The following is a 144179-nucleotide window of genomic DNA, read 5'->3' as shown; positions in this document are numbered from 1 at the left end:
CCAAAAGTGATGTACAAAACGGAGCATTTTTCTCCTACACAAAGAAACTTTCAGGAAAAACTGAACATTTGCTATCTAACTGAGAGTCTCCTCATTGAAAACATCCGAAGTTCTTCAAAGGTAAATGATTTTATTTGAATTCTTTTCTTGTTTTTGTGAAAATGTTGCTGGCTGAATTCTAGGCTTATAGCTATGCTAGCTATTAATACTCTTACACAAAATGCTTGTTTAGCTATGGTTGAAAAGCATATTTTGAAAATCTGAGATGACAGTGTTGTTAACAAAAGTCTAAGCTTGAGAGCAAATATATTTATTTCATTTCATTTGCGATTTTCATGAATAGTTAACGTTGCGTTATGCTAATGAGCTTGAGGCTATAAATAGGATCCCGGATCCGGGATTGCTCGACGCAAGAAGTGAATTTATGAAACCTGTGCCGGTGGAAAAATGTTTTGATGTGGGGTGCCAACCTCAATCAATTGCATGGCATGCATTCACTGTAAAGCCTACTGTATTGGACAGATTAACAAGAATTTAAGCTTTCAACCAATGTAAGACACTTGTATGTACATATATTTAATATCCATAATTTTTATGATTATTTATTAGAATTGCGAACACCCCAGTTTCACCGGATGCAAGTGGAACACCTAGCCACCAAACTATAGTTATGGTAAGTTGGTTAGGACATCTACATCTACTCATATTTCCAACAGTTGTTTAGAGACAGATTATTTCACTTAACATTCACTGTATCACAATTCCAGTGGGTCAGAAGTGTACATACACCACGCTGACTGACTGTGCCTTTAAACAGCTTGGAAAATTCCAGAAAATGTGAACATGGCTTTAGAAGTTTCTGATAGGCTAATTGACATAATTTGAGTCAATTGGAGGTGTACCTGTGGATGTGTTTCAATGCCTACCTTCCAACGCAGTGCCTCTTTGCTTGACATCGTGGAAAAAATCATAAGAAATCAGACCTCAGGAAAAAATGTATAGACCTCCACAAGTCTGGTTCATCCTTGGTAGCAATTTCCAAATGCCTGAAGATACCACGTTCATCTCTACAAACAATAGTACACAAGTATAAACACCATGGGACCACGCAGCCGTCATACCGCTCAGGAAGGAGACGCATTCAGTCTCCTAGAGATGAATGTACTGGTGAGAAAAGTGCAAATCAATCCCAGAACAACAGCAAAGGACCTTGTGAAGATGCTGGAGGAAACAGATACAAAAGTATCTATATCTACAATGAAACAAGTCCTATATCGACATAACCTGAAAGGCCGCTCAGCAAGGAAGAAGCCACTGCTCTAAAACCGCCATAAAAAAAGCCAGACTACGGTTTGCAACTGCACATGGGGACAAAGATTGTACTTTTTGGAGAAATGTCCTCTGGTCTGATGAATCAAAAATAGAACTGTTTGGCCATAATTACCATCGTTATGTTTGGAGGAAAAATGGGGATGCTTGCAAGCTGAAGAACACCATCCCAACCGTGATGCACAGGGGTGGCAGCAGCATGTTGTGGGGGTGCTTTGCTTCAGGAGGGACTGCTGCACTTCACAAAATAGATGTCAATTTGAGGCAGGAAAATATGTGGATATATTGAAGCACCATCTCACGACATCAGTCAGGAAGTTGGTCGCAAATGGGTCTTCCAAATGGACAATGACCTCAAGCATATTTCCAAGGTTGTGGCAAATGGCTTAAGGACAACAAAGTCAAGGTATTTGAGTGGCCATCACAAAGCCCTGACATCAATCCCATAAACAAATTGTGGGCAGAACTGAAAAAGCGTGAATGGTGTTCATGGGAGGAGACCATGGAAGAAACCAATGCTGTCCAAAAAAACATTGCTGCATCTGAAGTTTGCAAAAGCACACCTGGATGTTCCACAGTGCCATTTGCAACATATTCTGTAGACAGATTAAACTAAAGTTGAGATGTTTGGAAGGAACACACAACACTGCATGTGGAGAAAAAAGGCACAGCACACCAACATCAAAACTTCATCACAAATGTCAAGTATGGTGGAGGTAGCATGATGGTTTAGGGCTGCTTTGCTGCTTCAGGGCCTGGACAGCTTGCTATCATCGACTAAAAAAGTATTTCCCATGTTTATCATGACATTTTGCAGGAGAATGTAAGGCTATCTGTCCGCCAATTGAAACCCAAAAGAAGTTGGATGATGCAACAGGACAACGACCTGCAATAAAATGCAAATTAATTACTTAAAAATCATACAATGTGATTTTCTGGATTTTTGTTTTAGATTCCGTCTCTCACAGTTGTAGTGTACCTGTGATAAAAAATTACAGACCTTTACATGCTTTGTAAGTAGGAAAACCTGAAAAATCGTCAGTGTATCAAATACTTGTTCTCCCCACTGTATGTCTCATAGAAGTCTCTAACTTCACATCAATATTTCTCCTAAGGGGCCTTTAGGATCAATAACCCAGACACAAACGGTCACAGAATGATTCAAAATTGAGAAGCTCGGGGTAGTCTCAAAAGATCTGGAGGATATCCGAGTGAGCAACAGATTTGTTTCCCTATGGGCCCAGCTGCACTGACATATAACACCCAAACATTCAACATACCACAACAACAAGTTTAGCAATATATCATCTCAAACCGGGATTGATTTATTGTTCTGGTAAAACATGTCAGCTTCACCTCTGTAGCTAAGTGGACACACACAAACCCTTGCAGTAGTGAAGGTCATGAAATACAAACATTCCATTGGAGGTAGTCAGAGAGAAGTGACATGGAAGTCAAGGATGTGGGATTATACTATAAATCCCATTCCTGCACTTTGCTGGTAGGGTCTCTCTCCCTATCTCCCCCTCTCGCTCTCTTTCCCTCTCTCTCTGTCTTTCTCTCCTTCAGCTGCTCAACTTCATTATTGTTCTTTTCGCTCCACTTCTCGGCCTAATCCCCATAGCTGGGAACACGCTAGTTTAGAGACCCTGAGTCTCTAACGCAAACAAACTCACACACTTTACTCTTCCCCTCCCTCCCTCTTTGCTCCTCCTTCTCTCTCACTCTATAGCACACATCACACACTCCAAAAAACACATTTTAGCGTTTAAATGTTTTGTCCTAATTGTAGATTTTTTTTGCACCTTTTAGATTAATATAATTGACTCTATAGCATGAAAAAGCCTCGGTTCACACCTTGAAGTACACTTTTTATGACTTTTTATAATTCTTATTTGTATGGATAATTATGCAGAGACCAAATCCTATTCATCCTAATCAACTGTACAGGACTGAGTTTCCCAAAAGCTTTTTAGGCAATGTAATAGTTTTTTCTCTCTCAACGTCACAGACCCACGGCACACGTAGAAGAGCAAACAAATTTAGCTAGTTTACGCACAGAAGATTAACTGTCAGAAATAGATTTTTCAATTATTGCTCTGTGTGGCTGGGTTGTCGAAATAACATGCCATGTCAGCTCCGAGCCTACTTCACCTACAAAACTCCCCTCACCCCTCCCCCAGTACAGTACAGAGTAGATACTACAAGATCTCATCACAACTCATCCGAGCAACGGACGAGTATCGTGTCAAAGGCCAAATAATGTCTTTCTCACAGAGCGTTCCAAATTCCCTATATATTGCACTGCTTTTGAACAGAACCCTGTGGGTCCTGGTGAAATGCACTGTAAAGGGTAAAGAATACCATTTGAAACCGAACCTGTAACTCATTAAAGATGATTCTATAGACAGGGAGTCCATGACGCGCGAAGCTGACAGGAATTCCATTACGATCACTTCCCTTGGCCTTCGACCTGATGGAATATGTCATGAGAACCTTCTCTAAAGGTGGACGTCAACGTGAAAGAGGACAAGTCCGTGATTTCGGTTGGAGCAATAGCGAAGGAGGATGACTTGATCGAGTGTATTGTGTATAGAAGGATTCCTAAGAATAATGAACTCAGAAAACCATTCCAATTCAGAATGAAATCTCAACGAGCTGTTCCAGCGCGGTTTGCATGAGTGACCAGGGCAACACGGTACAGCCTGGCTCGGCTTAACTTAAAAGTGTGAAAAGAGTATCATTTACTCAACCAATTTTTGCCTGGAGGGAAGGAACTCCGGTGAGTTCAATTGAACTCCAATGACAAAAAAGGAACACCAGTGAATAACTAAGAAGCTCCAGAGTAATTGTCCATAGGACAGCCTCGGAGACCAATACCAGTTAATCAATTCGATGAAGATAAGTTCAGTAAAGAAAAAAAATGGAGCTCCAGACAAACTTTAGTGAGTAGAGACTGTATGTCGAGGCTCCTCCTGCTCTCTGTGATTTCCTACATTAAGGGACCTGATCACCGGCTGCTCCAAATCAAATCAAATTGTATTGGTCACAAACACATGGTTAGCAGATGCTATTGCGAGCATAGCGAAATGCTTGTGCTCTAGTTCCAATAGTGCAGCAATATCTAACAAGTAATATATAACAATTCTACAGAAATAAAAGCTGAAATAAACCATTCTCTCTACTATTATTCTGACATTTCACATTCTTAAAATAAAGTGGTGATCCTAACTGGCCTAAAACAGGGAATATTTACTAGGATTAAATGTCAGGAATTCTGAAAAACTGAGTTTAAATGTATTTGGCTAAGGTGTATGTAAACTTCCGACTTCAACTGTACATATGAGATGAGTAATGCAAGATATGTAAACATTATTAAAGTGGCATTATGAAAGTGACGAGTGTTCCATGTATTGGCCAATGATTTCAAGTCTGTATGTACAGTAGGAAGCAGCCTCTCTGTGCTAGTGATGGCTGTTTAACAGTCTGATGTCCTTGAGATAGAAGCTATTTTTCAGTCTCTCGGTCCTAACTTTGATGCACTTGTACTGACCTCGCCTTCTGGATGGTAGCGGGGTGAACTGGCAGTGGCTCGGGTGGTTGTTGTCCTTCCTGTGACATTGGGCATTGTAGGTGTCCTGGAGGGCAGGTAGTTTGCCCCCGGTGATGCGTTGTGCACCACCCTCTGGAGAGCCCTGCGGTTACGGGCGGTGCAGTTGCCATACCAAGCGGTGATACAGCCCAACAGGATGCTCTCAATTGTGCATCTGTAAAAGTTTGTGAGGGTTTTAGGTGACAAGCACCATTTCTTCAGCCTTCTGAGGTTGAAGAGGCGCTATTGCGCCTTCTTCACCATACTGTCTGTGTAGGTGGACCATTTCAGTTTTTTCTGTGATGTGTACGCCAAGGAACTTCTCCAATCCTGTCCCGTCGATGTGGATAGGGGAGTGCTCTCTCTGCTGTTTCCTGAAGTCCACGATCATCTCTTTGGTTTTGTTGACGTTAAGTGAGAGGTTACCACACCACACTCCGAGAGCACTCATCTCCTCCTGTAGGCTGTCTCGTTGTTGTTGGTTATCAAGCCTACTACTGTTGGGTCATCTGTAAACTTGATGATTGAGTTGGAAGCATGCATGGCCACTCAGGCATGGGTGAACAGGGAGTACAGGAGGGGGTTGAGCACAACCCCTTGTGGAGCCTCAGTGTTGAGGATCAGTGAAGTGGAGATGTTGTTTCCTACCTTAACCAACTGGGGGGTGGCCCGTCAGGAAGTCCATGACAATAATTGCACAGTGTGGGGTTCAGACCCAGGGCCTCAAGCTTAATGATGTGCTTGGATGATACTATGGTGCTATAGTCAATGAACAGCATTCTTACATAGGTATTACTGTTGTCCAGATGGGTAGGGCAGTGTCACAGGCCGGCTCATAGCCTGTGGCAAAAATGAGGGGACACGAACAACAGGTATAGGCCAATCAAAAAGGTTATTTATTGTAAACCAAAACTATTAACTTTAAACAAAGAAAAAGGAAAGAGGTGTGAAAGGGTCATAATGTAAGGTGTATGTAAAGTGCAGGGATGCGTGAATCTGTGTGTGTGTGTGAATGACTGAGTGAAAACTATGCAAAACTACAAAGGAACAAACAAAACAGGATAATATCTGGAGGAGCAGAGATAGACAAGAGTGGTTAGTGAGGTCGTTTAAATACCCTGAGCCCAGGTGACTCCAATCACTAACGACCCTCCTCTGCCTACAGGAGGAACCGCCCCTGCACTGCAGAGGGGCCGTGACAGCAGTGTGCAGTGTGATGGAGATTGTGTCGTGTGTGGACCTAATGGTGTGGTAAGCGAATTGAAGTGGGTCTGGGGTGACAGGTAAGATGGAGGTGATATGATCCTTGACTTGTTTCTCAAAGCACTTCATGATGACAGAAGTGAGTGCTTCTGAGTACGGGGAAATAGTCATTTAGTTCAGCTACCTTTGCATTCTTGGGTACAGGAACAATGGTGGCCATCTTGAAGCATGTGGGGACAGCGGACTGGGGTAGGGAGAGATTGAATATGTCCGTAAACACACCAGCCAGCTGGTCTGAGCATGCTCTCACGACGCGGCTAGCGATGCAGTCTGGGCCGGCAGCCTTGCGAGAGTTAACACGTTTACATGTTTCACTTACGTCGGCTATGGAGAAGGACAGCCCACAGTCCTTGGTAGCGGGCTGCGCTGGTGGCACTGTATTATCCTCACCTTCAAGCATCAAGGAGAGGGAGCAGACGTGATTTAACCCCCCTATGGGCACCACCCGGCTTCCAACCTGGGTGAGTCTGACGGGCCGGCCGTGGCCTGTGAACTGGACCAGCCGGTTGGGGCGTAAAAGCCAGATGAACTGGCAGAGGTGTGGGAGCCTGATGACCCGGTTGAGGCGTGACAGCCTGATGATCCCGCTGGAACATGGGAGACTGATAGCCGGCTGAAGCGTAAACGAGCTGTCTTAGTCACCCCCGGTTCCATGGGCGGCGGCCCCTGGAGCCGACATCACCACCAACCGGTAAGCCAGCGCTCCCTTATGCTTCGTTTGATGGCTTCAGGATTCTGTATGGACCGACGCTGGAGTAGAGAAGCAGGTACAGGGAGTTGAACAGTTAATGAGGAAAAGACATGGAACAGCGGCAGCACACGGGTAACACAACAACATACGAACATTAATCCTGAAGCAGGGAACAGAGCGGGTGAACAGACAGATATAGGGGAGGTAATGACACAGGTGATTGAGTCCAGGTGAGTCCAATAATTGCTGAAGGGGGAATGCAGGTGTGCATAATGATGGTGGCAGGAGTGCGTAATGCTGGGGAGCCCGGCACCTTCGAGCTTCACGGAGGGGGAGCGGGAGCAGGCGTGACACTATACCATTCTACGGTATCTTAGTCAGTGATTTTCTTTTTTTTTTCATAACTTGCATTACTCATCTGATATGTATATACTATATTCTATACTATTCAATGGTATCTTAGTCACTTAATGTTTACATATTTGGCATTACTCATCTCATGTGTATATACTGTTTTCTATACTATGGTATCTCATTCACTTCATGCGTACATATCTTGCATTACTCATCTCATATGTATATACTGTTTTTTCTATACTATTGTACTACTGTATCCTAGTCCGTTCCACTCTGATATCGCTCGTCCATATGTATATAGTCTTAATTAATTTCTAATTAGACTTTGTGTATTGGGTATATGTTGTGTAATTTGTTAGATATTACTTCAAATCAAATCTTATGTGTTACATACACATGGTTAGGAGATGTTAATGCGAGCGTAGCAAAAAGCTTGTGCTTATAGTTCTGACAGTGCAGTAATATCTAACAAGTAATCGAACAACTACCTAAATACACACAAATCTAAAGGGTTGAATGAGAATATGTACATGTAAGTATATGGATGAGCGATAGCCGAGCGGCATAGGCAAGGTACAATAGATGGTGTAAAATACTGTACATACATGTGATATTTATTTATTTTACCTTACTAGGCAAGTCAGTTAAGAACAAATTCTTATTTTCAATGACGGCCTAGGAACAGTGGGTTAATTGCCTGTTCAGGGGCAGAACGACGGACTTGTACCTTGTCAGCTCGGGGATTTGAACTTGCGACCTTTTGTTTACTAGTCCAACGCTCTAACCACTAGGCTACCCTGCCACCCCATATGAGTAAAGTAAGACGTGTAAACATTATTAAAGTGACATTATTCAGAGTGCATTGTATAAAGAGGCCAGTGATTGGTCTCAATGTCAGCATCAGCCTCTCTGAGTTAGTGATTGCTGTTTAGCAGTCTGATGGCCTTGAGATGGAAGCTGTTTTTCAGTCTCTCAGTCCCAGTTTTTGATGCACTTGTTAGATATTACTGCACTGTCGGAGGTAGAAGCACAAGCATTTCCGCTACACCCACAATAACATCTGCTAATCATGTGTATGTGACCAATAACATTTGATTTGATTTTATTAGAAAAAACCTCAGTGAATGTGGAGACCCATCCTCCTCTCTGTGATTTCCTACATTAAGGGACCTGATCACCGGCTGCTCCAGTGGAGCCAGGCTGTCTCATCACTTTGGGGTAATTGGAGTTTTTTTTGCAGAGGGTGATCGTGCTTCTTGGGAAAACAGAATTGTATTTAAGCAAAAAGGCCTGGGGGGGGGGGGGGGGGTATAAGGCCAATATACCACGGTTATGGGCTGTTCTTATGCACAACGCAACATAGAGTGCCTGGATACGGCCCTTAGCCATGGTATTTTGGCCATATACCACAACCCCCCGAGGTGCATTATTGCTATTATAAACTGGTTACCAATGTAAAAAACTACTTGTTTTGTCATACCCGTGGTGTACGGTCTGATATATCACGGCTGTCAGCCAATCAGCATTCAGGGATCGAACAATCCAGTTTATAATACTCTGAACATCAAATTGTTTGTCTTCTCGACTATCTGAAAAAATAGAGCAAAGTTTGCTAGTTTTATATATACGCCATTTAGCAGATGCTTTTATCTAAAGCATACATTTTACATATGGATGGTCCTGGGAATCAAATCCAATACGCTGGCGTTACAAGCACCATGCTCATTCAACTGAGTTACAAAGGACTTAAAAAAAAAATGTCAGTGTGTTTGTTATTAAATGCATCGGCTGGCTCAATTATCCGAGTAAAATATTCATACACAGCAACCACATAGAGCTTAGACAATTGTCCGCCCTAATGTCCTCTCCTCGGCTATACCAACATGAAAATGTGGTATTATTACATTTCCATATCCCACACTATCTAACATAGTTAGAACAGTGAGAATATTGTTTGTTAATCGGATCAGCCAGATTTGCATAATTCACGGTGAAGAAATGATTCATGTGTGAAGCTAGCGTGCAGATAAACTCAGTGGCGGCCATGTTGTTTCAGCACAGACATCGCCTTCTCTTTCAGTCTGTGGCAGAAGAGATGGCATATGTTGGTGATTCACCAATTAAGACAATGTGTGTTTTACAGACGGAGTTTTAAGCCTCAAAGGTTTGCATAAACATTACATGTTACATACCAGATTACAGCATAATTACACACATGACCTATAGCATAATGGTGATAAGAGATGTCGAGAATGTCAAGAGAATATGTGATACCATTTTCCTCATTGTTATGACACAGTTAAAGCCTAGCCAGGTGGGTTAACACTTTGGCCACAGCTGGCAAGTGCTAATGACTCAAGTGAAGTGTTACCAAACCCATTTTCCTCCCATTCCCATTCCTCCCATTTTTCTCAGTTTGTGAGTGCCAATGCCCTCTGGCTATTGAGTTGTTAGTCCACGAGCAGTAAGCACATCACCAGACTGATCCTTCCCAAAAAGCTTGTCAATTCAGACATCCGCTCTGGATACATCTGTTATTAAAGGCAACTGCCAATATCCCATGTTTAAGTCAGATGGGGTAATGAAACTACCTTCGTTTTAGGCCTACCGCGGTGTCAGCTCATCAGTAAGCAGTGCTGGATAGCCATTAAAACATGAAACGCCTCTGACTCCTTGAGTCGATGTGGATCCATGCTTTCCTCACGTATTACTTAACGAGAGGTGAAAAAGTCCAGGGGTGAAAAGCGTTGAAGTGCACACATATAAACAGGCAGAGATAGAGACACATGCACAGTCAAACACACGCAGAGAAACACAAACACACACAGGAAAAACACACGCAACACAGTACTCTCCGTGTATACTCACACATCAGAATAGGTGGGAAAATGCACTTAAAGAGTGTTAGCAGGCCTCCCGGGTGGTGCAGTGGTCTAGGGCACTGCATTGCAGTGCTAGGCTGTGCCACCAGAGACCCTGGGTTCACGCCCAGGCTCTGTTGCAGCCAGCCGTGACCGGGAGGTCCATGGGGTGACACACAATTGGCCTAGCGTTGTCTGGGTTAGGGAGGGTTTGGCCGGTAGGGATATTCTTGTCCCATCTTGCACTAGTGACTCCTGTGGCAGGCTGGGCGCAGGGAATGCTAACCAGGGTCACCAGGTGCACAGTGTTTCCCCTGTCACATTGGTGTGGCTGGATGCGTGCTGTGTTAAGAAGCAGTGTGGCTTGGTTGGGTTGTGTTTTGGAGGATGCATGGCTTTTGACCTTCATCTCTCCCGAGCCCGTACGGTAGTTGTAGCGATGAGACAAGATAGTAACTACTAACAATTGGATACCACAAAATTGGGGAGAAAAGGGGGTAAAAATGGTTTGTTTTTTTAAAGAAGAGTGTTAGGACTTTTCTGTGTCCCAGAGAGTCAAGAGTGTAGGGGCATCCTGTGTAACAACCTCCTTTCACAACTCTCCTCCTTGTCCAGATCTCCTTTTCTCCTCTCCTCCTCTCACACCTGGGTGCCTGTCCTCCAGCTGGGCCAGATGCAATACATTTTTCAACGAGAAATGCATGCACTGCATCAGGCAAAAAAGCATTGAGTTACTTGGATTGACTACCCAGTATCTTGGCAGGCCAAGTTTATGTCCTGAAGTTGTTCTCAGCAGACATTTTAGCCCTCTTTAAAAATGTCATCCCCCATTTTTAGTAAAAGTTTTGTGCCAACATCCATGTTTGATGCTCGACCTTACACTTCTCCCTTGGATTTGACATTAGGAAGCTTGGTACAGTACAGGACATCGAGTGTCTTGTCACTGTTTGTGATAATTTTTCAGGAGTTAAAAATATATGGCGATAATTAGCTATAGCACCCCAGTCAGTGCAGGCAGTCTCTTTCTCTCCTCCGCAGTGGGAATAATGTGTAGACACCGCGTCTCCAGTTCGCTGAGATATTTTTATCTCGTGAGCAATCATCCTCCTTCAATCATGGAGGGAGAGAGAGAGAAAAGTTGGCAACAGACGGCAAGATCAATCTCTTGGTGTTGTTTACTTTTGTCACCTAAATGTCTTGGCACACTGGAGTGGTGTTGTATTATTTAAGTGAGCGTGTAGCCCGGCACTTGAAAGAATTGAGTGTCTTATAGAAAAGGTCAACCATAAAGATGCTCACTAGTCTCTGGCCACCACACTGGCAACCTTTTGAGCTACTGGCATTTCACCAACTGGACACAGATCTAAAGGTTACTCCCACACATACCGCATTTTAAGTATGTTTTGATAAATGAATACGTTAGATTGTTAAATCATGAGTATAAGATAAGCCTACACTACTAACGCCGCCCATTCCATTTCATACTATTACCGTCATGGTTGTTTTGAAATTAACTCCATATTCCCATTAGAGAATGAAATAACAGGTACCATTATAGTTTAGTAATATGGCCAATAAGGGCTTGTGCTGATTATGATTGAACCACGTGACCATGTGATTGACCATGTGACCACTTACTTGTAATGCGACAGAGGAATCTAGGTAGACATGTGCATGCTAAAACAATCCATATCTTGGAATTATCCCTTATATTTCACTGTTCTTTTCTATTTTAAATCTCAAGGCTATTATAGTGAGAGGACCAGTATTGGAAAATAAGTATCACATTGATTTAATTCAGACCAGATACTGTCTAGTAGTGCACCGTTGCTCTATGGTGCTGCTTGTTTATCTTTCCAACAGTTGTGACAGGATATCATATGTTCGCATATTTATGTTCGCATATTCTTTTAATCATGGTTTTTAATTAATTCTCCTTTGCATTTTGATAGGACGTGCGTCAGCAATATTCCATCCCATATGTGGTGTCAGTTAGCCTTACAGTCCCTTCAGAAGGTATTCACACCCCTTGACTAAACTTAGATTTTGTGTCACTGGCCTACACACAATACCCCATAATGTCAAAGTGGAATCATGTTTTTAGAAATGTTTACCAATTAACACAAAATGAAAGCTGAAAGTCAATAAGTATTTAACCACTTTGTTATGGCAAGCCTAAATAAGTGTCACGTTGGTATGAATGGATCCGGAAGACAGGCGCAGGAATGTGTAACAGGGTTTTTTATTCAGCCCAAATTTCTGCGTGCCGTGTAAAAGGCACGGGGACGAAGACCAAACAAACACGTAACAAAAACACAGGGTTGTGACCCAAACAAAAGAGCGAGGAGTACCTTGATTAAATCACACACGCTCACAATGATTAACACACGGGACAAGACCCGTAATCATCTGCGCAATCCACAAAGGCACGAAAGCCCAAAACACACAGCACAGGTACTCACACGCACCAACTTACATTGCATCAAATAATTGACAAGACCATGGTGAACAAAGGGCACACTTATACAAGTACCATCAGTGGGAATAAGGGCCAGGTGTGGGCAATGAAAGTTCCAGAAGGATCCGTGACAATAAGTTCAGGAGTAAAAAGGTTCTTAGTGCTTAACAAGTCACATAACACGTTGCATGGGCTCTGTGTGCAATAATAGTGTTATTTTTGAATGATACCTCATCTGTGTACCCACACATACAATTATCTGTAAGGTCCTTTAGTCGAGAACTGAGTTTCATACACAGATTCAACCACAAAGACCAGGAAACAAAGTGTTATCTTTGGGGCAAATTGAACACAACACATCACTGAGTACCACTTTTCATATTTTCTAGCATAGTGGTGGCTGCATCATGTTATGGGCATACTTGTCATTCATAAGGACTAGGGATTTTTTTTATATAAAAAGAAAAGGAATAGAGCTAAGCACAGACAAAATCCTAGTGGAAAACCTGGTTCAGTATGCTTTCCAACAGACACAGAGACAAATTCACCTTTCAGCAGGACAATAACCTAAAACACAAGGCCAAACATACACTGGATTTGCTAACCAAGATGACACTGAATGTTCCTGAGTTGTCTTTGCCTGTCTAGCAAAGATCAACAATCAACTTGACACAGCTTGAGGAATTTAAAAGATAATAATATGCAAATATTGTACAACCCATGTGGGCAAAGATCTTAGAGCCTTACCCAGAAAGACTCAAAGCTGTAATCACTGTCAAAGTTGATTCTAACATGTCATTGACTCAGGGCTGTGGCAGTCTTATTCCATCCCATACTCTTATCCCGTCTCTTACTTTGAACAACTCTGTATATGGTGTCTTAGCCTTATATCCAAAGACAGTCCTTTGCTGTGATTCTGTTTAAGTCTAAAAGTGGACTATTCTCAGCCATAAGGAACCAGCTCTCGCTTTGATGAATAACTCTGAGCCCTGCGATTTATCATGGTTATTTCGCTCACGATGAGTGCCTGGTCTTAAGTGAACAATGAAAGTGGATGTAGGATTACCATTTGAGGAGCCTTCAAAGGAAAGCCATTTGTATCCCGCTGCAATCCCACTATCTCAGCTCGGCCAATTACAGCAGGCTCTAAAAGATGTATCGTTCACTCTCCCAACTTGCCAGGGATATCTCCCTTTGTGCCCCATCGTTGTGATCTGTTGCACATGCATCAGGATTATGTATTACAAGACACAACTTTAACTGTATCCCTTCCAGGATGAAACTCAGACAAGGCCTGGTATTTAAGTCGCCCCTGATTAATAAAAGGCCATTTCGAAATACGCTGGTTCTTGTAGACTTTGTGGTGTTGTGTTCAGCACCAACTTTTTGTGGAAAATAGGATTGTAAAACTAAGCAAAAACAGAAATGTCCTTTTTCCAATCGACAATAATAATAATAATATAATAATAATATATCCCATTTAGCAGACGCTTTTGTCCAAAGCGACTTACAAGTCGGCTGGGGCCACTACTTTTACATATGGGTGGCCCTACCGGGAATCGAACCCACGACGCTTGGCGTTGCAAGCGCCATGCTCTACCGACTGAGCCACACAGGACCCAATAATGTCTTCTTCCTCTTCTAAGCCTTTTACCATAACTGACACAGTCCCAATGTTAACTTTATTTTACATGGGTATCTGGAAAGATAATCTCTGGTGTCACTCTTTGTGAATAAACATTTGTCAATTGTTGACATGGCATGATCCTCCCACAGTGCTGATTTAAAAAGTGTGCTTTAATAAGGGCAAAAGTAAATGCATGATGTTTCTAAACTGTCGTAAAAACATCTCAGATGAATTAGCTTTTCACTCAGATGGTCCTACGTGTTTACCGCGGATTTATATTTAGGCATTTGGATTGATATGGATTTGACGTCTCAAGGAAAACATATAGATGAGCTGGTTAAGAAGCTAAGATTTAAAAAAAAAAAAATCTTTTTTTCTAAAGATACAGATTGCCTTTCTCGAAGCAGTAGAAAAGCAAAGTTATTCAGTCAATCTTTTTATCTGTTCTTGGTGATATTTTTTATCAAAGTGCATCTGCTACGCCTTTGGATTCCATCTACCATAGTGCCCTTTGTTTTGTTACAGATGACAGTTTTGATACTCATCAACACATCATGTATTAAATGGTTGGCTGGACTTAGACCCATAGATCTCTACATTACTCCATTTTTTTGTTTACAAGGCCCTACTTCGTAAACTTTTGTATTATCTAACTTTGCTGTTGAAGTTTAGACACCTGAGTTGCCTAACCGTTCACAGTATTGGTTCTCTTGAGGTTCCTAGGGTCTCCACCATGCTAGGTAAATCTGCTTTTAGTTTTAATGCACCATATTGGAACAAAATACATTTCATCTTTATGTTCTGGTGCCATTCAGGCAATTCAAAATATTTATTGGGGACTTATTTGTGTAGGAATTTAATTGTATTTCTGGGTGATTTGGGATGTTTTATTTGTGCTTCTCATGACTGTGTTTTTGTATTTTAATGTGTACATACTGTATATATTTGTTTTACCTTTATTTAACTAGGCAAGTCAGTTAAGAACAAATTCCACTTTCAATGATGACCTAGGAATAGTGGGTTAACTGCCTTGATCAGGGGCAGAACGACAGATATTTGCCTTGTCAGCTCAGGGATTCAATCTTGCAATCTTTCGGTTACTCGTCCAATGCTCTCACCACTAGGCTACCTGCCGTATATACAGGGCATATTTGTAAAAGAAACCTAGGTCTCAATTTGTCTTCCCTGTTAAAATAAAGGTTAAATTAATAAATATAAAAATGTAGTTCTGTCTGATATGATCAGGATTTTCCCTCTAATGATTAATATTTCACTATGTTATCAGTCTTTTGCTGACTGTTTCAAGTACACTATAAAATTGAAGTCGGAAGTTTACATACACCTTAGCCAAATACATTTAAACTCAGTTTTTCACAATTCCTGACATTTAATCTGAGTAAAAATGTTCTGTCTTAGGTCATTTTGGACCAGCACTTGATTTTAAGAACGTGAAATGTCAGAATAATTAGTAGAGAAAATAATTTATTTCAGCTTTTATTTATTTCATCACATTCCGAGTGGGTCAGAAGTTTAGATACAATCAATTAGTATTTGGAAGCATTGTCTTTAAATTGTTTAACGTGGGTCAAACGTTTTGGGTAGCCTTCCACAAGCTTCCCACAATAAGTTGGGTGAAATTTGGCATATTCCTCTTGACAGAGCTGGTGTAACTGAGTCAGGTTTGTAGGTCTCCTTGCTCACACACACTTTTTCAGTTCTGCCCACAAAGTTTCTATAGGATTGAGGTCAGGGCTTTGTGATGGCCACTCCAATACCTTGACTTTGTTGTCCTTTAGCCATTTGCCACAACTTTGGAAGTATGCTTGAGGTCATTGTCCATTTGGAAGACCCATTTGCAACTGCCTGACTGATGTCTTGAGATGTTGCTTCAATATATCCACATAATTTTCCTGCCTCATGAAGCCATCTATTTTGTGAAGTGCACCAGTCCCTCCTGCAGCAAAGCACCCCCACAACATGATGCTGCCACCCCCGTGCTTCACGTTTGGGATGGTGTTCTTTCGGCTTGCAAGCCTCCCCCTTTTTCCTCCAAAAATAATGATGGTCATTATGGCCAAACAGTTATATTTTAGTTTCATCAGACCAGAGGATATTTCTCCAAAAAGTACAATCTTTGTCCCCATGTGCAGTTGCAAACCGGTATGATGGCTGCGTGGTCCCATGGTGTTTATACTTGCGTACTATTGTTTGTACAGATGAATGTGGTACCTTCAGGCATTTGGAAATGTTTCCCAAGGATAAACCAGACTTGTGGAGGTCTACATTTTTTTTCCTGAGGTCTTGGCTGAATTATTTAGATTTTTCCATGATGTCAAGCAGAGGCACTGAGTTTGAAGGTAGGCAGTGAAATACATCCACAGGTACACCTCCAATTGACTCAAATTATGTCAATTAGCCTAACAGAAGCTTCTATAGCCATGATATAATTTTCTGGAATTTTCCAAGCTGTTTAAAAGTACAGTCAACTTAGTGTATGTATACTTCTGAGCCACTGGAATTGGGATACAGTGAATTATAAGTGAAATCATCTGTCTGTAAACAATTGTTGAAAAAATGACTTGTGTCATGCACAAAGTAGATGACCTAACCAACTTTCCAAAACTACAGTTTGTTAAGAAGACATTTGTGGAGTGGTTGAAAAACTAGTTTTAATGACTCCAACCTAAGAGTACAGTATGTAAACTTCCGATTTCAACTGTACATACAAAAGTACGTGGAGACTCCTTTCAAATGAGTGGATTCTGCTCTATCAGCCACACCCGTTTCTGACAGGTGTATAAAATCGAGCACAAAGCCATGCTATCTTCATAGAGAAGCATTGGTAGTAGAATGGCATTACTGAAGAGCTCAGTGACTTTCAATGTGGCACCGTCAAAGGAAGCCACCTTTCCTACAAGTCTGTTTGGCAAATTTCTGCCCTGCTAAAGCTGGCCCGGTCAACTGTAAGCGCTGTTATTGTGAAATGGAAATCTCTTGGAACAACAACGGCTCAGCCGCAAAGTGGTAGGCCACACAAGCTCACAGAGCGTGACCGCAGAGTGCTGAAGTGCGTAGAGCGTGAAAATCGTCTGACCTCGGGTTGCAGCTCTCACTACCGAGTTCCAAACTGCCTCTGGAAGCAACGTGAGCACAAGAACTGTTTGTCAGGAGCTTCATGAAATGGGTTTCATGGCCACTCAGCCGCACACAAGCCTAGGATCACCATGTCAACCGTCAACCGTGGAAATGCGTTTTCTGGAGTGATGAATCACGCTTCACCATCTGGCAGTCTGACGAATCTGAGTTTGGAGGATGATAGGAGAGCAATGCATATTGCCAACTGTAAAGTTTGGTGGAGGATGAATAATGGTCTGTGTTCTGTTGTTCATCGTTTGGGCTATGTTTCAGCATGACAATTCCACCGTGCACAAGGCGAGGTCCATACAGAAAACCCTTTGCAATGAATTGGGACGCCAACTCAGTTTCCCATTGCAAGGAAGCTTACACTGTTAAATCAATCCATACCTAATTCTTAATTCACCCTGAATAATATATACACGACGTGGGGCGTTTTAACACCTCATTTCAATGCTAGTCACCAGTAGGCTACTGATTTTCTGCATATTGAAACATCACAATGATCTATGCGCTCCATAAGACATGGCTGCCAATGCTTGCCAATAGCCTTCGCTGGTCCATTGCCTTCCCCTTAGCTTGCAGACCGGTCTGGCTCCACTCCCTATTTTAAAACACCGATAACCATCTTAAGGGTGAGGAGAACGAGAAAGACGAGATCCTGGTAAGGCTTTGGCAGAACCCTTTATCTAATTTGAGAGTTGAATCACTGGCCAGGGCTGAAGAGGTGAAGCGTCAAATTGGTCAGCCATTTTCTACTTCTCTCTGCTCCACCACTTCTAAACCAGGTAGAGTAGTGATTCAGATGTTGAAGTGCTCTAGAGTCCCTGTGGGAAAGAAGGTGAAATGAAGGAGATGTAGATAACAGACAGTGTATCTCTCTAAAAAGCTAGGACAATGTGTCCAAATAGATTTTAAAGTATAAGCATACTCTTAGAATTGTAAAAAAGTATTGAAAAATAACTCAAGTCATATTTGTAGGTCTTTTCCATCCATCCCTTTATCAAAGTGGAACATCAAAGGTTGTGGATGCCCTGTCATACCGAATGGAAATATCTTCCCGGAGATTTTTTGCCAATATTATGCTCTTTAAAGTGCATCTGATTAGACATTTCATCACAGGCCCACCTCTTTATTTCTTCTGAAGATTGCCACCGTCCGTCTCCTTTGGTCTCTTTTCATTGGGTCTTAATGGTAGGGATATGGGGGAGATATCTAAATTAGCATCGGCAGTCCTACACAGACCTTGACTTCTTTTTGACGTGCTCCAGGGTTTCGCTGTTAAGTGTCCCTTCTAATCTTCAAGGGGAGACAGGTATGTATTAACCCATGTTCCCAGTCAGGAATACAATTGAGCCTTGCTCCACTTGTCTCCATTTGATCAAGCTACTCTGAAGGCATCGAAATCATGAATGCCTGTGATATACAGTTGAAGTCGGAAGTTTACATACACTTAGGTTGGAGTCATTAAAACACGTTTTTCAACCACTCCACAAATTTCTTGTTCACAAACTATAGTTTTGGCAAGTTGGTTAGGACATCTACTTCGTGCATGACACAAGTCATTTTCCAACAATTGTTTACAGACTGATCATTTCACTTATAATTCACTGGTTCACAATTCCAGTGGGTCAGACATTTACATGCACTAAGTTGACTGTGCCTTTAAACAGCATGGAAAATTCCTGAAAATTATGTCATGGCTTTAGAAGCTTCTTCAAATTTACATAATGTGAGTTAATTGGAGGTGTACCTGTGGATGTATTTCAAGACATACCTTCAATCTCAGTGCCTCTTTGCTTGACATCATGGGAAAATCAAAATAATTAAGCCAAAACCTCCGGAAAAAAATTGTAAGTCTGGTTCCATCTTGGGAGCAATTTCCAAATGCCTTAAGGTACCACATTCATCTGTACAAACAATAGTACGCAAGGATAAACACCATGGGACCACGCAGCCATCATACCACTCAGGAAGGAGACGCGTTCTGTCTCCTAGAGATGACCGTACACTGGTGAGAAAAGTGCAATTAAATCCCAGAACAACAGCAAAGGACCTTGTGAAGATGCTGGAGGAAACGGGTACAAAAGTATCTACAGTAAAACGAGTCCTATATTGACATAACCTGAAAGGCCGCTCAGCAAGGAAGAAGCCACTGCTCCAAAACCGCCACAAAAAAAGCCAGACTACGGTTTGCAACTGCACATGGGGACAATGATCGTACTTTTTGGAGAAATGTCCTCTGGTCTGATGAAAAAAAATTGAACTTTGGCCATAATGACTATCGTTATTTTTGGAGGAGAAAAGGGGAGGCTTGCAAGTTGAAGAACACCATCCCAACTGTGAAGCACGGGAGTGGCAGCATCAAGTTGTGGGGTGCTTTGCACTTCACAAAATAGATGGCATCATGAGGGAGGAAAATTATGTGGATATATTGAGGCAACATCTCAAGACATCAGTCAGGAAGTTAATGGTTGGTCGCAAATGGGTCATCCAAATGGACAATGACCCCAAGCATACTTCCAAAGTTGTGGCAAATGGCTAAAGGACAACAAAGTCAAGGTATTGGAGTGGCCATCACAAAGCTCTGACCTCAATCCTATAGAACATTTGTGGGCAGAACTGAAAAAGTGTGTGTGAGCAAGGAGGCCTACAATCCTGACTCTGTTACACCAGCTCTGTCAGGAGGAATGGGCCAAAATTCACCCAACTTATTGTGGGAAGCTTGTGGAAGGCTACCCGAAACCTTTGACCCAAGTTAAACATTTTAAAGGCAATGCTACCAAATACTAATTGAGTGTATGTAAACTTCTGATGTGATAAAATGTGATAAAAATAAATAAAAGCTGAAATAAATTATTCTCTCTACTATTATTCTGACATTTCACATTCTTAAAATAAAGTGGTGATCCTAACTGGCCTAAGACAGGGCATTTTTACTCAGATTAAATGTCAGGAATTGTGAAAAACTGAGTTTAAATGTATTTGGCTAAGGTGTATGTAAACTTCCGACTTCAACGGTATATACATTATGATTGATCTCAGACATAGGATTGATTATAAAAATCGAAAGCTGTACTTGAAATTTGAAAGTAGATGTTGATATCCTGTAAGGACTGTGATTTGTCTTGCAGTGTGTCGTAACAAAACTGTCTAAACAACTGTAATTCTAAAGCAATCTGGCATTAACCGATTTTGTCTCTTCTCCAAAGTACAGCTAAGCATCGGCTTCGGTTGGCAGAGACGAGAACAGATTGCTGTATTTATTACATTTTGTAGCCATTGGAAATAACCGACGAGCCTGCCAGAATTAATGAATCTCAAAATGTAATGAAATCCTGATTATATTCCTGAACCATTTCCCCGCTCTTTCCTCCTGAGGTTTTGCAGTCGTCACTGTGTGTCTCGCTGCCAACTTCCAGCACCAATCTGAGGCTCCATCCACGACAACCATAAATCATCCCAAAGCAAAGGTCTAGGCGCTAATAGAGAACACTGTTTTCAATTCACTGGGAGCTGTCTGCAGGGCCTGCAGGATATGTCACTGATACGCCAAACTTTCCCCATTGCTGAAATTGCACATGGTTTCTGTAACAGTTCTTTGACATGTTTCTTTTTTGTTTGCTCTCCGATCCAATACAGGTAGCCTTCACTCATTGTCAGACCAGGCCCAAGTGAGACTCCCTAACCGCTGTACGTACATACACACTCAGCCCAGGCATGTTCGAAGCACCGCTTTTCTCCGTTCCTGAACGGTTTGGAATATTTCATCAGAGAAGATGGAAGCGGAAAAATAAAAGGGGACTTTGATGTCCTTGGAATCGTTCAGATGAAACATGCCAATTATTCAGAATAAAAATTGACTTTGGTTCTAACCAGATTAAAGGTTAACGACTCGTCTCCAATTGCATTGTAAACCTTCTTCTTGGGTCACGACGCATTCACGAGCAATTATTTTCATGAAGCAGTCCGCGTTAACTATTTAAACCACATGTTTTTCATCAGATAAGATCATTTTGATGTAACAGCATTTTACTTTAAAACGATGATGTCCCAATAGTTAAGAGTAACTAAACACCATCATACTTCTGTGAGCCTGTCGGAATCAAATTCCTCAAGCACTGTTTATGCTGACAAACTAGACAGATACAAAAAAAAACTTGTCTCAATATAACATTCTCCAACATAATTCCTCTGAGAGTGTGGATCGCTAAACCACCAAACAGGACAGTGTTATACCATTGTTTTGAGAACTTTGCTCAAGAGCCTTAGAGAATAATACAAAGTGTCGTGTTGACACCTGTCAAACTGCTCAGTGGTGAAACACGATTTGAGGTTTGTGTGGGATCATCAGACGGCTTCCCAACCTTTCCCTCCACTGCATGGTGACAGTGGTGGAACATGAGAGATAGAAGAGTGGGCTGAACATCTTTTGATGTTGGTTCCTGTTCAGGGGACTGTTAATGATGCCTACACATCTCTTTAGGGTCCTAATGACAGAGAAGCCAGAGCAGACATACAGCTTTCTTGGAGCTCTCTAAAACACACTTAAGGCTCAACGGGATCTAGCGACAGATCGAAACACAGCCACAGAATGAGTCATGACATTGTGTTGTACCAAGCTGTGGTTGTGTATGGATGCAACAAGTATCAAGAACAGCCACCTTATCGATTGAAACATGTCATGAGAACTGAGCAGGGCTCGGTCGGTGTCCCTCCGACGTGACACAATGGACATGACAACCCTGCCTACCCTCAACTAGCCCCAACTCCTTTCCCAGTGGGCACTGGGTTATTGTTTACCGCAAAGCATGGGTCCCCCCCCCCCTCTCTCTCTCTCTCTCTCAACCACATTCTGCCTTTCTTTATTTCTTTTTTCACCTTTTTCCCCTCAGTATATCTGATGTGCGTGTGAAAGGGCTGCCAGTCACAGAGGGGTCTGAGGTCCCGAGAGGCTTCTTGGGGGACAGGCATGTTCATTAAGCTGGAAGAAGCTTGGCCACCCAGTCCTGACAGATGGAATGTGATGTAACATTAGTGGGGCTGGGCAGTGGGTGTTTCGCAATAGTGCACACAAGTACAGGTGGGCACACACACACACACACACACACACACACACACACACACTCACGCGCGCACACTGTCCACCGATGTTGATTATACAACACAATCGACATTGATTATACAATCATCTAGTCACAATTACAGGTACGTGTGTGCCTTCGCTACCTTTTTGTTGTTGTTTTTGTTTGTTTGTTGTTGTTTTCTTGTTGGAGTTTTGTTCCCCACCTACCACAAACAGAACTCCGAGGTGTAGAGCTCCATGAAGAATCCATAAATAGCCCCAGTCTGCTTCCTCCCTCCCCCTTGGGTACAGATCTAGGATCAGCTTCCCCTCCCCCAATTCCTAACCCTAGCCATTTGTGCACAAAAAAAGTTAAACTTCCCACCGAAGGATGATGAGGCAAAAAATGAATTGATGACCACCGGCCTAGACCACGGGGTGAAATGCTGTGAATACAGGATGCTCAAAATGCACTCAGAGTTGATCCCTGTTTTACAGTCCAGCCGATGGATCGACCCACAATTTATGTTGGATGATACAGAAGTACTCCGAAATGGGAGGAGTCACCATACAACACTCCGAAATGGGAGGAGTCACCATAAAACACTCTAGTGGAAAAGAGAAAAAAAATAATGGAAAAACGTCCATAAGAGACTAGGCTGCTCATCTATTTGTGACTGGGGAGATAATCTCATGTAGGGCACTATGGTCAGTTGTCTGTTGTGATGATTCATTGAGATTTTTTGCTGAGATCTCGGCACAAACTGCTTGTGAATGCCTTCGCACTCGGTTAAAGCTCTTCTGAAACCGAGAATAGAGCTATATTGAATCAAACCTGTGTTGCAGTAGTTTTAGATTGTGGCAGGAAAACATCACTTTTTCAGAATAGCTATTTCAGAATAGTGTAGGTAGCAGGCTGACCTGCAGGCAGTAGTTACTATAGGCTATGTGCGCAAAATTATTGAATGTTAACATTGTCATATGGCAGGTTGTGTAGGCTACTTGTCTCTCCCAGTGAAAGTTCGCTACCTTCGAAACATGTGATTTTCAAACAAAGTTAATGTAGCTTTTCATCTGTCAGTTTACGAGGAATCTCAGGAGAGAGAACGGTTGGGTATGCAAAATTACAACCACTACTGAAATCAAAACAAAAACACAAATATTCATTAACATGAATTATACTGCAGAAAAAAACGACATGAGTTGCATTTGAAATTAGAGTCCCGGATGACAACCAAACCTGGGAGCAAATACTATTTGAAATCATTTCAAATACATTAACTGTGCTTGATTGAGTTTGACTGTTGCAACGTAACCAATAGAACCTCAAACCCCACCCACCTGCCACTCCAGTGTATTTGAAACTGTTCGTGTATTTGAAAGGTTTCAAAGAGTATTTCAACTCAGTTCTACTGATTATGCCACAGGTTACGTTCAGAGAACATCTGAAAACGTCAGAAAGTTTCAAAATGTCAATATTTATCCATACAACTTTGGTTTGAACCAACACATTTCTCACTTGCAAGTAGCCCACAGATAAATAGCAAACACAATCCTAGAGATGAAAAACAACAGAATCCCTACACACCGGGTTTCTGTCACTTCACCGTGGCAATGTCGTCTGCGTGTTTACTCATTAGGCAGGCTTCTTCTGTAGCTGAATGCAGTCAGATACATGAAGAGAGCGAAATAGGGAGAGAGCTACAGTATGTATCAGCACAAACACTTCTAGGTCATGGGAGGTGTGTGTGTGTGTGTGTGTGTGTGTGTGTGTGTGTGTGTGTGTGTGTGTGTGTGTGTGTGTGTGTGTGTGTGTGCGTGTGCGTGTGCGTGTGCGTGTGAGAATTAAATGACTGCTCTATCAGAGTTTGTCCACACATACAAAACACACACACACACACACACACTGGGGCTGTGATCTGACGATGACTCCATGCAGCGTCACAGAACAGGTGTCAGTGAGAAGCAGCTAGATCACAGCAGAGTAGCAGCAGTAGCAAGAGTTAGTGAGAAGCAGCTAGACCAGAGCAGAGTAGCAGCAGTAGCAAGAGTTAGTGAGAAGCAGCTAGACCACAGCAGAGTAGCAGCAGTAGCAAGAGTTAGTGAGAAGCAGCTAGACCAGAGCAGCATGTGAATTATTCATCCTGTCTGCCACTCTCTGATTACACGCCACTGAGCTTCTGTTCACAGGCATTTGTAGAGACTCCCATGTACATTCTGCTTCGCAGATCACCTACCATCTCTAACTCTCACTTGCTCTTTTCCACTCTCTCTCCTTCCTCCACCGGTCTTTGTTCTTCCCCACCCTCCTCTTTCTACATATTTTCTTCCTCGCTCTCTTCCCTTTTCACTCATTACTCTCTCTCCCTCTCTCTCTCTCTCTCTCTCTCTCTCTCTCTCTCTCTCTCTCTCTCTCTCTCTCTCTCGTCCCAGGGAAGGCTATTTGATGTATTATCCCACTGTTCCAAAAGCGACAGGCAGCCGTACGATGAGAACACAGGGTTTGAAATCTGCACGCCGGGATGCTGCCCGGCGCTCTGACTGCCAGCCCCATATACCTCTCTGTCCCGACGCACACGGCAACCCATGATTTACAATAAATCAGTTGCATCCGACACAAAGCAGTAACATCAGATATGCTTTATGTTCTATGGAAGAGGGACGTGTGGTATCAATAACTGAATTGAAAATTAACACTTTATAGACGCCAAAACTCATGCATGGCATCCATAATTGGTTTAAAGTTGTCATTCAGTGCAACGAGCTCAAGTTGAAAATATATTATTGTGACACCACAACCCAAGGTATCCATCATTTATTTGAAAAAGGACACATTTTTAGCCACACTTCGTGTGCAGTCAATTGGTTTCAAGTTGTCATTTGGCTCAATGATGTGACAAATGTATAATTTGATTACCCATTAATTTGCAGTAAGCACAAATTAATAAATACATGTTGAACTGTCGCAGCCGTAACAGATAAACAGAGAGGTGTTTTTATACGAAAGGTTGTTCTCAGCACTCCGGCATAATTTCAATTTGCAATTTAATTCATTTAACATTTCCTGAGACACGTTCATTTCGTTCCATTTTAACAGACTAATTATTATAGCTGCAAAACAAATTGTCATTACTTTGTGTGGCGTACCTCTCTCCATTTAACCTGACTAGAAGCTGATATAGAGACTCTCTGAGTGAGTGAGTGAGTGAGTGAGTGAGTGAGTGAGTGAGTGAGTGAGTGAGTGAGTTCTGCTAGTCTGTATCCCCCTACAATCTGCAATGTGGAGCCAAGCCCAGACTCACATGTAGAGGAAAAAGACGATGATAAGCTCTCCAACAAGAAAACCTTTAATTTTCAACGGCTGAATCATAAATATTGAAATATATTTCAGAGAGGGCTTGCTGTTGCAGAAAATAGGACGTTATGACAAGCTAGGACGGAGACGAGGCCAGTTTCGATGCAAAAGTTATTTTGATGGATAGCTGTCTACTGAGTGCGTTTAGTGGAGCGCGTGGAGTACTTTGTCATTGGAGCTCTATTTGGTTGACAGATGCTATTTCAGGATTCATCGCCTAAAAAGTTGAACTCATTCCAACTCGGGTACTGACACTACCCTCGCTCACTCACTCCATTCTGCTCGGACTCGTTTTGTCTGTCAAAAGTGTGACAGAAAAAAAATTACAGATAGCCTCTGGACTTGATACCCTTTTTTTTAATGGATATGTGTACTTCTCAGAGTGAAGCTAATCAATGCATAAGAAACATACATGGTTCGTAACCGTTCAGATGTATTGTCCCCATAGGATATTCTCAGTGCTGGAGGTCAGATGTTTTCAAGGTCAGACCTGAAGGACCCATGTGATTAGATTTTCAACAGAGAAGGCAAAGTTAAAAGAAACAGAACATCCTCTCAGAACATATTGAGTTATTTTTTTCAACAATCATAATGTGTGGTGAACTCAGGATTTTAGAGTTGATTACATCCATAATTAAACCACTGCAGCACATTTGGAATTATTACCATCCAATCAGGGACTGATTCAAACCTAGGACACTTGTTGTGTGGATACCATGACCAATCAGTGACATTCAAAAAAGTAAGTGTTCAGGAGTGGGTGAGGGTCAAGTTTTTCATACTCCCGAATTAGAAGCGAGTGTTTCGATGAATCCTTGACTGTTGGCTGGAAGGGATTCAAGCTTCTATCCAATGGAAGCTGCTCCTAGATAGCGGTCAAATGTTGATAGAAGGACAAACTGTTTTCACTTCAACCTTTGACCTCTGCATAGAGACTACAGACTGGCATAGTTACCTTGTAACTTTTAGCAGAGGTCATGACTGACTTTGCCTTTTTGTTGAGTCTGTCTATCTATCAGGTATCAAGGTAAGACCCAGATGCAGCCCGTGTCGAAGTAACAATGTTTTTTACAGCAACAGGGGCAAAGGTACAGGACTCCAGGCAGGCTCAGGGTCAGGGGCAGGCAGAGTGGTCAGGCGGAGGACAAGAAAAGCGAGACTGGGGGAAAGCAGGAGCTGACACAAACACTGGTTGGCTTGACAAACAAGATGAGCTGGCAACAGACACACAGAGAACACAGGTATAAATGCACAGTGGATAATGGGGAGGATGGACAACACCTGGAGGGGGGTGGAGACAATCACAAAGACAGGTGAAACAGATCAGGGTGTGACACTGTCCTTCCTTTCTTTAATAGTAAAATGCAACAGAGAGGAGAGGGATGGGATATTCCTATCACCATATTGTAATAACTAGAGCTGATTGCCCAATTACCACATGAACAGACAAACGGGCACATTCATATGATGCGCAACACATTGAGACGCTTTCATGCATTGAGACGCTTTCATGCCTCCGCGTGCAAATTAGACTTTCAAAACATATTATTGGTAATAGCAATCTACCAAAGGTGGTTAACTGTAATGGAAATACGTTTTTTTGCATATCCCAGCTACCCCTGAGACACCTGCAGGGAGTGGGGTCACCTTTGTAAAGCGCCCCTGGGGCAATTAGGTTTAAGTGCCTTGCTCACGGGTACATTGGAAGATTTTCCTCCTTGTCGGCACTGGTATTCGAACCAGAAACCTTTTCGCACCCCAACGCTCTAACCTCAAGGCTACCTGCCACCCTAGATAACAACATTAAGATAAGAAGTTTTCCCCAGGCTATTTATCATATCAGAAAGTTAGAAATGGGGGGGAGAACTTGAACACAATGTAGGCCTAATGCAACATTCTTGTTCATTATGCTGTGAGATCACTCTATGTAGCACTGTAGCGGATTGCCGAGGATTGTCAAATCATCTGTATGTCATTTATTGGTATATGGACTGCATAGACGTCAAGGTTATTCAATTACGTTAAAAGACGACATTAGCTTGTTTTCAGTCTTTCATTTATTATTTACTTTTCCTGTTAGTGAACTATCTGACCAATCAATTGCATTAATTGATCAATTAAACCTCCAGGGAGAAAGAAAACCATCAGTACTTTGGTCCTTCAGGGAAGGAAATAAATAGCCTTGCCACACTCCATGAGAAGTACCACCTGACAGGATGATTGCACTGAGGTGAAGACTAGTGTGGATTTTCCCAGTCTCTTTGTATATTGCATTGTTATAAATGCCGACATTAGTCTTCTACCTTTTACTTTTTGCCTCACGTCATAAGCAGAACATTTTCTTTGACGGAGTCAGTCCGGCTGTTAACCACAGAATGTATCTAACAGGTAAACATCTTTGATTTTGACCTTTGCTGAAAAGCCGCAATGAATCTAGACACAAGCTCTTTGAAAATCTGGACGGTAAACTAAAGCGAGTGAAAAAATGCTATGTATTTGTTTATGCTCTTTAAAATCGCATTCCTTCTCCTCTCGTACATATTGACTGCAGTTACAATGGAACAGAGGTCTTATCTTTGGGCACTCATGAGTAAGAAACCACTCAGAATGCTCTCGGAATAACAATAGTGCTGTTTGCTTTACTTGCCAGTGTGAATAAACAACGCTGTATTCTAATTTAACAGTGCATGCAGTGTGTGTACACCAACAGAGATGGATAAACAATGGATATTATACAGGCAATAATAATAATACCCATAAGTATGATTTGTTTTAGCTCATAACACATCCCGGAAATCCTCAGGAGCCACAGGGGCTGTTTACAATACTCTACATGTTGTAGAGCATTGCTGGAAAAATGTATCATGCCTAAAGCAATGCTCATCAATGACAAAAGCATTTGGTTGTTTTGATGTTAACAGGATCGGTGTGTCCCCCGCGGGATGGTTGAGCTAACGTAGGCTAATGGGATTAGCATGAGATTGTAAGTAACAAAAACATTTCCCTGGACACAGACATATCTGATATGAGCAGAAAGCTTAAATTCTTGTTGATCTAACTGCGCTGTCCAATTTATAGTAGTTATTACAGTGAAAGAATACCATGCCATTGTTTGATGAGAGTGCACAATTATAAACTTGAAAATGTATTAATAAACCAATTAGGCACGTTTGGACAGTCTTGATACATAATTTTGAACAGATATGCAATGGTTCATTGGATCAGTCTAAAACGTTGCACTGCTGCAATCTAGTGGCCGAAATCTAAATTGGGCCTGGGTTGGAATTATACATGATGGCCTTTCTCTTAAATTTCAAAGATGATACAAAAAAACAACAAAAAAAACAACAAAAATTCTTCGTATTATCTTTTACCAGATCTAATGTGTTATATTCTCCTACATTTATTTCACATTTCCACAAAGTGATTCCTTTCAAATGGAATCAATAATATGCATATCCTTGCTACAGGCAGTTAGATTTGGGTATGTCATTTTAGGCGAAAAGGATCTGATCCTTAGGAGGCTTTAGCTTTGCTATAGTCAAATACATTTTCGCCGGCTAGTGAGGTCAACAAATTATGCTCAATACATTTCTGTGCTAGACTGAGCCATGTATATTTTCAAGAGATGTCATTTAAAAGAGTTAGGGATGCTGACAGAGTTGTACCATGGGGTAAAGTTTAAGACTTTTATTCATGACCAGACTATAGCCTTCAAAAACCAACTGGCAAGGTGTGGCAAAATGCAATGTGTGGCAATTGTGTGATCATGCTCGAACTGAGTTTCATGATTTGTATAACTTCATGTCAAAGTAATGTAATATCATCTCTGCCTTATTGATCCCCTGTGGTCTGGACCCCTACGCTCGGTCAATCTCAGAACCCTGTCCTAGCGTTAAAACATTTCAATTAACAGCTTTTAAAAAGGACATTTCAATTATAATGAGATTCTGCAGTCTAGCTGGGCCGTACTAAAAGATTATTCCTTTTTACCTCCCAATATCCTACTTAACACTTGAACCACCAAGATGGTCAATCTGACTGTTATCAATTTTGTCATTTCAATAACTTAATTTCAATACAAATCTTGAACCCACCTGTCCCCGACTTTTCCCTAAATATGTGTATTTTACATTCAAGCATTATGTTGAGATAAATATCATAAAAGACAAAAACCTTCTGAACATTTCATCCTCAAAGCACCATGACAGTCAAAAGGACCTCATGCATATTTAACAGTAGAATATCTGGCCCTCGGGGAGTACCAAAAGCCACCAGTCTAATAAATCCATCTAACTCGAAAAGCCTGGCCTCATTGGACCCCCCTTCTAGCCAATGTCATTTGGTTGTGTTCATGAAGATTTTACGTAACATTAGAATAAGAAATGCAAACGTTTGAAAGAACATAACAACATTTTCATTTGTTTATGTTACTGTTGGCTATATGTAAGAACAAACAAAAAAAACACACCCTTAAACACAAAATTTCAAGTGTAAAATCTATTTTATTTGTGGAGTGCCTTGGTTACAACTATGAAACAAAAAGCATGTGCATTGGAACACAGTTAAAAAAATATATATACCTGTATAATGACAAAACAAATAAAAATACCCAAACTACAAAGTAGAAAATATCAGTGATACTGTATCAGTAGCCTAAACATCCGTATAAGAGCCAAGTGTGATTGGGACTAGTGAAAATCATCACAAAGGCAATAATGGGTATTATGATGAACGTAAGTGTTGATATGAAACAGTCCATCATTGTCAGTTATTGGACACCCTCATTGCGTCCGTGCTCGTGCTTACAGTATGGTGCACGTCTTCATGCAACAGTTGGGTCTCCTTTAGCTGTTATCCCTTGTCCTTACAGTCACCACAAATCTTCTTCACTTTCACTTGATTGCCACACTTCTCACACAAAAAAAAATGTCTCTTGCAGCTGAAACAGGTGTCATGGGTCCTGTCCTGATTGCAACTCCCCACCTGGGAGTTTCTTCTCCTCGGGAGCTGTGCATAATTTAGCTCGCGCAAAGGCTCGCCTGGTATCTTTGCCGCTGTCTTGGCCTTTTACATGTCTGTCAGGTAGCCCCGTGTGCCAGACTCGTGATGAAGTGTCTCCTGCTCGTGGCGTTGTTCATGTTTGATGGCGGGCCAGGTCGAGCGTGTTCTCGAACACCGCAACAGGCCAGCTCGGAGTAACTTCTTTCACCGAGTGATTCGAAACATTATCCGACACTCGCTCACCTGCTTGCCTGATATGTTTCCTTTCCCAGATATGGAAAGCCGTGACTCAGAATAATAATCATCAGAGACGTCATAATTCATTTCTTCCCCGTCATCTGAGTTGTTTTCATTCAGGTCTTGTAGCACGACTAACACAGCATGTGCGTCCATTGGTCTTGGTCTTGCCATTTGTAAATGATGTACGCTCTCACTGTGTAGCCTACTCCAAGTAGGGCTAGAGTAGTTAATACAACTGCTTGGATTCGGTGGATTGCACCGTTTTGAGATTATAAATAGATGAGTACAGTAGAATGGCCCGCCCTGTTCTTTCTTTCTTCACAATTTGGTGATTGCATAATTATGCATCGTTCGCCCCCCTCTCACTCATCAACTCACCCATTCTCCCCATTTCTCCACCATCATACTATACTTCATTTATTTCATATGTTGTTATATGTGTGAGATTCGTTTTGGTATAGTTTACGCTCAATTTCGAGGCAATTATCTGGGTGATTATCAACTGGGCACGGCATTTGCAACTATTGGAAGGAGTGGAACAGGCCCTACTGTCAGGAAAAAGAGGGGCAACAGGGAAACCCGTTCAAAAAAAGGATATGCCCTCATAAAACTGGTTTTACCACCAGTTCTATTTGTGATATTCAAAAATTGTAGTTGTGATATTAAGATTCTAACAAGCACAGTGTGTTATATAGACTTATTTGGGAAAAGTCAAGGACAAGGGGGACATTACATTAAAAGTGTAATTAAACATTTCCATTCGTCCTTATGAGACCATTTATTTCGAAAGAACAGAATAGCATGTTTTGAGTTGTATTTGTCTGTAAGCACAGTAGCCAAGGCTATGGCTGTGCCATGCCAATGAAATCAACTTGTTCATTTAGCAGACATCACAGGTCCTGCCTTACCACAGTCAACACACATATTTTACAGTATGAATTTAATGGAATATAACAGCAGTAAATAGAACAGATGTTTTATTGCTGATTGTCAGCAGTAGCCTACTCAAATGAGGAACTCACCATGGTTATTTCAGTAAAAAGTTATATTTTGAAGCAGAGACTATCTGCGCAAGTTTTACATTTGTATAGACGAATTAGAAACCTTGCAATCTGCTCTTTCTGATAGGTTATAACAATCACATGTCTGCCTGCATGGACCTCTATAGGATGATATGGAGGAAGTGCTATTTGGTTAGCGCCTTGCTTTTTTAAATTTATTTAAATGTATTTATTTCACCTTTATTTTTCACATTATCGTTTATTGTTTTTGTTCGAGTGTTCATTTGTCTGTATTAAATACATTATGGACACTTACCACGCTGCATTTTGGTCCGATCCTTACTCCTCTTCAGACGAAGAGGAGATCTGCCGTTACAATTTTAACATAATAAATGCATTCACTTAGCAATGTATTATTTATTATGGAATATTTACACAATTGAAATATCAACGGTCATCATTGCAGTTCTTGTCGTTATGGAATTACGGCAATCCGAGTGCTAATAGAGTATACATGCTTTTACATGGAAGGATAGGAGTTGATCGATCAATCAAATAATCAAAATCAAACAAATGTAAACCTTTACCGTGAAATGCTTACTTATAAGCCCTTAACCAACAGTGCAGTTCAAGAAAGAATTAAGAAAATATTTACCAAATAAACTAAAGTAAAAAAAATATATAAAAAGCTACACAATAAAATAACAATAACGAGGCTATATACAGGGGGTAGCGGCACCGAGTCAATGTGTGGGTGTCAATGTAAATAGTCCGGTGGCCATTTGATTAATTGTTCAGCAGTCTTATGGCTTGGGGACAGAAGCTTAAGGAGCCTTTTGGTCCGAGACGTGTCGCTCCGGTACGGCTTGCCATGCGGTAGCAGAGAAAACATTCTATGACTTGGGTGACTGGAGTTTTTTGGGCTTTCCTCTGACACGGTCTAGCATATAGGTCCTGGATGGCAGGAAGCTTAGCCCCAGTGATGTACTGGGCCGCACACACTACCCTCTTCAGCGCCTTACGGTCAGATGCCGAGCAGTTGCCATACCAGGAAGTGATGCAACCGGTCAGGATGCTCTCGGTGGTGCAGCTGTATACGTTTTTTTTTTTTTGAAGGTCAGGAAAAGGTTTCGTCGTGACCTCTTAACGACTGTCTTGGTGTGTTTGGACCATTGCCATTGCCTGAAATGTCTTAGTCCACAACTCTCTACATCAGTCACCCCGGAGAACGCATTCTGCCTTCCATATACTTCAACTGTGGTTGAGCTCGTCTGTAGCAATGGCAAATAGAACTGTCAATAGAAAGGGCCAACAAGTCCAAACCCACCTGGCACTACAGGCAGGCTAAAGCAAATCTTCAAAATCGTCAGTGGGCCATACTAAAAGATTGCTAATTTTACCTCCCATTATCCTACTTAATAGAGTATGCATGCTTTAACATGACTCGTCACCAATTGTAAAGGAGGCATCGCTTACAATATAAGCTTCAAGTCTTTTCATATTAATGCATATCATGGATAATTCAGGAACCACTTTGCAGGCATATATTTCTTCAGCCTAAAACATACATCCGTCAAATGGAACCAGTGTCTCATTTGTGCCTCATCACAGCCAGTGTCTCACCAGTGTCTCATTTGTGTCTCATCACAATCTCTCAGTAGTAGTAATGCAAGTACAGGTAGTGGTAGTGTTCGCTTGGCTGAAATACAACCTTAAACAGGGACATTCCTTGTGGTTCCACGGTCATTACATCATTCAAAAAATACTACAAAAATACAAGAAAAATCTCTTTAAAATTACGAGCCACCAGTGATATCCTGTCGTAAATGTATCGCTGCCGGGCTTCTCCATACTCCACTGTAGCTCTCTTATGACTCTGGCACAACTTCAACCTCCCCATAACAGACAACCCCCTGGAGAACATGCAGCCGATTACTCAACACAATATGGTAATAAATTCCATATTTCAGCTGTAAACTCCTCTCCCACAGCCATAACACAACCTAGCTAGCTCTTTTGTCAAACGTGTTCAATATGGATAAGCCCAGAGTGAGAATGTATGCATTATTTGCTCTTGTGTAAGTCTACAAGTCCACTGCTAATGAGGGCCATTTGTATGAAGCGTTATCGTAGGCTGAGCACGTGTCGAGGGATATGTCCAAGAGATACTGTCTGAAGGGTGAATGAAAGACAGAAGAAGTTAAAATATGTAATTAAATGCCAATCACACAGTGTTGTGGATAGATAAGCCAAGCCGTCTCGGGAGCTAGCACAAGCAGCAATCAATAGTTAAGGCTTCATAAGAATCATTTTACTTTTACATTTTACTTGGTGGTGAGATAACAGGAGCTGTAAAACTACATCTCAAGGTTGGTGACAAACTGAGCCGTTTCTGCCAGGCCGGCCAAAAATAGGAATTTATTGGTGGGCCACAGTGATGGATGACTCAACATATAAATCGAGAGTTGCCCGATCAATCAAAGGAGGGCTATTGCCTGCCTGAAATGTCTTAGTCCACAACAACATGGTGACCCTCAACATCAGGTCACCCTGGAGAATGCATGCTGCCTCTCTTCCAGACCTGGGTTCAATAGTATTCTAAATGCCTCCATGTACTGAAACTGTGATTGAGCTCGTCTGTTGCAATGGGGGATAGAATGGGCAATAGAAAGGTCCAACAAGTCCAAAACCTGCCCACCTGGTGCAACAGGCAGGCTAAAGCAAACGTTCAAAGTATTTCAAATATTTAGTGTTTAAACCCAGGTCTGCTCCTCTCAAACACAAGAACTACTATAGGGGATTGAGATCGGTCATTCGTCATTCTACCTCTAAGCAAGTTAATTTAGCAGCAGTATATACTGTATCTGCCACTACTAATTGGGTTGTCGAGGAGTAATTAGTCAACAAACTCGGTGTGTTGGTCGTAAGTTACACGGGCAACAGTGTACGCAGAACTAATCTGATGTTTTTCTCAGGTTTTGGGAGGATATCACAACGATGAGAATTGCACTGCTCAACACAGAAAAACATAGGTTCAGATTTGCAAAATGCATTAGTAGTATTTGAATCATGTATTAGATTAGAATCTGGACCATGCCTATGGATTGAGTCAATGGAGGTTAATAACAGACCCCTCTTTGATTAACTTTGACCCTCCCACCCATATCGCAACCCTAATCTCCACATGCGAATCGGGTAATTCCACCAATCAAACGGAGCGACTGAACTCTGACATCACGGCTCGCCGGCCTTAATCATAGGAGACTTTAAGCACTTCTCTGTCCATTCAGTGGGCTAATGTTGCCATTAGAAAGTAATTACTTACCAGCAAGATGCTTAGCTCTGTCACTCCCGACAGAAACACGACCAGATCCCTCTCCCAACCGCGTGACGGGGTAATACCATGTGTAGCACCCAAAAATGGAACGCTATTGGCCGATTTGAATTACTTGGTGCAATGTATACAGAGACATAAGTCAACTTGGGAACCACTAATTAAGCATGTCAATGTGCATCGACCCTGTGTGTGGCGTATGTGTGTGTGTGTGTGTGTGTGTGTGTGTGTGTGTGTGTGTGTGTGTGTGTGTGTGTGTGTGTGTGTGTGTGTGTGCATGCATGTGAGGGTGTGTGTCTGTATGTGTTTGTGTATACTTTATTGCTAAATTATTTTTAAGAAAATGAATGAACTCAATTATGCATTCATGTTCTGTAGCAGACAACTGTGCTTGAAGACGTAATGTGAGTGTTATCACTTCCAACAGGCAGAAGCTCAGAGATTTGCTGACTTCCTTCCTACACAGCATGTACAACCATATTAACCATATTTCACAGGAAATATCATAAAGCTGCCACTCTGAGAGAGTGATTGATGTGAGTGTGTTATTTTGGGCTGGAGATAGAACAGGTATATAGTGCCAGACAGGGTCTCCATCATAAGACCTGATCTGACATCAGATTAATGGGGTGGGTGGGTCAACGGGGAGGTGGGGCAGAGTTGGACGAGTTACAGCTGTTGCCCCTAGATGATGATCTCCGTTAAGTATTTCCCTCCGTAATGGATACGATTAACGATGAAGAAACTGTAGAACAGATACCCAGGTCTGGGTTTCGATGACAAGCACTCCCTCACTAGGTTTGATTGACAAATACAGCAACCATACACCATCAAAGGAAGGAGTGCTTGTCATTGACATACGCTCATGCCAATCTGAAAGAACTGGGTAGCTGTAAGCAATATGGAGGAAGCTCAAAGATCCAGCTACTGTATCTGGCCCCTTCATATTTAAAAGAAATACCTTTATGTAACTAGGCAAGTCAGTTAAGACCAAATTCTTATTTACAATGACGGCCTACCGGGGAACTGTGGGTTAATTGCCTTGTTCAGAACGACAGATTTGTACCTTGTCAGCTCGGGGATTCAATCCAGTAACCTTTCGGTTACTGGCCCAACGCTCTAACCACTAGGCTACCTGCCGCCCCAGATCTGACAATAGCAAATGGGAAATGAATAAAAGTTTGATAACTAAGATCGTAGAGTAAAACGGAGAAAGCCAACCGTTTGGACGCTACAGGCGATTTTGTGAGATTACCGGTTTTCGGGATGTCTGAAAAACACCACTCGAGCTCGGTCACCTTTCACTACAGAGTGTTACAAAGGCGGATGTGGTGGATGGAGACTCATCGATGCAAAAAAACAGATATCTATCTTAAATTGATGGATTTGTATTATGCTAATTTGATTTCCGCAGGGTCACAGACAACGACCTTAGGAGGTCAAGCATGGTCAAGAGAATAATTATGCTGTGGATGACATATTAAACCACCCAGACACATCAAAAGATGCAGTCGTCATTCTGAACTGAGCTGCAGGACAGGGAGAAAACTGCTTAGGGATGTCCCCATGTGTCCTTTGGTGATTTGAAAACAGCTACAGAGTTCAATGGCTGTGATGGGAGAAAAGTTTGGATGGATCAACTTGTGACTCCACAATAATGACCTAAATGACAGCGAAAAAAAGAATAGAAATATACCGAATATATGCGTATGTATGCATATGTAAGCAACAATGCAACAAGTCACTCAAGTAATACTGAAGAAAAAAAAACACAGCAAAGGAATACACTTTTTGGCCTAAATGCAAAACTTTATGTTTGGGGCAAATCCAACACAACACATCACTGAGTAACTGCCTCCTTATGTTCAAGCATGGTGGTGGCTGCATCATGGTATGGGTATTCTTGACATTGGCTAAGACTGGAGAGTTTTTCAGGGTGAAAAGAAACTGGATGAAGTTAAGCACGGGCAAAATCCTAGAGGAAGACCTGCTTCTCTCTGCTTTACACCAGACACTGGGAGAGGAATTCACCTTTCAGCTGGACGATAACCTACAACACAAGTCAAAATGTACACTGGAGTTGCTTACCAAATAGATATTGAATGTTCCTGAGTGGCCAAGTTTGAGTTTTGACTTAAATCTGCTTGAAACTCTATGGCAAGACTTGAACATTTCTGTCAAGCCATGGTCCCCAACACCTTGATAGAGCTTGAAGAATTTTTAAAAAGCATAAATGAGCAAATACCCAAGAAGACGCACAGCTGCAATTGCTTCCAAAATTGCATTGACTTAGAGGGACGAGTACTTCGCTAATCAAGGTATATTAGTGTTTTATGTTTCATTTATCTTTAAAAAAAAAAAATCTTCCACTGTGACATTAGAGAGTATTTTGTGTAGATTGTCGATAAAACATGACAATTAAACACATTTGAATCCCACTTTGTAACAGTTATCCAAAGGTGGTGTAGACCTACAGGCACTGTAGGTGACTCTGACTGGTATAGATCAAGGGCCCTAACCCATCAATAGGTCAGAAAAACAACTAACTCTACTTAGTTCAAATCACTATCTGCTCATTGCTGTGTCATTGTTAACGAGTAGAATCGAGTGCAAGCCAAACAAATACCGCTCTGTTACCACAAGCCCAAACAGCAATGATTCACTTCCTTAATTGGCATTCCAGAGAAATATTATGGACTTGTAACTCTTCTACAGTGACAACAGGCTGACAGACAGACTCATTGAAACCTTCCATCATACAAATGTGGTTCACAAAGGATCAAAAATAGGCCACCATGTCATACACTACATTTTAGTATTTAGCACGGTACATACTAGTTCCTGTAGGTCTTTGGTTACCGAACTTGTTTTAGATGTGCCTACCCTATTGGACTAGCTACACTTTGACTCTCTTCATTAAAATATGCCTGCTGACCCCTTTGCTATTGCCCATAAGTTTCATTGGCATGCTTTCCTTATGTTAGCTAGGCCTATACCTAACTGGTAACAAAGGCTTTGATTAATGAGCATCCTCTTGTACACTGCAGAAGGTGTTTGAAATTAGTTTTGTTGCACGCAGACCTTGTCCTATTTTGTGTGAAAAGCACTGCAAGTAGAAAGGCTGTCAAATTGTTATTAACATCAACACTCCTGTGATTAACACAATAAAAAAAAGTGATTTAGTGAACACAAACACTAGCCAACGGTAAAACTGAGCCGGTTCATCGAAGTCGTTTGTGTTTCAGGGACTGAACTCCCTGACTCTCTCAAGCTCATTAGCAGTTTTGAAGATTGTATTTTCTCATTAATCTGCGTAATTGCTTAGCAAACCCTTCTCTGTGTCGGCCGCCATCCTCTTTCGTGCTTGAGGGGGTGGGTAATTTAGATAGCATTTCACATAAATATATTGTACATACTAGCCTCTTATTTATGCAAATCTAGGCTGGATGTGTTCCGTTTATTTGAGTCTAATGTGCTGTTTTTAGAGGATTAGCAGGAGTTATTGTGATGGTCATCAAATTTAGGGAGATAAAAAATATGTTTGTTATCTTCTTTGTTAGGGAGTGAATGATGGGGTTCTATTAGTATCGCCATGTTCGCATATATATATATATATATATATATATATATATATATATATATATATATATATATATATATATTTAGCCTGGTGTGACCGACTGGGGTTTGGGACCTGGGTCTCCAGCATGCCACAAGACTGTGAAAGCATTAGCCGTCTGAGCTAAAGCCTAGCAATTTACTCTGGGAGCTAACACAAAACTTCAGGTTTTGTGACTAAGGTGACTAAGCACAGATGACAACAGAGAGTAGCAGTGGTGTAAAGAGGGGGAGGAGGAGGGGGGAGGGGCAGTGCAAATAGTCTGAGTAGCCATTTGACTGGGTTTTCAGGGGTTTTATGGCTTGGGGGTAGAAGCTGTTTAGAAGCTTCTTGGACCTAGACTTGAAGCTCTGGTTCCTCTTGCCGTGCGGTAGCAGAGAGAACAGTCTGTGACTAGGGTGGCTAGAGTCTTTGACAATTGTTATGGCATTCCTTCCATCCTTTTTTTATTGATCTAGTCACTGGTGCTTCCTGCTTTAATATTTGCCTGTAAGCAGGAATCAGGGGGATAGAATTATGGTCAGATTTGCCAAATGGAGGGCGAGGAAGAGCTTTGTATTTGTACGTGTCTCTGTGTGTGGAGTATAGGTGGTCGAGATGTATTTTTCCTAACATTCAGGTGATACCATTCACGGTGAATTGTTAAATACTTGTTAAATACTTGTGGAAATGCAGTGAAGGGTTGTGTGCTGTTACATTCCCCTCCGCCATAACATAACATAAGGAATCTCCCATTAAGCATTTTCTGTCCCAATATGGTCTCCTGGGTGTCCCTTCAGGCCACCTCTATCCCTCCATCTCTCCATTCTCCTCTCCTCCACCGTCTCTAATAAAAGTATAATATCCTTAAATCGAAAAGAATTTACTGGGCATCCCAGCAAACACCAGCTCAAATTGAACATAATTCAAATGCCTGCCAGCATTATAGTCTGCCTTGATAGGATTCTGTACACCAATGTGGGTGAACAGCAGGCTTGAAATGGACAAATGGGTCAACATGAGAGGGGGACACAGGTGACCTTGAGTTAATACACCAAGAGCTAGGCATAAATGGACTGAAAATAAGGCTCAGTGACAGTCTGTTGTGTTGTTTTGTCACAAATAAGAAGACCTTAATCTTGATTCATGAAATGTTCATGAATTTACATGGATTTTCCACTTAGCATTCACCACCAAAGAACACGTACAAGGATGAGTGTAAATGATCTTAGTCATTCAGTTGTCTCTTGTTGTTGTCGCTGAAGGTCGGTCTACGTGTAGACAGGGAACTGTAGTAGAATATGAAATTAAACTTGGGGCATTTTTCTATTTATGATGCGCCTTTGGTCGTGAAGGGCAACTGTGACATCCCAATGCACTGTGCTTTCATACTGATGTGATTAGCCTCCCAGGCATGTATTTATGTTGTTTAGCGCAGGACGAACTGATGGCTGATGGGAAAGGTGGTCTTTGGTGAAACCGCAGAGCACCCGGGCCAATGACACCTCTCTCACGCAAGGCTAACTCTGAAAGTAAAGTTCGCTTAGATGAGAAACAGTGCCCTGTCCAGCCCCCCTCATTTTTCCCAAGACACACACCGACAGCAAGACTCATCCATCTCAACGTAGAACGCATCCGAGTGAGAGAAACAGCGCCCCGCTGTCTTAGTACTGTGTGTGTAACCCATGTATCTGATGCTGTCTGGTCAAGAAGAGTATGACATGTCGATACCTTGGGATTATAAGGTTCTGCCTGAGATTTTAGTCAAAAATGTGTTAGTCACACATAATTGATCTTTAGATTGTTCTTCATATGCCTGTGAAGATAGATTAGTTTAAAGAACATTTTAGGTGTAAAAAAATCTAAAACCAAGAAGTTCTATATGCAATCCAATCACAAGCCTGAACGAATACAGATGGAACAATCAGAACACCTGTCTTTAACATCTCCCTCATAGAATGAAGCATGAGTATAATCTTGTGTTTCAACAAGTAGTTATACTTTTGAATTTGAACTCTACCACGTTATCATCATTCAGCTACACCAGGAGTGTAACGATTCTCGTTGGTGGAAAAAGGAGTAGACCAAAGCGAAGCATGGTACGTATTCATGATGCCTATTAATAAACCAAACACTGAATACAAACGGAACAAAAGAATAAAGGAAAACCAAAACATGGTGAAAACACTGAAACGGAAAATAATCACCCATACCTCAAAATGAAAAACAGGCTCCTTAAGTATGGCTCTCAATCAGAGACAACGATAGACAGCTGCCTCTGAGAACCATACCAAGCCAAACACATAGAAAAAGAAAACCCAGACCTATAACATAGAATACCCACCTACATCACACCCTGACCAAACTAAAAATAGAAACATACTAAGCAAAATACGGTAAAGGGCGGGACAGTACCTCCCCCAAAGGTGCGGACTCCGGCCGCAAAACCTAAACCCATAGGGGAGGGTCTGGGTGGGCATCTGTCCGCGGTGGCGGCTCTGGTGCGGAACGTGGACCCCACTCCACCATAGTTTTGGTCCACTTAAGTGGCGCCTTTGGAGTAGTGACCCTCGCCGCTGACCTCGGACTGGGGACCCTTGCAGCGGGCCCCGAATAAAAGGGAAATTCCGGCAATACCGGACAGGCAGGAGACTCCGGCAGCGCCATAGTGAAGGGCGGCTCCGGCAGTGTGACGGGCGGCTCTGGCAGCTCCTGACTGACGGGCGGCTCTGGCAGCTCCAAACAGGAGGGAGGCTCTGGAAGTGCTGGACAAGAGGGAGGCTCTCGAAGCGCTGGACAGGAGGGAGGCTCTGGAAGCACTGGACAGGCAGGAGCACCTGGAGGGAGGAGACGGAGAGACAGCCTGGTCCTCGGAGGAGACACAGGATAGACCGGGCTGTGGAGGTGCACTGGAGGTCTCGAAATAAGGGCCTGCACAACCCGTCCTGGCTGGATGGTGACTTTGGCCCTGCATGTGCGGGGCGCAGTCACAGGACGCACAGGGCTGTGCAGACGCACTGGAGACAAAGTGTGCATAGCTGGCGCAGGATAACCTGGGCCGAGGAGAAGCACTGGAGACCAGATGCGCTGAGCCGGCTTCATCCCTCCTGGCTTAATGCCCACTCTAGCCCGGCCAATTCGAGGAGCTGCGATGTAACGTACCAGGCTGTGAACGTGCACTGGAGATACCGTGCGCTCCACCGCATAACACGGTGCCTGACCAGTAAGATGCCCCACCCGGTAAGAATGGGGAGTTGGCTCAGGTCTCCTACCTGACTCCGCCAATCTCCCCGTGTGCCCCCCTCCCCCAAGACATTTTTGGGGCTGCCTCTCGGGCTTCCTTGCCAGCTGTGCTCCCTCAAATCGCTGGCTCCCTTTTCCTGCTGCTTCCACTCTCCTGGTTGCCTCCACCTGTTTCATGGGAGGCGATCCCTTCCAGCCAGAATCTCCTCCCATGTGTAGGATCACTTGCCGTCCAGAATGTCCTCCCATGTCCATTCCTCCTTATAGCGCTGCTCCTCTTTACCATGCTGCTTGGTCCTTTGGGGGTGGGTAGTTCTGTAAGGATTGTCGTTGGGAGAAGGAGAAGAGGACCAAAGTGCAGCGTGGTGCGTATTCATTATGATTTTAATAAAGATGAATACTCAAACAAAAACACCAAACCGACAAACAAACAGTTCTGCAAGGTGCAACAAAAACACTAAACAGAAAATAACTACCCACACCCATAGTGGGAAAACAGGCTGCCTAAGTATGGTTCTCAATCAGAGACAACGATTGCCAGCTGCCTCTGATTGGGAACCATACCAGGCCAAACACATAGAAATAGAAAACATAGAACACAAAACATATAATGCCCACCCCAACTCACGCCCTGACCAAACTAAAATAGAGACATAAGAAAGGTCAGGACGTGACAAGGTGTCAGCGTGACATTCATTCATATCACTCTGTCTGTAAGGGCGGCGCACGACTGGCCCCGGCGTTGTCCGGGTTAGGGTTTGGCCGGGGTAGGCCATCATTGTAAATACGAATTTGTTCTTAACTGACCTGCCTAGGATAAATAAAATAAAAAGATCTAGATACATAAATTAGCATAAAGAAAAATGTGCATCTGAAATCCAGGTGAGCTGCAGAGATAAGCAAAAAAGCTATACCCTCAATCTGCATTCTTATCATATTCCTGGCACCACCTTTCCATTGCACTGGATCCTACCTCGCCTGGTCTTCTCCCACTTCCTCTTCTTCAAAGCTCTGGCTCACCACCCTCAGATGGCTAGGGAAGTAGAATCTGCTGATTTAACTCTCAGCAGTAATCTCTCACTGTTGCATTTTCATGACTTAACCAGCAGTAAAAAATAAAATAAAAATAGGTAGCACCTCTACTGGGCAAAGAGAACCACTTCTCATAATTAGGGTTAGGGAAACCCCAGCTGATAAGTTTGATGTCAAGTTCATTTTCAAATCTTTAGCAACAACATCCAGAACATTCTGTTAATATTCTTATTTTCCAAGGAGGTGGATTCATAATACCAAAGTAGTCGAAGTGAATGATTTTGATGGTGGATGCTTTTGATGTTACTCGTGACAGAGAGTTTTAATGTTCCTTTCCTGCAATTCTGCCATGGGGCGTCAGAGAAAATGTAGCAGTTTTAAGAGTGACTGCGGATGCACAACAACATTTCGAATTTGCACCTTGTATAATCTATTATTTGAATCTCCACAGTAAATTGAGACCCCGACCAAGTTCATAATACCCTGCCTTCGAAAGTATTCAGACCCCTTGACTGTTCCACATTTTATTAGGTTACAGCCATATTCTAATATGTACTTAATATTTTTTTTTCATCATCAATGTACACACAATACCCCATTATGAGAAAGCAGAAACAGGTTTAGAGATTTTTGATAATATATATAAAAAAACTGAAACATTACATTTACATAAGCATTCAGACACTTTGCTCAGTATTTGGTTGAAGCACCTTTGGCATCAATTACAGCCTCAAGTCTTCTTGGGTATGACGCTACAAGCTTGGTAAACCTGATTTGGGGCGTTTCTTCCATTCTTCTCTGCAGATCCTCTCCAACTCTGTCAGCTTGTATTGGGGAGCGCTGCTACACAGCTATTTTCAAGTCTCTTCAGAGATGTTCGATCGAGTTCAAGTCCGGGCTCTGGCTGGGCCACTCAAGGACATTCAGAGACTTGTCCCGAAGCCACACGTGCATTGTTTCTGCTGCATGCTTAGGGTCATTGACCTGTTGAAAGGTGAACCTTCGCCCCAGTCATAGGTCATGAGTGCTCTGGAGCAAGTTTTCACCAAGGACCTCTCTGTACTTTGTTCCGTTCATCTTTGCCTCAATCCTGTCTCCCATTCCCTACCACTGAAAAACACCCCCACAGCATGATGCTGCCACCACCATGCCTCACCGTATGGATGGTTCCAGGTTTCCTCCACCATGCTCCCTTGTAGGGATGGTTCCAGGTTGCCTCCAAACATGACACTTGTGATTCAGACCAAAGAGTTCAATCTTGGTTTCATCAGACCAGAGATTCTTGTTTCTCATGGTCTGAGAGTCTTTAGGTGCAATTTTGGAAAACTCCAAGCGTGCTGTCATGTGCCTTCTACTGTGAAGTGGCTTCCATCTGGAAACTCTACAATAAAGACCTGATTGGTGGAGTGCTGCAGAGATTGTTGTCCTTCTGGAAAGTTCTCCCATATCCACAGAGGAACTCTAGAGCTCTGTCAACTCCATGACCAAGGCCCTTCACCCCTGACTGCTCAGTTTGGCTGGGTTGCTAACTCTAGGAAGAGTCTTGGTGGTTCCAAACTTCTTCCATTTAAGAATGATGGAGGCCACTGTGTTCTTGGGGACCTTAAATGCTGCAGAAATGTTTTGGGTACCCTTCCCTAGATCTGTGCCTTGACATAATTCTGTCTCGGAGCTCTACGGACAATTCCATCGACCTAATGGCTTGGTTTTTACTCTGACGTGCATTGTCAACTGTGGGACCTTATATAGTTAGGTGTGTGCCTTTCCAAATCATGTCCAATAAATTGGATTTACCACAGGTGGACTCGAATCAAGTTGTAGAAACATCTCAAGGATGATCAATGGAAACAGGATGCACCTGAGCTCAATTTCAAGTCTCATAGCAAAGGGTCTGAATACGTACACTACCGTTAAAAAGTTTGGGGTCACTTAGAAATGTCCTTGTTTTTGAAAGAAAACATTAAAATAACTTCATATTGATCAGAAATACAGTGTAGACATTGTTAATGTTGTAAATGACTATTGTAGCTGGAAACGGAACATTTTTTAATGGAATATCTACATAGGCGTACAGAGGCCCATTATCAGCAACCATCACTCCTGTGTTCCAATGGCACGTTGTGTTAGCTAATCTAAATTTATCATTTTAAAAGGCTAATTGATCCTTAGAAAACCCTTTTGCAATTCTGTTAGCACAGCTGAAAGCTGTTGTGCTAATTTAAGAAGCAATAAAACTGGCCTTTAGACTAGTTGAGTATCTGGAGCATCCTTTGTGGGTTCAATTAAAGGCTCAAAATGGCAAGAAACAAAGACCTTTCTTCTGAAACTCGTCAGTCTATTCTTGTTCTGAGAAATAAAGGCTATTCCATGCGAGAAACTGAAGATCTCGTACAACGCTGTGTACTACTCCCTTCGCAGAACAGCGCAAACTGGCTCTAACCAGAATAGAAAGATGAGTGTGAGGCCCCAGTGCACAACTGAGCAAGAGGACAAGTACATTAGAGTGCCTAGTTTGAGAAACAATCACCTCACAAGTACTCAACCGGCAGCTACATTAAATAGTACCCACACACACCAGTTCCTCTGTTCAGTGTCTATGTTCTTTTACCCATCTTAATCTTTTATTTTTATTTGCAGCTCTGCCTAGAAGGCCATTATTCCGGAGTTGCCTCTTCGCTGTTGACTTTGAGACTGTGAGGCCAGTTGGACGTACTGCCAAATTCTGTAAAATGACATTGGAGATGGCTTATGGTCAACATGCCAATTCCACACTCCCTCAACACATCTGTGGCATTGTGTTTTGGAACAAAAAAGTATTGTCCACAGCGCAAGGTGCACCTGTGTAATGATCATTCCATTTCTTGATATGCCACACCTGTCAGGTGGATGGATAAAAAATAAACGGAATAGAGCTAATCACAGGCAAAGTCCTAGAAGGAAACTTGTTTCAGTCTGCTTCCAGCAGACACTGGGAGACAAGTAAACCTTTCAGCAGGACAATTACATAAAGCACAAGGGCAAATATACACTACAATTTGCTTACCAAGAAGGCATTGAAGAGCTTGAAGAATTGTTAAGATAATAATAGGCAAATATTGTTCAATCCAGGTGTGCAAATCTGTAATATCTGCCAATTGTGATTCTAACGTATTGATTCACTGTAATACAAGATCGACAGTATTAGTGTTTTATATTCCATACATTTTTTGAAAGGTTACTTTTTCTTCCACTTTGACGTTAGTATTTTGTGTAGATCGTTGACAAAATGACAATTCAATCCATTTTAATCCCGCTTTGTAACACAAGTAAATGTGGGAAAAGGTCAAGGGCTGTGAATACTCTCTGAAGGCACTGTAAATATCCCCTCTCCTCCTCTTGTCAACATTTATCATAATTCCTGTTGAGAGAATTCAGAGATAAGACTAATATTTCCCCCTGGTCATTCATTCAGACTTCAGGCAGCTTCTCTCCCTCTCCTTGATCATACAGGAAGAGTACAACCAGAGAGAATGGAGATAAAGAATCATGCAGATGTAGGGAAACTCTATCAACCTGATCACTGTCATTAATCTGCTGTCGTGGTGGTGATTTACTGTAACCATGGACATAGCATTAATACCATTCCACTGTCTCATTGTTTTTGGAGAGAGTGTCACTTCCTATATAAACAGGATGGAAACAGAAAGTAGAACAACTTCCCTGAGGAGAGAATCCAAAACAGCAGCGATACAAATGAAGCAATATGCCAGTTAGGATATACAGAAACAGCTAACAAAAGCATATTGGGCTTTCAGTAAAAGGATGTTGAGGATGCTGGCTTGGCATTGACTGTCTGGCGACAGATGGTTCAGAGACGTTCCCCTGTCTGTTTGGTCTGAGCCTCGTCAGCACTGTTGGTGGAGGATGGTGGAGGAGACAGGTTCTCAAAATCACCCCTAAACTTTTCCTTTCTTAGCAGTTGGTGCTGGCTTGCCCTGCAGTGGGAGAATTTGTCAAGGGCGTTTAGCTCAGTGGCAGTAATAGCCAGTGCTAGCGTTAGAATTGCTCTCCATCAAGTCTTCATCTGATCCAAATATTTAGCAAACAAATGAAGGAAATCCATTCCTCACCCCAATGTGGATCTCTACACTGATGCATCTCTCTATCATTCAGCCTGAGTGATTTCTTCTTCCCCAGAGTGGCTCAATCACATCACGACCCACACTACTTCTCCTTGCCCAGGTATACAGAGAGGAAGAGGTAAAATGAGAGGGTTTAATCTACTCTCAATCTGTCCACGAAAATAAGACTAGGAAGTGAGGTATTTTTTGTGTGGAGGTCAAAGAGAGAGTGTCAAATTTGGTAAACAAAAAATGTAATTGCTAATTTGCTATGTGAGGCTTATTTGATCAATTAGCCTACTTCATAACGGAGTTGTGACTGTTGTTCACGCATTGTTTATGTCTTCTCTTTGGCTAGAATGGTACCACCTGATCTCGCCTCATTCTGCCTGCCTTCCATATTTGAGGACATGTATTTCCATTGATAGAGCGGTCACTCAACTATCTTGTCAATATAACAGATCATCTTTGCTGTTGCCTTCCTTCCATTTTTGTGCCTTCCACCAACACTTTTGCTGTCCACCTTAATGCTGTCTTGGGGCAAAACTAATCAACTCCACTCATTGTGACCGAATCTGGTGTCAAACCGAAACATTCACGACATCCTCCCCATTTACCATCTGCGTCCCAAATTGTACCCTATTCCCAATTTAATGCACTACTTTTGACCAGGGCTCTGGTGTGCACTATAAGGGTGGCATTTTGTGACGAAGCCACCTGATCCGTTTTTTTTGTTCAGGAGTGATGGAGTGATTCCAGCCCATGACCAATTGGTGACAAGTGTTGAGAGGTGTATGAAAAGTTGGTGTCTTTCTGTCTAAGTGCCTCCACAGCTTTGATCTCCTTTCTGACTTTCCAAAGCTTTCAAGTCTTTTACTCTGGCGGTGTTGGAGGGAAACTGGCACGGGGTGCGTTAATTATGAACCCCTGAAACTGCAGGAGGCTGCTCTCCCTCTGAGACCTTTCCACTATACCAGCTGGTTGCCTTCTGCAGCCGTTTTTGATGGGCTAGGACGCCGTGAATCGTCCATGTGGTAGATGAGAGCGTGTGGAACAAAAGGAATCGTCAAAAGGCATTTCGGATGAAGACATGATTGGCCCGATGCTGCTTTACCAGCTGCGCAGCACAGTGTTAGCAGCTATGGGTTATGGGTCATGGTATGACTACTATTACAGTATCGTAGAGAGTTGTCTTTGCTCTTTTTAGACGAGTCATCAGTGCCATCTAACCCGTTCTAGGACATAACTACGTCACTTGCTTTGCACGTTTTGAAGTTCACCTCAGGGTGCACTCATACTGACACATTTGAGAAATACACATCTATAAGATTGTTTGTATTCATGTTCAGTGAATCTGGGCCAATGTGGTAGAAGGTTATATATGGAAACCCTATGGGCTGAGCTGTGGGTTTTCCCTGGTGTACTCTTCCTCTCCAGTGACAGTCTCTGTTGTGCCTGCTGCTCTGTGGACGAACAGACGGCCAGCCTCCAGCCCTGTCAGTCCAGCACCTCATTCTATTCTTGCTCACTCTCGCTGGTGACAGCCTCATAGACAACACAGTAACATTCGTAAAGTATTCAGATCCCCTCCGCTTTTCCACATTTTGTTACATTACAGCCTTATTCTAAAATGGATCAAATAACATAAAAATCCTCATCAATCTACACACACTAGTCCATAATGACAAAGCGAAGACATAACACCTGTCAGTCCAGCACCTCGTTCTGTTCCTGCTCCCTGGTCGAAGCCTCATACACTTTATCTGCAAAAGTATGTGGACACCCCTTCAAATTAGTGGATTCGGCTATTTCAGCCACACCGTTGCTGACCGGTGTATAGAATTGAGCACACCGCTATGCAATCTCCATAGACAAACATTTGCTGTAGAATGGCCTTACTGAAGAGCTCAGTGACTTTTAACGTGACGTCGTCACAGGATGACACCTTTGTAACAAATCAGTTCGTCAAATGTCTGCCCTACTAGAGCTGCCTCGGTCAACTGTCATTTTTGTTGTTTTGAAGGGGAAACGTCTTGGAGTAACAACAACTCAGCCACAAAGTGTTAGGCCATACAAGCTCACAGAACAGGACTGCCGAGTGCTGAAGCGTGTAGGTAGTGAAAATCATCTGTCCTCGGTAGCACCACTAACTACCGAGTTCCTAACTGACACTGGAAGCAACGTCAGCACAAGAACTGTTCATTGGTCATCAGCACAAGAACTGTTTGTCGTGAGTGTCATGAAATGGGTTTCCATGACTGAGAAGCCGGACACTGATCAAAAATATATACTGGACAAAAAGATAAAGCCAACATGCAACAATTTCACAGATTTTACTGAGTTACATTTCATATAAGGAAATCAGTCAATTGAAAGAAATTCATTAGGCCCTAATCTATGGATTTCACTTCAATGGGAATACAGATATGCATCTGTTGGTCACAGATACCTTTAAAAAAAGTAGTTGCGTGGATTAGAAAACCAGTCAGTATCTGGTGTGACCACCATTTTCTTCATGCAGCACAAGTTGATCAGGCTGTTGGTTGTGGCCTGTGGAATGTTGTCCCACTCCTCTTCAATAACTGTGAGAAGTTGCTGGATATTGGCGGGAACTGGAACACGCCATCGTACATGTTGATCCAGAGCATCCCAAACATGCTCAACGGGTGACATGCCTGGTGAGTATGCAGGCCATGGCAGAACCGGGACATTTTCAGATTCCAGGAATTGTATACAGATCCTTGTGACATGGGGCTGTGCCTTATTATGCTAAAACATGAGGTAATGAAGCGGATGAATAGCACGACAATGGGCCTCAGGATCTCGTCACAGTATCTTTGTGCATTCAAGTTACAATCGATAAAATACAATTGTGTTCATTGTCCATAAGTTATGCCTGCCCTTACCATAACCCCACCACCACCATGGGGCACTCTGTTCACAAAGTTGACATCAGCAAACCGCTCTCCCACACAACGCCATACACATGTTCTGCGGTTGTGAGGCCGGATGGACGTACAGCCAAATTCTCTAAAACGTCATTGGAGTCAGCTTATGTTAGAGAAATTAACATTCAATTCTCTGGAAACAGCTCTGGTGGACATTTCTGCAGTCAGCATGCTAATTGCATGCCCCTTAAATCTTGAGACATCTGTGGCATTGTGTTGTGTGGCAAAACTGCACATTTTAGAGTGGCCTTTTATTGTCCACAGCACAAGGTGCTCCTGTATAATGATGATGCTGTTTAATCAGCTTCTTGATATGCCACACGTGTCAGGTGGATGGATTATCTTGTCAAAGGATAAATGCTTAATAATAGTGTTGTAAACTAATTTGTGCATAGAATTTGAGAGAAATAATATTTTTCTGCATATGGAACATTCATGGGGTCCTTTATTTCAGCTCATGAAACATGGGACCAACACTTTAAAAGTTGCATTTATATTTTTGTTCAGTGTACATATTGTAGTACATTTATGATAATTAGCTCAAAGCCCTGACCAAATAACCATCACCAGAATACCTTTTTCACAGAATTCTCATATTATTGAGAAGGCTTTTAGTGCTGTGAGTACAGTACTAAAGTAGTATTCAGTAAACGGTAAGTGTTGTGACAATCTAGTCACAGCCCCGGCCAAACAGGCAGCTGGAGTGTAGAACACATGAGAACACCTTTAGCTCACGCCTCTTTATTAAAACGAGCTATAAGCTGCTATAAGATGGTAAATATGTTGATGCAAGGCATGTCGCCTTAATTGCTCCTGTAAGTCGCTCTGGATAAGAGGGTTTGCTAAATAACTCAAATGAAATTACCCTGCTTCGACCCTATGTTTGATGGTATTATGGTATTTTAGGACAGGTGAGGGCCAGCCATGCTTGGGTATCAAATGACATCTGTATTTGGAGGGCCTTTGAACATTTCTGTTGAAACGGAAATGTACTTTCTATCAAAACTGCTACAAATACACATTCATCACCTGGTGGAAAACACTTGCTACACAGTATCACCCTTTAGTTGTAGTGTGGTGTACCGTTAAAACCCTCAGGGTACGCTTTAAAGTCTCTTTTTGCCCGGTGTTTCGCTGAACAAGCACCTTGAGAGGTGGTGAGTAACACCTTGGAAATGTAATTAACCACCTCCCTTGAATGCCAAATTGTCTGGATCAGAGCTGGGTTCAAACACTATTTGAAATTGCCAAAATCCTTTATATGTTTGCTTTAGCCTGCCTGCAGTTCTAGGTGAGGATTACAGTTGTGGGACTATTCTATTGGTCCATTAAGACAGGCAAGTTCAGCCAAGCCCAGATATTATCAGTTATTTTGAATAGCATGTGAACCCAGGTCTGCTGTGAATGCATTGCAGTCGGTTTTAAACGTCAGCTGTGATTCACAATCAAAGAGCCTGTCATGATACTGGTCACACTTTCTGCTGAGGATTCTTTTTTTTCATCTTACAATTTTGCATGACTTCTGGGGACGGCTGTATGACGAGCAATTGATTTGACAGCGCCTATTCAACGCTCCCAGCGACACTTGAATGTGAAAGTATTGACACGTCTGCAGTGAGAGGATTGTTGTTTTTTTTGCCTGGGTGACATGTTATGTCCTAGTTCTCTTTCTGACAAGTTAGCTCTCTCTCTCTTTCTCTCGCTGGTGGTCTTGTTCTATGGGTCAAACCACAAAGTCAATGCGTTTCTGTTGTGCGTCACTGGGGTAGTGTGGCCAGTTAGAGGTGGAGACAGTGAGCACGGTGACAGTGGTTATTTTCACGAAGACTATTCGATTCTGAGTTGGGGCATAAAGTTTGCATGTGAAAACTAAAACTAACACTTTCAGTTTTTCCAAACTCACTTCACTCAGACATATGGGAGGCTTGCCTGTCACGCCCTGGCCTTAGTTATCTTTGTTTTCTTTATTATTTTGGTTAGGTCAGGGTGTGACATGGGGGATTTATGTGTTTTGTCTGGTCTAGGGGTTTTGTTTGTTTATGGGGTGTTTTCTAGTGTAGGTGTTTATGTAAGTCTATGGTTGCCTAGATTGGTTCTCAATTAGAGGCAGGTGTTTATCGTTGTCTATGATTGGGAACCATATTTAGGCAGCCATGTTCTTTGGGTATTTTGTGGGTGATTGTCTTCTGTCTTTGTGTCTATGCACCAGATAGGACTGTTTCGGTTTTTTCACATTTGTTGTTTTGTATTTTGTTGTGTTCACGTTTATTGTCTTTATTAAACATGTTGAACACTAACCACACTGCGCTTTGGTCCGAACCTTCGTCCACAGAAGAAAGCCGTTACATTGCCCACCTATAGCTGGTACATGCACAGATCAAACACACCACTGGAATGCTGATTAAGCTGTTTACATCTCCGAATAATTGACTTTATTTTCATTTAACTAGGCAAGTCAGTTAACCTGTTGATGCTCTGGGGGCGCTATTTCATTTTTGGATGAAAAACGTTCCCGTTTTAAACAAGATATTTTGTCACAAAAAGATGCTCGACTATGCATATAATTGATAGCTTTCGAAAGAAAACACTCTGACGTGTCCAGAACTACCAAGATATTTTCTGTGCGTGCCCTAGAACGTGAGCTTCAGGCAAAACCAAGATGAGACGGCATCCAGGAAATGAGCAGGATTTTTGAGGCTCTGTTTTCCATTGTCTCCTTATATGGCTGTGAATGCGAGAGGAATGAGCCTGCCCTTTCTGTCGTTTCCCCAAGGTGTCTGCAGCATTGTGACGTATTTGTAGGCAGATCATTGGAAGATTGACCATAAGAGACCACATTTACCAGGTGTCCGCCCGGTGTCCTGCGCCGAAATTGGTGCGCAAAAGTCAGCTGCCAGTATTTTTCCATGGGATACAGAGAGGAAAGCAAGCTTCCACGAACTGCATATCAATGAAGAGATATGTGAAAAAACACCTTGAGGATTGATTCCAAACAACGTTTGCCATGTTTCGGTCGATATTATGTAGTTAATTCGGAAAAAGTTTTACGTTGTAGGTGACTGAATTTTCGGTTTGTTTCGGTAGCCAGACGCAATGTAGAAAACGGAACGATTTCTCCTACACACAGACGCTTTCAGGAAAAACTGCGCATTTGGTATGTAACTGAGAGTCTCCTCATTGAAAACATCAGAAGCTCTTCAAAGGTAAATGATTTTATTTATTTGGTTATCTGGTTTTTGTGAAAATGTTGCGTGCTAAATGCTACTCAAAAAGCTATGCTAGCTTTGCATACTCTTACACAAATTAGTCAATTTCTATGGTTCAAAAGCATATTTTGAAAATCTGAGATGACAGTGTTGTTAAGAAAAGGCTAAGCTTGAGAGCAGACGCATTATTTTCATTTTATTTGCGATTTTCAGAAATTGTTAACGTTGCGTTATGCTAATGAGCCTGAGGCTTTAGTCACGATCCCGGATCCGGGATGGGGAGTTCCAAGAGGTTAAAGGACAAAATCTTATTTACCGTGACGGCCTACCCCGGCCTAACCTGGACGATGCTGGGCCAATTGTGCATCACCTTGTGGGACTCCCAACCACAGCCAGATGTGATGCAGCCTGGATTCAAACCAGGGACTACAGTGACACGTCTTGCATTGAGATGCAGTTCCGTAGACCTCTGCGCCGCTCGGGAGCAATTTGAAAGAATGCTTAGAAAACCCAGGTGTCTTGATTGGCGTATGCTTACTTCGATTATGACATTAGGCTGATTAAGATGAGCAGACTACGGTGTTTACATGACTATTTCCATACTCTGCCTACTGCCATAATCAGTTTACCATCGAATTATTAGTGTGCATGTAAACGCACCCAGTGATTCAGCATGTTTTGTCACAACAAGTGACTCTATGGGTGGTGTTCTCCTGTTATGACTATTGACCTTATCTGAAATGTTCCTACAATAATCACTACATAATTACTTTAGGATATACAGTATACAGCCATGGGTTTTCCCGCATAGATATTCATGGGGTTCAGCATGTTTCACAATACATTTATACTGACTGTAGTTCATATTGATTCCCAGTTTATATTGACTGTGTCCCCAAAAGTGACTGAAATGTTTTAATGTCACACATAACACAATATCATATTCACCATTTAGCAGGTGGCCCCGGCGGGAAACAAACGTACAAACCTGACATTGTAAGCACCATGGTCTACCAACTGGGCCACACAAGACTTGCGCATTCCAATGCCTTTGAGAGATGCGTTGTTCGGGCCAAGCTCAGGCCATGGGAAAAGGGTCAATCCCATTTTCATCACACATGGTCATTGTTGAATGACCCACAGTGAGATGCATCGGCTGAAGAAGACGCAGCAGGTTACTGACCTGGGCAACACTGTACAAGCAGAAAGCAGCCGTGGGGTGATTGTAGAATGACCGACAGAAATAATTCATACATTCCCTCAACACAGCAACCACCATCATCCTCTGCTGTGTTTTGCAGACAAGTACAATAGTGTGTGAGGGCGAGTCGCTGCTTGCTCCTCACCTGTCTGTCCAACAAGGGTTGAGTGACTGTGTGTGTGCGCACTCGTGGGTGTGCGTGAGTGTGTGTGCATGTGGGCACATGCACGCAGGTGTGCATGCGTTTTCTTGCTTGTCTATCCAACAAGGGGTGAGTCACTTGGTTTGTGTGTATGTGTGGGCCTATGCCTGTTTTAAAGGACGTCACGCTTGCGAGGACCACTTCCTCCCGATTCGGCCCGTACCTGGCGCGAGCTCGTGCTAGTGCACGTGGCAACCCTCCTGAGGCGTCTTACCAGTCGGCGCCATGCGAAAAGCTGACTCTTCGCTGGCACAAGCAGGGACACTTCAGGCCGAGGAGTAAGTTTCACACATTCCCATGTGCCACTCCTGCACACATAAATTATCGACTGTCTACCCAACAATAGCTGTCATTGTGTCGTGTGGTGTGTTTGCTGTGTGTAGAAATGATTTGCCAAAAGAAACTAAACAGTTAAATATTGGAGTAAGGCATGATGATGAAATGCTAAGTATCTTTTTGTATGCTGATGATATTATTTAGATGGCAGAAACTGAACAAGACCTGCAGAATATGTTAATAGTCTGTTGGTGTAAAAGATGGAGACTCATGATCAACCAGACAATGACTTTTAGAAACCAGGTACTAAGAGACGTTTTCTTCTTGAGTTTACTAGCAATTATAAATATTTTTGAATTTTTATTGATGAACATTTTACCTTTCTACACGGACCATCTGCCCTGGCCGACTCAGCGAGTAGAGCTCTTGGGGGAGTTATAGGAAAAACAAAACCACTGAAAGATATTGGTTACGCTGCGTATTCTAAACTGTATTAGACATGCGTGTGTCCTGTTCTGGACTATTCAGCAGGAGTGTGGGGTGCTAAGAGGTATTTTACAGTTTTTTTCGATTGCTAAACGACAGTGGACACAACTGGAGTCACATGTGCAAAACTCTAACTACAGTCTGTACAGCAGCATGTGGACCAAACACTAGTTCGTTTTTCATTGCTTGAACACAGTTTTCAAAACTCTACACACTTATCCCATGCCTTTAACCACAACCTGCACAACACTGTGGATTTACAGCACTTTGTTCAAATGCTAACACACTGCTGTCAAAACTGTGAACCACACATTCAAAACGGAATAGATTTCAGCCTTGTGCCTTTCAAACACTGCTGATTGCAATTTCAGCTGAAAGGCTAAGCAGGTGTCTTGTTTTAGACTTGTTAGTGAACACACACACATATTACAGTATATATAGGTAGAGCTCAAAGACTCATTTTGGAAATGGAACAAGGAAGATGGGTTCGTGGAGGGAGAAGGGTGGCAGGGAGAGGGCGGATGCGTGGAGGAAGACAAAGAAGACAAAGAGCTGTTATTTCAGATGAAATAAGGGCTACACTTATAGACCATGTCGTGAACCATGGTCTCTCATTGAGAGAGGCAGGGTTGAGGGTGCAACCCAATCTGCAAAGATCCACAGTGGCATCTGTAATGCGAAATTTCCATCATACAAACAGGTGAGAGTTACATCCTTACAGTAAATGAAAACATTACAGGAATCTATTTTGTATTGCAATTATAGAATATTTACACAGATATATATTACAGTAAGTTTGACTGTAAAATATATTTTTACAACAGGACCCAAAGGTCAGGGGGAAGAGGAAAATATTTTCAGATGCGCAGGAAAATGCTATTGTTGACATGGTTGTTGTCAACAATGCAATAAAACTGCGGGAGATTCAAGATAGAGTGCTGGCTGATAATGATTATATTTGAAAATGTTAATTCTGTCAGCACAACAACTATTGCTTGAGTCCTAAAGAAACACCAAGTTACAATGAAACAGTTATACACTGTACCGTTCGAGAGAAACAGTGAACGGGTAAAAGAGCAAAGATACCAATATGTCCAGGTAAGACGTCTGAGGTTATGTACACAGCTATACAAAATATTTACAGTAAAAAAAAAACGAGCATTTCTACAGTAAAACTGTGCACTTACTGTATTTCAGAGAGTAATGGAGGTGGAAGCACTGGAAAGACCACATTCATTTGTATTTATCGATGAAGCTGGATTTAACCTTGCCAAAACACGGCGCAGAGGAAGGAATGTTATAGGTCAAAGGGCCACTGTGGAGGTTCCAGGACAAAGGGGGGGAAATATCACCATGTGTGCTGCAATGGCCAATAAAGGTTTGCTTCTCAACACACCACTCATTGGCCCATACAACACAGAAAGGCTTATAGCTTTCCTAGAACAGCTCTATGCTCAGCTAGTGCCAGCAGAACAGGGGGAGCCAGTAAGAAACCCCCAAGTTTTTGTCATAGTTTGCGATAACGTTGCTTTTCACCACTCTGCAGCTGTCACAGATTGGTTTGCAGCACATCACAGATTTATGGTTTTGTACCTGCCTGCATATTCACCCTTCCTCAACCCAATAGAGGAGTTTTTCTCTGCCTGGAGGTGGAAAGTGTTTGGTCACCACCCACATGACCAAATGTCTCTTTTGGAAGCCATGCGTGCCGGATGTGAGGACATGAGTCCAGAGGACTGCCAGGGATGGATAAGGCACTCCCGAAGGTTCTTCCCCAGGTGCATGGCAAGAGAAAACATTAGATGTGATGTTGAAGAAAACCTGTGGCCTGATGCTAGAGAGAGGCAGGATTAGCCCCTCAATTATTTGTTCGAATTACAGTATGTACTTTTAGTTTCTACCTTTTTTTTCTCATTACTGTAATTCTGTAAATTACTACAGACTATTGAAGCAAACTGCTAATTTTCATTTACCTTAAAGAATTGTTATGTTCTAAAAATTTTAATAAATCATGCGAAAGAATGTCACTCTTTTCTTTTGAAGAAAATATTACTTTGTATGAAGTCACTGAAATTGTTCAAACTGTAAAGATGAAAAGTTTGTATTTTCTGTATTGGTGTTTGATGCTAGTGTTTTTACTCTCAGTGTGTTCTGAGTGACAGTGTGTGTTATCTTAGTGAGGGTTGTGCATAGTGTTTGGCTGCACTGAGCGTGTTTTGAGCCATGTGTTAAGAGTTGGGAACCCTGTGAGGTGAGATGGAAGGCATGCATGGTGAGACTTTGGAATAGACTGTTAGATATGCCAGAATAGCAAGTAACGTTTTTCAGTGGGATCTATCCATAAGGGGAGCCTGGGCAACTGAAATATCTGACCTTTTTCTACATTCTGACTGTGAACATCTGTACGAAAAACCAAATTACGGGAGACTAAAACACAAATGTTGATGCAATATGAAAAAAAATGGGTGGAGGAGATTAATTATAAACCCAAATTGAGGATATTTTGTTTGATTAAGGGTGAATTTGTGTGTGAGAGATATATTATGTATAACCTACCTAAAAGAAATGTGCACAGGCAAGATCAGGGATGTTGCCTCTGCGTATTAAAACAGGTAACATCAGGGATATTGCCTCTGCGTACTGAAACAGGTAAGGTCAGGGATATTGCCTCTGCGTATTGAAACAGGTCCGATCAGGGATATTGCCTCTGCGTACTGAAACAGGTAAGATCAGGGATATTGCCTCTGCGTACTGAAACAGGTAAGATCAGGGATATTGCCTCTGCGTATTGAAACAGGTAAGATCAGAGATATTGCCTCAGCGTATTGAAACAGGTAAGATCAGGGATATTGCCTCTGCGTACTGAAACAGGTAAGATCAGGGATATTGCCTCTGCGTACTAAAACAGGTAAGATCAGGGATATTGCCTCTGCATATTGAAACAGGTAAGGTCAGGGATATTTCCTCTGTGTACTGAAACAAGTATTGTGGTGAAGTGGAAGAGGAAGAATATGTAACTATTGTGACCTCGAAGAAATAGAGAATGAAACTGATTTGATCCTCTACTGCCCTTACTACCACGACTTATTCCAGAAAGCACACCAGATATACCTTGGCATGGCATTATGTGGCTGAGCAATGAGGATAAACAGATTTGTTTTTGTCCATTGTGTATTTCCGTTTGCGGAATATTTAGTTAAAGCCTGGAATAAAAGAAAAAGGGCTACCTATATTTAAATTGTAAAAAATATGAATCTTCTATGTGGTAAATGGCACGTGTGTATAAAGATTGTGTATTGGCTTGTCTCCCGTAAGAATCTTCTCTTTGTGCCAGACTGGGTTCAAATGCCTGCTGTTTCTTTTTTTCTATGTTTATTTATCTGTATATGTTGTGTGTGTATGTATGTACATTATTGTACTGCTCTAGGGATGTAATGTTTGGATAACCTTATTTACTATTATGTATTGAGTTTTACCTTACATTTTGTTCACTCTTCATGCGATGCGCAATGCAGATTCAATTATCGTTTAATTACCACAGGGAATTATTGTAATCTTTGTTTATGTGTCAATTAATCCCATAAGGGATGGATTGCCATTTGGCGATTTGACACGGAAATGTAATTATATTAATTCATTTCATTCAATTCAAAAATGTAATTCATTCCTAGAGTGAGCTGTGTCAAGATTATATAAATACATATGCAGTGTGTATAAGCAATGTAACTAAAATGCAATGTACAGTAGTAGAAATATTAGTATTGAAAATACAGTATTTAAATACACAGCGTGGAATGGGAAATGATCCAGTGGTTTAATGTCTCTATAACATGTGACAGCAGTGTTAAGTGTATGTGTGTGTGTGTGTGTGTGTGTGTGTGTGTGTGTGTGTGTGTGTGTGTGTGTGTGTGTGTGTGTGTGTGTGTGTGTGTGTGTGTGTGTGTGTGTGTGTGTGTGTGTGTGTGTGTGTACACAATGTGTTCCTCTGTGCTGAAGGTACATTGATTTTGCATTTCTGAGCTGAAAAGATTCCCCAGCAGAGCTTAACATGATCTTAACATGTCATTAACATTTCAACGGTGACATTTGCTTGTTTCTTCCTCCCCATTGTCTCGCTGTGTTTTGTTTCATGCATAATTTGCGTCCTCTGCAGCACCTGATCCATCTATTCCCCTGTTAGGAGAGACATTTGCAAAATGCTTGATGGTTTGGATCTCCCGTTAGGCAATTTAGAATGCAAATTATAAGCAGCCCCACTGTATAATTTGAAATGGTGCATTGTTGAAAGTTTGACAGTGTCTGCATTTTAATGCGTTGTCAGAGACAAGTAGATTTGTTGTTGCTGTGTGTGTTTGTGGTTATATGTGTTATTTTGTGTGTGTGTGTGTGTGTGTGTGTGTGTGTGTGTGTGTGTGTGTGTGTGTGTGTGTGTGTGTGTGTGTGTGTGTGTGTGTGTTGTGCGTGCGTGTGTGTGTAATAGGGTGTGTGTAATAGACCACATGCCTCCGTCTAACCACAAGTGAGGGAGTGAATATGTAAATATGTACTTGTGCTCTCAATAAAGTCCATACGCCTCACTCCCTTACACACACACACACACACACACACACACACACACACACACACACACACACACACACACACACACACACACACACACACACACACACACTATAAACACCCCCACACACACATACTATTAACACACACATTTGTGTGTGTAAACGGAGCTCCTTCAGTTCCTCTGCAGAGTTAAAGACAGTAGCAACTCCAGCGTCTGAACTGAGGTCAGCTTTATTTAAAGAGCAGACAGCCAGACTCCTGGACCCAGAAGGCTGAGGAGATGAGGGATCCAGAGAGAAAACAAGAAAAGAGGGGGGGCTAGAGAGGAAGAGAGGGAGAAACAGAAGGTTAAGGGGCTGAGAGACAGCGAGAGAGTGAATGAGAGAGAGAGAGAAGGCGAGACCAGGAAACTTGAAACCGAGCCACGCTACACCAATCTCCTTGACACAAAATCTGGAGTCTCCCAATATGTCTGTCGTCAGGAATCTGGTTGAGGCCTTCATTAATGCCCCGTAACCACCGCCAACCCCACCATCTACTAATGCCATGGTCTATGGTAGAGCTGTGTGTGTGTGCATGCATGCGTGCTCAATCCGGACTGTGTTTGCTAACAACACAGATTAAAGAGGAATTGCTTGATCTGATTGGCAAAAGGTCTCATGGGATTGTTTTGAATGACAGGGTCATGTAAAGGTACCGTAAAATCTCAGAGTCTAAATAGCCATGTAATGCTGACTTAGCCAATCAGTTCTCTTTTCACTAACTTTCTCAAGCTCTGAATCATGGAGAAGTGCGGCCATGCGTGGTCCTTTTGGGTAGCTGTCCTATGAACGTCATTACTCTGGTATTTCACTAAAAATGACTACAACTCCAAAAGAGGAGTTGTAGTCTTTGATTTAATGGGAAGTATACATTTATACTTAGACTGAAAACAGGAAAAGAAGAACGAGAGAGAAAGAAAGTGAGGGGTTGTCGATTTCAATGTGAGAGAGGACAAAACAAGGGGATAAAACTACTTATTTTTGTTTGATAAAGTTCATAGTTATATAAAAAAATCTCAGTATACATTGGCGCGTTAGGTTCACTAGTTCCAAAAACATTTGGTGGAATTGCAGAGAGCCGCATCAGTTTACTGAAATAATCATTATAAATGTTGATGAAAATACAAGCGCTAGACATGGAAATATAGATAAACTTCTCCTTAATGCAACTGCTGTGTCGGATTTCAAAAAAACTTTACGGAAAAAGCAAACCATGCAATAATCTGAGAACGGCGCTCAGAAAACAAATAGATATATCCACCATGTTGGAGTCAACAGAAATCAAAAATAACATTATAAATATTCACTTACCTTTGATGATCTTCATCAGAATGCACTCCCAGGAATCCCAGTTCCACATTAAATGTTTGATTTATTCGATAATGTCCATCATTTATGTCCAAATAGCTACTTCTGTTAGCGCGTTTGGTAAACAAATCCAAAGTCACGAAGCGCGTTCACTAGTTGCAGGAGAAATGTCAAAAAGTACCGTTACTGTCTGTAGAAACATGTCAAACGATGTTTGGAATCAATCTTTATGATGTTTTTAACACAAAACTTCAATAATATTCCAACCGGAGAATTCCATTGTCTTCAGAAAAGCAAAGGAGCGCGAGCTACCTCTCATGTGAAATGCGCGTGACCAGTGCGTGACTGCTGGCAGACCTCTAACTCAGTCTTCTCTCATTCTCTCCCCCTTCACAGTAGAATCCTTAAACAAGTTTCTAAAGACGGTTGACATCTGGTGGAAGCCTTAGGAAGTGCAACATAACCAATATCCCACTGTGTGTTCAATAGGGGCAGAGTTGAAAATCGACCAACCTCAGATTTCCCACTTCCTGTTTGGATTTCTTCTCAGATTTTTGCCTGTCATATGAGTTCTGTTATACTCACAGACATCATTCAAACAGTTTTATAAACTTCAGAGTTTTCTATCCAGTAATAATAATATGCATATATTAGCAACTGGGACTGAGGAGCAGGCAGTTTACTCTGGGCACATTTTCATCCAAGCAGTACGATACTGCCCCTGCAGCCATAAGAAGTAAGAACATCTAACATGAGAGTTCCATGAGGGTGTTACACCATACATCAAACCACATGATAAATAGCTAAGCAAATTCAACACAGCTTGATGTGACACATCCATTGCGAAGTCCGCACATGGTCATTCCAAAATGTGCCCTTTTAAATTCTTTCCTGCGGCTAGAGGCGGCAATAATGTATATACTTTTTTACCTTACCTCCTCCTTTAACACACATCTCTTCCTCTGTATCAAAAAGAAAGGGCAATCTCTTGAGGAGAATGCATCAGGGGGTGCAGGGAAATTGAGTTTGTGTTCCATGTGCTAAGAATTTCACTGTCTCGGATGAATACAACGGCATAAATGTTCCACGGGGTGGAAATGTCATTTTAGATCTGGGGGTGATGATTGATAGAATTATAACTAATAACCCGGACCCACCACTTATTGCTCCTACTGGGTGGGATATGATACGATTTAATAACGCTATATTACCTGAGCCTTGTATATCTCTCTCTGTATGCATGCTGTTTGTTGGGTCGAGCTAAGGCTAGCTTAGTGGTTTAAAGGGACAGTTGATATTGTATATCTGACCATGTGTTGTCGATGGTGCAAGTTGCACAAGCTGAGTAGGTTTAAAGGGATAGTCCACTCAAAATAGAAATTAGCCTGACTTTCCACTTACCTCCGTAGTTTATTCACAGTTTTTGGATATATGTCTACCTTACTTAGAAAGATACGTCTTCGTTGCTTGAATACAGTCAAGGTGAGTGGCACATCATGTTATTTGTATTTTGATTGGTCTGTCCCAGCTGGTTGAGTCAATAGGCAAAAGTGTGATAATTCCTAGAGCGTTTGCAGAACACACTGTCACATGTTTTTTTCACAAGCGTCCCAGGGGCCATACATTTTTTTCTTCCTGAGTATGTTCTTCCCAGGCACAAGGGGAACAGAAGATAAGTTCCCGTTTACAATCTTGGACCATGTCTTGTTAGCTGGATAAAAGCAATACCAACAGCTATCATTTCATCGGTTAGTTACTGATGTACTTACTCTTACACAGTGTTACTAATTCTTCTTCTGCACGCCTCCGTACATATTCCTCACCATATACATCCAGAAATAAACCAGTCTGCCACAGTTCATTAGCTCGTTATGGATAGTGAGTGGTGCTAAGGGGTCTAAAGTTAACCTACGTACAACATGGTTGACAGTTTGTTGCGTTGAAACTGAAACCTTGACGATCTCCATTTAGCAGTGGAAGGTTGCTATGTGTGTAACCTAGGCGGAACCTCGGGGCCCCCATAGAGAGGACATGCCAGGGCCATATTGATTTCTTCAATTTGATGTGTGATGTGTGATGCCTCCTCACTTTTCTCTCCGTGACATTTCCGTAGGGACTCCAGCGGTATGTTCAGCGATGTGGAGTGGCGGTAAGAGCACTGCACTCCTAGCGCTCCTTACTGTCAGGCCTGTAAGGATGAAAAGCATGAAAACGGCATGTACCGGTTATCTATCCACTAAGCATCTTACAAAACACATTAAGATAATCAAGTACTATGTTACCTTAACAGAATCACGGCACAAACCGCAGAAACCGTCATTCTGTTGCCAAACTTTGCATCTGACAGTTCTTCAAGTAAATGTGTTTTTGTAAAACTTTTCTGTGGAAATTGTTCAAGGTAATTTGTGCATAGAGTTGTATGGTTTGTCTATCTTTGCAATCATTGGCTTTTGTTTGACAAACATTTTAAAATGAAAAATCTTTGTCTCAGCAGCACTCGTTGTCAGACCCTAACCTTGGAGATCCTTATTTATTCTCTGTTTGGTTAGGTCAGGTTGTGACTCGGGTGGGAAAATCTATGTTTTATATTTCTTTGTTGTTTTTGCCAAGTGTGGTTCCCAATCAGAGGCAGCTGTCTATTGATCATATATGAGTTGTCATTGTCCGTTTGGGTTTTGTGGGGTGTTATTTTCTGTTTAGTGTCTGTGCCTGACAGAACTGTTCTCTTTCGTTTTTGAATTTGTTATTTTTGTTTGAGGGTTTCTTGAAAATAAATATCATGAACACTTTCCACGCTGCACTTTGGTCCACTCTTCCTTCCACCGACGACGATCGTTACACTCGTTACCGTGGAAATGCTCTAAAGCAGCACGAGAGACACATGCTTCAGAGAGACACATGCTTCAGAGAGACACATGCTTCAGAGAGACACATGCTTCAGAGAGACACATGCTTCAGAGAAGGCATTCTTATCTCATTGTCTGAAGAAGAAAAAAAAATAGCAGCTTTGTTTTGGCATTTAAACATGGCATGTCCTAAGACAGGAAAATCCACAACTCCAGGCCTTGAGGGGCATCTGTCCTGTTGATTGTCTCTTCCCTCAGGCACTTCATTGATTTGTTAATGTCACTGATTGCCGAGAGAGTGCACACAAGCTTTTCCCCAGGTCTGAATCAGTCAATAACCGGCAAGAGCAAAAACAAGCCGACACCTGCAGCCCTTGAGGACCGGAGTTGATCACCATTCGTATTGTATTGAGGCCTTGGGGATGTATTGAAGCCAACTTGTTTAAATTCCCTTAGTTGGTGAACTTGATGGTGTGTGTGTGGGTCATGGTTGGGCTCAATTATAATTAAAGGCTGTGAAATCAGGAAGTAAACCAAATGGAATAATTGAAGAAAGAGCATTTATATTCAATGACATCTCGATACGTGTGTGTGCATGCTTGTGTGCGCCCGTGTGTGTATAAACATGTACAGTATGGGCTCTGCGTCTCCTCATTCAATCGCGACTGAGTACAAATGCTTACCGTCAAAGCTTATTTATTTTTCTCTACTAATTCGTGGGAATGCATTTGTGACGGTTATATCCCCAGGTCCTGTTGAAAGAGACCATCACATTGTTGGGTTTTCCCCACGATGCGTTGATGGCGCACCAGCTTGACATTTGTTCATATTGTTGTGATAAAAGCTGTGGGTTAGCAATGTAAGGCAGCTTAGGCGACGGAGTCTACGCACTCTACAGAGACAGTAGGTACGGAGCGCAGGTGCAGCGTTGCCTTGAAGCGTTTCGTCACAAAAGGGGAGAATCCTTGTGATGCGCATCCGGCGTTCGACTCTTGTGTTGCCTGAAAATTCAGACTCGCCGTACCATTCCTTGGCGGATACTTGGGGGTAGTGTCGTCGCTTGGTTGCTTTATCTGATCTATAGGCTATGCATCGAAGTAGCCTATTCTGCATTGAAAACCAAATATAATCTCAGCGACTGTTCAAACAACAAACCAAACAACATTGTAGCCTTGTTAGAATCCCCCTATCAAGATATTTTGTTAAGTAATAATTACTGCTACACAGTAAAACAGCTGGTAGCCATGAGCCTTTTTCCGTGATAAGATTCTGTTTTTATCTGTTGTGGGAGTGAATACATTGGAGCAGCATATCACATTGGGATGAAGTTGTAGGTTACACTCAAATGGAAAGACAACTACAGACAAATCCCTGCTACCCCCCCCTTGTTGAACATTGCTGTTAGTGAGTCTAGAAATGCTTCATGTCAAATCAAATCAAATTTTATTGGCCACATACACATGGTTAGCAGATGTTAATGCGAGTGTAGCGAAATGCTTGTGCTTCTAGTTCTGACCTAATATCTAACAAGTAATCTAACAATTTCACAACAACTGCCTTATACACACACTGAGGAACTTAAATCTTTCCACCATCTCCACTACTGTCCCGTCGATGTGAATAGGGGGGTGCCTCCTCTGCTGTTTCCTGAATTTCACAATCATCTCCTTTGTTTTATTGACGTTGAGTTTGAGGTTATTTTACTGACACCACACTCCGAAGGCCCTCACCTCCTAGGCCGTCTCGTCATTGTTGGTAATCAAGGCTACCACTGTCGTCTGCAAACTTGATAATTGAGTTGGAGGCATGCATGGCCACGCAGTCATGGGTGAACAGAGAGTACAGGAGAGGGCTGAGCACATACCCTTGTGGGGCCCCAGTGTTGAGGATCAGCAACAGGGCTGGTTTTCTTTTTATAATCCGTGATTGACTGTAGACCCTGTCACATACGTATTTTGTCTGAGCGGGTTGAATTGCGACTCTACTTTGTCTCTATACTGACCCTTAGCTTCTGTCACGCTCTTTCAAAATCGAACCCAGAAGCAGACCAGGACAAAGAGAGTAGGAAGAAGGTGAGTATTTATTTACAAGTGAATGTGAATGGGTAGATATATCCAGGTGGCGTAGCGGGCAGCGGTGGTGAGTTGATGGGAGTAAATAGGTGGATCCAATGGGGTAGCGGAATTCTCCGACGACCAGGCGGGAATGGGGTAAATGATCCGGGTGAGTAACTGAAGACAGAACAAACGGAGTTAAGTTTAAGGCAAGCAATACGTAAAAAACAACAAAACAAATTCTATCCAACTTGAGGCTGATACTATGGCACGACATACTGTTCATGGCTAACGATCCAGCAGGGAATGGATGTCAGGTCAGAGCTTTTGAAGGGGAGAGGTGATGATCAGGACAGGTGTGCAGATTACTGATGGGATACAGGTGCGGGTGAACATCGATCTCCCAACAAGCTAATTCGCCCGGCAACCAGACAGGGTGCGTTCCAGGACACCGGAAACACACTCCAGGACAGAAACACAGGCAAACACAGACTCAGGAAGCGGGATTCGTGACAGTTTCTTTGATTGCCTTTCGGGAGAATAGCTACACTGTATTCGGTCATGTTTCTGGTCGCCTTGCCATCATTAAAAGCAGTGGTTCGCGGTTTCAGTTTTGTGCGAATGCTGCCGTCAATCCACAGTTTCTGTTTGGGAAGGTTTTAATAGTCAACGTGGGTACAAAATCACCGATGCACTTGCTAATAAACTCGCTCACCAAATCAGCGGATACATCAATGTTGTTTCTGAGGCTATCTGGAACGTATCACAGTCCACGTGATCGAAGCAATCTTGAAGCGTGGAATCAGATTGGTCGGACCAGCGTTGAACAGAACTGAGCACGGGCGCTTCCTGTTTTAGTTGGGAGCCACAAAATGGAGTCGTGGCCAGATTTGCCGAAAGGAGGGCGAAGGAGGGCTTTGTATGCGTCGCGGAAGTTAGAGTAGCAATGATCCAACCCGGGTCGCGTATTTGAAATGCTGATACATTTTAGAGAGCCTTGTTTTTCAGATTAGCTTTGTTAAAATCCCCAGCTACAATAAATGCAGCCTCAGGATCTTTGGTTTCCAGTTTACATAGAGTATAAAACATATAATCAAAGAGAATTATCTTGGTAGATAATGCTGTCGGCATTTGATTGTAAGGAATTCTAGGTCAGGTGAACAAAAGGACTTGAGTTGTATGGACCTGTATGTTGTTATGATCACACCACGACTCGTTAATCATGAGGCATACACCCCCGCCCTTCTTCTTACCAGAGAGATGTTTGTTTCTGTCGGCGCGATGCGTGAAGATACTGGGTGGCTGTACCGACTCGGATAACGTATCCGGGGTGAGCCATGTTTCCGTGAAACAGAGAATGTTACAGCCTCTGATGTCTCTCTGGAAGGCAACCCTTGCTTGAATTTCATCTACCTTTTTGTCAAGAGACTGGACATTGGCGAGTAGTATACACGGGAGCGGTGAGCGATGTGCCCGTCTACGGAGCCTGACCAGATGACCGCTCCGTCTGCCGAAAGGTTACCGCTGCTCCAAAAATCAGACACCACCAAATGCCAGGCATGCATGGGGGGCGTTATGTCGTTCGTGTGCTTATGTATGTCCAAATCCGTGGGTGTATGTTGTGAGAAAACAACATATTTTCCCAGTCCATCTTCTGCAATGTAGTAATCTTAGCATGATTTCACTCACTAATTTCCACGAAGCATCATATGCGGTGTAGAGCAACCCTGTCCTTGTGTGACTGAGTAAATATATGCTCCATTTAATCTTCCTCTCCTCTCCTCTCCTCTCCTCTCCTCTCCTCTCCTCTCCTCTCCTCTCCTCTCTACACAACAATAATATGAAAACCAACTCACAGTCTCTACAAGGATCAATGCAATAAAGTACAACAAAGAGTCTCATACTGTCTAACATAAAGAACTCACTATGGAACGCTAGTTACGAACTATGGAATGCTAGTTGCTGGTCATCAGGGCTATAGAGAAACTGGTGTATTCATTTCTATGTCAATCTAAATCAGGATACAACCATCATACATACAGCCATCACATGAATGGTCTAGAGAAACTCCAGTTGATAAACTCCAGGTTTTCTGAAACCAGTACGATAAGGTCCTGTCCTACTAAAACCAGTGCAAAATAGGGTCCTGATGCACTGCAACAAGTACTAGTCCCAGTATGATATTGGGTTCAGTCCCCCTTCGGGTCTGGCACAATGCAGGAGTGCTGACCTACTGAATCTCCTGTACCATACATTGTCCTCCCTGTGCCGAACTAGCTGTTTCTGATGTATATACTGTATATTGAGATGCAGAGTCACCAGAAAGCCCCCATCAGTGATCTGACAGTCTGGACAAGTGCAGCTCCATTACTCTCTTCATTTCTTTTGTCCTTTCCAATCACAGCGTCTCCTCTTCCTCAATCCCCTCATTCATTACTATTTGGTTGTTGTAAGACTTTGCCTTGGATCAATGTGCTGTTTACTTCCTAAAATGAAAGGCTGCCGTGGCCCCAAATGAAGACGGAGAAGTAAGGCTTGAATTGACACACTTTGCATTAATCTGGGGGTGGCAGGGTAGCCTAGTGGTTAGAGCGTTGGACTAGTAGCCGGAGGGTTGCAAGCTCAAACCCCCGAGCTGACAAGGTACAAATCTGTCCTTCTGCCCCTGAACAGGCAGTTAACCCACTGTTCCTAGGCCATCATTGAAAATAAGAATTTGTTCTTAACTGACTTGCCTGGTTAAATAAAGGTACAATAAAAAAAAAAAAAATCTGTAAGGCCTTTTTCACACCTGTGTTAATAACAGTATTAAGCAGGCAGGCAGACAGGCATACAGACAGGGAGGCAAACAGACAGACACAACCTGCTCAATCTACAGGGTAGGGAAATTGTATCTACTGTACTGGATAACTTTCATGTTTTTGATAAATATTAATACATTCTAGGAAAAGACACCATTGTGCTGTCATGCTGTCTAGTAGACTCACACCTCACAATGTTAAATCTTGAATTTTGCAACAGGTGTCTAAGGGCCTACAACCTATGAAAATCCTATTCCTTTTTGATATTGCGTGCTGTCGTGACTCATTGATGTCTGCCTTAGATGTATATTTAATTGCCCATCGCCATGCATTCAGTTATGTCTAACATCCGGAAAACGACATGTGAATTGCCATTGAACACAGAAGAGAGGATATGGTGGATCATGTTGTTTTGTCGGTGAAAGGCAGCGCATTCACAGTTTGAACAGCCCTTTTTGGGGGTCTGATGAAATGTTCATTTATTCATAATTCTGTAAGCCAATGTCGTGTGTGACTGCTTTTATACAGACAGCATGTGTGTGTGCCTATGTGTGTGCGCGTTTGCGCTGGTGCATATGTATGTGTGTCCACACGTGTGTCCGAGTCCGAAACAGAGAGCACAAAAGAACCTCAGAACACACGCACACCCACAAGGCAAACCAGGTGATAGATGACTACCTCGTGAAAATGACTGCCGACCGTCAATCATGTAGCCCAGTAGCTGCGTCCCAAGTGGCGCCCGACCTAGACCCTTTAGGACTTTGGTCCAAAGTGGTGCACTACGTAAGGAATAGGGCGCCCTTTGTGACACATCTAGTCTCATAGTCTGCTCTTTGTGACTAACTTCTGACCAGGGAATCATTAACGCTCCCGTTTTGTCCCCACGTGAGGAACTACATGTGGCAATGAGATCATTACAGCTCTTTCTTCACCGTGACATATGATGCAGCCACATGGGCTTTTAAACAATAAATATGTTTGATGTTCCATGTCCTTATTTACATGTCAGAAACTCCTCTTCTGTTGCACCTCACTGCCCATAAATCCATGATTGGAATGGGTAACGCTGATTGGAGCCGAGATGTCCTGAGGCCTGAAGCCACAGCAGGTTGGCTGGATCTCAGATCCACTCCCGTTGTGAGGAGTCGGAATCTAGTGGATGGATTCTTCTCCCCATTGTGCCTCAGCCTTCCCCCGCCTGGGTTCTGCCTGTGTTCCATGTGTTACTGCTGGAACTGGAACAACAAAGCCCACAAGACAGCCCAGAACACACACACACACGCAGGCACACGCGCGCACGCTGAGTCACCGTCACGAATCACGCCCATTGCTCATACATTAGAGCGACGCTACTCTGCCACGCCAGAAGACAGACAGCGCAGGGCTCTCTTTCAGGAGAGATCTCTATGTCACTGATTCTCCTCAAACCACAAAGATGAGACTGACGAAATGAGTGTCTTTGTCTCAAGATCAAACGTGTTAGCCAGAGTTTCTTATCTTCGCCTCTGTACTGCAGTGGAATCCCCCTGTTAGAACTTAGCCGTTAGCTTGAGACTGCAGTGGAGCAGCCACGACACCTGTTCTCCAGGAGAGCCGGTGCGGTCTCTTTACGATCAAACGCGGCCTGGGAGGAGGAGTGATGTATGAGTCACCGTGGAGTCCCACTGCAGGTAGAACAGACCAGATGGCTGGATTAGAGCTGCTCCTTCTCCAATGTTTGAGAACTATCTGACCTCCCTCTCAGTCTGCTTCTTTACCTTCCGGCCTGCCTGTCTGTATGCCTGCCCGGTTGCCGGTCTGTGTGTCTGTCTAATGTTTCATAACTATCTGACCCGAAGGTATATATCACCTTCCTGCCTTTCTGTCTGACTGTCTGCATAGCTATCGGCCTTCCTGCCTGTCTGGGTAAAGCTGGCCTGCAGCTTGAAGTCTACGGTGCTGTTTTGGGATGCAGCTCAACACTCCCCTAAAGCCAGAGGTCTCAGTCTTTGGACAGGAGATTAATTTAGTTTGGTCAGATTACAACGCCTTAGAGGGCACACATGCAGTGACTGTGACCAAAACAAAGGACACAGCAGAATGTGTGTGTGTGTGTGTGTGTGTGTGTGTGTGTGTGTGTGTGTGTGTGTGTGTGTGTGTGTGTGTGTGTGTGTGTGTGTGTGTGTGTGTGTGTGTGTGTGTGTGTGTGTGTGTGTGTGTGTGTGTGCCAAGAGGCAGCGAAAAAATATTATTAAAAAAAAGTTACATATACAATTACAATTACATATATTTAATACTTATTTTTACTGCAATCCGCCAACCACGGGAAGACTCAGGAGCTCTCAATAAGTGTAGACAACCTGCAGACATTGTCGACAGATGAGGGGAGGGGGACACTGTCTCCATTGGGTAACTGATTATTAAATAATTATTGTTTAAAAAGAAAATGAATAAATACATGGGACTGGTCAATTGTGTGAGTCAAGGGCTGGGCCCAAGCCTATAAGGGTGCCCAAGAGGCCAAAATATATATATTTTGTATTATTATTATTTTATTTTTTTATCCAACCACAGGAGCCCGCTCTCAACAGGTAACTGCCACTATAGAGGAAAAAGCAACATAAGAGGATGTTATGCTACCAGGAGCTTCCAGAAAAGGAAAATGGACCCCACACCATAACTTTGTATTCCTCATTTGCTCAAGTGTTTCCTCTCTCATTTGCTCAAGGAATGCCTACAGTCAGGAAGGGTGCAGTTTGGGCAGCATGTGCGCCAAATATACAGCTTGTTGCTTTGTGGCTATTGACATATAATCCATAGAAGGGTTTTGGAACCTTTTACCCTAGCAATTTGACTCTTAATCTCATAGGTACTCTAGCAATGGCTACAGGTCCTGATTTGAACGGGAACTGCCATCTACGGATTATACTTCTATGGTTGGTTGCGGCTGTAGGTTTGCCTTTTGCAGATTTCAAAATACAATCGCAGGAAAAACATACAATTTGGAAAACAAATTGTACACAGCGTTGTACGAGATCTTCAGCTTCTTGGCAATTTCTCGCATGGAATATTCTTCATTTCTCAGAACAAGAATAGACTGACGAGTTTCAGAAGAAAGGTCTTTGTTTCTGGCAATTTGAGCCTGTAATCGAACCCACAAATGCTCATGCTCCAGATACTCAACTAGTCAAAAGAAGGTCAGTTGTGTTGCTTCTTTAATCAGACCAACAGTTGAGCTAGCATAGTTGCAAAGGGTTTTTTTAATGACCAACTAGCCTTTTAAAATGATAAACTTAGATTAGCTAACACAACGTGCCATTGGAACACAGGCACGATGGTTGCTGATAATGGGCTTCTGTACGCCTCTATAGATATTCCATAAAAATCTGCTGTTTCACAATACAATAGTCATTTATAACATTAACAATGTCTACACTGTATTTCTGATCAATTTGATGTTATATTAATGGACAAAAAAATGTGCTTTTCTTTCAAAAACAAGGACATTTCTAAGTGACCCCAAACTTTTAAATGTGTCACGCCCTGACCTCAGAGAGCTTTTTCTGTCTCTATTGTGGTTTGGTAAGGGTGTGATTTGGGTGGGCATTCTATGTTCGTTTGTCTATGTTTTTGTATTTCTTTGTTTTGGCCGGGTATGGTTCTCAATCAGGGACAGCTGTCTATCGTTGTCTCTGATTGGGAACCATACTTAGGTAGCTTTTTCCCACCTATGTTTTGTGGGTAGTTGTTTTCTGTTTAGTGTTTTGCACCTGACAGGACTGTTTCGGTTATTCACGGTGTCATTTTTGTTTCAGTGTTCTGTTTAATAAAAAGTCATGAACAATTACCACGCTGCGCTTTGGTCCGATTCCTCTTCTTCAGAAGACGACACCCGTTACAGAATGGTAGTGTATATACACATATATGTGTGGGGCTATATAAAAAACAGGAAAGCCAGGGGCCTATGATTTCTTAATCTGGCCCTGTGCCTGTGTACGTGTTTGCATGTGTTTGTGTGTATTCGCACATACGTGTACAAGCATGTTGATTAAGGGGACTAATATGTAGAGCAGATTTATGGACTGTGATTACTTTCAGTAAACACAATTTTATTAGATATAATACTGTATATAAGTAAAACACGGCAGAAAACATATGGTAGATTCATCTGATAGATATTGTATTGTTTTAGCTAATGCTGAGTGCTGAAAGGAAATGAATAAGGTGAGTTAAGTTCCAGATGTCACATTTAAACTGGAACTATTCAGTTAGTTTAAAGCGAAGATGCATGCGACTAGAGCTAGTTTCATTTCATGTTTGTGAGTATGTGTGACCCTGCAGCAGCTCTTATGTCATTATCTGCAAGTGTTTGTGACTGAATTAAAAGGTGGCATGAGACACGAGGCCTGTATATCCTTCCATCCATCAAGCCATCCAGCATTTACGTCATCCATCCGTCCATCCATCCACCCATCTTTACAAATGTACGGACACTCAGTGGCCAGTTTATTAGCTACACGCATCTAGTATTCAGAACAGCCTGAATCTTTGGTGTATGGGGTCTATAACATGTGGCGTTCAAATGTTGCTCAATTGGTATCAAGGGACCTTATTTGTGCCAGAAATACTTTCTCCACACGATTACACACCCAGCCTGTACCCGTTGACACAAGGCAGGATGGGGCCATGGATTTATGCTGCTTGGATTCAATTGTCCAGTGTTGTTGTTCATATGCCCACTGGAGCCACTTCTTCTTGTGTTTAGCTGATAGGCAAAGTGGTGTATCTAATAACTGACTGCATATTGCTCATTACTAAGCTTTAGAAAAAGTATATTTAACCAGGCAAGTCAGTTAAGAACAAATTCTTATTTACAACGACGGCCTAGGAACAGTTGGTTAACTGCCTAGTTCAAGGGGTAGAACGACAGATTTTCACCTGGTCAGCTCGGGGATTCGTTCTGGCAACCTTTCAGCTACTGGACCAACGCTCTAACCACTAGGCTACCTGCCGCCTCAAGCTTTAACCACACATGTATTTCATTTGTCATGTATATCTGAGGGCTCGAATGCCTAGGACCTCATTCGTTACTACACGTTCGGTAGTATCAGGAAGGATTGAGGATTTTTATCCATTCAATAACCAATGCCTGACACCATTAGCCAAACTGTAGTAATCCCTAGTGAAAGGACTGTTAACTGGCACAGGCCATATGGTGCCCGACACTGAAAACCTCCCAAGCTTAATTAATTGTAAACGTGTCCTTTTGCCTTGGGCACCAAATTCATTTTGGGTAATGAGATAATATAATAATACCATGAGCAGTTTTTAATGCGACCGAAAGTCCCTGACACATATGCGCTGAATTTGTTAATGATGTAATACGGCTAATGATGGATGAAACTAATGAATGGAATGTTATGGGTATATTTCAGTCGGAATGAGTCGCATGACGCAATAATGGGTGTTTCATTTGTCTGTTTGAACGAGTTGTCATATTTCAATTCCCACGCCAATGCCACGTCTGCTTCTGCAGCGTCTACCCACGCACGCACGTTCTGAATTCAGGAAACATCTCCCTGTGAGTGGAGTTTAACTGGAGTTTGTGTCACACAATATCCTTCCCTCATCTTATTTGAGACAGTGTATCAAATATACTGTATGCTAAGGTTTAAACTCTGCAATGTGACTTTCCAAGTACAACAAGAACACAATTTGTGGCAGTGCTATTCCATGTCTATCCGACTCCTTCGATTCCTCTTGGAAAATCCATGGCACAGTGTGAATTATCTGAAAGGGTTTTCAAGTGCAAAAGGAACGTTTACAGAACACTCTCAATGTGTGTGAGTCTCGTGATCATTGCTCCGTCTTGCTTCAGCTGACACCCCTCACCTGGTATGTTTCTAAATCAGGGCATATGTTTGATCAAGTAACAATTGGTTTGACACTTCTATCTGACATGAAGTGTAAAATAAATGGATTGAGGGAAGAGAATATTTCATGTATCTGAGACTGTGCTTGTGGAAAAAAAAAGAGCTACGGACTAGAATCTAGGCGTTTACATGAAAGAAAATGTTTATTTTACATTTTCCGATCACTGTCCTTTCACTGGTCCCATCGACACCGGACGTGGTTGTCGTTCAATCCAAATCTCTGATAATTGAAAATGTATAACTGGTCGTCTTCATTGGCTGCTGAAGGCCATTTTGCGATACTCTCATCAGGGGCTCCTGTAGATAATAAACTTTGCAATAATATAGATGCTATTATGGAAAATAAAAGTTAGCACCAATCACAGTGGAATCCTAGAAGTAACGCTAAAATGGTGTCCATATTAGGACATAAACAACTTCCAAGGACGTGATGCTGTCCTAATCTGACCACCTTATGCTTAAACGCCCACACCGGTAGAAATCCACTTTTTTGAGCTGAAAGACGATGGCAAGAGTTTACCCGTAATTTTGCATGATTTAAGTCAATAAGTCATAATTTGTCAAAGTATGATATATTTAGGCCTAAAGTGACACATCCAAACCGCCCACTTCATGCAAATCCGTGTAAATGCAAAGTATTGTCCTATGACATGACATGCAAATTATTTTCAGCCAACATTCTGTTTCAGGGTTGGGTATTATTTGAATGTTTACCACCCACCAGCAAGGCATTGTTAATGAATCAGAAACAGCTGCATATTCCATATTCCTCTTCGCCTCGCTTCGACTGCCTTGTGTCCGCTTGGGCCATGATGCAAATTAAAATAGGGAATGCGGACGTATGTTTGTGTACCTGTTTTTTTTACCAGACGATTATCCATTGGATAATTTGTCAATTTTAACTTATTTTTCAGCTATTCTGTAAATATATATATGAATATTTTATAAATTGCTCCCCTTGTCACCCCAAGATAAATGGTTTTGACCAAAGTTTTGCTTCACTACACGATCCACTGTTTTGATCGGTGTAACGTTAGCTGGAAACCACAAGTGCCTATCTTTATAACGAAATGGAACCGCAAATGAGAATTCAAGGAACTTACTATAAGTAATTTGCGGCGTGCATGATCATGAACAAAGTCATTGTGGCCCATCATTCCACTTCCCCTGTGAGAACAATGAGCATGGGCTGACTTGGCCTTGCTGTACTGTAGTCTACCTACCAAAGGTTGTCCATTGCAATTTAGAGAAACGCATATCAGCTACATCTTATTCTTTCTAAGTATTTCTATTACCATTTCTACTAAGCTACATGGAGTTGTTTTAAGAAGGTTATACCAATGATAATTTTACTAATTTATTCCTAATTTTAAGAATTCTTGAAGTATGATAAAAAAATATATATAAAAACAAATATTTGATGGTAAATTGTATTTGGAATAACAATCCCTACATGGAACAACAAATAGTCCCCTCAGAATAAATAAAATGAAACATTGTCCTACAACTTTTGTCTGGGCCTGGCTCCCCAGTGGGTGGGTCTATGCCCTCCCAGGCACACCCATGGCTGCCCCCCTGCCCACTCATGTGAAATCCATAGATTAGGGCATAATTTATTTATGTCAATTGACTTATTTATTTCAATTGACTGATTTCCTTACATTAATTGTATCTCAGTAAATTAGTTGAAATTGTTGCATTTATAACTTTGTTCAGCATACAAAGAACCTTTGAGATTGAGAAAGGTTCTTTATAAAAAAACATTCTCCGTAAAGATTCTGTAAAGAACCATAAAAAGGTTCTTCATGGAACCTCAGGAAATGGGTCTTTAAAAGCACCATACACGTTCATTTAGAACCTTAAGAGCATGGGTCCTTGTAGAACCTTTAAAATGGTTCTATGTAGCATCAAAAATGCCACTATGGTTACAAGCTAAATAACCCTTATTTAGCACTATACAGAACCATTGAGTGTGTGTGTGTGTGTGTGTGTGTGTGTGTGTGTGTGTGTGTGTGTGTGTGTGTGTGTGTGTGTGTGTGTGTGTGTGTGTGTGTGTGTGTGTGTGTGTGTGTGTGTGTGTGTGTGTGTGTGCAGCGACCACAGCTCTCCACTGCTTACTGCCAATAAGAGCAGTCAACTGCCAACAGTCTGTCAGTTTCTGTGGATCCACGGAATCTTAACTGCCTTCCAAATACATCTGTGAAAAAAGTTGGTACTTCTTTATCCCAGTGGCTCGTTCCCAAGGAAATCCCATAATTTCACATTATTGTACTAACATTTATTTAGGATCTCTTGTGGCAATGTAGCACTTTTCTCTTGACTTAAGGCCTCTTGTGCAGCTGATGTTAATGTTTTTATAGCGATTGATTCCTGGAAATGAATGATTTTACATTATGATGAGATCTCAAGACACACAAAGTTGCACTCTCCAGTTAGAGTGAGCTCTCACAATAACCCCGGCACTTATGAGTCACTTGTGACAAAGCACTGAATTGTGAGCCACTGGTTTCTTACCTCTACATATATTGTAGAAGGATCTTTCTTTATGCCAGTAAACAAACAGTGTTTCATACCATCCAATAGAATAGTCAGTGTGTTAACATGTTTAACATAGATATCATTAACTTTTTTTTGTTGCGGTGATCATATTAGGACAGTGTCACATGCATTTGAGTATTGCTTCTTTCATTGCTATTGGCCTTTTTGCTGAAGGGCTGTTGGCAATTTCCATGTAGAAGGACCCATGACCACCAACATGTGAAGGCATAAATAAATCTTTTAAACATTTTCCATCCAGAATTTTGGGGGAATGAGCAAAGACTTTGATTTCAGGGCAAACGGATGGAAACGGGATCTTTAGAAAACAAATCTTAAATAAAATATATATAATAAAATATATTATAAATACATCAAAACATGTTGAAGTAAAGACGCCTGCCTACTAATATCAACACGTACAGTATATTTAGTTGTGGAGAAACGTTGCCTAGTGCCTTGGAATTCCGTTACCAAAAACCCACATTGTTACGATAAACTAGGAGTGGTGGGTGGAATCAGGCGCAGAGAGCAGGGTTCAGTCGTTTGTCAAATTTATTCACCGGCGCAACAAAAACGGTCATGCCAACACACAGGGCGTATACAAGTTACCAGTCCCGACAACAGGACAAAAATAGTCAGGAGAATAAAGACACGAACAAATAACACCATCCAACAGAGTAACAAGAAACAAGCCCGCACAAATACCCAGCGGGCCTAGTGCCCTTGAATAGCCTACAAACAAACCCTAACACCAAACAGGTGTACCCAATTACCCAATAACCAAAAACAAATGGAAAGGGAATCGATGGCAGCTAATAGGCCGGCGACGACGACCGCCGAGCACCGCCCGAACAGGAAGAGGCACCATCTTCGGCGAGGTTCGTGACACATATCTTTAAGATATTTTCACATTTCTCTCCCTCATGAGGGAGAATAATGAAAGTTCACAGAATGAACAAGTAAAGATAGACCTACCAATTAGTTATAATGGTTTTACTGAAATCAATTTTGTTTATGGATTTGCAAGTGATGAAACGTGACATTTCTGCAATTCATTTGCTACAATGGGAAATCATCAACCACAGTTGAGTTCACAAATGTGTACAGTACAGCACAATAGAGTAAAGTAAAGAATGTATAATTCAGTATAGTACATTACCATACAGTAGAGTCCAGTTCAGTACAGCACACAGTAGAGCACACTATAGTGGAGTACACTATAATCTACTGTACTGTACTCTACTGTAATCCACGGCAGTGAACTCTACTGTACTGAACTTACTCTAAAGATCTGTGCTGTACTGTACTGTATTCTAATGAACTCTACTGTACTGAACTTTGATGTACAAACTTGTGAAAGATAGATGTTTATTATTGGTTCAGATTTGGTCTGGTCTGGACCAACCAAATTTGGTCTTGTTTGGGGTAAGAGCTCATGAAATAATAGCCAGTGTATAGAACAATACCCAAATATACAAAGGAGGATATCGCATATCTTGACCATGAAGAGAATGACATTCATATCCATAGTTATGCATTTCTATGTAGTACAGATCAAGGACCCATGATGTAGTTCCGTTAACATAATTCTGTTACCGGCTGGAAATCAACTTCACTTACTGTAGTTCAATAACCAAAATACCTTTTTTTCAAACTCAAGGTGTCATGTCATTGCGGACACCCCATTCTTTCTCCAGACATCGTTGAATCGTAATTTGGAGCAGATTTTATGGAAAACGTGGACACATAAAAAAACAGAGGGAGATTTTACCGAAATTCTGTTACCAAATGTTGCATCTGCCCAGTTCTTCCAGTGAATTTGTTTTTGTAAAATGTTCAGTGTAAATTGTTAAAAGTAGTCCTGGTGCATATAGTTGTACTGTTTGTTAAACTGCCCAGTTCTTCCAGTGAATGTGTTTTTGTAAAATGTTCAGTGTAAATTGTTAAAAGTATTCCCGGTGCATATAGTTGTACTGTTTGTTAAACTTTGAAATCAATGTTTTTTGTTTGGCATACATTTTAAGTGAGTAATCAGAGTTTCAGCACAATTCAGTTACTGTGGAATTACCATGGGACCATTAAGTTTGATATAATACATTTCCATTTTGTACATAGAACTATTTTTTTACTACTATTCAAGCCATGTTGGGCATTTAAACAGCTGCTCTGTCACGGCTGTTGAAAGGTGAGGACCAAGGTGCAGCATTGTGAGCATGCATTTTCTTTTATTAATCAAAATGATGCAGAACAAAACAATCAACACTACAAAAACAAACCGTGAAGCTCAAACGCTATGTGACCTAAACAAAGTCAACTTCCCACAAAGAAAGCAGGGAAAACGGGCTACTTAAGTATGGTTCCCAATCAGAGACAACGATAGACAGCTGTCCCTGATTGAGAACCATACCCGGCCAAAACATAGAAATACAAAATAATAGATAACAAAACAGAGAATGCCCACCCCAAATCACACCCTGACCAAACCAAATAGAGACATAAAAAGGCTCTTTAAGGTCAGGGCGTGACATGCTCTTGTATCGAAACTTTCCTCGCGCCGCTATATAAAGTTTTTGGGAATCATACATTTCAATTTGGTATACTGCTTTATACAGCCCAAAGTGATTGGATGCTAATGATGCAGATTGAGACATTGTTAGCCTGCGATTATGCTGCTAATCTTGGCTGGGACAGATGGACTAATGGCTTATGGGTATCACTGGGTAATTTGTTTTTTTCTTCCTGTTGTTCCAGTTGATCTGCTGTCAGATGGTCAAAGTAGGTGGCCAGCAGTCCGAGCATCACCATCGTCACCATCACCATCACCATTATCCCCATCATCATCATCACTATCATCACCATCCCCATCATCATCATGCAGCAACAGCCTCCTTTCCTCCAGAGGCTTAAGAGTTAAAGCCGAGCGAGAGAAAGTCTGCTAATCCCTTAACTGAAACACTTCCAGTAAGTCCTGTTCAATAGGCACATTGTCCCAGTACCCTGGCTACCTGGCTGGCATTCAGAGAGAGGGGACCAGGAGAGGAGTGGGCACAGGGCAGGGCTTTGGCAGCCAAGGGACAGCCTTTGTCTTGTTCATTTGGGTGATAGTGCCAAAGTAACAGAGATGGTTCGGTGACCTGCTTTAGCTTCCCGAATGTCCAGACATTAGCTCAGCTGGCTTAGAATGGCTTAGTCTTGTGGTGAGCAGGATACCGGTCTTTGAACCCAGTCCATCACACCAGCACTACAGCATGCTAGAAGGTAGACCAAGCTGTAGAGTTGCCCTAATCCGTACTAAATGACAATAGGAACCATACATAGTTAAAGATATATTTAGGCCACGACTCATTGATAAGCAAATGGAATGCATTCCAGATAAGTGTTTTCATTTAGAATGTTTACGCTGTGTCAGAGGACCTTATTCAGAATGTTTACACTGTACCGAAGGCCTTAACCACAGAGAGCGTGACAAAAGGGGATTTTCAAATCACCTTCCCCTTCAACTTCTAAGATCTCAAACCCAGCTTTCCACACCCAGTTTATGAACTGTATAGTTCTAGTTGTAGTGTTAAAGGGTTAAAAAGCCATTTCTGATACTGTATGTGGCCGAATTAACTGGTGCAGAACTCTGTCTTATTGGCTCCAGGTTTACTGGATGAGATGGGGAGAGCTCTGACTCAGAGAGAACTGATCCGCAATCAGCGCTGATCGATGCAACAGTCAGGCTTTAAGAGGAAAATTGGATCAGTGCCTTATTTATCCTTCCTCACATATGGTTATAAGGACAGTTCCCAGTTCAGAGCCATACCCCCCATTGTGCTAGAAGGACAGTTCATAGAAGAGCCATAACCCCAACGTGTATTAGATTAGGAGGACAGTTCTTCTACACCTGCATTGCTTGCTGTTTGGGGTTTTAGGCTGGGTTTCTGTACAGCACTTTGAGATATCAGCTGACGTAAGAAGGGCTATATAAATACATTTGATTTGATTCAGATCCCTATCCTTCTGTGTATTAGATTAGAAGGACAGTTCAGATCCCTAACCCTCAGTGTATTAGATTAGAAGGACAGTTCATAGCCATACCCCCTCAGTGTATTAGATTAGAAGGACAGTTCAGATCCCCAACTCTCAGTATTAGATTAGAAGGACAGTTCAGATCCCTGATTGTTAGAGGAATTTTGGTTCCTATATATTCATTAATCAATTCAATTTAAACTCTCTGTCCGTTTCTAAGAATTTGTAAGATCCTTATTTGCATAAAATGGTAATTATTATTAAATTATTATTAAATTATTCAGCCCCCTTAAGTTAATACTTTGTAGCGCAACTGATAGAGACATACCCCAAGCGACTTACAGCTGTAATCACAGCAAAAGGTGGCTCTACAAAGTATTAATTTAAGGAGGCTGAATAGTTTTGCACGCCCAATTTTTCAGTTTTTGGTTGTTAAAAAAGTTTGAAATATCCAATAAATGTCGTTCCTCTTCATGATTGTGTCCCACTTGTTGTTGATTCTTCACAAAAAAAATCAGTTTTATATCTTTATGTTTGAAGCCTGAAATGTGGCAAAAGGTCGCAAAGTTCAAGGGGGCCGAATACTTTCGCAAGGCACTGTATCACATACAGTGTCATAGCTTTTAATATGTCCCTCCTCTTCTTGGACATTGTCTTTCTTCCTATTGGACAATGACTTAACTACTTTCAATGCAATTCCAACACACACATATTGTTTATCTTATGTTACCACATGTTACGCAATCTATTGCAAGTCCAACGGTTTTTCCCCTCCCTGGATGGGGACCAAACATTTCTCCTGTTGTTAGTTTCACTGTGGTCACAAGTTGTCTGTTAACACTTCCTCTTGGTCTATGTATAAACATTTTATTCTTCAGACAACATAGAGTTCTGTTAATTAACGTTAGTTATAATTCCACGTTGAATGTATACTTTATTGATAAAAATCCTTCAACACTAACCCTCAGTGTATTAGATTAGAAGGACAGTTCAGATCCCTAACCCTCAGTGTATTAGATTAGAAGGACAGTTCAGATCCCTAACCCTCAGTGTATTAGATTAGAAGGACAGTTCAGATCCCTAACCCTCAGTGTATTAGATTAGAAGGACAGTTCAGATCCCTAACCGTCAGTGTATTAGATTAGAAGGACCGTTCAGATCCCTAACCCTCAGTGTATTAGATTAGGACAGTTCAGAGCCTTGACCCCTCAGTGTATTAGATTTGAAGGACAGTTCAGAGCCATGATCACTCAGTATATTAGATTAGAAGGACAGTTCAGAGCTATGACCCCTCAGTGCATTAGATTAGAAGGACAGTTCAGAGCTATGACCCCTCAGTGCATTAGATTAGAAGGACAGTTCAGTCTTTCAGGTCCTCACGAAGCAGTGAACTGTCAACTGCCGTTATTTCCCCTCCGGGCCATTCTCTCCCAGGTTTGCCGCAACCTTCCCACAACCATTAATGACGCACTCTTTCAGATCCCGAAATGGCCACCATTCAGTTATAAATCATAGGTGAGGATGTGTGGGCTTCAATGGAACCTTTGTTCTGCTCCTAGTGGGACAAAGATCAATGGTGACTTCCAAATCTGGGCATTGATGTTCCCTTTTTCTGCACCGTTAAACTGCTTTCATGAAGTCAGCAAATTGCTTTGGCCAAGATTGATGTTGCGGCATGTGTGTGTGTGTGTGCGCGCGTGTGTGTAGGTGGGTGCGTACGTGTGTGGACAATAAGAGAAAAACTCAGTTGTTTTAATTGGCAAACTGCTGAAAGCTGAGTCACCTTTTCATCCATACCCTGATTTAATTGGTGGTAATCATACCACTGTGCAGTGACGGATCTGTAGTGCATCAAGCTACCTTACAAATCTGGCTATGTAACTAAATCACACACACACACACACACACACACACACACACACACACACACACACACACACACACACACACACACACACCTAATAGCCGCTCCTGTACATCCATGAAATGGAAATGAATTGCTTACCTATCCTGTAGGAGCTGCATTCTGCTTGCCTGTCAAATTTCACAACCGACTCCTGCGTGCCTCTGAATGATGTGAAAAATCAAAAATCTCACCGCTTTCTTCTGTGACTTCACAGCCTATGGTCAGTGAGCTCATGTTCGAGGGGCTCACCGGTAACGGTCCAAGCGTACGATTGTCAGAAAGAAAGACCACATCTATGAAGGCTCCCACTGCAGTGCATGTTGACTGCATTGATGCTCACGTAGTGGCTATGCACATTGTGCTGTACAGACATTCTCATCAGAATGTCACATTCCTTTGTGCTGAAATAGGCACCCATCTCACACCTTGTGAAAGTGTGGAATATAGGCTTCTGGCCAAACTGATTGCTACTGCATCATGTTCCTTATACTATTGCCAGATAACCATATTACAACCAGGTAAAGATCTTAGACCAGGTTTAAGGACTTTTTAAAAATGTTTTATTTTTCAGACCTCATAAAAAAAACGTCCTCTTTTACAACCATTACACAACCTGACCGTGACATCACAAAATACTTAATTTAGCCTGATGTCATTGTAACCAGTTTTGCCCACTGGGAAGTAAGTGTAATGTAAAGTACTATAGGCTCATGAGTAGCATTACTTAGAATAAATGGATATAATGAGGTTTTTCACTCCAGGGATCCATTTCAAAGTGATGTTCAATTGAAGCAACTCAGCATGTGATCGCATTACACTCGAAATGAAAACATCATAATTACCTTAAGGAATTCAAGAGTGTATTTCTAAAAAGCTAAATCCACACATTTGTCACTAGCAAAGATTGATTATGACTACCTGTTCTCAGATTTTTTTCTCAGCTTTTTCATTCATATATTTTAGATATGTATTATTATAATGGTTTGCAAAATGCTATATATCCATTGTTTAGCTGGAATGGAATGTTTGACTACTGTATATTTTCCCTGTGATATATGGTTGCCTCACCTAGATATCTTACTGTATTATATAGCGTCAGTAAAATCAAATGTACATTCAGTGTATAGCATTAGCAAAAACAAATTTGTACATTCAGTCTATAACGTTAGCAAAAAAAAATGTTTTGTACATTCAGTGTATAGCGTTAGCAAAATAATGTTTTGTACATTCAGTGTACAGCATCAGCAAAAAATACATTTGTACATTCAGTGTATAGAGTCAGTAAAAACAAATGTGTACATTCAGTGTGTAGCGTCAGCAAATGTGTTTTTTGTACATTCAGTGTTTAGCGTTATCAAAATAACATGATTATCTGTCTCTCTGGAATGAAACAATCAAGTGATAGACCCCAGGAAGAGTAGCTGCTGCTTTTGCAACAGCTAATGGGGATCCTAATGAAATACCCAAATACCAATACCAAACAAATATAGTACATGATTAGATAGTGAAAAAACACACCAATCTGTTTCATTAATTCTTTAAACAATAGAAGCTAATTCACCCCCCCCCCCAAAAAGAAATGTAATGGATACAATTTCGAATGAAACTCTTCAGTATTAGTCACGTTATCATCAAAATAATTGATATGATTATAGTCATGCCACAATCGTTAGATTTAAAAACGGAGCCTTTCTTTATTAAATACAATATAAACGCTTGCTTATAGTTCATACTAAGTTGCTTTGAAGATCCATAAGTATAGATGATGAGTAATAAAGACTGTCTAAATGTCAGATTAAAGACATGACCAGGACAGTGTTGAAAATGGAGTGAAACTGGTCATGTTAAGTTGGTAGCCTAGAAGCAGGTAGCCTAGAAGTTAGAGTGTTGGGCCAGCAACTCGAAAGGTTGCTTGATCGAATCCCCGAGCTGACAAGGTAAAAAGCGGTTGTTCTACCCCTGAACAAGGCAGTTATCCCACTGTTCCCCAGTAGGCTGTCATTGTAAGTAAGAATTTGTTCTTCACTGACATGCCTAGTTAGAAAGGTTCAAATAAACACCCAGCTGGTTTTCTTCCATTGGTACCTAAATGAACAGGGCTCCTGAGAGCGGATGTCTTTAACTGACTTCAATGTGGTGTGTTGTTCATGCATCAGGTCAAACCAGGTACAGGGCAGTATAATTGGTTTAGAGCCTTTCATGTTACTGCAGTCGCTTTATGACAGCTTGTCGATGAGCCCGGAGGATTACTCATTCACCCTTGATGTGACGCATAATGGCCTCCCAAAGCACAAGTTTAGGGGAGAAAGTTCTAGAATACGGTGTCTATAGTAGGACAGAGGTTCAGTAAGATCAGTTCCTTCCAGCCTCTGAAGTTGCTGTACTAGAAGCGCAGAGGCAGCCATTTTGGCTGCATATGAATGTAAACTAGAAATATCTCTGCCATTTTTTTAAAAGGTCATGCTCGCCTCCGTCCTGGACCTTACCGAAATACGTCTACTTAACAGACACATTTTGTTTGAATTTCGACGTCACAAACTGAATTTGTGTCATAAGCCACTATTAAGAGGACATGTCATGTCACAGAGGCAGGGAAACGGAGTGCCAAAAGACCAGATTCTGAGGTTTCCGAAAAAGACTCTAATTCAAGATATCACTTTTTCTAAGAATAACTACTGTTCCATGAACTCCACAGATCAGATGAGCACGAGGCAGCAAATAGTCCACAGTGACATAAACTAATGAAAATTCTATTCTGTTCTTTGAACAAAAAATATAGAATTGAATGCTACGGAAGACGTTCATAAAGGATTATTTTTGGTGACTTCAGTAACCCAGGCAGAGTGATAAATGTGTCATCTGCTGTCACCTAGCTAGCTAACATAACCGGAACAGACAGGCAGCTTTGCAGTGAGTAGAACTACTCCATAAAACATGGCCTCCATTTCACCCTTTGATCTCAATTTGGATCAGATGAAACCCTGTCTCTGGATTATCCCTGAGAGTGGTGGGATTTGTTTTCATTTCCATACACTGTCCGCATGGCTAGTCAAGCAGTTAGCAATGGTCGTCTCCCATCAATTGTCTTCAAAGCTAATATCATGATCAAAACAACTGTCAGCAAATAGATTCTCATGACAGAGATTATTATTGCCTAACCTGGTCCTGTACTGTATGTGCTGTTGCCAACTCTTCAATCATTGTCATGTGATAGAGGCTGGACTGAGGGATTGGAGGCCTGTTTTAAGGCAGGTCTTCACCAGACATCACCGGCAACAATGTCGCCTATGGGCGAAAAACCCACAGTCGTTGGACCAGACAGGACTGGCAAAAGTGCTCATCACCGACGTGTCACGGTTTTGTCTCACCAGGGGTGATGATCAGATTCGCGTTTATCGTCGAAGGAATGAGCGTTACACCGAGGCCTGTACTCTGGAGCGGGATCGATTTGGAGGTGGAGGGTCTGTCATGGTCTGGGGCGGTGTCTCCCAGCATCATCAGACTGAGCTTGTGGTCATTGCAGGCAATCTACATGCTGTGCGTTACAGGGAAGGTATCCTCCTCCCTCATGTGGTAGCCTTCCTGCAGGCTCATCATGACATGACCCTCCAGCATGACAATGCCACCAGCCATATTGCTCATACTCATACTGTGTGTGATTTCCTGCAAGATAGGAATGTCAGCATTCTGCCATGGCCAGCGAAGAGCCTGGATCTCATTCCCCCCAGAAATGTCCGGGAACTTGCATGTGCCTTGGTGGAAGAGTGGGGTAACATCTCACAGCAAGAACTGGCAAATCTGTTGCAGTCTGTGAGGAGGAGATGCACTGCGGTACTTAATGCAGCTGGTGGCCACACCAGATACTGACTGTTACTTTTGATTTTGACCCCCCCCTTTGTTCAGGGACACATTATTCAATTTCTGTTAGCCACATGTATTTCAAACTTGTTCAGTTTATGTCTCAGTTGTTGAATCTTGTTATGTTTGTTGATAATAAACTCAGTTGACAGTGAGAGGACATTTCTTTTTTTTGCTGAGTTTATAGCACATTAGGTATGGGACAGTGTGGCCACATCCTTTCGTAAAAATAATAATATATATATATATATATATATATATATATATATATATATATATATATATATATATATATATATATATATTATGTTGTTGAATCAATGTGGAAAGCTCATTTGGATCTGCAAAAGGTCATCAACGTAAAGGATATTTGGGAACCGCTGCCATAGAACACCAGGAACTGTACAGTAACAAAAACAAGGGGATTGAGTTGGTAAGTCAGTGCTGGGCTGAGCCCTGATTACCTCCCCATAAACCTTAGTTTGACGCCCATATGATGACCTCACAGACTGAGAGTCCCAAAGAGGATCTTCCTAATCCACTTTATTTGGTGACCAGGATTTCTTTAAACTCATCTCTTCACAGGTTAATGGCAGATAGATTAGCTCACGGTTTTAGCGAAATGTAGCAAAACGTTTTGGCAACTGAAACCAAAAGCGGGCATTTCTCATTGGGCATGTTCAAGTTGTCCCTCCTTTGTTTCAGACCGTTTTCCTCTGTTTGGTGCCGTGTGAATATGACCCTGTTATAGATCAAGTGTGTAGAGTGGAGTTCCCTGCAAGGCGATGATTTAGTAGCAGGAAGAGTCAGGACTCTTGGCCAAGTGTGTCACACATTAACTAGATTATCCTGGATAAGACATAGTCTAAGTCTGGATAAGATGTAGCCTATATCCTCCCATTTAAGCCTACAGTATCCTCTTGATGCTCTACACTTAGGTTGCAATCACCTGCTGGAATTATTTTAACAGTACGTCTTGTTTTTTTATCTGTAATTTTTTTAATCAAAAGGCACTTGCACATCTGAGCTATCTTTTTTCCAGGTGTAAGGTAACAGTTGAATAATATGAGAAAAAAAAGAAGAAACCTGGACACTGCTCTTGATAGTATCACTAGTCTTTAATAATAATCTTTACGTATCAGTCTTAAGGCCTTCGTCAGAGCTTTGTGCACACTTTATTCAAATTTTTCTGAAATTCACATTGTTATATTTGGTAACAAGTACTTAGTTTCCCTTGACTCCAACCACATTTGATGCATGGAATGGATGTGGGCGGAGCTATGTCTACATCATTAAAAAAAGGTATTTTGAGGCCGATATATAAAGCTTATTAAAGTGATACTATCAAGAGCAGTGTGCGGGTATCTTCTGTTTTCTCCATTTTTTTATTATAAGAAAGCATAAAATACAGAAATCCATTTTTTTTAAAGGGGTGCTGTCTTACAAATCAGTGCAGTGGCTGTGTCAGCACCATCTTGTTAATATCCGTTTTGAAAAGTCATTTGTGGCTCGAATTTTCATCAACGACTAAAATAACAACCCTGATCCAGCGTAAAAGAAACAGAACCACAATAGTTGCTGATGAGCTGCCGAAATCCTGCATGAGCTGATGAGCATCATTTTGACTCTGAATATCAATAACTGCGCAAGCTGCCATGTGCAGCGGTGCTCAAACACACAGGATGATAAGCAAGTCATTCATTGTCAGTCTGTTGCCGGGGAACTGCAGTAAGAGTTATCATAGAACATTGCTATAATTGGGGGAGACAGAATTTTCGACAAAAAGTTTGATTCTACTTCAAGGATCTCGCTTTGCGGATCCCATTTTCGTGAACAGATGCTGAAATCAATTTGCAGGCGTTGATCTTTATTCATGATTGATTGGATTTATTTAAGAATACATAGCCTATGCATCAGGAACAAGCAGTGGATAGGCCTTCGTTAATAAGAAAAGGACGAGGGATAAACACGGATACATTGCACACATCTTTATGTATCTGTTTTAACTGAACATTCACTTGTATTCACAAAAACTATAAATTCAAATACAAATTCATATAAGGAACAGGGAAAATAATTGTTGCAGAGTTCAAGTGTTTTTTATTCCTTGTACGAGTGTTAGGATGGATTTGAGCATTCATTTCACCTTCGTATAATGGAGAACAATAAGAGTTGCTGTTGTGAGTGAAGTTAATTACACTGTGATCTCGCAGAATATCAAACAGCTGACATTTTAATCATTGAATGTGTCTCCTAATTACCAACAAATTGAGGTCAAACTAACTCAGTTTGGTCTGCTGTAATTGGGGTCAAATCTCAATTTTAATAAACATCCTCTTGAATGTCAAAATCATTTTTTCCCCTTCAGTTTTATAATTCCACCACCTACCCAAGTCACATGAACTATGCAGACATACAAAGAAAATATATGTTTAACCAATTCCAGCAGTGCAATCCTACTGCTTCTTGCAATACTACTGCTTATATTGTACCACTGAAACAGTGTGTGTGTGTGTGTGTGTGTGTGTGTGTGTGTGTGTGTGTGTGTGTGTGTGTGTGTGTGTGTGTGTGTGTGTGTGTGTGTGTGTGTGTGTGTGTGTGTGTGTGTGTGTGTGTGTGTGTGTGTGTCTACACCCCACCATGCAAACACAGCAGAAGATGACAGAAGTCATGCAGTGTGTGGAGGCAGCAATAGCTCAAAGGGAGATTCATTTGGTGTTTGAGCTGGCAGAGATCACAGTATCCACCACAAGCTGGGCGACACAGGGGTCAGCAATGTCAGTTTGATCCCAGCCAGAGATCTAAAATCACATTATACTCAACGCAATGCAACGTGACAAGCCATGAACAATAGGACCCAGAGCAGGGGAAGTTGGACAATGTGCTTACTGTACAGCAGTCGTGTTTCCCCACTCCTGATTCTCCCTGGTCCTTGGTGTGCATTTTTTCATTCTAGCCTAACAATAACACATCTGATTCAACCAATCAAAGCCTTGGTGATAAATTGATTAGGTGAATCCCATATCTTAGCGCTCGGCAGGAAGGAAAAGATGCAACCCTTTGGGTCTGTAGGACCAATACCATTTATATGGTATTTGTTATTATAAAGCGCTACCGACTAAGAGGGAGAGACAGCTCCGAGCTGTTGGATTTTTGCTCACACATAGGCATACAGTAGCAGGTGGAGCTGCTGGAGGTCTGCCACTTAGCCAGAACCGCTCATTTGCTCTCAGTGTGATGTGAGCAAAATATAACCAGGCAATATGAAGTGGGGCCTCAGGGGTCCATTATTACCTGTGCCTAGGCGCTTGTCTAATGATGGCCCCTACAGACATAACCCGTAGCTACTTTTCTCTAATCTAGATCTGAAAGACTTTGAAAGGTATAGTGAATACTTTAATAGCTCCATATTGTCCCCTGATATGACATTTTACCATATTGCTCACACCTATCCAATCCCGTCAGAAATACACAATTGTCTTGGAGTAGTGTTTGGTCCCTGGACGCAGCCATGCTCTCATGTCCAGGCAGAGGTAAGCATCGCAGTGGATTGCATGTGGCGGCCATTTTTAGTTCCTAGACCAATGCAAGATGTCCCTTGACACACAATTAGGGACAATGAAGTCCCGAGACCGCCCTAGACGATCCCACATAAACACTCCCACCTTGATACAGGGATGAGGGATTTCGCCGACACTCCGATACGACAGTTCGCTCATCCGCAGATGTCCATCAGTTGGATTAAGCACCATTGCGTCCCAATGCGCCATCCCTTCATTATTCCCTTACCAGTTGGTCCCTGTTGGTCCTTCTTTTTTTGTGTTAGATAAAAGATCTGTGAGCAGGCCCTGGAAAAATACACTAGAGTTTATAAATCACTGGAGTCTCGGGTTTTTTTTCAGACTGGGCCACATTGAGGTCGCTTGAAGGCTAAGCTCTGTTCCGGGATTTAGGGAACTTCAGGGGACAGAAACTGAGAAATGTGATTTTGCTTGAGATAAGAGTATCGCTCAGCTCAGGAGTCCTTTTCTGAGAATGAACTGACCATAATGTGTGAAGCACACAGAGATCAAATGGCACGAAACCACACACTTTTTGGGGTGATTCTGTAGAGGTAGAGATATCTCTCAACTCAGCAGTCTCTCTCTGTCCACTATCTGCCAGTGCAGTTTATGTGTGTGTGTGTTTCCCAAGATTAAGTTAAGCTAGTTGCTGTTTTTATGTTCTCTAGGGTGAAGTGGCCATAAACTGCGATCGGTGTCCCCCGAGTGGGACGGTTGAGCTAACGTAGGCTAATGTGATTAGCATGAGATTGTAAGTAACAAGAACATTCCCCAGGACATAGACATATCTGATACGGGCAGAAAGCTTAAATGTTTGCTAATCTAACTGCACTGTCCAATTTACAGTAGCTATTACAGTGAAATTATACCATGCTATTTTATGAGGAGAGTGTACAGTTATGTACTTGAAAATCTATCAATGAACCAATTAGGCACATTTGGGCAGGCATTTGGCACATTTTGAACAGAAATGCAATGGTTCATTGAATCAGTCTAAACCTCTGCACATACACTGCTGCCATCTAGTGGCCATAATCTAAATACCGCCTAACCTGGAATCATACATTATGGCCTTTCTCTTGCATTTCAATGTGTAATGTGGTATATTCTCCTACAATAATTTCACATTTCCACAAACTTCAAAGTGTTTCCTTTCAAATGGTATCAAGAATATGCATATCCTTGCTTTAGGTCCTGAGCTACAGGCAGTTAGATTTGGGTATGTCATTTTAGGTGGACATTGATAGAAAGGGTCCGAAACTTAAGAGGTTTAATGTGAGGCACTCAAAGTGACCAAAAGGACAGCCTCATAAGGAAATGGTTGAGACTGGCACTTCTTGTGAAGCCGAGGCTGTCCTACAGACACCGCAAACCAAAATGATTCTTGTGAACCTGGCTTTATCATCAAGCTTTCTGTATTCACAGCCTCAAACGCATCCGGTGAAAAATGTTTCTCTCAGTAAGTAAAATGCCAATTGGTTTGGATGATTAAGGGAGAAGGTTACAGCTGATTGTTGTTTGAATGTTATGTTCAATTACAAAGCATGAACAGGATGAATTAAAAAAAATGGCTTTTGATCATAACTCACTCGTTACACATAGCATATGGTTGTGGATTTGTCGCCGGGCAGTTCTAAAATAGACAAGATAAAGGAAATCTGTCATTTATGGTGTCGTCTCTACGCCAAATGGCACCATACTGTTTGGTTTCATGTCCGTTGGTGTCTGGTGAGTAAAATATGACGTGAAAATGTATAATCCTAAATGCATTTTTCAACACCCTGCTGAGTTAACGTACAGTGAGGGCCTTAGCAATATCTTTAATGGGAGTGTTTTTATTCCCGAACAAATCTTTCCTATACCCAAACAGACAGAACTCTGTCGGAGACTATTTGCTGTGTGTCAACAAGAAAACAAAGTCCAAGACTATAGTCTGCTGGTCTGTCGAGTCAAAGTCTGACAACTCTTGGTGTGTGTCTGCATCATTTCAACCCGTGGTGAACATTTTAAATTGAGTTATTTGCTTAAATTCAGTGTAGGCAACTACATCTTGATTCAAATTCACTTCACAGTTAGATTCAAATGTAAAAAGCCTTTATTGTCCGTCTAATATTCATACGTTGGAAAATGGTCTTTTTCGTGTGGTTTAACGCACAGCATATCAACGTCATTGATACTGATAACCTTTGACTGTGATTCCATTCTGGGTGTTGAGGAGTATAGAGAGTCCCAATTTAATAACCAGACAAGTTTACAGTCAGATCACAGTCCAATTACACACCCAGGGAGATGCATTTCATGTGTCATCATCTGCTCACATCATTCTAATTAGGAGTCAAAAATAAAGCATTACTGGAAGTGGAAAGGAGACCCAACAAAAGACAAGTAGATACAATGCATTCGGAAAGTATTCAGACCCCTTCCCTTTTTCAACATTTTGTTACGGTACAGCTTTATTATAAAATTGATTAAATGATGTTTCCCCTCATCAATCTACACACAATACACCCATAATGACAAAGTGAACACAGTTTTTTTTTGAAATTTTTGAAAATATATAAAAAATTAAAAACATGAATATCGTATTTACATGAGCGTTCAGACAATTTGCTATGAGAAATTGAGCTCATATGCATCCTGCTTCCAATGATCATCCTTGAGATGTTTCTACAACTTGATTTGAGTCCACCTGTCATAAATTCAATTGATTGGACATGATTTTGAAAGGCACCTGTCTATATTTATTATTTTTTTTATTATTTTTTTACCTTTATTTAACCAGGCAAGTCAGTTAAGAACACATTCTTATTTTCAATGACGGCCTGGGAACAGTGGGTTAACTGCCTGTTCAGGGGCAGAACGACAGATTTGTACCTTGTCAGCTCGGGGGTTTGAACTCACAACCTTGCGGTTACTAGTCCAACGCTCTAACCACTAGGCTACCCTGCCGCCCCGAAAGGTAAGGTCCCACAGTTGACAGTGCATGTCAGAGCAGAAACCAAGCGCTGAGGTCAAAGGAATTGTCCATAGAGCTACGAGACAGGATTATGTCAAGGCACAGATCTGGAGAAGGGTACCATAACATTCCTGCAGCATTGTAGGTCCTCAATAACACAATGGCCTCCATCATCCTTAAATGGAAGAAGTAGGAACCACCAAGACTCTTCCTAGAGCTGCCCGCCCGGCCAAAACTTAGTAATCGGGGGAAAAAGGCCTTGGTCAGGGAGGTGACCAACAACCCAATGGTCACTCTGACAGAGCTCCAGAATACCTCTGTGGAGATGGAAGTACCTTCCAGAAGGACAACCATCTCTGCAGCACTCCACCAATCAGGCCTTTATGGCAGAGTGGGCAGACGGAAGCCACTCCTCAGTAAAAGGCACATGACAGCCATCTTGGAGTTTGCCAAAAGGACTCTCTGACAATGAGAAACAAGATTCTGGTCTAATGAAACCAAGATTGAACCTTTGTCCTGAACGCAAAGCGTCACACCTGGAGTAAACCTGGCACCTACGGTGAAGCACGGTGGTGGCAGCATCATACTGTGGGGATATTTTTCAGCGGCAGGGACTGGGAGGCTAGTCAAGATACAGGGAAAGATGAATGGAGCAAAGTACAGAGAGATCGTCCGGACTTCAGACTGGGGCGAAGGATCACTTTTCAACAGGATAATGATCCTAAGCACACAGCCAAGACAACGCAGGAGTGGCTTCGGGACAAGTCTCTGAATGTCATTGAGTGGCCCAGCCAGAGCCTGGACTTGAACCCGATCAAACATCTCTGGAAAGACATGACAAAAACTGTGCAGCGACACACGCCATCCAACCTGACAGAGCTTGAGAGGATCTGCAGAGAAGAATGGGAGAAACTTCCCAAATACCGCTGTCATACCCTTGTTGTGTCATATCCATTTCTTATGTTTAATAAATTGGCAAAAATGTCTATAACCTGTTTTAACTTTGTCATTATGGGGTATTGTGTGTAAATTGATGAGGAGAAAAAAACAATTTAATACATTTTGGAATAAGGCTGTAATGTAACAAAATGTGGAAAAAGTCAAGGGGTCTGAATACTTTCCGAATGCACTGTAGGTGTCATAGGTGTTCCTGATTCAAATGCCCATTGTCTAGGTATCCCTTTAGAACTGGTCTGTTTCCCAAATGACAGCCTATTCCCTACATAGTGCACTACTCTTGAGCAGAGCCCATGGGACCTGATCAAAAGTAGTCCTACAAAGGGAATAGGGTGCCATTTAGGACAGAGAACTGATTAATGACTTTGGCCATTAAAACATTCCACCTCTTCAATGGCTACTGAACAGAGCGGCCATGTCAAAGTAACACACAGTGATTGCCTTGCCAATATGATATGTTATTATCATGAAAATCTAAGGCGCTCAACAAAATTCAGAAGATGGCTAGCGATCTTCTACAGAGAGTACACACTTAGAAAAAAGGAGTTCCAAAGGAGTTATTTGGCTGTCCCCATAGGAGAACCCTTCTTGGTTCCATGTAAACCCTCTGTGGAAAGGGTACTACACGGAACCCAAAAGTGTTCTACCTGGAGCCAAAAGGGTTCTACCTGGAACCAAAAAAAGGCTCTTGAAAAAGTTATCTTGTAGGGACAGCCAAAGAACCATTTTAGATTCTAGATAGCACATTTTTATCGAGGCTTGTAGGCAATACATGTTCTATATAAGTTGAACCCTAAATGAATACATTTTAAATCAAAATAGCCATTGTGCTATGCCTATAGTTCTTGTGCTATGCCTATAGTTCTTGTGCTATGCCTATAGTGAATACCATGAATACATTATCGAAAGGTGTTTCCAATCAACCAGCGTGGGACAGATGGTATGGTGTACATTTTAGGACATCCCTACTGTCTGAAATAAAGCCAATACGTCCTATGACACATGTACCTATTTCCTGTGAAAAAACTCCATAGGGAGTAGGCATATCCTCAAATGTCCACCGTACATATCAAATCAAATCACTTGCACCGAATACAACAAACCTTACAGTGAAATGCTTACTTACACGCCCTTAACAAACAATGCAATTTTAAGAAAACTAAGAGTTAAGAAAATTAATAAACTGAAGTAAAATAACGCAATAAAATAACAATGCCAAGGCTATATACAGGGGGTAACGGGTCAATGTGCGGTGGTACAGGTTAGTCGAGGTAATTGAGGTAATATGTAGATGAAGATAAGGATAAAGTGTCTGTGCATAGATAATAAACAGCGAGAAACAGCATCGTAAAGAAAGGGGGGGGGGGGTCAATGCAAACAGGAGCCATTTGATGAACTGTTCAGCAGTCTTAAGGCTTGGGGGTAGAAGCTGTTAAGGAGACTTTTGGACCTAGACCTAGAGCTCCGGTACCGTGCGGTAGCAGGGAGAACAGTCTGCACAATTGGTTAGAAGCCCGTAAAACGGCAGCCATCCCCTCGAGGGCTATTTTCTGAAGAAAAAAAAAATATATATATATAAATAAAAGGGATGTGAAGTAGAGCTAGATTCTGCATTGGAGATATGAGTTTGCATTTTTTTTCTCAAAAAGCTTGTTGTGAATTAAGCATGAAGATGGTCTCTCATTTGCAGACACGATTCATGTATTTGTGAAAATAGCACTGCTCTGACAGTTGGAGGTGTAAGGTTGGTGATCTCTTTTCCCCAGGAGACTAAACAGATCGTTTAAAAAGCAATTCAATTGTATTTTTGACGTTGTGCTCTGTACAGTTTGTCTTTTTAAGACTGCGTGCATGTGTGCATGCGTGCTTGGTGCAGCTGTACACAGTGTGTTAGGGGAACAGCGTGGCCTCTGATAATGGCCCCCTGCAGTTCCTCCTGACCCCTCTGTCTGTCAGACACCTCAACACCTGACAGCTCTGCTCTGCTCTGCTCACAACCCCCCTTTATTGCCATCTACCTACCACTGGGCCTGGGAAGGCTTCTTCAAGCTCTCTGTACATCTGTTCAAAGCAATGTGTCAATCGTGCACAGACACAGAGATACATACACACACCACAGTCTGCTCCATTAGTTCCTATATTTATTCAGCCTCAGCCTACTAATATGTTTCAGCTAGGACTTTTCTCTGACTGTTGGCCACATAGAGCTATATAATATAATGTTGTATTGAACTCTGTGGTTGGTCGTCTCGTATTCTTCTTCAGGCAGCTCCAGCCTCATGATAAACAGCAGCCTCCCCAAAGTGGGAATGTTCCCCATTCTAGTTAACCTCCAGTCACACCTGGAGTGTGGACAAATCAGCCCCAGCCAGCCCCAGCCAATCAGTGTTTGTCTATAGCTCCTGGCATTGTCTTCCCTTGGGTTCGTGACGTGTGTGTGTGTCGTATTCCCGTCGAGAGTGTGTCGGGTGGGGGGGGCTTCAACCATGATGCATTGTGAATAAGGAGAAACTCATTACATTCTAGGCATGCTGATGCTTTCCTCCTGGTTTCCCTCCAGGTAGAAGCAAGAGAAGAGAATATTGCATTCGGTTTAGCACACAAGCCCACTTTCGTAAATGCTTCTGTAATGGCATACGAAAGTATAGGATGATTTCCTTCTAGGGCCCTAACTGCATGGCAACGAAATGTCTGTTTTTCAGAAAAGCTGTAACCATGTCTATCAAGGAGACATAATAACATTACAGTTGTGTGGAAACAATCTATAGCTCTGGATAGAAACTAATGGTATGGAAATGATTCCCTCCTTTTGACAAAGTAACCTGGAATGGCTGTATTTAAGAGCTTTGCTCTCTCCCATTGATGTCCTGTCTTCCCTCCCCCACGTCAAGAACAGGTGTATGAACGATAGAGTCAGAGGAGGATGACGACGGAAGAGAGGAGGAGGAGAAGGAGGAGGAGAGGAAGGGGGACAGATCAGGGTCAACCAAGGTCAGTGCACCTGCAGTTGATGATTCTAAAGCTTCTATATGAGGTCTTTCATATCTGCTGTGGTGAAGGATCCTCCATTTTAACACCTCAGTTAATATACATCTCTTCCTTATTACAGTGTCAATAATAAGGCTTTTTCGTTACAGTGCCTTCAGAAAGTATTCATACCCCTTGACTTATTCCACATTTTGTTGTGTTATGGCCTACATTTAAAATGAATTTTAAAAAAAAATGATCTTACTCATCTACACAAAATAACCCATAATGACAAAGTGAAAAAATGTTTTTAATGTTTTATAAAAAATAAAAAAAATGAAAACAAAATACAGAAATATCTAATTTACATAAGTATTCACACCCTGAGTCAATACATGTTAGAATCACCTTTGGCAGTATTTATTTATCTGTAGATTATTATTTTTTTAATTCTTCAAGCTCAGTCAAGTTGGTTGTTGAACATTGCTAGTCAGCCATTTTCAAGTATTGCCATAGATTTTCAAGCTGATTAAAGTAAAAACTGCAACTAGGCCACTAGTCCAGTGTTTATTTGGCCTTTTGTTTTAGGTTGTTGTCCTGCTGAAAGGTGAATTTGTCTCCCAGTGTCTGTTGGAGCTTAGCTCTATTTTATTTATTTTTATTCTAAAAAAACTCCCTAGTCCTTGCCAATGACAAGCATACACATAACATGACGCAGCTAACACCACGCTTGAAAATATGAATAGTAGTACTTGGTGATGTGTTAATTTAGCATTAAACACAACACTTTGTATTCAGGACATAGTTAATTTCTTTGCAGTTTTACTTTAGTGCCTTTTATTGCAAACAGGATATATGTTTTGGAATATTTTTATTCTCTACAAGCTTTCTTCTTTTCACTCTGTATTTTAGCTTAGTATTGTGGAATAACTATAATGTTGTTGAGACATCCTCCATTTTCTCCTATCACAGCCATTAAACTCTGTAACTGTTTTAAAGTTTCCATTGGCCTGATGGTGAGATCCCTGAGGTGTTTCCTTCCTCTGCGGCAACTGAGTTAGGAAGGATGCATGTATCCATGGTGAAGTAATTCATAACTTCACCATGCTCCAAAGGGACATTCAATGTCTGATTTGTTTTTACCCATCTAACAATAGGTGCCCTTCTTTGCGAGACATTGGAAAAACACCCTGGTCTTTGTGGTTGAATCTATGTTTGAAATTCAGTGCTCAACTGAGGGGCATTACAGATAATTGTGTGTGGGGTACAGAAATGAGGAAATCATTCAAAAAAATTGTGTTAAACACTATTATTGCACACAGAGTGAATCCATGCAACTTTTTATGTGACTTGTTCAGCATATTTTTACTCCTGAACTTATTTAGGCTTCCATAACAAAGGGGTTGAATAGTTATTGACTCAAGACATTTCACCATTGCAGTTTTTTATTAATTTCAAAAAATGTCTAACATATTTCTACTCTGACATTATGGCATATTGTTTGTAAGCCAGTGACAAAAAAAATTCAATTTAATCCATTTAAAATTCAGGCTGTTACACAACGGTGAGGAAAAAGTCCAGGGGTGTGAATACTTTCTGACGGCTTTGTACATGACAAGAAAGAAGCGTATTTCATTCCAGGTATAATGATAGATTTTGGTAGGTATTCATGTAGGACACGTACTAACTATCCTGGTATGTGGTCAGTTTATAGGCTATTCCACTGGCAAATCGTCTGGTATTGAAGATAATGTCTGGATTTTCTTAGAATGACGTTGACATGTGGTTGTTTATCATATTCTAGTTGAATGCACTGATTGTAAGCCGCTCTGGCTAAGAGCGTCTAGTGCATTACTAAAATGCAGTAAACACGTGGCCGTAATGGCTATTTAAAGTTGAAGTATTTTCCCTGCAGGTAGATAGACAGTTTGGGTATTGAGTGACATGTTAATACCCAGGTGTTCACGTAGAGAGAGAGGGATATAAACTGGACTGCAGGCCTCCTCCCTCCTACTCTCACTTCAGGGGGAAAACGACAACAACAAGCACCAGATGAAACCCATGATTGAGGAAGAGACAGTGGCAGATGCTCTCTCTCTCTCTCTCTCTCTCTCTCTCTCTCTCTCTCTCTCTCTACACAGATAATTGCGCTTTAATCTGAGCTCTGCAGGTGTGCCGCGGACACAGAGGGAGCGAGGCGGTGCACCACCATAAAGATTTACTCCCGGCAGTCGACTGCCACAGTGAAGAACACACACCTCAGCTGAGAGAAATCTCAAAATGTGGCCAGAATTACACCAGCATCACCACAGGAGTTAATCTCGATAAGGATCAACCAATCAAATGTGTACATAAAGCCCTTTTTACATCAGCCGATGTCACAAAGGGCCGTACAGAAACCCAGCCTGAAACCTAAAACAGCGAGCAATGCAGACGCAGTGTCACGCCCTGATCTGTTTCGCCTGTCTTTGTGATTGTCTCCACCCCTACCAGGTGTCGCTTATTTTTCACAGTGTATTTATCCCTGTGTTTCCTGTCTCTCTGCGCCAGTTCGTCTTGTCAGCTTCCAAGTCAACCAGCGGTTTTCTTGTTCTGCTTTTTGTACTCTCCTTTTTCTAGTCCTCCCGGTTTGACCCTTGCCTTGACTCTGTACCTGCCTGCCTTGACCACGAGCATGTCTGCCACTCTGTACCTCCTGGACTCTGATCTGGTTTTCACCTTTTTTGCCTGCCCCTTTGGATTAATAAATATTGTAAGACTCCAACCATCTGCCTCCGATGTCTGCATTTGGGTCTTGCCTTATGTAGAAGCACGGTGGCTAGGAAAAACTCTCTAGAAAGGCCAGACCTTAGGAAGAATTCTAGAGGAACCAGGCTCTGAGGGGTGGCCAGTCCTCTTCTGGGTGAGCCGTGTGGAGATTATAACAGAACATGGCCAAGATGTTCAAACGTTCATAGATCATAATCACAGTGGTTGTAGAGGGATCAACAGGTCAGCACCTCAGGAGTAAATGTCAGTTGGCTTTTCATAGCCGATCATTCAGAGTTAGAGACAGCAGGTGCGGTAGAGAGTTCAAAACAGCAGGTCTGGGACAAGGTAGTACGTCCAGTGAACAGGTCAGGGTTCCCTAGCCGCAGGCAGAACAGTTGAAACTGGAGCAGCAGCATGACCAGGTGGACTGGGGACAGCAAGGAGTCATCAGGCCAGGTAGTCCTGAGGCATGGTCCTGAGGCATGGTCCTAGGGCTCAGGTCCTGAGAGAGAGAGAATACTTAAATTCAAGGATTCTTTGGAATATTCTGTTGACTTCGGGGACATTGATAAATATAAGGAATCAGTAGATCATAATAGTAATTGGCTTGCAGCTAAATGGATTTGGATAAAAATACAATTGAGGGACAAGCTCTTTTTTTTCTTTTTTTTGTAAAGTAGCTTCTCAAATACTTCAAGCCAAGCACTTCACACGCACACACACAATTTTGTTCTGCAATGAATCCTTCCAAAAAATATATATACCACACATGACATTTTCCCTCTGACCCAATGTTAGGTGAAAACGAGTGTTTCTTATTCAACAAATTCAGGTAGATCCTTCCCAGTTTTGGCCAGTTTGGTTCCTAGTGAATACAACCCCTGGTTTGTCCATAAACTGCTGCTGAATTGTCTTGCACAGATTCAATTTGTAGCATTTGCCTCCCTTGAAGCTTTAGTGCTGTAATGCTGAGGTGAGGTATGTCCTGTCCAGTCCACTCCCGTTGTCTCAACACACACACACATACACACACAAACACACCACTATAGCAGGCTCAGTGGGTCACCTCTCCCCTGAGTTTATTTTCACCACAGTCTCCTCCAGTCCCCAGCTGCTGCTTTCTTCAATGAAAATGACTGAGAGCCATATGGAGTGTGTGTGTGCGTGTGTTTGTGTGTGTGTGTGTGTGTGCGTGTGTGTGTGTGTGTGTGTGTGTGTGTGTGTGTGTGTGTGTGTGTGTGTGTGTGTGTGTGTGTGTGTGTGTGTGTGTGTGTGTGTGTGTGTGTGTGTGTGTGTGTGTCACAGAGCACAAAGAACAAGAGAACAGAAGAGAAAGTTCTGTGATTTATTTTCCTTCATGTGCAACCTGGAACTAAAAAAACGAACAGTGTTGGGGAAGCTACTCTGGAAATATAGTGTATCAAGCTAGCAATTACTTCACAATGAAAGAAGGTAAGCTACAGCTTCCTTAACTAAAACTACTTTTAAAAAGTACTTCACTACTTCCAAACTACTTTGTGAAAAATTGTCTTATCTAAATATGAAGTGTCACCGAACGCAAATTGCAAGAACAGATCACTCTTGATTCAGATGTTAACAGAATGTGTAATTTAGCCTCTTAATAAACTCCAAAAACAATGTTTTATAGGAGAATTAGGCAGGTATGACGCTGAAAAAGAAACGCAAGCATTGCTTACTTCACCCATATTTGTTTATTTTCTTGCGAAACAAAGTTGTGTGTAGTTCCAGTGGTTAGTGTCTCCGCTCCATGGCAAGAGGTCATTAACTACTGGAAACACTGTCAAGATGTGAATGTATTTGCACTACCTCCAAGCTAATGCATTTAAATACTATATAGTTTAATTGCATGCAGTTCACTACTCACCAACACTGCAAACTACTTGTGTTAAAATCATTCAGTCACAATAACGGCATGCTTTTAGAGCTCTTTGGTAAACATTGACCTTGAATATCATTTGTCCCTCTGCTACTATAGAACTCAAGTGTCCCCTCTCGAGTTGTACATACTCTATTATGCTTGTGTGTCACATTTGGTGAGATGAACGATCAAAACAATATATTCATCCCCACCACAGCCATCCATCAGATGGCAACAGATTCAAGGATAGAGACTCCCTAAAGGTATGCTCACACGGGCTTGTGTCCCAAATAGTACCAGGTTCCCTATACAGTGCACTACTTTAGTAGTGCACTACAAAGGGAATAGGGTGCCATTTGGGATGTAGTACACTCTCCAATACTTCCTCTCAGGAAAACATCAATTCTACCATTCCCCAACACGTATCCAAGACAACCGTCAGGTATACTCTGAATATCCATCAGACATCTGAATGCCGGAGAGAGTGCTCTGCTCACTGACACTCTCCCATCCTCATTTGTTTGCGGCTTTGTTCAGGAACAAAACCCTAGCCTCTTCTTCTTAGGCACTTCATGTAGATCTGAGGTTGGATACATGGAAATAATATTTTATTAGGTGAACCTTTATTTTACCAGGTAAGTATGGTTGTAGCTCCACCTTGATAAACCGTCAGATGTAACTCTGATGAAGACAGCATAGCTGTCAAAACGTTGGTATCAATTAATTAATTGCACCGGACTAACACAGTATACGCTATTTATTTTATTGTCTAAGTGTGACTGTACCCAGAAAAACACACACACACAAACTCTATTTCTCTCTCTCTCTCTCACACACACACACACACACACAAATATTGTTGAATAGAATTCCTGTTTACATGTTGTCACGTTCTGACCTTAGTTCCTTTTTTATGTCTTTGTGTTAGTTTGGTCGGGGTGTGAGTTGGGGTGGGTAGTCTATGTTCTTTTTTCTATGTTGTATTTCTTTGTTTGGCCTGGTATGGTTCTCAATCAGAGGCAGCTGTCGATCGTTGTCTCTGATTGAGAATCATACTTAGGTAGCCTGTTTTCCCCATTTTGGTTGTGGGTAAATCATTTCTGTTTAGTATCTGTTCACCTGGCAGAACTGTTTCGTTTTCTCTTCATTGTTATTTTGTGTAATGTTCAGTTTTTCAATTAAAATATGACGAACACTTAACACGCTGCATTTTGGTCCTCCTCTCCTTCCACCAACGAGAATCATTACACATGTATATATTACCATTAGTAAAATGTGTATGGACCATATTAGTGGTCCTTTGTAACTCAGTTGATGGAGCTTGTCATGCCAAGGGAGTGGGTTCGATTCCCGGGACCACCCATATGTAAAAATGTACGTATGCCTGACTTGTACGTTTCGTCTGGTAAATGGATTATATTATTAGACCTGAGTATGTACATACGTGTATTCTTGCTACCAGGCACTTTTCAGCACTGTTTACATGTAATCTTACCACCAGTCAAGTTTTATGTATAAACCTACTTCAACCACTCGAGTATCCCTGCACATGGAATAAGGTACTGGCACTGACCTGTACAGTGGGGCAAAAAAGTATTTAGTCAGCCACCAATTGTGCAAGTTCTCCCACTTAAAAAGATGAGAGGCCTGCAATTTTCATCACAGTCTCATCTTTGGGGTTTGAGGAGAATCAGTGACATAGAGATCTCTCCTGAAAGAGAGCCCTGCGCTGTCTGTCTTCTGGCGTGGCAGAGTAGCGTCGCTCTAATGTATGAGCAATGGGCGTGATTCGTGACGGTGACTCAGCGCGGGCATGTGTGTGTACGTGTGTTCTGGGCTGTCTTGTGGACTTTGTTGTTCCAGTTCCAGCAGTAACACATGGAACACAGGCAGAACCCAGGCGGGGGAAGGCTGAGGCACAACGGGGAGAAGAATCCATCCACTAGATTCCGACTCCTCACAACGGGAGTGGATCTGAGATCCAGCCAACCTGATGTGGCTTCAGGCCTCAGGACAGCTCGGCTCCAATCAGCGTTACCCATTCCAATCATGGATTTATGGGCAGTGAGGTGCAACAGAAGAGGAGTTTCTGACATGTAAATAAGGACATGGAACATCAAACGTATTTATTGTTTAAAAGCCCATGTGGCTGCATCATATGTCACTGTGAAGAAAGAGCCGTAAAGATCTCATTGCCACATGTACAGTGGGGCCTGTAATTTTCATCATAGGTACACTTCAACTATGATGGACAAAATGAGAAGAAAAAAATCCAGAAAATCACATTGTAGGATTTTTAATTTATTTATTTGCAAATCATGGTGGAAAATAAGTATTTGGTCAATAACAAAAGTTTATCTCAATACTTTGTTATATACCCTTTGTTGGCAATGACAGAGGTCAAACGCTTTCTGTAAGTCTTCACAAGGTTTTCACACACTGTTGCTGGTATTTTGGCCCATTCCTACATGCAGATCTTCTCTAGAGTAGTGTTGTTTTGGGGCTGTTGCTGGTCAACACGGACTTTCAACTCCCTCCAAAGATTTTCTATGGCTTTGAGATCTGGAGACTGGCTAGGCCACTCCAGGACCTTGAAATGCATCTTACGAAGCCACTCCTTCATTGCCCGGGTGGTGTGTTTGGGATCATTGTCATGCTGAAAGACCCAGCCACGTTTCATCTTCAATGCCCTTGCTGATGGAAGGAGGTTTTCACTCAAAATCTCACGATACATGGCCCCATTCATTCTTTCCTTTACACGGATCAGTAGTCCTGGTCCCTTTGCAGAAAAACAGCCCCAAAGCATGATGTTTCCACCCCCATGCTTCACAGTAGGTATGGTGTTCTTTGGATGCAACTCAGCATTCTTTGTCTTCCAAACACGACCAGTTGAGTTTTTACCAAAAAGTTCTATTTTGGTTTCATCTGACCTTATGACATTCTCCCAATCTTCTTCTGGATCATCCAAATGCTCTCTAGCAAACTTCAGACGGGCCTGGACATGTACTGGCTTAAGCAGGGGGACACGTCTGGCACTGCAGGATTTGAGTCCCTGGCGGCGTAGTGTGTTACTGATGGTAGGCTTTGTTACTTTGGTCCCAGCTCTCTGCAGGTCATTCACTAGGTCCCCCCGTGTGGTTCTGTGATTTTTGCTCACCGTTCTTGTGATCATTTTGACCCCACGGGGTGAGATCTTGCGTGGAGCCCCAGATCGAGGGATATTATCAGTGGTCTTGTATGTCTTCCATTTCCTAATAATTGCTCCCACAGTTGATTTCTTCAAACCAAGCTGCTTACCTATTGCAGATTCAGTCTTCCCAGCCTGGTGCAGGTCTAAAATGTTGTTTCTAGTGTCCTTTGACAGCTCATAATTTGAAAATATATCAATTAAAAATCCTACAATGTGATTTTCTGGAAAAAAAAATCTCATTTTGTCTGTCATAGTTGAAGTGTACCTATGATGAAAATTACTGGCCTCTCTCATCTTTTTGAAGTGGGAGAACCTGCACAATTGGTGGCTGACTAAATACGTTTTTGCCCCACTGTACATACTTTTCGCATTCTCGCGTTTCTTTAACTCTCATCACAGCTCTTGTGTTGTTTGTATTCATACTTATATTTTATATTCTATTTTCAATTATTATCTAAATTGTTATTATTGGACAGAGCTCTCAAGGTAAGAATGTACCCTTGAAAACAACATTCATTACATCTATTGACCCACATTCACTTATTTCCACACCACTCTTCCGAACCCCTATTCCAAGTCTGGCACTCTGGCTAAGAGCAAACTCCTAACAGGTACACAAAGTAGACCAGGCACTGGGTGCTACTGGGTGGTCCAGGGGTATCTAATGCAATGCTCAATACCTTAACATAACATTCTGTCCACAGAGCAAGCGGAGTGGGTTCCTCGCTGTGTCTGTGATTGACAGGACGTGGTCAGAACTCAGAGCAGCCTGACCCTGTAATTGTATCAATTAGATTTGCTCAACCCCTGCGTCTTCTCTCCTCCATCCTCTCACGCCTCCCTTTGAAAAAGGTGCAAGGTAATCGAGAAGAGGCGGCGAGGAGAGTGAACGTGGATGAAAATGTGCTTGTATGAAATGAGAAGCTCCTTCTTCACTCGCCGCCTCCATCAGGCAAATGACATGTACAGGGGTGGATCCCAAAATAAATGTGTAAGGTGATTAAGACAGTTGGGCAAGACATTTAATAGATAAAAGGATAAGCTGATTCAAAGGGCGTGTGGCAGATATATAAAAAAAACTATTCTGTGGTAGGATACACTTGTGCTTCCTCGCCAAAAGGAGGCTATCAAGGATGGAATGTATTTCGTTTGCCTACTAAACAATTGACATACTCCTCGACCGCTCCACCACTTATTGTTTTCCCGGTCACGGAGGAGAGAAGATGAAGAACGGACTTTTGCCCAAATGAGAGAAGGCCCCTCATTGGTCAGAAAGCATCACTCACCCGAGTCGCCAAACGCTATGGCTGTCTGAAACTCTGAAACTCTAAAATGCAAAAAGAGGAAAAGCAGTCAAAGGAGCTTAGACATTTTAATGGACTACTTGAATTTAATGTGGAGGGATTTTAGTGGAAGTGTTACGTAAGAAAAATCATAACTTCAGAAAGTGTGAGATTTGTGTCAGGGGTATTAAGTTGGAACTGACAGAGTCATACAGCAAGTGTAAATACAGGGAGAAAAAATGGATATGAATTGAGTTTTTAAGCTTTTTATTCGTCAAGTTTAGTAGTTCAGCTCTCAGCAAGCTATCCGGAGACTGGCAAACTCCTGTTGAGACTTTATACAGAATGAGAATTGGTGATTTTTCAGCAAACTAAAAAAAACTAGAGCTCCTTTGGAAACAAGGTTTTGGAACAATATATCTACCGTCTATTCAGAATAGAGTGAGAAATTACGGGGAGGAGGTATGAATGAGAGTTATTCATGGGTAAATGTTTTCATTTCATATGCACACGTACAGTAAAATGCCTTTCTTGCAAACTCAACTGTGTTTAATGTACATCCTTAAAAAAAAGTATGTGATGAAACAAATTGCTTTTTCTGTATGCAAAGAACATTTATGTGAACAACAGACAATAAAGTATATCTAATCTAATGTTTGTGATTTGTTAGATTGGCAATATGCTTCTGATATATTGTGGCTGTCTGTACAGTCTCCATATTAGGACTGTCTCAGCAGAAGTTCTTCCAATCTTAGCAGGAGTTTCCATAGTCTCAGCAGGAGTTATTTCAGTCTGTGTGATATGTGAGATGTTTTGTATGATATACAGGGATACACTACCGTTCAGACATTTGGGGACACTTAGAAATGTCATTGTTTCTGAAAGAAAAGCTTTTTTTGTCCATTAAATACCATGAAATCGATAAGAAATACAGTGTAGACATTGTTGATGTTGTAAATGACTATTGTAGCTGGAAACGGCACATTGTTTATGAAATATCTACATAGGCATACAGAGGCTAATTATCAGCAACCATCACTCCTGTGATCCAATGGCACATTGTGATAGCTAATCCAAGTTTATCACTTTGAAAGGCTAATTGATCATTAGAAAACACTTTTGCAATTACTGTATGTTAGCACAGCTGAAACCTGTTGTGCTGATTAAAGAAGCAAAACAACTGGACTTCTTTTGACTAGTTGAGTATCTGGAGCATCAGCATTTGTGGGTTCGATTACAGGCTCAAAATGGCCAGAAACAAATAACTTTCTTCTGGAACTCGTCAGTCTATCCGTGTTCTGATAAATGCAGGCTATTCTATGCAAGATATTGCCAAGAAACTGAAGATTTCGTACAACGCTGTGTGATACTCCCTTCACAGAACAGCGCAAACTGGCTCTAACCAGAATAGAAAGAGGAGTGGGAGGCCCCGGTGCATAACTGAGCGGTGGACAAGTGGACAAGCACAGTAGAGTGTCTAGTTTGAGAAACAGGCGTCTCACAGGTCCTTAACTGGTAGCTTCATTAAATAGTACCCATTAAGTAGACACTGGACAGAGGAACTAGAAGGCAATTCCATGATAATGGGCCTCTGTAAGCCTATGTAGATAGTCCGTTAAAAACCATTACAATAATAATTTACAACATTAAAAATGTCTACACTGTATTTCTGATCAATTTGATGTTATTTTAATGGCCAATTTTTTTTTTCTTTCAAAAACAAAGACATTTCTAAGTGACCCCAAACTTTTGAACAGAAGTGTATATACAGTTGAAGACGGAAGTCTACTAACACTGAGGTTGGAGTCATTAAAACTCGTTTTTCAACCACTACACAAATTTCTTGTTAACAAACTATAGTTTTGGCAAGTCGGTTAGGACATCTACTTTGTGCATGACACAAGTCATTTTTCCAACAATTGTTTACAGACAGATTATTTCACTTATAATTCACTGTATCACAATTCCAGTGGGTCAGAAGATGACATACACTAAATTGACTGTGCCTAAACAGCTTGGAAAATTCCAGAAAATGATGACCATGGCTTTAGAAGCTTCTGATCGGCATCATTTGAGTCAATTGGGGGGTGTGTATGCATTTCAAGGCCTATCTTCAAACTCAGTGCCTCTTTGCTTGACATTATGTGAAAATCAAAAGGGAATGTGGTGAAATAAATATTCTTAAAAAAAGTGTTGATCCTAACTGACCTAAGACAGGGATTTTTACTAGGAATAAATGTCAGGAATTGTGAAAAACTGAGTTTAAATGTATTTGGCTAAGGAGTATGTAAACTTCCGACTTCAACTGTATATATACAGCACCACTCAAAAGTTTGGACACACCTACTCATTCAAGGGTTTTTCTTTATTTTGACTATTTTCTACATTGTAGGATAATAGTGAAGACATCAAAACGATGAAATAACACATGGAATCATGTACTTCCGGTTGGAGCGAGCGGCCGCATCTACACTTCGGTCCGCAGGTAGTATAACTTTTTATAACTTTTCATTACATTTCGTTATAGTACAACGGTTTGATTTGTCTAATCTTAGCAATTTCTTCTTAGCCAGCTACATAGCCGTCTTTGTATCAACGACAATTGCATAATTATCGTATTTCGTCATCCTAACGTATCTGCCCAGCAGCTAGCTAAGCAGCTAAGCAGCTAGCTAACATCCACTGCCCACTTGCACTGTAGAAACTATTACACTCAACTGAACGACTCGATTAGCGTAGTGTCAGCTAGCTACATAGTTGTCTTCGTATCCAAGATAATTGTGCAGTTTAGAGTGTGTAGACTTAGAGTGATTATCTTAATTTACCGAGGTTAGCTAGCCAGCTATTTGTCGTCCTTAACGTAGGAAATGCTGCTAGCTAGCTAGCCAACAGCTAGCCAACCTCTACCGAATTGAACTCCAACTACCCGGTCAACATTCCGCGTCGTTCCACAGGTAGTATCACATTTTCATTTCACTTCATTACAGTACAACGGTTTGATTTGTTTGATCGTAGCTAGCCAGCTACATAGCCGTCTTTGTATCTAAGACAATTGTGTAGTCTAGAGCGATTTTCTAGGTTAGCTGGCCAGCTATTGTCGTTCTTCTAACTTAGCTAGCCAGCTAGCCCCGAATAGCAGCACTGTAGTAACTATTACAGTACAACGGTTTGTTTTGTTTGATCGTAGCTAGCTAGCTACATAGCCGTCTTTGTATCTAAGACAATTGTGTAGCCTAGAGCGATTTTCTAGGTTAGCCAGCCAGCTATTGTCGTTCTTTTAAGTAACGGAACGCAATCAACCTTGCTAGCTAGCCAGCTAGCCCCCGAATAGCAGCACTGTAGAAACTATTACACTCGACGGAACGACTTGATTAGTGTAGTGTCAACATCGCAGCCACTACCAGCTAGCCTACTCCAGCAGTACTGTTTCATTTCAATCATTTTAGTCAATAAGATTCTTGCTACGTAAGCTTAACTTTCTGAACATTCGAGACGTGTAGTCCACTTGTCATTCCAATCTCCTTTGCATTAGCGTAGCCTCTTCTGTACCCTGTTAACTATGTGTCTATCTATCCCTGTTCTCTCCTCTCTGCACAGACCATACAAACGCTCCACACCGCGTGGCCGCGGCCACCCTAATCTGGTGGTCCCAGCGCGCACGACCCACGTGGAGTTCCTGGTCTCCGGTAGCCTCTGGAACTGCCGATCTGCGGCCAACAAGGCAGAGTTCATCTCAGCCTATGCCTCCCTCCAGTCCCTCGACTTCCTGGCACTGACGGAAACATGGATCACCACAGATAACACTGCTACTCCTACTGCTCTCTCTTCGTCCGCCCACGTGTTCTCGCACACCCCGAGAGCTTCTGGTCAGCGGGGTGGTGGCACCGGGATCCTCATCTCTCCCAAGTGGTCATTCTCTCTCTCTCCCCTTACCCATCTATCTATCGCCTCCTTTGAATTCCATGCTGTCACAGTTACCAGCCCTTTCAAGCTTAACATTCTTATCATTTATCGCCCTCCAGGTTCCCTCGGAGAGTTCATCAATGAGCTTGATGCCTTGATAAGCTCCTTTCCTGAGGACGGCTCACCTCTCACAGTCCTGGGCGACTTTAACCTCCCCACGTCTACCTTTGACTCATTCCTCTCTGCCTCCTTCTTTCCACTCCTCTCCTCTTTTGACCTCACCCTCTCACCTTCCCCCCTACTCACAAGGCAGGCAATACGCTCGACCTCATCTTTACTAGATGCTGTTCTTCCACTAACCTCACTGCAACTCCCCTCCAAGTCTCCGACCACTACCTTGTATCCTTTTCCCTCTCGCTCTCATCCAACACTTCCCACACTGCCCCTACTCGGATGGTATCGCGCCGTCCCAACCTTCGCTCTCTCTCCCCCGCTACTCTTTCCTCTTCCATCCTTTCATCTCTTCCCTCTGCTCATACCTTCTCCAACCTTTCTCCTGACTCTGCCTCCTCAACCCTCCTCTCTTCCCTTTCTGCATCCTTTGACTCTCTATGTCCCCTATCCTCCAGGCCGGCTCGGTCCTCCCCTCCCGCTCCGTGGCTCGATGACTCATTGCGAGCTCACAGAACAGAGCTCCGGGCAGCCGAGCGGAAATGGAGGAAAACGCCTCCCTGCGGACCTGGCATCCTTTCACTCCCTCCTCTCTACATTTTCCTCCTCTGTCTCTGCTGCTAAAGCCACTTTCTACCACTCTAAATTCCAAGCATCTGCCTCTAACCCTAGGAAGCTCTTTGCCACCTTCTCCTCCCTCCTGAATCCTCCTCCCCCTCCCCCCTCCTCCCTCTCTGCAGATGACTTCGTCAACCATTTTGAAAAGAAGGTCGACGACATCCGATCCTCGTTTGCTAAGTCAAACGACACCGCTGGTTCTGCTCACACTGCCCTACCCTGTGCTCTGACCTCTTTCTCCCTCTCTCTCCAGATGAAATCTCGCTTCTTGTGACGGCCGGCCGCCCAACAACCTGCCCGCTCGACCCTATCCCCTCCTCTCTCCTCCAGACCATTTCCGGGGACCTTCTCCCTTACCTCACCTCGCTCATCAACTCATCCCTGACCGCTGGCTACGTCCCTTCCGTCTTCAAGAGAGCGAGAGTTGCACCCCTTCTGAAGAAACCTACACTCGATCCCTCCGATGTCAACAACTACAGACCAGTATCCCTTCTTTCTTTTCTCTCCAAAACTCTTGAACGTGCCGTCCTTGGCCAGCTCTCCCTCTATCTCTCTCAGAATGACCTTCTTGATCCAAATCAGTCAGGTTTCAAGACTAGTCATTCAACTGAGACTGCTCTTCTCTGCATCACGGAGGCGCTCCGCACTGCTAAAGCTAACTCTCTCTCCTCTGCTCTCATCCTTCTAGACCTATCGGCTGCCTTCGATACTGTGAACCATCAGATCCTCCTCTCCACCCTCTCCGAGTTGGGCATCTCCGGCGCGGCCCACGCTTGGATTGCGTCCTACCTGACAGGTCGCTCCTACCAGGTGGCGTGGCGAGAATCTGTCTCCTCGCCACGCGCTCTCACCACTGGTGTCCCCCAGGGCTCTGTTCTAGGCCCTCTCCTATTCTCGCTATACACCAAGTCACTTGGCTCTGTCATAACCTCACATGGTCTCTCCTATCATTGCTATGCAGACGACACACAATTAATCTTCTCCTTTCCCCCTTCTGATGACCAGGTGGCGAATCGCATCTCTGCATGTCTGGCAGACATATCAGTGTGGATGACGGATCACCACCTCAAGCTGAACCTCGGCAAGACGGAGCTGCTCTTCCTCCCGGGGAAGGACTGCCCGTTCCATGATCTCGCCATCACGGTTGACAACTCCATTGTGTCCTCCTCCCAGAGCGCTAAGAACCTTGGCGTGATCCTGGACAACACCCTGTCGTTCTCAACCAACATCATGGCGGTGGCCCGTTCCTGTAGGTTCATGCTCTACAACATCCGCAGAGTACGACCCTGCCTCACACAGGAAGCGGCGCAGGTCCTAATCCAGGCACTTGTCATCTCCCGTCTGGATTACTGCAACTCGCTGTTGGCTGGGCTCCCTGCCTGTGCCATTAAACCCCTACAACTCATCCAGAATGCCGCAGCCCGTCTGGTGTTCAACCTTCCCAAGTTCTCTCACGTCACCCCGCTCCTCCGCTCTCTCCACTGGCTTCCAGTTGAAGCTCGCATCCGCTACAAGACCATGGTGCTTGCCTACGGAGCTGTGAGGGGAACGGCACCGCAGTACCTCCAGGCTCTGATCAGGCCCTACACCCAAGCAAGGGCACTGCGTTCATCCACCTCTGGCCTGCTCGCCTCCCTACCATTGAGGAAGTACAGTTCCCGCTCAGCCCAGTCAAAACTGTTCGCTGCTCTGGCCCCCAATGGTGGAACAAACTCCCTCACGACGCCAGGACAGCGGAGTCAATCACCACCTTCCGGAGACACCTGAAACCCCACCTCTTCAAGGAATACCTAGGATAGGATAAGTAATCCTTCTCACCACCCCCCCCCTTAATGACTTAGATGCACTATTGTAAAGTGGCTGTTCCACTGGATGTCAGAAGGTGAATTCACCAATTTGTAAGTCGCTCTGGATAAGAGCGTCTGCTAAATGACTTAAATGTAATGTAAATGTAATGTACTAACCAAAAAAGTGTAGATTTTATATTTTTGATTCTTCAAAGTAGCCGCCCTTTGCCTTGATGACAGCTTGATGACAGCTTTGTACATTTGGTATTCTCTGGAATGCTTTTCCAACAGTCTTTCAGGAATTCCCACATATGCTGAGCATTTCCTTCACGCTGCTCTCCAACTCATCCCAAACCATCTCAATCAGATTCAAGCAGTCTCCTCTGAAGAGCAGTCTCAAGCATTCTCCTCTGATGTTGAGACGTGTCTGTTACTTGAACTCTGTGAAGCATTTATTTGAGCTGCAATTTCTGAGACTGGTAACTCTAATGAACATATCCTCTGCAGCAGAGGTAACTCTGGGTCTTCCTTTCCTGTGGCGGTCATCATGAGAGGCAGTTTCATTATAGTGGTTGAAGGTTTTTGCGACTGCACTTGAAGAAACTTTCAAAGTTCTTGATATGTTCCATATTGACTGACCTTCATGTCTTAAAATAATGATGGACTGTCATTTCTCTTTGCTTATTTGAGTTGTTCTTGCCATAATATGGACTTGGTCTTTTACCAAATAGGGCTATCTTCTGTATACCACCTCGACCTTGTCACAACACAACTGATTGGCTCAAACGCATTAAGAAGGAAAGAAATTCCACAAATGTACTTTTAACAAGGCACATCTGTTAATTGAAATGCACTCCAGGTGACTACCTCATGAAGCTGGTTGAGAGAATGCCAATATTGTGCAAAGCTCATCAAGGCAAAGGGTGGCTACTTTGACGAATCTCAAACATAAAATATATTTTGATTTGTTTAACACTTTTTTGGTTACTACATGATTCCATCTGTGTTATTTCATAGTTTTGATGTCTTCCTTGTTATTGTAGAATGTAGAAAATAGTCAAAATAAAGAAAAACCCTTGAATGACTGTTACTGTATATAAAAAAATATAAAAAATCGAGCGACCCAAATCAAATTTATTTATATAGCCCTTCGTACATCAGCTGATATCTCAAAGTGCTGTACAGAAACCCAACCTAAAACCCCAAACAGCAAGCAATGCAGGTGTTGAAGCATGTTGGCTAGGAAAAACTCCCTAGAATGGCCAGAACATAGGAAGAAACCTAGAGAGGAACCAGGCTATGAGGGGCGGCCAGTCCTCTTCTGGCTGTGCCGGGTGGAGATTATAACAGAACATGGCCAAGATGTTCAAATGTTCATAAATGACCAGCATGGTCAAATAATAGGTCTGGGACAGGTAGCACGTCCGGTGAACAGGTCAGGATTCCATAGCCGCAGGCAGAACAGTTGAAACTGGAGCAGCAGCACGGCCAGACCCGTGCTCAACTTTGAGGCCAAACAGGCAGGGTTGGCTTAAATTGCTTTCAAAATATAGAAATCATCCATGTATGATGCATTTATCATGAAATGATGATGCATCGTACGGAATGTTTTCTTTATTTAGAAATGTTCATATCTTGAATGAGTAGATGTGTCCAAACTTTTGACTGGTACTGTATATACAGGGAGGTCCAGCTGTGGTATTGTATTTTAGAACAGTGACCTCACCCCCAAGCCATTTTCTGCAGGTCAACACACAGACCCTGCTATTCCACATTATGACTCACTTTGCCTTTCCAGATCTGATGCTACTAATATGCGCTGGTATGTGTCTACTGGACTGAATTGAATCCATGTTTAACAAAGACCTGAAGGAGAGGAGGGGAGAGCCAGAAGGAGAGAGAAAAAGAGAGAGTGCAAGAGAGAGAGAGGGGGGGACAGTAACAGAGGTGAATAGAATGAAAAGAATGAAAAGAAAGAGAGACAGAGAACAGAGAAAGAAAGGGAAGGACCGAAAAGAGAATGTTTCTGATATCAGGGGGATAGAAGGGAAGGAATCCGGTCTTTGGACCACTCTTTTTGTGTGTGTTTTCACATATAGAACCAGTCAAACAATGTGGCTGCCATTCATCCGGGAGAGAAATGTTCCCTCGCTGACCCATAATGGAAGGGCAAGGAGTCTTGTTTTTGCTGCTGCAGGCGAATAAGATATATCACTTTACATAGGCATGGGATGTCTCCCAAATGACACTCTCTTCCCTATATATTGCACTACTTTTCAGAAGGGCTCATAGGGCTCTAGTCCAAAGTAGTGCACTAATATAAATCAAATCAAACTGTATTTGTCACATGTGCCGAATATAACAAGTGTAGACCTTACCGTAAAATGCTTACTTACAAGCCCTTAACCAAAAGTTCAGTTTGAGAAAGAGTAAAGATGAGAAAATATTTACCAAATAAACTAAAGTAAAAAGTTATCAAAAGTAATACAATAAAATAACAATAATGAGACTATATACAGGGGGTTCCGGTACCAAGTGCGGGGATACAGGGTAGTCAAGATATTTTGCCTACGGATTCTCAGAAGGCAGTACGACCTCCGTCCCCTTTTTCTCTGTCTTTTCTTCAGCAAATGACAGGGATTTGGGCCTGTTCCCGAGAAAGTAGTATGTCCTTCGCGTCAGACTCGTCGGGCTCGTTAAAGGAAAAAGCTTCTTTCAGATCGAGTTGAGTAATCTCTGTTCTGATGTCCAGAAGTTATTATATTCGGTCATAAAAGATAGCAGCAGCAGCAACACTATTTACAAAATAAGTTACAAACATAGGGTGTAGGGTGCCATTTGGGATGTGGCCATTGTATGAGCAGACTGCAGTAGACGGCAAGTTGCCATTTCAACAGATGCCAGACAGTGACATGTTGGAGTCAATGGTGACGGAGGAAATGTCCGACAATGTACAAACTGCACATAATGCACACAATGTCCTAGAATTCAATATGCACCTACACCGAAGCATTCATAACTCTCTTTTCATAGCACCTGCCCGATAAACACAATATTCATTCAATTATAATTGCATATAATGTGGGGCTGGTTGTCACAAGTTGACAAGGCCTGTTCAAGCCTATAAAGTATTTTCATTTCGACATAAAACATTATTTTACCCTTATTTTACCAGGTAAGTTGACTGAGAACATATATAGCAACGACCTGGGGAATAGTTGCAGGTATGAATGAGCCGATTGTAAGCTGGGGATGATTAGTTGGCTATGATGGTATGCAGGCCAGATTGGGAATTTAGCCAGGACACCAGGATGAACACCCCTACTCTTACGGTAAGTGCCATGGGATCTTTAGTGACCACAGAAAGTCAGGACACTTGTTTAGCATCTAATCCTAAAGACAGCACCCTACATAGAGCAATATCCCCAATCACTGCCCTGGGGCATTGGGAAATGTTTTTTTAGATGAGAGGGTGCCTCCTTCTCGCCCACTTCCAGCAGAATCTGTTCTCCCATCCAGGGACAGACCAGGACCAACCCTGCATTGCTTAGAAGCAAGCCAGCAGTTGGATGCAGGGTGGTATGCTGCTGGTCAATAAACAATGCCGTGAAAAAATATAGACATTTCAACATGAACTCCTGTCTTTTTTCAATTAATGAATAGAGAGAGGCTGAATAAAATTGGCAAAAATAATTTGAACTGTTGAGAACCAAGACTTGTTCTCCACTACTGTATACTCTGATACACAAGGATTAGGATTCAGCAAGTGGCAGCAATTTGTTTTAAAACAGCTTATTTACAACCCCCAGGAAGCCATTTGTCTGTGATGATGACTACCTTGATATGTCCCAGACAAAGATTCTGGGACCGTGATAAAAAGAGGGAAGTTCTGAGGGAAGTTCTGCTGATCTAGGATCGGGTCCCATCTGACCATTCAATATAATTTAAAAGGCAAAACTGATTCTAGATCAGGACTCCTGCTTCATGAACATGGGCCCTACAGTGGTTAAGTATGACTATGAGGCTGGGAAATACCTGGTTTGGTGAGAAAGTCATACATTTCCACCACTGGGGCACTCTGAACCAGTGAACTTCATTCAGAGGAAGGGGAAATGTCACTGGCCTCCGGCACACTATTCTACAGAGGAACCTGGTCTGTTTCAACATAACCCTAAATACTGAGCTATACAGTACAACCCCGGGGAGAGAGGGAGAAGGGCACAGATGCACACACAAACACACGTGCGATAGGAAATAAATAATAAATCCACGATAATCGAGAATTTCAATAAGCATTTCTCTACGGCTGGCCATGCTTTCCACCTGGCTACCCCAATCCCGGCCAACAGCTCTACACCCCCCACATCAGCTGGCCCAAGCCCCCCCGCTTCTCCTTCACCCAAATCCAGACAGCTGATGTTCTGTAAGAGCTGCAAAATCTAGATCGCTGTAAATCAGCTGGGCTAGACAATCTGGACCTTCTCTTCCTAAAATTATCCACCGCAATTGTTGCAACCCCTATTACTAGTCTGTTCAACCTTTCTTTCGAATTGTCTGAGATTCCTAAAGATTGGAAAGTGGCCGCGATCATTCTTTATTTAACTGGCCTACTTGGTTAAATAAAGGTCCAATTTAAAAATAAATAATAAATGTGTGCGAATTCATTTAACTTGATGTCTTAAAACTCCCTCAAACACATTAAAACTGTTTTCAAACACGTCCACCAGTTGATTTCGTGATATTTTAGTCACAAAGCAGATGGCGACAGCCAGTTTATAAGAAGGCATTGAGAACTAGAAATAAATGAAAACATCACTCATTTGAATTTGACTTTTTACATCTTAAATGTAGTTTTGTTTGTGCCAGTGGTCAAATATCAAATCATGAGCGTTAAAACATTGTGACCTTCACATTACAGTAGAATCCATGTGCTGCTGTTTAATAGAAATCAGGCAATGACATGCAATGGCATATAGTTAGTAAGATGTCTCCAATAATTGGCTCCTCGGGGGAGCTCATGAAACACAGTTATTCTATCGTAAATCTAAGAGAATCATGTGCTCATGCATAATCATGACGCACTGAAGGACTTTCAAATTAATTATGTGTAAAATAAGCTAATTCTTGTGCATTTTGTGCTACAAATGTACATAATTGTGACCTCTCAGTCTCTCTGCTATGTAGAAGACGACCTATGTGCAAGGTTGTTTGAACTTTTATAGGTAACTTTAAGGTTTTTCTGCTATTGCCATGCAGACTGTACACATACTGTAATACAGCTTCTACATAAATACTACAGAATACAGAATACTACTACAGTGTGTTTCCATCAGCGATGTAGTGGTAAGAAAAATATGCGGTTGAATGCTGATCGCCGTTCATGGTGAGTAAAGTAACGCCCCCTAAATATTCAAAGCATTTTTCTGAACGAACTCATTAATTCATTCGACAAAGATGAGCCTTCGACTAGCATCAGCTGTTTGGGATGATAAAGATTTGTCTCTGTAATAACATATGTGTACAATAAATGACTCAAATAATTCTGCCTCCTTAGAATAGGAAATAATTCCACTTACACACACAACAAACAAAAAAAAGGATTTTTCAGAAAACGAAAAATCCCCCCGTGGTTTGTTAGTGTTGCAGCTCTTTTTCCAATGTTTTTCAGACCCAGGGGAGGATACTAGTTGAAATTCGGAGGGAAATAATACGAGAAGTCAAAACACAGAGGTTGTATCCTCTGTATATTCTCTAATAAGACACAGTACTGAAGGGCATTCTCTCAGGACAAACCAAGTGAGTGAGTGTGAGTGTGAGTGTGAGAGAGGGAGAGGGAGAGGGAGAGGGAGAGAGAGAGAGAGAGAGAGAGAGAGAGAGAGAGAGGGAGAGAGAGAGAGGGAGAGAGAGAGAGAGAGAGAGAGCAATTTCTTAGAAGACTACCGCAACACAGAAGATGCAAGACAAGCCGTCACACACAGATACAGATGGAGATCAGCGTGTTCCCAGTGCGATCATGTGCTCAATGTGTTTAATGCTCCCGTACATTCCTGAGGTAATTTCTGTCTGTATAAATAGTCTCGTTTGTCCCCTGACGATGACAGAAGGCCACGGAAGAAGAGTGACGTGAACCTCTGATGTGAGGTTGTGTTGGGTTACACAAAACAGACACAACTGGGTTTGTTTAAATGGAAACGCGCTGAACATGTCATTTGTTGAATTACGGAAGAAGGAAGGATATACATCTCAGGACAGCCACACGTCCGTGGAAGTTTAGAAATGTTTAACCATTTATAAAATGGTCTTTTCACTTTGACATTATGGTGTATGATGAAAACAAAATCCTATTTAAATCCCACTTTGTGACACAACAACAAGTGAAAAAGTCCAAGGGGGTGAATACTTATTATATGCTCTGCACATGTCCTAATATGGACACTGTATAGGTGAATGTCTGATGTGAGGTTTTACGTATACAGACATTGAAATGTCGGGCGTGTAGATATAATGGAAGCCAGAGGCGTAGTAGAGGGTGAATGCACATCAACATTGTTGACTTAACGTTTTTATTTTGCTCTAGCGTTTAGCCACCTTTTCAAATCAAATCAAATCAAATTTATTTATATAGCCCTTCGTACATCAGCTGATATCTCAAAGTGCTGTACAGAAACCCAGCCTAAAACCCCAAACAGCAAGCAATGCAGGTGTAGAAGCACGGTGGTTCGGAAAAACTCCCTAGAAAGGCCAAAACCTAGGAAGAAACCTAGAGAGGAACCAGGCTATGTGGGGTGGCCAGTCCTCTTCTGGCTGTGCCGGGTAGAGATTATAACAGAACATGGACAAGATGTTCAAATGTTCATAAATGACCAGCATGGTCGAAAAATAATAAGGCAGAACAGTTGAAACTGGAGCAGCAGCACGGCCAGGTGGACTGGGGACAGCAAGGAGTCATCATGTCAGGTAGTCCTGGGGCATGGTCCTAGGGCTCAGGTCCTCCGAGAGAGAGAAAGAGAGAGAGAAGGAGAGAATTAGAGAACGCACACTTAGATTCACACAGGACACCGAATTGGACAGGAGAAGTATTCCAGATATAACAAACTGACCCCAGCCCCCCGACACATAAACTACTGCAGCATAAATACTGGAGGCTGAGACAGGAGGGGTCACCCTCTTTTTCAGATTAGTGTGCTCGTTGTGATGAATGTGTCAGTTTAGGGAATATGCATGTGTTTGTTTATAAGTAGTACGTAATTGTCTTATTTACCTAAGGGTGATAATCCAGATGCTTTGAGAAAAATATGAATGGCGCAGAGGTATACTGTACAAGCATATTTATAGTGGACAAAGAAGGAAAGAAGTTGATTAAAACATGCTGTTGGTATCCTCTTATGTTAAGATAAGGAAGGAGGGAGGGAGGGAAAGAGGTCCTTTTATCTATAACATGTCTAGTACAACTAGCTTCACTTCTTTCTACCACTACACAATACACATGTATTTTGGGATTCCACACCTGGAAAATTCCACAGTAACATAATTGTGCTGAGATTTTTTCACATAAAATGTATGCCAAACAAAAAAACATTCATTTCAAAGTTTAACAAACCATGAAACTCATGCACAAGCACTACTTTTAATAATTTAACCTGAACATTTTACAAAGACACACTTACTCGAATAACTGTGAGGTTGCAAAGTTTGGTAACAGAATTGAGTTTTTTTAATGTTTCCACATTTTCCAAAAACTATGTTAAATATCTGCTCTGGATTAAGATTCAACGATGTCTGCAGAAAGAATGGGGTGTCAGCTATGACATGACGCCTTGACTTTGAAAAAAATCTATTTTGGTTATTGAACTACAGTAAGTGAAGTTGATTTACACCCAGGAAACAGATTTGCAGTAACTGAATTTCATCATGGGTCCCCGATCTGTGCTACACAGAAATGCATAATTATGCATATGAATGTCATTCTCTCAGGGAGAGAAGCACAAGAGAGAATTTCTTCTAAAATAAACAATTTGTCTGTCAGACTAGGGACGCCCATCATCCAAGAGAACATCAAGGTAGAAAGAGACGATTCAAGCAGTTCTCATAAACAAACCCGCTTTTTCTCAATTTGTAGTCATTTTTAGCCATTTTGTATTTCAAAATGAAATCTGTTTAAACTGCCACTCATGAACAAAACACAAATAACAGAGGTCCCCTTGGCTTTACAAAGTCAGACCCAAGCTTGTGGTACAGGTCAAGGCCCACAGAAAATGGAGGTTATTTACTTAAATAGCCGTTCTAGCCTTGCAATTTATGGAGACACTCCCAGGGAAAATATGCACTCTTTGGTCTGTACTGTACAATTCATAGCTCCACGACACGCTTTTCTTCAGCCAATTACCTCAAGACATTGACAGCAAAGGCGGTAGCTGCGTTCCATCATACTGTAGGTGAGAAGCATACCCACAAAAGCTGGAGGTAAATAGTGTCATTTAAACGTACAATGTCCATATTAGGACTGGCTCATTCTCAGCAGGATTTGGATACCGCATACTTGAACGTTCTTAGTAAAAAAAATATATATAAAAAATAATTAACAGGTGTGGGCTTAAATTGCCCTATGCCCGCCTACGCAAATATTCACTTCCCCCACCTCACCTGTCAATCATTGGAGAGCTCAGTGGGTTACTCTCATTGTTCAAGAAACAGCGATTGAGTTAAGTACCATGTGACTAAGTCAAGGAAGTCTATTAGAAGCTGTTAAGGGCCACCAGAAATCACTCCAGTGGGTGAAATCCAGGGTCATTACAATTATTTCTCAGCCATTAGGCAGAAAATACACATTGGAGCGAGCCCTATATTTTTTTTGAGAACCTACAGTCCCTTCCCATGCAGTGATAATGAAACATTCAGAGCCACGTTACTCAGTCCTCGGATATAATGGGTGACATTAGGCGTCCATTTTGGCTCTTTCCCCAGTTATATGCTATTTTTTTTCACTGTCAACCCTGTCACACATGGGTGACCCAAAGCTTATTCTCAGAACTAGTGTGGAGACTGTGGACTTAATTCTGGATTGGTCCTATTCAAGCTTATTCAGGTGGCTGTCAGGCACTTTTGACCTGAGTAATCTCTACCTTGGAACTGATGGATGGATGGCTGGATGGGAGCTTGCGCTAAATGGACACAGAGCCAAAATATGTTTCTGGTGGTTCAGGGAGAAAAAAAGGCATCATTGTTGTTTCATTTTAGTCTCCCACAGTGGTGGGTTCTGGGTCTGATCCATGGCTAGTGCTGGGCTATTCAGCTCTCTGGCTCCGAGGTCTGACACACACATCTCAGCAGCAGAGGCTCCAGAAGTGCGTGGGACGCAGGGGTTTCTTTTGTGCTTCTACTCAGGGGTCTGCTCTCGTCTGTACCTGTGGCTTGTTCCTTTGTTGCCGACGGGAAACATATGGGGAAGAGTCCAATGTACTCACATGACATTCATTTTTAGCGTTGCATTATTGGGAGAAGGTCAAGGTGCACAGTACTGGGAGAGGAGAAAATACAAATGTAAAAAAAAAATGAAAATGAACAATGCTGCAAATAGGTGAGTTGTTTTTTCTCTGGCTTAAAACCTGTTTCTTCATGACATTTGACCTACATTACACTGACATTTTAGTAGTTCTCAAAGTTTTGTGGAAATGTAAAAAAAAAAAAAATGTACACAATTTGTCATCTGGCAGGTTTCCAACTCTGACAGATCAGTGAGGCTCTCCTGAGAATGTCATGAACACATCCGAGACTATGAAACCAGTTTAAATATGCCGCTTTGCATGCATGCACTCCAATTATGACAATGCAAATAGGACCAATGGGATGGTAAATGAGAAGTGAGTGAGAAGAAAAAGGTTTGTGAAACTAGAAAGTAAAAGTTTGGAAACACCCAAGCAATCGTTATGTAACAGTAGTGGTTCGGTGAATCGCACTTATGTGATGCATTGGCTTGAGCTCATTGGACGAACACAGTCTGGGTGGTATGTGCCTTGGCTTTAGCTCAGGATAATGCACTGCTTTCTTTTTAATGTACTGCTTTCTACCATAACATCCTGTCAGACCATTGGAGAACAGTGTTGTCGCTGCAGGAAGCAGACGTTCATTTACACCGCAGCCGAGAGCCAGAGAAGCAATTGATGATTAAAAAAAACAGTGACGCCTTATCAAGGTTGTAGAAAATTATTTTGTACCTGGACCAGGATTTCTAGACTTTCAGTCTGTTCCATGATGACAACAAGTGCTATTTTCAGCCTTGCTGTTATTTTGATGGTTTACCACTAATAGTGTGTCAAGATGGTTTCTGTGAGGAACGAGCAGAATTACGCATTAGGTTTCACTTGAAAAAAGGTTAATTGACATTCCTCTCGGATTTGACTGTTTTCACATGTGGATTTGATTGCTTTCAAGTGAATCCCAGTTCTTCTTTCAATCCTTTGCTAAGGTGTTAGAGTTGTAGTGTCATCTTCTGTCATGCCGACAACGACTGCGATTCACATAAACGTCTTGTAAAGTGACAGCTACAGACTGTTATATTCATTTAGCTTTCCAATACAAAACAAACACTTCATAACATCAAAAATAACCCCACTGCATCTGACCATAGAACTTAACAGTCCTTTAATGAACATTCAGTATAATATGCCTCACTGTTTCAGCTATTCATCTCGTGCCATAATGAGAACTGACAATCTGTACGAGAGCTGAAATGAGACACATCAGAGAAAGGTGCCATTTCCCTCTGCAGTGATTCTGTGATTGGTGGGCTGTGAAGCGTGACCTTACTGGAGCTTTGTGACCCTAACAGTTCGCCCTGATAAACCATCTGGGGCTGCAGCGCTGCCCCATCCACAACTACACTCTGGGAAGGCAGGGAACCGAACCCTGCAACTACATCAATCACCAGTAAACAGAAACACATTTGCACCTGAAGCTACACATTGGAAATCAAGAGTTTTTGTCAGAAATTCATGTTTGCTTGTGTAACACAGAAGATTCTGGAGAACTCTGGAGCATGTGGAGCGGACGAATCGCCATTCAATAAACATAATGGGGCGGTATTTGTCTTGGTAAACTTTCACACATTTCTCTCTCAGTTTTGGTCCCGCAGGTAGTCGGAAAATATGACATTTCTGACGTTCCCTCAGTGCCCTGTTTATAAAAAGAAACAATGTGACCTTAAGACATTCTAGGACTGAGTTCTGCACAGGTTTAAACCCTCTGAACTACTTCTTGGAGGTTCAAATATGAAAATGCGACAAAAGAGGCAAAGAAGATACCAGTAGAAATGGGAGCATTCAAACAATGGGCAACTGAAATGAACCATGTTTATTGAAAAGACAACCCAAACATTTTCAGGGGCGTGTGCATGCTCCTGCATTGCCTTGAAAGGGCCGACTCTCTCCCAAACCCTGTGTGCGGTGGCTCGTTCAGAGATAATTTTCCGGTGAAAAACAACCACTTAAAACGGAGAAGTCCACACAGTGGCTGCTCAGATTATTCATCAGCACGTTAAAAAGCCCAGTGCCGCTGCATTGATTACTGGCCCACTTCACACTATACCCCCATTGTTTTCTTCCCCCGTTGTGGAACATTTCTGAGAAGCACCGACCTTGCTATACGAAACAATGAGGGCTCAAATTGTGTAACATTTACACTCCCATACTGTATGTCTGATCTACATAAGTGTGAAACAGGAAGTGTAAATAGATAAGGAATAGCAAACGACTTTTTTAGACAAAACAAATGGAGACTGACAATAAGAGAACAAGCAACAATGGCACAGAAGACTATCGCACACATGTATGTATACCGGTATGGCACGTACGACATCCCAATAAATAAGGAATAGCAAACTACTTAATTAGACAAAACAAATGGAGACTGACAATAAGAGAACAAGCAACAATGGCACAGAAGACTATCGCACACATGTATGTATACCGGTATGGCACGTACGACATCCCAATAAATAAGGAATAGTATGCTACATTTCTCAGACGCAATAAAATGGAGACTGAAAAGAGTGTTAACAGTCTGTAAAGCTGAACAGTTACAGATTCCACCATAGAAATGTGAAGGTCATTTCCGATTGAGCCGGAGTTCGGAGTTCATCCTGAATGCAGTGTCAGCTAAAGCAGGAACCGTTGCCTTTCAAATTTGACTCACGCTGTAAAGCTGAACCTCCATGGTGCAGATTGAATAGAGCCCTGAGAGAACCAGCAACAATGGCACTTGAAGACTATCGCTCATACGGCATCCCAGTGTGACACGTACAGTCTCCCGTTAGATTAGGAATAGTGCAGTGAACAGCTTTTTTTTTCAAATGCAACAACGTCAAGAACATGGAGACTAAAGTAGAGAACAAACAACCGTCATTGGCCTCAGAAAATGTACACACGTTCTGGAAGAAAACAAAAAACACTCTATTTATTACAGGTTACTGAACCAATTGCAAATGTTTTTTTTTCTATTGTGACCCTCGTACACACCATTTTCATGACTTTGTCAGCTAACCCATTTATAGGATGCGTCCCAAATGGCACCCTATTCCCTATGTGGTGTACTATTTTGGGCCATAGACCTATGGGAATAGGGCGCCATTTGGGATGTCGTACAAGTCTTCAGTGATAAAAAGGAATATGTTTTTCCAATGATAATCATAACAATCATATCTTAAATTGACCATTTGTTTTACTGTATGTTGCAAATGTGGCCCTTTCTTTTGAAGGGTTTAAAGGAATATTCCACCCAAAAACTATCTTTTGGTATTTGTTTCATTAGTCAATTGTTGACATAGTCCCAAAACGTTTTGCTTGTCAGCAATAAAGTTTGATAGACAGGTCATTTTCAAAATACAGAAAACATTCCGTATGGTGTTTCATCACATGGAGAAGGTTTCTATATTTTGAAAGTGATCTAAGCCAGCCCCTCATTCAAGTGTTTTTCTTTATTTTTTATTATTTTATACATTGTAGAATAATAGTGAAGACCTCAAAACTATGAAATAACACATATGGAATCATGCAGTAACCCAAAAATGTTTTAACAAATCAAAATATATTTGGGATTTTTCAAAGGAACCTCCCTTTGCCTTGATAACAGCTTTGCACACTGTTGGTGTTCTCTCAACTAGCTTCACCTGGAATGCTTTTCCAACAGTCTTGAAGTAGTTCCCACATATGCTGAGCACTTGTTAGATGCTTTTTCATCACTCTGCGGTCCAACTCATTCCAAATCTCAGTTATCTTGAGTTTAGAAGATTGTGAAGACCAGGTCATCTGATGCAGCACTCCATCACGCTCCTTCTTGTTCAAATAGCCCTTACACAGCCTGGAGCTGTGTTGGGTCATTGTCCTGTTGAAAAACAAATCATACCCCCATTAAGTGCAAATCAGATGGGATTGCATTTCGCTGATGAATGCTATGGTAGCCATGCTGGTTAAGTTAGACTTGAATTCTAAATAAATCACTGACAGTGTCACCGGGAAAGCACCCCCCACAGCATCACACCTCCTCCTCCATGCTTCACGGTGGGAACCACACGGACATCATCCCTTAACCTACTCTGCGTCTCACAAAGACATGGCGGTTGGAACCAAGCATCTCACATTTGGACTCAGACCAAAGGACAGATTTCCACCGGTCTAATTTCCATTGCTCGTGTTTCTTGGCCCAAGCAAGTCTCTTCTTATTATTGTGTACTTCAGTATTGGTTTCTTTGCAGCAATCTGACCATGAATGCCTGATTCATGCAGTCTCCTCTGAATAGTTGATGTTGAGATGTGTCTGTTACTTAAACTCTGTGAAGCATTTATTTGGGCTGCAATTTCTGAGGCTCTACTGAACTTATCCTCTGCAGCAGAGGTAACTCTGGGTCTTCCTTTCCTTTGGCGGTCCTCATGAGAACCACCTTCATCATAGCGCTTGATGGGTTTTGCGACTGCACTTAAAGAAACTTTCAAAGTTCTTGATATTTTGACCGCTTTGACTGACCTTCATGTCTTAAAGTAATGATGGACTGTCGTGTCTCTTTGGTTATTTGAGCTGTTCTTGCAATAATATGGACTTCATCTTTTACCAAGTAAGGCTATCTTCTGTATACCAACACGACCTTGTCACAACACAACTGATTGGTTCAAACGAATTAAGAAGGAAAGGAAATTCACAAATGATATTTTAACAAGGCACACATGTCATTTGAAATGCCTTCCAGGTGACCTCATAAAGCTGGTTGAGAGAATGCCAAGAGTGTGCAAAGCTGTCATCAAGGCAAATGGTGGCTGCTTTGACAAATCTCAAATATAAAATATATTTAGATTTGTTTTACACTTTTTTGCTTACTATATGATTCCATGTGTGTTATTTCATGGTTTTGATGTTTTCCCTATTATTCTAGAACTTAGAAAATAGAAAAAAGAAAGAAAAACCATGAATGAGTAGGTGTGTCCAAACTTTGACAATTTCAAAGTATATACTGAACCCAAAAATATAAATGCAACATGCAACAATTTCAAAGATTTTACTGAGTTATAGTTCATATAAGTAAATCAGTCAATTGAAATAAATTCATTAGGCCCTAATCTAACCGAATGGTTGCTGGATCGAATCCCCAAGCTGACAAGGTAAAAAAAACTGTTGTTCTGGCCCTGAGAAAGGCAGATAACCCTCTTTTCCCCAGGCGCCGATGACGTGGATGTCGATTAAGGCAGCCCCCCGTAACTCTCTGATTCAGAGGGGTTGGGTTAAATGTGGAAGAACGCATTCAGTTGTACAACTAACTAAGATATCCCCCTTTCCCTATTACAGACAAAAAATGCTCCTCAGAACCCTCCCTCTCCTCACCCGCGAACCACTCTTTTACGCTACTGCTTCTCTGTTTATCATATATACATAGTCACTTTAACCATACCTACATGTACTGTTATTTTTCACTGTCTTTTTACTGTTTTTATTTCCTTACTTATCTATTGTTCACCTAATACCTATTTTTTTACTTACAAATTGCACTGTTGATTACGGCCTGTAAGTTAGCATTTCACTGTAATGTCGACCTGTTGTGTTCGGCACACGTGACAAACTTTGATTTGATTTGATGATACCGCAGGGGAAGAAGCCAGATGTGGAGGTCCGGGGCTGGCATAGTTACATGTGGTCTGTGGTTGTGAGGCTGGTTGGACGAATTCTCTAAAATAACGTTGGAGGTGGCTTATGGTAGAGAAATTAGGAGTCAATTATCTCTGGCGGACATTCCTGCAGTCAGCATGTCAATTGCATGCCCCCTCAAAATTAAATGCATGTGTGGCATTGTGTTGTGTGACAAAACAGAACACTTTAGAGTGACCTTTTATTGTCCCCAAGCAGAAGTTGCACTTGTGTAATGACCGTGCTGTTTAATCAGCTTCTTCATATGCCACACCTGTCAGGTGGATGGATTATCTTGGCAAAAGAGAAATGCTCATTAAACAGTATGTAAATAATGTTGTGCACATAATTTCAGAGAAATAAGCTTTCAGCCCTTGAAACATGGGAACAAAACTTTACATGTTGCATGTTTATATTTTTGTTCAGCATACATACACTACATGACTAAAAGTAAGTGGACACCTGCTCATCGAACATCTCATTCCAAAATCATGGGCATTAATATGGAGTTGGTCCCCCCTTTGCTGCTATAAAAGCCTCCACTTTTCTGGGAAGGCTTTCCACAAGACGTTGGAACATTGCTCCAAGGACTTGTTCCATTCAGCCACAAGAGCATTAGTGAGGTCTGGCACTGATGTTGGGAGGCTGGACCTGGCTCGCAGTCGACGTTCCAATTCATACCAAATGTGTTTGATGGGGTTAAGGTCAGGGCTCTGTGCAGGCCAGTCAAGTTCTTCCACACCTATCTCAACAAACCATTTTTGTATGGACCTCGCTTTATGCACGTGGGCATTGTCATGCTGAAACAAGAAAGGGCCTTCCCCAAACTGTTGTCATAAAGTTGGAAGCACAGAATCGTCTAGAATGTATTTGTATGTTGTAAGAGTTCCCCTCACTGGAACTAAGGGGCCTAGCCCGATCCATGAAAAACAGCCTTAGACGATTTTTCCTCCTCCACCAAACTTTACAGTTGGAGGTATGCATGCATGCAGGTTGCGTTCTCCTGGCATCCGCCAAACCCATATTCGTCCGTCAGACTGTCAGATGGTGAAGCGTGATTCATAATTTCAAGGAATGCATTTCCACTGCTCCAGAGTCCAATGTCAGCGAGCTTTACACCACACCAGCCAACTCTTGGAATTATGCATGGTGATTGTAGGCTTATGTAGCTGCTCGGCCATGGAAAACCATTTCCTGAAGCTCCCGACGAACAGTTGTTGTGCTGACGTTGCTTCCATAGGCAGCTTGGAACTTGGTAGTGAGTGTTTCAACCTGTAGTCCCGTTCTGTGAGCTTGTGTGGCCTACCAGTCCGCGGCTAGACGTTTCCACTTCACAATAACAGCACTTACAGTTGACCGGGGCAGCTCCAACAGGGCAGAAATTTGACGAACTGACTTGTTGTAAGGTGGCATCCTATGACGATGCCACGTTGAAAGTCACTGAGTTCTTCAGTAAGGCCATTATACCGGCAATGTTTGTCTATGGAGATTGCATGGGTGTGTGATCGATTTTATAAACCTGTCAGCAACAGGTATCACTGAAATAGCCAAATCCACTCATTTTAACGGGTGTCCACATACTTTTGTATATGTATATTATTAGCTTTTTTTTAGGGGCCAAACAACCAATCCGTCTAGGAGTCAGACCATTAAGTACAGTTCCAATATCCACAGAATCTCTCCACTGGGTGATTATCTCTGTAACAAATGACCCTCTTGGGCATAAATCAGCAGAGCTCTTCCTCAGCCCCAGACCACACTCAGCCTCCCCCATAATCCACTCATCGTAAAAGGGGAGAAAGGGGGGCTGAAAAAAAGGGATAAATCTTGTGGAAAATAGAAATAAACCAGACACACACACATACTGTACATAGGCACTACAGTGTGAGTGGACTAACTCATGAGAAGCAATGAGAAGAAATGAATACATTCTGAATAATGAATTATCTGAATAATGAACACTGTGAATAATCTCTTACCTTTAGTGGTTTAAATTGGAAGTAAAAGTTTTTCGCAAGATTAAAGTCGAGATCTGTCACACCCTGACCATAGTTTACTTTGTATGTTTCTATGTTTTGGTTGGTCGGGGTGTGATCTGAGTGGGCATTCTATGTTGGATGTCTTGTTTGTCTATTTCTTTGTCTGGCCTGATATGGTTCTCAATCAGAGGCAGGTGTTAGTCATTGTCTATGATTGGGAACCATATTTAGGTAGCCTGGGTTTCACTGTGTTTGTGGGTGATTGTTCCTGTCTCTGTGTTGGTTGTCACCAGATAGGCTGTATAGGTTTTCACGGTCCGGTTTTTGTATTGTTCGTTTTCATCGTCATTAAACATGTCTCAAAAATATCACGCTGCATTTTGGTCCGCTTCTCTTCCACCAGACGAAAGCCGTTACAAGATCATGTGTCTGGTGTCTTTTTCCACCCAGTTTACACAATTCACACTAACCTGAACCTTATAACTATGAGAATACTGCTGAGTGTAAGAATTTCTCCATTGATCATTCATACATGAGCTTTTGAACAATATTCCACCATCTGCAACTTCAGTGTTTTGGCCACTCTCTAGACATGCTGGCCCCATAGGATTAACATTTGACGGTAAAACATTTTTTAGATATCATTTTTTATTGAACCTTTATTAAATGGGCTTGTATGTGGCAAGACACAGGCGGCGTTATCTCCCTTTATGTATTTAAATGAGTGAAAGTCAGAGCAGGGTTTGATAAAGTGATGAATGCTGTCTGTTAAAAACTTATTGGTGACAGGGGGCAGTATTTTCACGTCCGGATGAAATGTGTGCCCATATTCAACTGCCTGCTACTCATCCCCAGAAGATAAGATTTGCCATATTATAGTAGATTTGGATAGAAAACACTGACATTTCGAAAACTGTTTGAATCATGTCTGTGAGTATAACAGAACTTATGTAGGCGAAACCCAGAGGAAAAAACCTTCCGATTTTTTTTTGAGGTCACTCTCTTTTCAATTAATTTTCATTGGGAATCCAGATTTCTGCAGTTCCTACCGCTTCCACTGGATGTCACCAGTCTTTAGAAATTGGTTGAGGTTTTTCCTTTGTGTAACGAAGAAGTAGCCCTGTTCAAAATGAGGGTAACTTCAAGTGTACTGTTTGTTGTAGACGCGTGACCAGAAAGGTAGCATCAGTTTTTTTTCTTCCTGTATTGAACACAGATCATCCCGTCTTCAATTTTATAGATTATTTACTTTAAATACCTAAAGTTGTATTACAAAAGTAGTTTGAAAGGTTTCGGCAAAGTTTACAGGTAACTTTGAGATATTTTGTAGTCATGTTGCGCAAGTTCGAACATGTGTTTTTCTGGATCAAACGCGCCAAATAAATGGACATTTTGGATATATATCGACGTAATTAATCGAACAAAGGGACCATTTCTGATATTTATGGGACATGTTGGAGTGCCAACAAAAGAAGCTCGTCAAGGTAAGGCATGATTTATATTTTTATTTCTGCGTTTTGTGTCGCACCTGCAGGGTTGAAATATGTTTTCTCTCTTTTGTTTGCGGAGGTGCTATCCTCAGATAATCGCTTGCTTTCGCCGAAAAGCCTTTTTGAAATCTGACATGTTGGCTGGATTCACAACACATGTAGCTTTAATTTGGTATCTTACATGTGGGATTTCATGAAAGTTTGATTTTATAGTAATTTATTGACTCTGTCAATCACCGTATTCTCATTGGCAGACTCAACAGCCTTGGCTTCTCAAATGACTGCCTAGCCTTGTTCACCAACTACTTCTCAGACAGATTTCAGTGTGTCAAATCGGAGGGCCTGTTGTCCGGATCTCTGGCAGTCTCTATGGGGGTACCACAGGGTTCAATTCTCGGGCCGACTCTTTTCTCTGTATATCGAATGGCCGGCAAAATTCTGGATCATTGTTACTCCGCAAAGCATACAAAGCCCTCCCTTGCCCAGACGGCATCCCTAGTCGCGTCCTCAGAGCATGCACAGACCAGCTGGCTGGTGTGTTTACGGACATATTAAATCAATCCCTATACCAGTCTACTGTACCCACATGCTTCAAATCAAATCAAAGTGTATTTGTCACGTGCGGCGAATACAACAGGTGTAGACCTTACAGTGAAATGCTTACTTTCAGGCTCTAACCAATAGCGCAAAAAAGGTGTTAGGTAAGTAAAGGTAAGTATAGGTAAGTAAAGAAATAAAACAACAGCAAAAAGACAGGCTATATACAGCAGAGGTTTAAAAGTAGCGAGGCCACATACAGACACCGGTTAGTCAGGCTGATTGAGGTAGTATGTACATGTAGATATGGTTAAAGTGACTATGCATATATGATGAACAGAGAGTATCAGTAGCGTAAAAGAGGGGTTGGCGGTTGGTGGGTGGCGGAACACAATGCAGATAGCCCGGTTAGCCAATGTGCGGGAGAACTGGTTGGTCGGCCCAATTAAGGTAGTATGTACATGAATGTATAGTTAAAGTGACTATTCATATATGATATATGATAAACAGAGAGTAGCAGCAGCGTAAAAAGAGGGGTTGGGAGGGTTGTGGGGGCACACAATGTAAATAGTCCGGGTAGCCATTTGATTACCTGATCAGGAGTCTTATGGCTTGGGGGTAAAAACTGTTGAGAAGCCTTTATGTCCTAGACTTGGCACTCCGGTACCGCTTGCCATGCGGTAGTAGAGAGAACAGTCTATGACTGGGGTGGCTGGGGTCTTTGACAATTTTTAGGGCCTTCTTCTGACATCGCCTGGTGTATGGAAGGCAGCTTAGTGATGTACTGGGCCATACACACTACCCTCTGTAGTGCCTTGAAGAGGCAAGAGAGGGCCACCATTGTTCCTGTTCCCAAGAAAGCTAAGGCAACTGAGCTAAACGACTATCTCTTCCATCGTCATGAAGTGCTTTGAGAGACTAGTCAAGGATCATATCACCTCCACCCTACCTGACATCCTAGACCCACTCCAATTTGCTTACCGCCCCAATAGGTCCACAGACGACGCAATCGCAATCACACTGCCCTATCCCATCAGGACAAGAGGAATACCTATGTAAGAAGGCTGTTCATTGACTACACCTCAGCATTTAACACCATAGTACCCTCCAAACTCGTCATTAAGCCTGAGAACCTGGGTCTCGACCCCGCCCTGTGCAACTGGGTCCTGGACATTCTGACGGGACGCCCCCAAGTGATGAGGGTAGGAAACATCATCTCCACCTCTCTGATCCTCAACACTGGGGCCCCACAAGAGTGCGTTCTCAGCCCTCTCCTGTGCTCCCTGTTCACCCATGACTGTGTGGCCATGCACGCCTCCAACTCAGTCATCAAGTTTGCAGACGACACCTCAGTGGTAGGCTTGATTACCAACAACGACGAGACGGCACACAGGAAGTAGGTGAGGGCCTCAGAGTGTGTTGTCAGGAAAATAACTTCACACTCGACGTCAACAAAAGAAAGGAGATGATCGTGGACTTCCTTGGCGTACATATCAAGGACAAAATGAAATGGTCCACCCACACAGACAGCGTGGTGAAGAAGGCGCAACAGCAGCTCTTCAACCTCAGGAGGCTGAAGAAATTTGGCTTGTCACCAAAACCACTCACAAACGTTTACAGATGCGCAATCGAGAGCATCCTGTCGGGCTGTATCACCGCCTTTTACAGCAACTGCTCCGCCCACAACCGTAAGGCTCTCCAGAGAGTGGTGCGGTCTGCGCAACGCATAACCGGGGGCAAACTACCTGCCCTCCAGGACACCTACACCACCCGATGTCACAGGAAGGCCAAAAAGATCAAGGACAACAACCACTCAAGTCACTGCCTGTTCACCCAGCTATCATCCAGAAGGCGAGGTCAGTACAGGTGCATCAAAGCTGGGACCGAGAGACTTAGAAGCTTTTTTATCTCAAGGCCATCAGACTGTTAAACAGCCATCACTAACATTGAGTGGCTGCTGCCAACATACTGACTCAAATCTCTAGCCACTTTAATATTTCAAAACTGGATGTAATAAATGTATCACTAGTCACTTTAAACAATGCCACTTTATGTAATGTTTACATACACTACATTACTCATCTCATATGTATATACTGTACTCTATACCAGCTACTGCATCTTGCCTATGCCGTTCTGCCATCGCTCATCCATATATTTATATGTACATATTCTTATTAATTCCTTTACAGTGGTGTGTAAAAGGTCGTTGTTGTGAAAATGTTAGATTACTTGTTATATATTACTGCATGGTCGGATCTAGAAGCACACGCATTTCGTTACACGTGGACTGGGATATGTTTCGTATTGCGTCAGACAACAACATTGACGAATACGCTGATTCGGTGTGCGAGTTCATTAGAACGTGCGTTGAAGATGTCGTTCCCATAGCAACAATTAAAACATTCCCTAACCAGAAACCGGGGATTGATGGCAGCATTCGCGTGAAACTGAAAGCGCGAACCACTGCTTTCAATCAGGGCAAGGTGACTGGTAACATGACCGAATACAAACAGTGCAGCTATTCCCTCCGCAAGGCTATCAAACAAGCTAAGCGTCAGTATAGAGACAAAGTAGAATCTCAATTCAACGGCTCAGACACAAGAGGTATGTGGCAGGGTCTACAGTCAATCACGGACTACAAGAAGAAGACCAGCCCAGTCACGGACCAGGATGTCTTGCTCCCAGGCAGACTAAATAACTTTTTTGCCCGCTTTGATGATAATACAGTACCGCTGACACGGCCTGCAATGAAAACATGCGGACTCTCCTTCACTGCAGCCGAGGTGAGTAAAACATTTAAACGTGTTAACCCTCGCAAGGCTGCAAGCCCAGATGGCATCCCCAGCTGCGCCCTCAGAGCATGCGCAGACCAGCTGGCTGGTGTGTTCACGGACATATTCAATCAATCTCTATACCAGTCTGCTGTTCCCACATGCTTCAAGAGGGCCACCATTGTTCCTGTTCCCAAGAAAGCTAAGGTAACTGAGCTAAACGACTACCGCCCCGTAGCACTCACTTCCGTCATGAAGTGCTTTGAGAGACTAGTCAAGGACCATATCACCTCCACCCTACCTGACACCCTAGACCCACTCCAATTTGCTTACCGCCCCAATAGGTCCACAGACGATGCAATCTCAACCACAATGCACACTGCCCTAACCCATCTGGACAAGAGGAATACCTATGAGAGAATGCTGTTCATCGACTACAGCTCGGCATTTAACACCATAGTACCCTCCAAGCTCGTCATCAAGCTCGAGACCCTGGGTCTCGACCCCGCCCTGTGCAACTGGGTACTGGACTTCCTGACGGGCCACCCCCAGGTGGTGAGGGTAGGCAACAACATCTCCACCCCGCTGATCCTCAACACTGGGGCCCCACAAGGGTGCGTTCTGAGCCCTCTCCTGTACTCCCTGTTCACCCACGACTGCGTGGCCACGCATGCCTCCAACTCAATCATCAAGTTTGCGGACAACACTACAGTGGTAGGCTTGATTACCAACAACGACGAGACGGCCTACAGGGAGGAGGTGAGGGCCCTCGGAGTGTGGTGTCAGGAAAATAACCTCACACTCAACGTCAACAAAGCTAAGGAGATGATTGTGGACTTCAGGAAACAGCAGAGGGAACACACCCCTATCCACATCGATGGAACAGTATTGGTGAGGGTAGTAAGTTTTAAGTTCCTCGGCATACACATCACAGACAAACTGAATTGGTCCACTCACACAGACAGCATCGTGAAGAAGGCGCAGCAGCGCCTCTTCAACCTCAGGAGGCTGAAGAAATTCGGCTTGTCACCAAAAGCACTCACAAACTTCTACAGATGCACCATTGAGAGCATCCTGGCGGGCTGTATCACCGCCTGGTACGGCAACTGCTCCGCCCACAACCGTAAGGCTCTCCAGAGGGTAGTGAGGTCTGCACAACGCATCACCGGGGGCAAACTACCTGCCCTCCAGGACACCTACACCACCCGATGTTACAGGAAGGCCATAAAGATCATCAAGGACAACAACCACCCGAGCCACTGCCTGTTCACCCCGCTATCATCCAGAAGGCGAGGTCAGTACAGGTGCATCAAAGCTGGGACCGAGAGACTGAAAAACAGCTTCTATCTCAAGGCCATCAGACTATTAAACAGCAACCACTAACATTGAGTGGCTGCTGCCAACACACTGACTCAACTCCAGCCACTTTAATAATTGGAATTGATGGGAAATGATGTAAAATATATGACTAACTACTTTAAACAATGCTACCTAATATAATGTTTACAAACCCTACATTATTCATCTCATATGTATACGTAAATACTGTACTCTATATCATCTACTGCATCCTTATGTAATACATGCATCACTAGCCACTTTAACTATGCCACTTTGTTTACATACTCATCTCATATGTATATACTGTACTTGATACCATCTACTGTATCTTGCCTATGCTGCTCTGTACCATCACTCATTCATATATCTTTATGTACATATTCGTTATCCCCTTACACTGTGTATAAGACAGTAGTTTTGGAATTGTTAGTTAGATTACTTGTTGGTTATTACTGCATTGTCGGAACTAGAAGCACAAGCATTTCGCTACACTCGCATTAACATCTGCTTACCATGTGTATGTGACAAATAAAATTTGATTTGATTTGACACTCGCATTTACATCTGCTAACCATGTGTATGTGACCAATATAATTTGATTTGATTTGACATCAATGATGTCGCTCTTTCTGCTGGTGAGTCTCTGATCCACCTCTACGTAGACGACACCATTCTGTATAATTCTGACCCTTCTTTGGACACTGTGTTAACAAACCTCCAAACGAGCTTCAATGCCATACAACTCTCCTTCCTTGGCCTCCAACTGCTCTTAAATGCTAGTAAAATGAAATGCATGCTCTTCAACTAATCGCTGCCAGCACCTGCCTGCCCGTCCAGCATCACTACTCTGGACGGTTCTGACTTCGAATATGTGGACAACTACAAATACCTAGGAGTTTGGTTAGACTGTAAACTCTCCTTACAGACTCACATTAAGCATCTCCAATCCAAAATTAAATCTAGAATCGGCTTCCTATTTCGTGAAACAAAGCCTCCTTCACTCATGCTGCCAAACATACCCAGGTAAAACTGACTATCCTACCGATTCTTGACTTCGGCGATGTAATTTACAATATAGCCCCCAACACTCCACTCAGCAAATTCGATTGCAGTCCATCACAGTGCCGTCCGCTTCCATCACTGAAGCTGGAAGGAAGCGGAGACTCATATCTCCCTTTGTTCCCATTGCGGTCGTCTTAAGATGAAAGCACTAACTGTAAATCGCTATGAAAAAAGAGTGTCTGCTAAATTACTCAAATGTGAAATGTTCAGCCGTGTCCAGGTGCATTATTAACACAGTGACAAAAAAAAGCTACAGTATATCTTTCCAGGCATCAGAGCTGAGGATGCTTTTCATAAAACGGGCGCCTGCCAGAATAATATGCTAGGTGTCCCACACTGACAACCAGCACAAACAAAAGTCTCTCTTTTGTAGGTTATCTTAATTGCATCCCTCTTTCACAGAGTGCGCCCACTCGGTTCGCCATGTCAGGAGTAATGTCATTCACCCTCATGTTTTTAATTCAAACTCCCTCTTCTATTTCAATGAGTGTCATTGACTATTCATGGTTTCTGACAAAGGAATCTTTTTATCTCTGCAAAAAAAATGGCTGCATTTCAAATATAATTAATTTTCTTTGCAATACCGAGTCTATAGTTGACAAACAAAGGTTCGTGTGGCAATGGTCTTTTTTGTCCAATTTGTCAAAATCATATATTTTTCTCTCATCACAACACACTTTTTGGTGTACACTGTTTCTATACTCGGATGAATGTATTAGCCAGGCTATTGTGAACACCACCAATATTATCTGCATGCACTCTAGTGTTTGATGTGGTGACCCAATGGCCACCCTTGTGGACTGGCACATGAGGATGTTTCCATGATGGCAGCAGAGTGCATTAAATCTGTAGGCGGTGAAGCCCTCTACGATAGAGATAGAGAAGGCCAGTGTGGCCATGGGAGGTTTGACTGTACGAGGCCTTTGTTGAATCCTTCGAGTTTCCAGCCTGCACATAGAGATGGAAAGAGGGCACACCTCCTATCGTTACCATTGATCGCCTTTGACCGCCTCTGTGACAGCATGGACAACACCACTGAGGGCTATCCATAGAATTACAGGATCTCTATGGGGCTATCTTCATTTCCTGCTAAAACAGCATTTGTGGGAAGTGTGTCCTCTATCCATCTCTATGGGCAGGCTGGAAACTCAAAAGTTTCTCTCTCCCCAGTCTTATCTGGCTGCTCATTTTGACGAGGGGAGAGGGGGGGGGGTGTTGTCTGAAGGTCACCTCTGGGAACCAACCAGGGGACTGATAAGGGTTGAACAGCAGGCATTCCCAGGGGAGGAAGCCTTTGGTCTCAAACCACCCAGATCTGGGTTACAGTACTTGTTTGCTTTAAACGCTTGATTGAGCCTGCCTGGAGTTCCTATGAATCTTGGCACAATTCCATTGGTTCCATTGCACCAGGCAAGCTCAATTAAGCACAGACAGACTTTTGAAAAACAAATATATATACACTGCTCACAAAAATAAAGGGAACACTTAAACAATACAATGTAACTCCAAATCAATCACACTTCTGTGAAATCAAACTGTCCACTTAGGAAGCAACACTGATTGACAACAAATGTCACATGATGTTGTGCAAATGGCATAGACAACAGGTGGAAATTATAGGCAATTAGCAAGACAAAGGAAAGGAGTGATTCTGCAGGTGGTGACCATAGACCACTTCTCAGTTCCTATTCTTCCTGGCTGATGTTTTGGTCTCTTGTGAATGCTGGCGGTGCTTTCACTCCAGTGGTAGCATGAGACGCACACAAGTGGCTCAGGTAGTGCAGCTCATCCAGGATTGCACATCAATGCGAGCTGTGGCAAGAAGGTTTGCTGTGTCTGTCATCGTGGTGTCCAGAGCATGGAGGCCAGTAAACAGGAAACAGGCAAGTACATCAGGAGATGTGGAGGAGGCCGTAGGAGGGCAACAACCCAGCAGCAGGACCACTACCTCCGCCTTTGTGCAAGGAGGAGCATGAGGATCTCTGCCAGAGCCCTGCAAAATGACCTCCAGCAGGCCTCAAATGTGCATGTGTCTGCTCAAACGGTCAGAAACAGACTCCATGAGGGTGGTATGAGGGCCCGACGTCCACACGTGGGGGTTGTGCTTACAGCCCGTGCAGGACGTTTGGCATTTGCCAGAGAACACCAAGATTGGCAAATTCGCCACTGGTGACCTGTGCTCTTCACAGATGGAAGCAGGTTCACACTGAGCACGTGACAGACGTGACAGAGTCTGGACAGAGTCTGGAGACGCCGTGGAGAACGTTCTGCTGCCTGCAACATCCTCCAGCATGACCGGTTTGGCGGTGGGGTGGTATTTCTTTGGGGGTCCGCACAGCCCTACATGTGCTCGCCAGAGGTAGCCTGACTGCCATTAGGTACCGAGATGAAATCCTCAAACCCCTTGTGAGACCATATGCTGGTGCGGTTGGCCCTGGGTTCCTCCTAATGCAAGACAATGCTGGACCTCATGTGGCTGGAGTGTGTCAGCAGTTCCTGCAAGAGGAAAGCATTGATGCTATGGACTGGCCCGCCCGTTCCCCAGACCTGAATCCAAATGAGCACATCTGGGACATCATGTCTCACTCCATCCACCAACGCCACGTTGCACCACAGACTGTCCAAGAGTTGGCGGATGCTTTAGTCCAGGTCTGGAATGAGATCCCTCAGGAGACCATCGGCCACCTCATCAGGAGCATGCCCAGGCGTTGTAGGGAGGTCATACAGGCACGTGGAGGCCACACACACTACTGAGCCTCATTTTGACTTGTTTTAAGGACATTACATCAACGTTGGCTCAGCCTGTAGTGTGGTTTTCCACTTTAATTTTGAGTGTGACTCCAAATCCAGACCTCCATGGGTTGATAAATTTGATTCCCATTGATCATTTTTGTGTGATTTTGTTGTCAGCACTATGTAAAGAAAAAAGGATTTAATACGAATATTTCATTCATTCAGATCTAGGATGTGTTATTTTAGTGTTCCCTTTATTTTTTTGAGCAGTGTATATAGTTTAACCGAGGTCTATCAATACAAATTTGAATCATCTGAGGCTGTTTTGAGCACATCACGTCGAAACCACAACATTAACCATAACTTCAGAGGAAATGTGCAGTGCTAAGGGGTAGTCTCGTTGAAGCTGGCTAGCTTGCTGGCTGTGTGTGTGTGTGTGTGTGTGCACGCGTGTGTGTGCACATGTGTGTGCACGTGAGTGCCTGTGTGTTTCAATGCCTGCATCCATGTGTGTCATATGCTGTTTGCCAAACTCTTCCACTGATTGTCGCTTGCGGGGCAAACTTTTCCTTCCACACCACACCGCCACTACAACCAAAATCCCCCCCCACCTCCCCCCTGTTGCCAGCACCACCGCAACCACCGCCACAAGCACAGCTGGATCAATCTTGTCAAACCAGCAGGTGCCACCATCCACCGTCAGCCCGTCCTGAGCAGAGCCCATACCTCCCATTTCTCCCTCTTATTTACGGCTACGCAGAGCGGAACTGACATGGTGGCAAGGAGATGCAAAGTCCGGGAGTTAAAGAGCTCAACGCACAACCACACGGAAATGCCACCGCTGTTGATCTGTGAGGATCTCAAAGAAGGAAATGGAGCTTGGTGTCTTGAGGGCCCGTAGTGACAAAGCGTCTCAGAGTAGGAGTGCTGATCTATAGGTATCAGGTCTTTCTTGTTTTCATAGTCTTATTCAAGAACGACCTGAAAGAGAAAACTGATCCGAGATCAGCACTCCTACTCTGAGATGATTTCTCAATATGTAACCCAGGTCTTTGTCTTGAGCTTAGGCGTCTAAAGCGATTCATCTCCTGCTAAAGCCGAACTGCGTTCAGCAGGTTCGTTATCTCTATTGATTTGTTTAAGTGGGAGACACGTTGCATTACCCGATACGCACATCTCACATGTCATAGACAGGATAGAGTGCTTACCGTATGTGTGTATGGTATATCGTTTACTGTTCCTTAGCACTGTTTTGTTTACACGTTCTGACAGATCTACTGCCTCAACCCACTGTGCAAAGATGTCAATTCAGCCTCTAATCCACGTTGGTTCAATGTAATTTCGGCAAATGATGTGGAAACAAAGTGATTCAACCAGAGTGCGCCTGGTGGTGGTGGTGGTGGTGGTGGGGGGCTTGATTGAAAAAAACGTATCTTAAATTGTTAATGTTGAAAAGAAAAGTAGTACACTAACATGGCTCCCATCAGCGTGATGAATGCCAACATTTTGGCAGCTAAGCCTAAATCCAGGTTTCAAAGATATTGACATCCATTTATCTTGTAGAGCCATGAAATATTGTCGCTGTGTATTTTTTCTCTCTTGATTACAGTGGAAATTGCAAGTCGTTCGGCCTTGCATTGTGTGCTTTTGCCCCATTTACATAAGGTTTTATTGGCTTTATTCAGCAAATAACGCGTCAGGCTTAAAATGACTCATAAGTGCTGAGCAATGAGCCTACGCAACATTTCGCACACCAAAATTCACTTTTGGATGACATTGGTAGGCTTTTCTGCTGCTTTGTGTGTTTCTAAAGGTTGGACGTGTACCATGGGTGCAAATCTCCGACGATCAGCAGACAATTACAAATGATATCTCCTTTTCACTGTAGTTTTCCTATAATAAACCAAGTAAAGTCTGTGGCTCTGTGGATAAGATAAGAAGTACTATACCAGTCAATTTTCTATCTGCTTTTCACACTCCTTTGTCGTCACCTAAACAAAAGAGCTTGTGCTGTTTTGGGGTCGGAAAGGTGTAAAACATCCACATTTTCACTCACATAGCATTGGCACGTTTCACTGAGGTGGAACCATTTCAATTATGAGGCATAGCATATTTTGTCTGTCATTTACCAATGTTTATGTTTATAATACAATTGAATTAATAAAATGGTTGTCGTCTTTGTGAGACCAATGTGAAAGAGGCAAAACTAGGATGTATTCTTCTACGGAAATTAAGTATCCATTTTTTTTTTACCATATGTATCGGCACAATGACAAGTCCACCGGAACAAATCATGTGTAAATTGGAAAAGTAGCCTGTCATTCAACGCTCATTGTAAACCGATTCAAAGATATATTCTAAGCAGCTGTGTTCAAGTGATAAGAGATCGGAGAAAATAAAAGTTCTATGGTTTCGGGCTTCCTTCTAACACAAAACATGATCTGTATTCCTTTTGATTATATTTAACATTTTGTTATACCACATCATTCCATTTTTATTAAACTCATTCAATTGGCCCATCAGACTGTCAGTGTGAAGCTTTGTGAGAAAAACAGGAGCCATTTCTTTACATTTCTTTCTATAGGGCTTAAAGTGAAAACATTTCAGAAATTAAATGACCTAAATCGTGTCACATTTCCCTGTTCATTGCAATGACCCATGCAGTATCATTTGTTGTTTTCCCAAAGTATCATGTGAGAAGACAGGTCCTATGGACCCTAGTCAAACGTAGTGCACTATGTAGGTAATAGTGTGCCAGTTTGGAAGCACACACGTGCTACTGCTCACGATCCACTCCTCTTTCAGCCATAACTAGACCAATTCATCCTCAAAATGAACGGTGTGTTATAATGTTGGCCTCATGGGATTTTTTGGACCGGACTTAACTTTGTTTTTGAAGACCCAGTCTCTTATATTTGATATTTACATTACATTTTGTATTTAATTCAGTTGATTTTTGTCACCTTTATTTAGCCAGGTAGGCCAGCTCGTTTACAACTGCGACCTGGCCAAGATAAAGCAAAGCAGTGCGACAAACAACAGCAGCACAGAGTTAAACATAAAGAAACGTACAATCAATAGACAAACAAATAGAAAAATCGATGTGCAGTGTGTGCAAATTCTTCTGACCAGTGTTCTACGGACCTGTAAAGTCATTAAGTCAGAGACCCCATTGTGCAAAGACTCATCCAAAGCACCTCTAGTACGCACTGTAAACTATATTTAAGCAAATAAGGCCCGAGGGGGTGTGGTATATGGCTAATATACCACTGCTAAGGGCTGTTTGTATGTACGATGCAACGCCGAGTGCCTGGACACAGAACTTAGCCCCCGAGATGCCTTATTGCTATTAATAACTGTTTACCAATGTAATTAGAGCAGTAGAAAAAAAAAATGTTTTGTCAGACCCGTGGGTGTACGGTCTGATATACCATGGCTGTCAAGCCAATCAGCATTCAGGGCTTGAACCACCCAGTTTATAATAAGCAATATATCACACAATCATAACCCATGGTGAAGCATTGAAAGCCATAAGCATAAAATATTTGTAAAAAATATGAGTCCTTAAAATGATTACGTGCTTTGTTGAAGCACCTACGTACAACATGCTGTTTTTAATCATTGTAATTAT

The sequence above is a fragment of the Oncorhynchus masou genome, chromosome 21, assembly GCF_036934945.1.
Source record: "Oncorhynchus masou masou isolate Uvic2021 chromosome 21, UVic_Omas_1.1, whole genome shotgun sequence".
Lineage (NCBI taxonomy): Eukaryota > Metazoa > Chordata > Actinopteri > Salmoniformes > Salmonidae > Oncorhynchus > Oncorhynchus masou.
The sequence above is the reverse complement of the archived record's forward strand: the minus strand, read 5'-3'. Positions refer to the sequence as shown.